Source organism: Adiantum capillus-veneris, chromosome 11 (genome assembly GCF_014529385.1).
Source record: "Adiantum capillus-veneris isolate H3 chromosome 11, ASM1452938v2, whole genome shotgun sequence".
NCBI lineage: Eukaryota > Viridiplantae > Streptophyta > Polypodiopsida > Polypodiales > Pteridaceae > Adiantum > Adiantum capillus-veneris.
The window spans coordinates 121,479,646-121,623,824 of NC_140941.1; the positions used below are offsets into that span (position 1 = coordinate 121,479,646).

Here is a 144,179-nt window from a genome sequence, read left to right on the forward strand (position 1 = left end):
TCTCGTAAGATCTCTCCGAAGAAGTATCAGAGACACTTCCTTCAAAGATCAGCTCTAATGGTTGCACCCAACTTTGGTTTACACTTCCCTCGGTTGATATGACACTTGCTGGTTCCCCTTGTTTTGGTTGATTATTCCGGAGATTCCTGTCCGATCTCAAATTCATCAATTCCCCTAAAGGACTGTAACTTTTCCGTCTCGGCAATTTGTTTTTCCAGGTTTTTGTGGTCAGAATTGATCCAAACTGATTGATACTTGGTCAATTGTTTAATCTTGTCAGTCGGACAACTTCTGTTTCATCAAGTGAGAATTTTGTTGCAGTTATGCTGAAAAAGACATTATACGCGTATGATGTCTTTTTTCACAGATTTTGACTATTTTGGTTATGCTCACTCTCAGTGGCCTCTTTATGCTCTGTTCACTCACAAAATTCAGTTTGAACTCTGTTTGAGCAAGTTATGGCTAATTTAGGCTTTTCTTGGCAATTTTCCGCTTTTGACTTGTTTTTTGGGTCAATTGTGATCCAAATGGGATGAAACTTGAAATATAACCTCTAGACAGCTATTACAATGGATCTGTGTTAGCAAAGTATCAAAATATGTCCAAAATTAGGTCAAAGACATCATACGCGTATGATGTCTTTTTCATCAATTTGGGTCCAAACTTGATATTTATGCTTTCTACAGTGTTTGTAACAATCTTGTCAGGTCAGATTTCAAAAATAAGCAGTGGATGTGCCAAAAGACATTATACGCGTATGATGTCTTTTGTCCCAGATTTTGACTATTTTTGGTTTTAAGCCTTCTCCAATGTTTATAATTGAGTTTCAAGTGTTTTTGTCAGGTTTGAATGTAAAAACAAGATTTGAATCCAAAATTTCCTATTCTTTGCGTTTCTTGGACTCCGACTTGTCTTTTTTGGGTTTCTTTGAGTGTTAATGTTCTTGTTTTAAGTTGATCTTAGGGTAAAACCCCCCTTCTAAACACTCTGGAAATGTCAAATTTTCAATTTTAGTCTCTGTTTAGGTCCTAAGACATCATACGCGTATGATGTCTAAAGTTACAGATTTCCAGTTTTTCAGCACAGAACTCTTCCAATAGCTCTTTTAAGTGCTCAGCAACAATCAGTTACACAGAAAATTTTTCTGAACTTTGTTTATTGCATATTTCACTACCAAAGAGACTTTTTCAGTGATCTAACATGCAATCAAACACATCAAGCGAATAGAACACCAAATGATAGCTCTAGATCAGGATCAAATCAGGCCCTACCTAAGCTACTTCTAATCATAAAATGGATTTTTTGCAATTGAAAATATACGAGATTTACTACCACACAAGGAGTAGCAAATGCTTTTTATGTCCACAACCACTTAAACACCATCAAAAACAATCTAATCTAAGCTAGACTAAAAATATTGTCAACGCGGAAGACCCAGGAATACCCCACTTCCTAGTATCTCTCGAGACCTTCGGAGTCCACCACTCCTAGATCTTTTCTAACTAAAGTATATAAAGTAGTTTATACGACTCACCTCGTAGGATTAGTCTAAGGTCACCTACTTAGGGCTCTCGTCCCCGGCAGCGGCGCCAAATGTTAAGGCGGTTACGCCGCTAGCGGAAGCTAAATAGCGAGAACTCAACCAACAACAGAATTTGTCAAACGAGGACGGAGCTTGACCCGCAGGCGCATGGAAACAACTAGGTGGGTGTCAAATCACCTACTCGACCTTCTAATGACAATCACTACTAAGGAAATCAAATCTAAGTTCTAAAATACGCAAGTGACTGAAATCCGTACTACGAACGAATGCTATACGAAACAGGATCTAGAATCATTGAATCGATCTCAAACTCAAGGGGAAGTCTATACACTAGGTAAGAACAACACCCTAAAGACTTGAACTGCAAAATCAACCTATAATCACTCCGTGCGGTAAACGCGTATGAAGACAGGCCGAAAAATAAGGTGACCGAAACTTGACCCCGATGGTACTAATGTGTAGCTCTACTCGTTGTGGTTCTATAGATATGCTGCACGCTCTATTCCGACACACGAGTTGGAAGAAAACTCACACCGAAGCTCGTAGGAACTTACCACACGTAGAAGCCGATAGCGCGCACTCTTGGTATCTGTGCGTAGCTCTCACCGTTGCTAACACAATGGCGGTGTCGCTTCTCCAATGGCAGCCCCGTAGCTCGCGTAGCAAGGAGATAAGACTCTCTCTCTCTCTCTCTCTCTCAGACACAGTCACTGCGCTCAAAAACTCTCTTTGATTAATAATTGAATCTCCTTTTCTAGGTTACAAAACTTTGGCTTATATACCTCAGCCTTGGAGGTGAGAACATCTCTAATTATTTACATTAACAGGTGAAATTACTTCGGGATTACAAGCTGGAAACTCAATTGAGTCCCGTTACTTAATGAATGGCTCAAATCAAAATTAATGTCGGAAAGACATTTATTACAATCAATGGTTACAAAATGATGGGTGTGAGCAAAAATGTGGGTGTGATCCTCTGCTGGCTCAACACCAAGCTCTAGATGCTTGCTTCAAACCATACAATGCTTTCTTCAACTTACACACATAATATGGAAACTCTGGATGTTGATAACCCTCTGGCTGTATCATATAAACTTCTTCTTCCAAGTCACCATTCAAGAATGCAGTATCCACATCCATTTGCCGTGACTTCTAACCAAACATACTTGCCATTGCTATCACCAATCTGACTGTTGTCATCTTTACAACTCGACTAAATGTCTCATCATAATCAAGACCTTTTGTTTATGTATAACCTTTAGCAACAAGCCTCGCTTTATATCTTTCCACACTACCATCTGACTTGCACTTGACTTTGTATACCCATTTTGAACCAATTGCTTTCTTTCCACTTGGCAAGCGAACCAAATCCCATGTGTCATTCTTCACAAGAGCATCCATCTCATCATCCATAGCTGACTCCCATTCTGACTTTCCAATTGCCTCTTGAAAACGTGTAGGCTCTTTATGTTGTACACGTGAAACCATGTATGCATAATGTGTACGCATGTAACCGTTGTATGTCAATCTATCAACTGGATAACGCACCCTCTCTGATCTTCTCAACTATGGTGCACTCTTCTCTTCAACTCTTGCATATGGGGGTACATATTTCTCAATATGCTTACTGCCAGGTTTCCTCAAATGTGGTAAACCATGCTCTTCATCGAGGCTTTCATCTCCAGAACTCTCTTCAACCACTTTCTTCTTGCCTTTCTCGTCTTGCTTCTTATCTCGCAAACGACCACTCCATGGGTTGACACTTCCTGTACTCTCCTCTGCCATATGTGGTCCTGAAATAGTTCTTGTTGATGGTCCTGGCTTATCAACAACATGACGCACATTCTCTTGCTCTTCATACTCATCTTCTATCATCACTGACTTTGGTTTATACCATGGTTCATGCTCACAAAATCTGACATCTCTACTGACATAAACTTGTCTTGTCGTAGGATCATAGCACTTGTAACCTTTCTTTTCAACTGGGTAGCCCAAGAATATACACTTCACTGCCTTTGGCTCCATCTTCTTTCTTGCTTCATTTGGCACATGAACATAGCAAACACATCCAAAAACTTTCATGTAGAAAACTGTTGGCTTGATCCCATAAAGTCTCTCATAAGGTGAAATTTCATGAATGGCAGCTGTTGGTGTTTGATTCATAATGTGTACTGCTGTATGAACTGCTTCAGCCCAATATGTTAATGGCATATTCATCTCATTCATCATGGCTCTTGCAATCTCTACTATGACTCTATTCTTTCTCTCAGCAACTCCATTTTGTTGTGGTGTGTATCTGCAAGTAATCTGTCTTCTTATGCCTTGTTCACGTAAGTAATCATCAAAAACGTGTGACATGTACTCTCCCCCTCCATCTGTACGTAGGAATTTAATTTGACAACCATTCTCTTTCTCAACCATAACTTTGAACTCCAAGAATACCTCAAATGCCTCTGACTTTGCCTTTAGAAAGTAAACCCATGTCATTCTATTGTAATCATCCGTGAATGTGATAAAATATCGACAACCATTCGGTGTAGCATGATCACAAGGTCCCCAAATATCTGAATGAACAATTTCCGAAGGACTTTGGCTAATTCTCCCCCTCTTTGGAAATGGTAAACGAGATTGCTTTCCAAATTGACAAGCTTCACAAACATGATCAAAATTCAATATGCCAAACTTTGGTAATCCACGTACAATTTGATTTGATTGCATATGCTTTAGTCTTCTAAAATTGACATGACCAATCCTCTTATGCCATAACTCTGCCCAATTATCTTGAGTGGCTGATTTGTTTGCATACATACCACTGTGTAAACATGGATCTCCAGCTTCCAATGAGAACAAGCGACCTTTCTTTCTTCCACGTGCCAATATCTTGCCTGGTCTGCCTTTGTGAAACTCCTCTATGAAGCATCCATAACGATTAAAACGGACTTGCAACCCTTGATCTGTCATTTGTCCAACTGATGCTAAATTCTTTGTGATTGAAGGCACATATAGAACATCTCCCAATGTGTTGTATGTCCCGTCTTTTTCTAGCAATGGAACTGAACCAACATGCGTAATCCGATGCATAGTATCATCACCTGTAGCGACAAACTCATCCTCTTCTAACTTCTCTTTTCTGTCAAACCATTCACCATGATATGTCATATGATTTGTGGCACCACTATCTAAATACCAATCATCTGTATGATGTGGCTCCACCATGCTTCCAACAACATGCTCCATAGGAAATAAATGTCCACTCGATCTATTGTCATATATATTTTGATCATGAGGATTGTATCTAGCAAAGTTTCCTCCATGTCTGTCATAACCTCGGCCTCTTCCACCACGATCACGATTTTGATTTAGCCTTGTGTAACATTCTCTTTCAAAGTGACCATAAATGCCACATCTGTTACGATATCCATCTCTTTGAGGATGTACAAATCGTCCACCTCCACGTCCACGGGTTCGGGCTCTCCCCCTGCCTCTTTGGCTATAATCATTGTAACTTTGACTTTGTTGGTTTTTCCATTGACCTCTTTCAGCATTGTTTCCACGACCATAGTTTCCTCTTCCACCTCTATTGTTTCCACGACCTCTAGAGTAAAAAACATGATCTCTGGAATTGTTATTTGATGTAGAAGGACCTGACTTGCCTAATTTCACCTCTTCTTGCAAACAAAGGTTTACTAACTCTTCAAAATCAGGCATGTGTCCTCGAACAGATATAGATGTATCCAATGACTTGTATTCCGGTCCCAAACCATTTAATGTCACTGAAACTAAGTCATCATCTGGAACTTCAACATTAATGCTCGCAAGATCTTCCTGTATTTGCTTTATCTCTATCACATAATCTGATATGGATCTATTCAAAATCAGGCATGTGTCCTCGAACAGATATAGATGTATCCAATGACTTGTATTCCGGTCCCAAACCATTCAATGTCACTGAAACTAAGTCATCATCTGGAACTTCAACATTAATGCTCGCAAGATCTTCCTGTATTTGCTTTATCTCTGTCACATAATCTGATATGGATCTATTTCGTCGCCATACACGATGTAACCTTTGCTTCAAGTGAACTTTTCGAGGTTCTGTATTGGAGTTGTTCATTCTTGCTAGTATCTCCCATGCTTCCTTTGGAGATTGAGCCTTCTTCACATATGGTATAAAGAAGTCACTAATGCATAGTGAAATCCAATGCATCACTTTCCTTGAATTCTCAATCCAATTATTGTAAGCTTCTACTCCTGCTTGCCATGCTTTATGTGCTTCAACATTCTCTCTATTTGGTTCCAAACCAACCTCGGGACACTCTTGTTCACCTGTAATATAATCCCATAACCCTTTGCCCATGATAAAGTTCTCCATCCTGTAAGACCATATGCTGTAGTTCTCTCTGGTCAGCTTCTCTCCAACAATCTGTATGACTTGAGTTGAACTTTCTGCCATCTTCACTCTCTCAATTTCTTCCAAAGGATTTTGACAAAATTTCAGCAGAGTTTCGTTTGTATTTGGACAATATCTCAAGTGACAATCTCAACCAAAGTGCTCATAAACACTGACAGAAAGTCTCTCACTGCCAAGGGAAAATCCACTGACTCACTTTGCCACAGACTGACTCACTACTATGCATAAATACTCTAAAACAATTTCCACATGGACCTGTATGCAAATGCAATCCATACGTTGTCCTGTACCACATATCCATACATCCACCTTCTTCCCATAGTCGTAAACGACATATGAGGTCTTTCGCGGGGTCAGCCGGGGGTTCGCTCCAGTACCTAATCCCCCTTACCAAGGTACCAAAGCTCCCAAGGCAAGGCTTCAAAAAACCTCACTCGGCCCTCACAAAGGCTGCAGTTTTCCAAAATACATTAACCGCATATCGATACATAACCACAAAGTACTCAATCTGACAATATAACCGCCTCAACTTCTTCCCACAACCTTTCTTACATAGGCGGCTGTCCATAACGAACCCACAACAACCAAACATAATCTTCGATAACACAATATCATGATGCAAAAGCTCTATGTCGCTCTCCAAAACCTGTGTAAATGCTGAATTCTTCACCTATAACCTGTAAATCTATTGTCGAGTGCAAAACTGGACATCTCCTATGCTTGTGTGAGCTGGCTGTTTGCTGCAGAAAATTGCAAATTTTGGCAAATCTAAGTATTCCAATGCGTCCAAAATGCCCAAAAACATAAAGATAGACTCCTTGATCACTGTATTCCGAGTTCGGGTGAGGGAGTTATGACCAAAAAACCTCTCTTTTTGGCTGTTTTTCAGAGCTGCGGAAACATGTGTATTGATTGTAGCTCCTTAAACTGAGCTCTGATACCACTTTGTAGAGTGCGCAGGTGATGGAGAAGGTAGAAAAGAAGACTACACACACACCAACACACATCGAGACACACACATACACAATCGTTACCCTGCACAGCAGCCATTCAACGAGCTGCTCTTCTCTTCTTCTCTTTTGAACTTAACTATTATCCAAAGTATATTTACAACATAGTATAGTCAGTGTCCAGCCGCCCATAGCACAATGGACATATTTTTTAACATCATATTCTTTAACAAGGAACTCAATTTGATCGTCATCATTCCCTCGTTTTGGATGTAAGTCCATAGGGATATCATCGATGAACACATCTTGGAATCCTTTTAGAAAGTTATACAAGTCTAACTCTTCTTGATCATACCATTTTCATTTGGTAAACCATTAGCGTCATTAGTGGATTCTTTGACAAAAATCATGTACAAGTGGTAAAGTACGACCAGACTCATTACCATCTATATACATGTTCTTTCCCCTGTAGGTGGGAACTTCATGTTGGCAGCCATGCGATCAAACCATGGCACCCCTAGGATAGCATCCTCATGTTGGAGAGGAGAGATGAAAAAGTCTTCTTTGTCGACATAGCTTTGGACATGAAGCCTCAACTTCCCAATCAAGGGAGTAACAGAGGCTTGATGTCCCTTGAAAGCTGTGTCAGCCGTTACCATATCTCCGATCTTAAAAGCTTGAACGCCCAACTTGGTGGCCAACTCCATTGATATGAAGTTGTGAGTAGAGCCAGGGTCAAACAAGATGAAGGCATCATGCTCTCTTACCTTTCCCCAAGCATAGGAAAGTGATGATCCTTTGCAATGACCATCCTCTTTTGGAGCTTCGTTGGTGGAAGCCCTAGGAGTCTCATTGTGGGCATTCTTCTTGGGGCAAGAACGATAGCTATGTCCTTGCTCCCCACACTTGACACACTTATGGTCCTTGCGAAAATCTTCAATCTCTTCAGGAGAGAGTTTGTTTTTACCTTTGTAAACTCCCTTCTCTTTGGACCGATTGTTGTTGTTGGAAGTACCATGGGAATAATTTTGAGCATTGATTTTCCCCTTGGCATCATTTTTGTCTTTGTTTTCCATGGGCTTGACATTCCGTCTAGCCCCTTGATGGAAATTGATGCATGAAGCAACCATGGTGTGATGGATTACTTCGCTAATAGAACCAGGCCGTTGAGAGTTGATGTATTCAGCCATCTCTTCCAGTAATCCTTCACAAAATTGTTGCTTTTTCTCGGCAAATTCTATCTTTTGGAAGACAGTAGCCTTGAGATGTAAATCCCAAAACTTGTCCACATATTTGTGAATAGACTCATGTGAGAGAAGCTTCAAACTGCGCATTCGGTAAGTACTTTGTCCTTTGCATCACTTGCAAGGAATTGCTTCATGATGGAAACTCATAGAGTTTTCCATGTCTTTGGAGCTTCACCGTTGCCATGAAGGCTAGCCCACCATTGACGAGCCAATTTTTGGAAGTGCATAGCTACATGGTGTAGCTTGGAGGACTTCGTGAAGCCCTCGTCTCCAAAGGCCGCATCAAATTGTTGGATGAAGGCCAATACTTTGTCGCCGGTACCAAAGGTGCCATCATGGGTGAGAAAAGAGATACTCTTTCCTCCCTCTTTGAACTTCTTGAGCTTTTGTGATCTTCGCCATGCAGGGTATGATTTGCGATGTCCTCCCCTCTTGTATTCTATAGGAGAATAGCCATAGCTTTCGTCGAGAGAGAAGGAAGGTGAAGAAGAAGGAGAGGAGGGTGACCTCTTTCTTGACCTTTTCTTCCTTTGTTTCCTCTCTTTCCTTTTCGAGTGATGAGGAGAAGGACTGTGTGTTGACCATTTCCTCATGGGAGGAGTTGACGATCATCTAGGCCGTCGTCTTCTTGGAGCCACATCTTCAGAGGAACTTAGGGATTCATTATTTTCTTGTTCTTTGGATTCCTCCTCTCGTATGGGAGAGAGTCTTATTTTAGGGGTGTCATCAAGATGCCTCCTAAGCTCTCTCTCCTCTTGGTGAGGAAGGGAAATCCCATAAGAAGGAAGTTGTTAACTCGGGCTTGCAAAGTAGGGTTGCCCATAGCTTGATGCAACCTAATAACAAGATAATTGATAAACATGGGGGCATCATCATTAGCACCTTCATGTGAAAAATAAAAGTTATCAATGTCCATTCTACTCTCTTGGTTATTGTCAACCATGCTAATTTTACTTATGTGTTTACTTAGGTTTCTACTCCTCTTAGCCTTTGAACATAAGAACTTAAGTATCTACACCCATGGCTAGAATTGATTAATTATAGAGAGTAGTGGGGTGGGTCTAACATAGTAGAATTGCCGAGGGATAGCTCCTTCCGGACTTCTCATGGCTCAATAATGGTAAAGAGGTAGGCAAGTCTAAAAAGACCCCATTATTAAGACCAAAGCTCCTGAGATGTGCACCATATCCCACATAGTGGCCTCAACAAAACCGATAATAGATCCCATTCCCACTTACCCTATATAATTAACAAAATCAACCATTAATAGGCTACTTAGGGACCTCTCTTCTTAAGCAAGAAAAGAGAAACCAAATGCTCTGATACCAATGTAATGGAAATGGCCTACGAACTTTGAGAATAGCGGAATTAAGAGAATTAGAGTGAGCATTTTTGTGAGATTACTTTGAGAACATGGAGGGTGAACTTAATTGATGGTAGCAACATAAACATAGTACTTAATTAACTTGGCATGAACAATACTTTTGCAAGAGAGAGAGTATTAGAGAACATGACAATAGTTGAGGAACGGATTTACTTGGAGCTTACTTGGAGCCGGTCTCCCCTCCAAAAGGCTTTTGTATTATAGATTCGCCCATCAAGAGAGACTTGTTACAATACAATCTTTGTGTTCCTTATGACCTTGGTGATACTATGAAGATGGAAAGCTTCATGCATCATGAGCTTAACATAAACTTTGCAAAAAGCATTAACTATCCCAAGCCTCAGTCCCAAGGCCTCAAACACCTTTGAAGGTGGAGAGAGCTAGGGGGGAATGAGGGCAAGGAAGAGGAAGAAGAATCATCCATAGGAGAAATAAATAGTTCCTCACTTATCATCACTCTTCTTGCTTAGCATAGCATAATAGCATAGTAATGAATATGAAGAAGATGGCAAGCTTAACCATTGAAGCATGGCTCTTGGTTGGATTTGCATTCCATAGGCAAGACTTTTGGTGTAGGCTCTCAACTTCTCAACAATTTTGGAGAAGGAGATGGAGCTCTTGCATTTTGCACTCCACACAATGAGAGAATGTGTGTGTGTGTGTGTGTGTGTGTGTGTGTGTGTGTGTGTGTGTGTGTGTGTGTGTGTGTGAGAGAGAGAGAGAGAGAGTATACCCCCCCTCTCATGATTGGTCCACACCTCTCTCTCTCTCTCTCTCTCTCTCTCTCTCTCTCTCTCTCTCTCTCTCTCTCTCTCTCTCTCTCGTATTATTTTATTGTTTCATTTGGACATGTGTCCTCTTTTTCCTCTTTGAGAGAAATATCTTAATTATTTATTTTTATGTATTCAAGTTCTAATTGGACCCCTTTAGAACTTATCCAATAGCATTCAAACACATCATGAGGGCCACATGTGGAGAATCATTTGAACATGTGTCTATTATGCTTATTAATTCATTTGGTTGAATTGAATGCTTCAAGGACTTAGTCAATCAAGCATGGAAACGTTGATGCCTCTTGATAAGATCTACAACTCTTGCATTGAATTTTTTCCATCAGAGGAGCGAAAGAGGCTCAAAAATAGGGATTTTTTCTTCGAATAAGGTGTGTGTGCAAGCTGCAAAGCAAGGCCAATGTTAGAGAATTAGCTTTAAAGAAACCGCATAACTTAATTAATTATGAGTATTCTTATGATTTACTTAAATCCATTTCCAACACATGCATCACCTAAATCTACACATGCATTGATAAAACAACAAGAGAGACAATGCACACTTTAGAGAGCCCGATTTTTGCAATGGACCCCCCACCCCTCCAAAAGGATGGTACTATTTATCTCTCTAAAGAGAGTCATTTGAACAATACAACTTTCCCATACACACCATATACTTTCAAAATCAAAGACAGAGTGTCCTCTATGATCCTTAGCATAACGTATGTTTTATAACACATCACCATACATCGGAGACCTCAATTCCAAGTCCTTCAAAATCTCAGTGATCCAAGAGAACTGCAAGAAGAGAGGGAGATGGAGAGGAAAAAGAACATCAACAATAATAAGATATATTCTCATTTTGATGATGTAACATATCATGACGAAGCATAATAGCTATGGAGATGTGCATGAGATGATAAAGTTGTATTTACGTCCGCGGGGGGCCAAAATGACCCATGGGACCACAAAAAAATCTACAAGATGCTCCCCTCGTGTGTAGATGGGGTAGTGGGTTAGTAGATTTCTTGTGTGTTAGTGTTGTGTGATGATCCAATACTTTGGCAAAGTAGATGCCTAAAGCTATTGGGGAGGGGTGTGTCTGAGAGAGAAGCTCCTCAAAGGTGACATCCCCTTGCAATAGCAATGGGAAATCATCACGGATGTGTGTGTATGCTGGGCACTCAATGGTGACATGGGCCTCGCTTTCCACTTTGTTTAAATTGCATTGTGTGCATGTCCTTCTATTTTCCTTGATATTCAGCCACCCTCCCATTTCAATCTTCAGCATGTGTGATCGCGTCCACATTAAAGTAATGGCCCGTCTTGCCCGGTGGGACATAGGTGTCCTGATATGCATCTGGGTGTCCCCAGTCTAGTAGGTCTCCCAATATCGTGTATTGATGTGTTTGCCATAGTATTCAAATTTTGACCTTTGTACTATTGTACTCCATCTAGTGTGTAGGGCTTCAAGTATGCTTCTGTCAAAATTCAACCCATGCTCATGTTCAGTGCCTTCCTCTATATGCATGTCCACATGGTCTCCCACATTACATCTAGAGAACCATTTCCGTATGTCTTCTACGAGACTGGATGTGAGAAATTTACTCTTGTAATTCTTTTGCGGTTTACATCCGGCTTGCCATGCCATGTGGGGTAGACGGCTCTCCGGCATCATCTTAACTTTCATGAGGTATCTATGTACCCTCTGTAAGGCTTGAATTTCCAAGGGTCTCTTGCCTGTCTCCAAAAGCATCACTGAGTATGGGGTGGTATTTTTGATCCCCATGTGTCTACAGAGGAAACTTTTCTGTATCTTTTCAATGTCATTCCAAGTGCCAGCGGGGATACTCCCCCCCCCATACCTCTACACCGTAAAGTATTTTTTGGACCACGCATACATCAAATGCCATAGACTTGATTTCCCATCTCTTTGTGACACTTTGCTTGCATATGTTCTCAAATTCATAGTATTTCGCTTGTCCTGCATCAATTCTGTTTTGCGCGCAACTTCCCCATGCATGGTTTGAAGGTACATAGATGCCCAAGTACTTGAACCTCTCAACCGCTTGCAGTGTTTGCCCGTCATACGTGATGATGGGCTGATTCTCATTTCCATATGTGTGGACTTACATAACCTTTGTTTTGGCTACATTGACTGACAAACCCGTTGCATTGCAAAATGCATGCATCCAAAAGTTTCTATAGAAGGAGGGCCTTGTAGGCAAAGAGAACCACATCATCGGCATATATGAGGAGAAGAAGCGTGAAAGTACCAATGCTAGGGTGATCTCACCCCTCTCCCATAGCCTTGTTAATGAAATCATCAAGCTCATCTATGCATAGTCCGAAAAGTGTAGGTGACAAAGGGCATCCTTGTTTAACTCCCATAGTGCTCCTGAACTCTTGTGAGAAACCTACGTTTGTCTTGAGTTTATTGTCTTGAGTTTACATTTGACCTCTTGGTAGAGGTGTCCCACTGTTGCCCTAATATGCATAGGAACTCCCAAAGTTTCCATACGCGACCATAGCTCTTGATGGGGTACTCTGTCAAACGCTTTCTTGAAGTCCACAAAACAACAATATAGGGTTTTGCCTTTTAGCCTGGCTTCATCCATCAAGACCCGGAGTGTGATAAGGTTGTCTATCGTGCTGTGACGGGCTCTAAATCCTACTTGCCCATGTGCTAAGATCTTTCTCAATAATGCTTCCAAAAAGTTTTGCCATACATGAGCTCACCATGATGGTGCGATAATTGGTGAGCAAATTGCGGTCACCTCCTTTAAAGAGCGCTCTCACCCAGTTTTCTTGCCAATCTTGGGGTAAGTATTAGTTGATTGCTTGATTCATCATATGGTGTATCCATTTCTTATCCTCAATACCTGACCATTTTAGCATTTCAGAGGTAAGATGTAATGTGCCAGCTGCTTTCCCATTCGCCAGGCTTTTGAGGCCTTTAATGACTGCTTGGAAGGTGATGGGCTTTGGATGTTCGGCCTGAGCCCCTCTGTATATCGCCTCTTGAGTCCCCGACGGGGCATACAAAGTTTGTACATAAGCATACATTTTGTTTAGGCTGAAATCTCCCATCATATCCCCTTTCTTCCCCTTCATGTTACGCCAAGCCGTCTTTGGCTCTTTCTTGAACCTGCTCAAGTCTAGTTGTTCTTTTGAGAGTTCATACATGCGTCTCTTTTTCCTCTTGAGTGTATTATATACTCTAGCATCCCATTCCCATTCATTTGAGTGTTGTGAGCCTCTCATCTTATGTTTGGCCTCCTTGCATTCTGCATCAAACCACGAATTATGAGGTAAACCCTTCCTAATCTGTTTACCACTTTGATACTTGCCCATAATAATTTTTTCCGCTTCCTCCATTGCATGTAGGAAGATCTTCCACGTCTCTTCAATGTCACAAGGCATGTTCCGGTCAAACAGTAAGCTATCTAAGAGACTAGCATGGTCCTCTTTCTTCGTTAGTTGCATTTTGTATGACCAATTCGGTGTATTCATTGTGTTGACAATAGGCATACTGGGCATGTGTAGGCATATACGGATTGGTGTATGGTCTGAGGTTGGTAGCCTGCTACCCACTTCAAAACTATGGACCAAGTCCAATGCATCGTATCTCACCAAGGCATAATCATGTGTACTCCTCCCATGATTTTCCGTGTAGCAAGTGTATGATCCAGAGTGTACGAACTTATCCGCACCATTCATGACTACAAGCTGCATTGAGTTCATGAGAGAGAGAGAGAGAGAGAGAGAGAGAGAGAAAGAGAGAGAGAAAGGAGAACAATCCTTCTGAGAGCAAGTAGTCTTGCTCTGCAACTTGCACACATGCTTTATCTACAACATAAATGTAGATTTTCAAGCCCTTCCACTCCTTTGAGTCTCGTGTGTTATTTGTAGAGGTCGCATCAGTTTTTATATTAAAAAGAAGGTTTGACTAGGTGTCTTTTGAGCATTTCAACCCATTATAAACCTTTCCTTTTATTCTTTACTCCTTCTTCGTGCATGTTGAAGCTCCACCTCCCCTTTCTAAGAGGTGGGTGGGTGGGTGTGTGTGTGTGTGTGTGTGTGTGTGTGAATAAGCAAGGGTTCTCAAGCCACATTGAATATAATCCTCATCCTCTTTGGCTTGCATTCTTGCACATTTTGAGAGACATTTGGGACACATTTCTCTGTCATTTTTGTCCTTGGGAAAAAAGCATTTGATTCACGTAGGAATTTCCTTGGCACTTCTAAAGGTTGCATCTTGTTTTGGCACTCTTAGGTATGAGGCATACCTTAAGTCCACTTTGTAACATTGGCCCTTCCACTTTTCTTCTTTTGTCTCTTTAAAATGGTCAATTCTGAAGAGTGAATGTCATTTAGCATTTTCATGACAAAGTTACATACAATCATGACTACCATCACAAAGGAGAGCAATGCAAATGACCTCTTAGAGGAGGGTATGGATGTCTCACTAGCTAGAGATATTTTAATAGATATTGAGGTTTATGCTAGAGTGGAAGCTATTACCTAGTCATTATTGGATAATAATTTGCAAATTGATGGCTTCTATCAAGATTTGCATCCCGTGTAAGCCTATGAAAAATTGTATATATTAGACATGATTTTGGATCCCTCCCCTTTCATTCCTATGTTCCATGCCTTCTTTGTTTCCTTATTGGATTCATTAAACAATGTGAATGCTAATTCAAGAGCATCTTGCCATCTAGAGACTCTATGTTTGACTTAGTGCATACCCATCAATCATCTAACATAGCTGCTACTCTTTAGGTTGGCATTACAAAGCATAACGATTAGGATGCCTTACATTACACACCCAAGCAAGAAAAAAGCCAATGACTTGATGGACTTCAGTAAATTCTCTCATCATATTGATCCTTTGAAGCGTAAATTCTCTCATCATGTTGATCCTTTGAAGCAACCACTTACAACCTTTTGTCAACATGTTTGGGCTTCTAACACTATGCTCAACTCTTGCAAGATTAGTCTCAAGGGATTTCCTCCATGTGTCTTTAATCAATGGTGGCCTATTTCCTTTGCAATGTGTGATATCTTCATAAATTTCTTTTCTAGTCACTTGCTTCAGCCTTTGTTACAAGTCATTCATCAACTGCAATAAAGATGCAGTAGTTTGCATAACCTTCTTAATGCTCGATTGGGCATTTATTGTGTTGAACCACCGATTGAGACGTTGCTATGGTTTAATTAGATATGGAGAGGTTGGTCATCTTAGCTAGTATTTCTTTGTAGAAGTCGGTGCATGCTATGAGTTTTGGCACTCATATTTCTAAAACTATATACATCATCAATGCAGGTTCCACCTCTCGTGTCATGGTAAATGGTGGCGTCTTACCGCATACTATTCACTCAATGAGTGAGCTAAGTGTAAATACACCCTCGTTAAGGTGCAAAGGAGAATTTTCATGTCTTGGGTGGCACGGGCATCTTGGCTATCCAATGGACATGGATGCGAATGTAAAATTGTTCCCTTGGATCTTTGGAAAAATCGTGGACAGTCTTGTGTTATTGAAAATCGTAGACATTTCCTTTACATGTGCAACTAAAAATACCTTGAACAATCATGCTTTCTATGCTTTCGCATTTCATACCTTTGCTACCTTGGAATTCTAAAGCAAATTTTGGGATCACTTAACCCATCCCACTTCATGCATTGAAAGAAAAAAGTCATGGATAGTTTTGCTCTCATAGCAAAAAACACACCTCTAAAAGATCGCAGAGGACAACAATTTTGGTTTGACACTTGATAGCAAGGCATCGGAACCTCATTGAGGATATGTGTATTGATTTAGCATAGCCATGGCTTATATTGCTCAATAGTTTATGTCAAACAGCTCACATTGCAAGCCTCTTTTATGTAGGCACCATGGTGAAATACTAGAAATGATGTGAATCAATCACTCAAATGTAATAGTCCTCTTCACCATAGCAAGAGGTATTGAATTCTGTTAATTGGAAGCCACCCTCTTGTAGGTAAGAAACAAATTCTCCACATTTTGAGGTGCTAATAACTTCTTGGATTACTACCTAGCCTGGTAAAGAACACCTTCACCAACTATTCAAGGTTATGGCAAGGCCAGGTATTGTTTACCTTTCAAATGCCTATCACAACGCAACTAGCACCTCGTTTTTCACAAAGTGTGGTATTGGTCTTATGGGTGTAAGGAATTTGGTGACAACCTTGTGATTATCTTCTTCTTTTCATTTGCTCTTTGCCTTGGTCATTGATGCCCTCGTGGCAAAAAGCACATTACTAACAATTTCACTAATTAAGACTCTCTAACTGGTCTAAAGCATAAGTTGGCTAGCAAAGGCCACACAAGGCTTGGCAACTGAAAAAGATATGCTAATTGGTGGAGAGATGTATTATTTCAAGGCAAACGTAACTTCCTCATCATGCAAAGGTGTTTCTTTAGCAAGCATATGCTGGAGGCACTTTAAAGATCGCACTGTCATCAACATGTCTCAAGCATGTGTTTCTTTAGCACCAATCCCACAAAGCCAATTGACATTGCTTTGTCACATGTCGTCTTGCCAAGAAGATATGGCGCTTTGCTTTCTCCCTCTGGCATCATCCTGTTGTGGAACCTTTTTCCAGTCACGGGTGGGTTATTGGGAATTATTCTCATGCATGTCATCTTAAGCATCTTCAACAGCTTTTGGCATGCTTCGTTACAGGGGTTTTTGGCATCAAGGGACCCAACAAATGTGATCCAGTTGAGAAATATTTTGCTTTGTAATGTCTCTTTGTCCACCAGTGCTCAGGTCATCTCTATGGCAAATGTCCAGGTTTGGAGGGATGGCTTCTTGGCAAGGCATCTTGGGTATGGGCTTTTCATGTTCACGTCCAATGTTTATCTTCTAGCCATAATACATATATGTTCGATGGGCCATTTGACCATGTGCAGTTCTTTTTGGCAATCAACATGATCATATTGAGAGAGAGAGAGAGAGAGAGAGAGAGAGCATACATTACATGTTCTTACATATATAAATGCAAAGGGAAATCAGCACCTATATATAGTCACTAAGGGCACACATTTTCTCAATTTTGTGTCAAGGGAGTTCCAGCACCTCACAACCCCCAGACCCAATAATATGTACAAAAAATTAAAGCATCACCATCACCATGCTATGAGACCACTTAGCATTCCATACCTTGCGGCCAACAATAGCATAAATGACTAGTTAAATGATCATCTCCGTGAGCTGAATCGGTGGGTAAGGCTTCCTGACTGAATTTCGTGCTGCGCAGCTCCAACTAATGACATCAGAAAGGCTCTATAGTGTCCCGAGGTGTCAGAGGAGATCATTTGCTGCAAAGGTTTTTGATGTTTTCTAGTGAAATGTGCCTTAATATCCTTCATGTCAATTTCAGCTCGAGTTACTAAAATCCGTATCAAAGTTGAATCGTCAGTCCCAATGCCCTTCATAGACTTGTACAAAACCTGTCATTTGAAGTGCCAGCAATGCATTGAGATGTCCACAACTTAAACAAAACTTCCTTATATTTTACTAGACCAAAACTGTTGGAAAGACTAAGAAAAAGAATAATCATCCATTTGATCCTACACCAACACTTAAAATGCATGACTTTCACACAAAAATCCAGGCTCCATTGCAGAAGGACCCAATCTACAATTGTTCCCGAGTCCTAGTAAGTCTTACAGAAGCCCAGGGTATTAATTGGTCTAAAAAGGGAATATGAATATCCCTTCCTAACATGAATAAAAACTTTCTATCTTTAAACCTTCACAGGTCTACGACTAATACAGCATCTTTCCAAATGTTTTTAGCATAAGAGGAAGCATGAAAACCTATCTATGATCTCAATATCAAGCTCCAAGTAGTCTCGTCTAGGCAGAAAAATAAAACCCCCAGCAAGTCAACTAGCGAAAAAAATTCATTGACTTCCTTTTATCTTTAGCTAAGCGGTGAAGCATCTAGATTTTTTTGGGAAAGACATGCAAAGCATCTTACCTCTCCTATTACAGTTTCATTTTGTATCATCATCCACCACCAAATCTCAATATTCAAAACCAATTTAGAAGACAGCCATAATGAAGCCTAGCACAAAACAAATGCAAGAAAATTTACTTGATATACAACCTAGCACCATTAAACCTTTGCTTATGTCCTAAAGGGATTTGAAAAATGTTTAGGATTAGTTAAGATATCCAGATGATCAAGAGAGAAGGAGAGTAAGAGTTATGCCGCTCAAGCAAAGACCTGTATGATCCTCCGCATCTCGCAGATATACTCCCCAATGAAGTCCAAAGACCTGAAGCTCCACTCCTATCTCTAGATCGAGCCCATGTAGATGGCCAAGAAGAGATCTAGGATCCTCTCCATACGGCCAAAAGAATGCTCCTCTGTAGGAAATGTACCTATCATACCAAGGGTAAGTCTCCATCCACCTGTAGATGGTGGTGTCTTCTCCATGAAGTCCATGTTCCCATATACCCCCTCGTAAATCCACTCGTAATGGTATGTACCACTCAAACCACAAGTCGTAGTCGGGACTCGAGAAAGGTCCTCTGTAGATCTCAAGCCCGTAAAAAGATGATCAAGCCGATGTCAAGGTGTCATAAAATGATGACGTGGCATGTCCACCAAGAAACTGACAGACTTACAAGATTATAAGTTGTTTCAACTTATAGGGTACCCATCCGATGGGGCCCTCGGGGACACAAAGAAAATGAAAAAAAGAAAGATCGCGAAGATGCTGACATGGCAAGTGTTGTGCGGACAGCCCATGCAACACACCCATAGGGCGGTGGACTGGCGGTGGACTTTAGCTTTCACCCGATCTTTACATTGTTTGACTTTACTTGAACTTACGACACAAAGGACTTCACAAAGAAACCTGTGACAGGAATAATGGAATTCAACACTTCAAGCCATTTCACAACTTGGTAGCTAGAGCGCTCCCAAGCAAAAACGACACCCTGTACGCCCCAAAGACTGGCCCCCCCTTCCGTATTTCTTTATTCTTATTACACTTGAGAAAAACCTGTAAACTTCTCAAGTAAGGGTCCGAGTGCTAATAAGTCCGGGGTCGGAGGCCGAAGAGACCTCAAATAAAATTCCAATAGCTCTATCTGCTCTTTTGTAGAACCAGTGTGCTTTCAGAAAAGCACACGCCTGATGCTCTGATACCACTGTCACAAGACGGGCACCACGTGCCAATAGAAAAGAAGAGACTGAACAGACTTTTAGCGCTTCAATAACAACTGAACTGAGAGAGAGAGAGAGAGAGAGAGAGAGAGAGAGAGAGAGAGAGAGACGACATACGACACGGAGTGGCGGAATTCCACCCCAGAGAGTATTGGCCCCAAAACCTTGGCGCCCCTTTCGGTATTTCTTTATATTGCACCTTCTCCACGAAGCATGCCACAGAATGAGCCCTCACCTCATATTTAAAGGCCCTTGGCCTAAAAAGCAGTTACAGTGAAAAGCCTTCAAAACTCAAAAGCTTTTGGTCCAAAAGCAATGGCAAAAAGCTGCCAACGCGTTTTGCGGAATTCCGTACAGCTGCCACGTCATCAGTCAGCACAAAACGTAGAGCGTCCGTACAACTGCCACGTCATCAGTGTGTGTGTGTGTGTGTGTGTGTGTGTGTATGTGTGTGTGTGTCTGTGAGTCTTGCTTTATTTTAATCCCTTTATGTCACTGGGACCCCATCGAACAAGGTCCCCATAAGTTGGTAGGACTTCTTCTGCTACTTGTTCTTCTTAGGGTTTAGGCCCCTCGGCCGTGATCTAAAGGTTGGCTATGTTCTTCACTGACTTGACACGTCAGTAGTTTGTAACAGGCTTTCTTCGAGACAGTGGGACCCCGACATATGCATGCCAAGGTCAGCCAGTTGAGGAGGCCTGATGGATCACTTGCTACTGACTTTTACCGTGACATGCTATCAGCAAAGCCTCAATCAGAGCGTCACGATGCATGCAGAGAGCAAGTTTGGGCACAGATGCCTTGTCTTGTGACTGAGGAGATGCACCACAGGCTTGAGCTGCCTCTTCAGCTAGAGGAGGTCCACGTGGCCCTCAGAGCACTTCCCCGTGGTAGTTGTCCAGGTGAGGATGGTTTGACTCCCAGCTTTTTCTTAGAGTACTGGGACTTGCTTGGATCAGATCTCTGCAACGCTTTTCAGTACAACCTGCACACAAGAGAGATGCCTGACAGCATGAGTGAGGGTCTGATTTACCTCATTCCCAAGGAGGGTGGCTCCTTGGATGAGATTAGACAGTGGCAGCCCATCACCATCCTCAACTCAACCTACATAATTCTTGCCAAGGCTCTGAGCTTCAGGATTCAGCCACTTCTAGAGAGCATTATACATTGGACAAAGATGGGTTTTGTCAAGAAGCGTAGTATTTTTGACAACATCTTTACGTTTTGGGAGGCTTCTGCCCTCGCTCGCCTCCGTGGTGAGGATTTGGTGATACTTCTTCTCGATTTTGAGAAGGCCTACGATAGAGTTGATTGGGACTTTTTGGAGGGCACTCTATGCAGGATGGCCTTCTCACATGCCTACATCAGAGGTGTGTCACCTCTTTACAGACGCGCACACAGTCAGGTACTTTTGGCAGGTGGTAGAGGAGATCGCTTCATGCTCACACGTTCGGTCAGACAAGGCTGCCCTCTTGCCCCCTTCCTCTTTCTGTGCTATGCTGAGGCGATGAGCAGATTTTTGGTTTCACAACAGGTTGGTCTACGTGGCTTAGCGCTCCCTATTCAGGGCGATGAGTTACTGGATGCTTAGTTTGCAGACGACTCAGCTTTGTACTTGGAGGGCCAAGGGCCAACCTTCACAGGTGTGAGTAGGCTCTTGAGACCTTTTGTTGTGCATCAGGCGCAGGGATCAACTGGAGAAAGACAATGGCTTTCTCGGTTGGTAGTGCTCCTACGCCTGATTGGCTGCCACGTGAGGGTTTCAAATGGATTCCCCTAGGGACTACAGTTTGATACTTGGGCTGTCAGGTTGGTTTGGACTTGTCTCCTGAGCAACAGATTGCTCCCCTCCTCCTGTCCATCAGGAGGAAGCTATTACATTGGAGCTCCGCACGACTTTCTCTGGTAGGCAGAGTTGTAGTGGCCAACCAAGTGTTGTTGGCTACTATGTGGTACATCACATCTTGTTGGATCTTTTCAAGTTCCTGCATCAGCCACGTAGAGAGGCTGATCCCGAATTTCCCTTGGTCATGGCGCGACACTCAGATAGCCCGGGCCAAAGTGGCCTGGCAGGTCATCACTCTTCCTTGTTCTTAGGGGGTTGGGGATCCTAGACCCAACACAACAGAGCAGAGCGCTTCTTGAGAAGTTTGTTGTCAGAGGATTGCTTCCAAGGGAGGAGCCCTGGAAGGAGTTTTCGCTTCAGTGGCTTAGTGCTAGAGTGCCTCAGGCTGGAGGCCCTTGGAGACCTTCGACCAGATGGATCTTCACAGAGATGCGCAGAGTTGACTTGAGCAAGAGACTGGAGGACCATTTTGTTGTGAGTCTACTCCACTCCTGGGAGCATTTGAGGAGAGGTCTGGAGCAGTACCAACCTACTTGTACGGAAGAGCGTATGCGGCAGCCCCTTGTTTGGAACCCCAAGGTTAGCACTCAAAGAGGCCACTTGGTTGGTAGTAGGCCTCATGTTTCTTGGGGTCCCATGACAGAGGGTCCAGCACGCACCTTAGGTGACTGGTTACAGTTCTCAACAGCGCCCAGATGGATGGGGGCCTTCACGCGACTGGAGGTCCTCATCACAATTCGGGCTTGTTCAAAGACTGTACCTTCCCTGTTTTTCGAGCTACAGGGTGAGGGTCGTTTACACCAAGTTTCAGTTGAGGCCCCACAAGTTGCGGAGTGCTGCTTTCAGAGGATCCGAGTTGTGGGCATCTGTGGGAGGACTTGTGTCATAGATCCTGACCCAGCAGCTCTTGAGACTGGCCACTGGAGGCTGTGGGCTTGGGAGAGCTGTCCACTGCCACGAGCGCAGTGGGATCCTTGAGAGTGGTTTTGGCCGGACCCTTTCGCCTCAGCCAACCATCCAGGTGTCCCTTTCTTTCAATACATTGTTTGATTGGGACGTCACATACTGGCAGCACGGAGAGAGGCTCGTCCTGCTACAGCACCTCATTGGCAGGAGGAGGGTCTGACAACTAAGTTCTTGTCAGCTTTTTGGGCGAGATTGTGGGACGCTAAACAGCCGCGGCGAGTCACTTTGTTCCAATGGCTGGTTGCACATAGAGCAGTGGTAAGCTGGCTTGTACATAGTGGTCTCTCGGCAGCATGCGCAACTTGTGGCCATCCTGTAGAGAGTCAGTGTCATTGTCTTTGGGACTGTCCTATGGCACAGCAGGTTTGGCTTCGTGTCCTTCGGCCAATGCCTGCTTTTTCCACATCAAGACAGTACACTTGGGGGGCAGCTGCTTGGTCCACTCTCACGGGCCCGGCACTAGAGTTATCCTCAACCAGTAGGATGATAGTGATCAGGGGGGTCGGCCTACACTCCAGCCTGCTACAAAGCTTACTCCTCAAGATTGGTGCATTGAGAGAGAGGAGTGTTGGGAGCTCATCTGCAGCCTGACACTCTGGTTCATCTGGCGGGCCCGCTGCTTTCGCATCTTCGAGAATCGCCCTGTACCACCAGCAGAGATAGTTCGAGATCTTTGGCTAGAGCTGATCCATACTATCAGGGGACAGTTTGAGAGACTCCAAGGCAACTCTGACCGCATGCAGGAGCATAGAGAGGCTTTCCTTCGACTCTAGCGCCTTGGGCCTTTCTTCACCATGGTCCAAGGTGGGCTCAGATGGCACTACCGTCCACCTGTGTGGCTTTTCCCTCTTTCCATCTCCTGATTTAGCCTCATTGTATATATGTTGTTTTTTCATTGGGAGAGTCTCCACTTATGATTGTTGTAGACCTCTGTAGTAGAGGTGGTTGTAGCCCTATGGGTAGTTTCATTAACTAATAGAAGGATCTTTTTCTCGGGAAAATAAAGAGATTGTACTTGATGGAAAACAGTATGGCGAGTCCACCCCACTTGATGAAATCTAGTTTTCTTTTTTTTGTTTACCCGATTTTCTTGAAAGAATTGAATGATGATTAAAGGTCGAATATGTAAGACCTCGAAAAAGAATGACAAGATTTTCTGCAAGCTCGGGTTGATTATTTCTCTGAGGGCTTACCAGGTGAGTTGCCTCCTTCACGTCCTGAAGATCACACGATTGATTTGATTTCCGATAGTACACCACCGAATCAGCCATCTTACCGACCTAGCCGAGCACAAAATGAAGAAATAATGAACCAGAACAGATTCCCCATTCCGAGGATCAATGATATACTCGACAGACTTCAGGGATTTACTTGCCGAATTGATCTAAACAGTGGTTACTCATCGGATCTGAATTGCTCCTGGAGACGTCTACAAGACGGCTTTCAGGATGACTTTTGGTTTGTACGAATATTTGGTGATGCCATTTGGCCTTACGAATGCTCCAGCCACATTCAATCGCATGATGGATAGGATTTTTAGACAGTACAGATCGTTTGTGGGCACTTTCTTTGACAACGTCATCTTCTCTAAGAAGGAGGCAACGAAAGGTGTAAAGATGGACCCGGCCAAAGTTGAGACCATTTGTCATTCACCCGATTTGAAGAATGTTCATGAAGTTCAAAGCTTTTTGAGTCTTTGCTCCTATATCAGCATTCATTTGAAAATTTGCAGAGATAGCTTCTCCTTTGCATGTGTTGACTCAAAAAGAGGTTCCTTTTTACTTTGGGATTGTCAGAGATTGCAACCTTTCAGGACCAGTTTTGGCCTTGCCAAACTTGCAAAAGCCATTTGAAGTTTATTATATTGCTTGTGGTCGCAATCTGGAAGCATTCTTGATGCAAGAAGGCCATGTCATTGCTTACAGAGCAAGATGTTTTCACCTCCTGAAATGGTTGCACAAATTTACGAGAAACAGTTGTTGGCAGTTACCCATGCTCGTACACAATGGCAACACTTTCTACTCGGAGCTGATTTTACCGTCTTTACATACCATCAGAGTTTATGCTACTTCTTGTCGCAAAAGCAACTGTTGGAAAAACAGATGAGGTGGACTAACATCCTGTCACAGTTTCATTTCCCGATAGTCCATGTTCAGGGACAGAAAAATTTAGAGGCAGATGCATTGTCTAAAAAGCCCTTAATTCTGGCTATTTTCGAAATACATCATTGAAGCTTCAAGGATATGGTAGATCACTATATCAATAATCCTGATTTTGCAGATATCTTTCATCGGATACAGATTGGAGAGAAAGTTGCAGGCTATTCTATACAGGACCGCTATTTGATGCGGAAAACGATGTTGTGTGTTACACAGCCTTTGAGGGAAAAGGTTTTGACGGAGTGCCATTGTCCACCTTTTTCCGGCCACCCCGGCATAGACACCAACTTGAAGAGTGTTGAGCGTTACTTTTGCTAGACGAGGCTCAAAAAGGATGTGGACGAGTTTGTCTACAGTTGTTTAGTATGTCAAAAGGTCAAGTTTGACAAGCATCAGGCACCAAGACTTCTACAGCCTTTGCCCATACCCTCCCGTCCCTAGGAAAGCATTGCCATGGATTTTCTTTTTGATCTTCCCAAGACTCAAAGTGGGCATGATGGCATTTGGACAGTCATCGACAGATTCAATAAACACGCCCACTTCGTTCTAGTAAAGAGGACAATTAAACCCGATCACTTGGCAAAAAATTTTGTCTCACAGATTTTCCGAATGTATGGCATGCCTAAGTCCACTGTTTCGGACAGAGATCCTCGGTCTACTAGTTGTATTGGAGGGCAATCTAGGAGTACATTGGCACGCGGTTGTAGTTCTCGTCCTCGTTCCACCCGCAGACAGATGAGCAATTTGAGATAGCCAATTCAGTGGTTTTGGATTTGTTCAAGTCTTATATTTTGGATCAGAAGACTCAATGGGAAAAGTATTTGCCCTTGGTGGAGTTTGCCTACAACACGATTCATTCTCGAGCGGGGAAGGCACCATTTGAGGTAATTGAGAATGACTAAGAAAGACACATTGGAACTTCTTTTCACACCGCCACCATCGTTGAAACTACTCCCAGAGGTTTTGGGATACTTGATTACCAGAGAGGCCAATGTGAGCAGTTTTGTTGCATATTCGAGACTATTGTCTGAACCAGAAGTCTGACTCCATTCAAGGACATGCTAAGCAACGATTTGGAATGCATGTCGACTCATTGACTTATTTTACGGGCAGAATAGTATCCACCTCAACAAGGCAAGAGTCCGCCAAATTGAAAAGAATGAATCAGGGGAACTGAATGAGAGCTCATCACACAAGTCTGGAAAAATCACATGGTGGCACATCCGAAGGTTCCGACGAACTAAGAGAACTAAATGCAAGTTCATCAGAGGATTCCAGAGAAAGGGGATCAGATGATAGTGCGTCTCAAGGTTCCGATGATTGAGACTCACATGCCAATGGATAGGGGAAGCTAGCGAAGCTACCCATACGTCCCAGGGCACAAGGAAAGAAAGGAAATAAAGGAAAAGGGAATCAGCTGGTGGATCAGAGAATTTGAAACCGGCCTGTTCAATCCAAAAAGGGCGGTAGACTTTACCTCAAACCTTGATTTAGCTTTCACCCATTATTAGTCGTCTATTTTACCTGTACTTTCAAGACACAACAAAGGGGAAAGGGATACAGGCTGCTACATTGCACCTATATGAGAAGACCGACACCAGATTGGCCCCTATCTTAGGCGCCCCTTTCGGTATTTCTTTATTGTTTAAAAGAGGGAATAAACGTTGTGGTTCCCTACAAGCTGCCCCGCACAAACTTGGCTAAATTTCAACTATTCCGGCCCGATTTCGGCAACATAACTGTACTAGGACCCTTCACAGTCAGTATTCCCACGCATTGAATGACTTTCCCGACGCATACGGGCACTTTGCAAGACCTGGCGAGAATCTGCAGCACACTGAATTCTCTGTTTTCAGCCCCGAAAATGCGTCAGATCACCTGTACAGCGGTCCCCTCGCGTCCCCGAACCTCCTGGGGGTATTAGGGACCGTTTAGGGCCAAAACCCTAAACCTGCAAAAATACACAGCAGGCTGTAATTTACTGTTTCGGGCTCTGTTTCGCGTGCCGGTCGCATCCGTAGCAAGTCCTCGAGCTCCCGCACCTGTAGGGCTACTTGCCCTTTGAATCGGACGAGATTTCTGGCGTGAAACCTCTCCGAATTCACCTATACCTGCGGGGGATTAGCCGCTAGCTAATCCAGTACCTGTGCAAGAGGCTCTTGCCTCGGCAATCGCGCATGAACCCACACAATTGTACATTGGTCAAATGAAAAGCCCACTAGAGGGGCATAACATACTGCCATAGGGGAGAGAGAGGGCAGTGCGTAGCGTGCAGGACATCACTCCTGGCACCGCACTGTATATAGGAGGGAAAGCAAGCACTCCATAGCTCTCAACCTGTGACAAAACTGAAAATGAGCCTCTCCCAGCTTGAAAATCAGTGCCACTTCTTGTTGCATGAGGAAAGTGCACCAGAAGGTGCCACTTGGCACATTTACAAGCATTTTCCCGTTTCGGGGTTGCCGCCTAAAAATCTCCCAACCGGTTGCCCAGTTGACTTCACGGCAGAGTAAGAAAATGTTCCCCTTGTCATTCCAGAGGTAATGACGCAAACATATTTTCAGGTCCCAAAATAGCAGTTCCCTAAATTTTAGTTGTATCTTTCTAAGTCATCTGACCCCCTTTGTACACTGCAGCCACACCCAAAACTGAAATGTAGGCTCTGTAGCAAAGGATTCCACTTTGGCTAGTCAATGACCCCACTTTGGTTAACCATAGTCTTTGTCCAACCTTAGTGCTCTCTCTTGCCCTCAAGCTTGGACTCCCTCTGGACAGTTCCACACTAGCTAAGCAATGCAGGGCAGTTAGATTTCTCGAGGGGTGTTTCCAAAAAGTGAAAGTAAATAGATAATAAGAAAGAAATCAACAAAAAGGATAGATAGTAGTCACACGCTGGTGACAGAATTCCACAGACCCAGGATAAGATTTTTGAAGCGGATTAGTATACGAGAGATTCGGACACTGTTTTTGCACCGCATGAGAAGGCAGTTGGACTTCGACGCGACTTGCGGTTGAAGGAAGTGCTCTTACGATTTGAGAACGCTTGCCTAAGGAAACGAAAGGGAAAGGAGCGGCTTTTTCCAAAGCTAAGTATGCGATATTATGCCCCTTTCCAGATTCAAGAGAAGATAAATGATGTATCCTTCAAACTGAAGTTGCCAGATACTTAGAAGATTCACAATGCTTTTCATGTGAGTCTGTTGAAACCTTTCAAGGGTGAGGTGCCAATCGACAGGGAGCTTGAGGAACAACCTGAAGTGGAAGAGAGCGAGGAGATTCTCGTTCTGGAACTCATCAGGAAAGGAAAGAGTAAGGTCAAGTGAACGGCGGTTCTTAGTCAAGAACTATCCGGCATTGGATGCGAAGTGGATGGAGGAGGAGGAAGACCTCGCAAATACTCCTTATATTCTGAGAGATCGCGTGGATCAACAAGGTTGAATCTAGCGCAAACAGGACTACACAAAGAGGGACTCCGCTCCTTTGTCACAAGTTACCCAGATGGAATAGATTCACTGATTTTCCTTTGGATTTCAGCGATATTGATGGGTTTACAGTATTCTGCTATATGACTTTATGAAAGTACTTCGACATGGGAATTCCCGAAAATAAATCTGATTTTTGTGTGCTCACTAATGTGATTGTGTTTGAGTGCAGGATTGAAAGACGAAATGATTGCAGCATTTCGGTCTTGACTCTTGAGATTCTATGGACATGATCGCAATAAGGATTAGTCAATCCGACATCAGTGAGGTCCATGTGGATCTAGATGCGATTGCTTAACACGTTGCCAGGAATCATGGTCCTAGATCTCGATGGATTTTTATGTGATATGATTGGCATGTGATGTGAATGTTCAATAATTGTCGTCTTTGTGCAAGTGCTAGATTTGTGTCATTTAGTGTGCCGGTACTTAGAGTCAATGTCTATTGCACTAGTTTCTAGCTTCTATCTTGTTGCAGGCGTAATCGAGGGCGATTACAATTCTTTCAAGAGGGGGGTATGTCACAAAATGATTACGTGGCATGTCCACCTTGTAACTGACAAACTTACAAGATTAAAAGTTGTTCCAACTTATAGGGTACCCATCCAATGGGGCCCTTGATGACAGATAATTTTTTTTTATAAAAAAAAATCGCGAAGATGCTGACGTGGCAAGTACTGTACGGACAGTCCGCGAATTGTGTTGACTACTGACCTGGTAGCGTACGGATTTCCGTGAATTACATTGGCTACCCAGAGCGCTAGCTTTTGGGCTTAACATGCTTTTGGACGTGAAGTTTTTCATTGTACTGCTTTTGGGGCTCTGCTTTTGGGCATCCCTTGTACTGTTTATAGGAGCCCTTGGAGCCTCACTTTGCAGAGCATCTGGACACAGAGTCTAAGAGCAGAGGTCCCTCGGGAGTTGTACTTTGCAATGATTAATGATAAAGAAATACCGAAAGGGGCACCAGACTTTGGGCCAATACCTCTGGGCACAGAACTACACTGGGCCATGTCAACTCTCTATCTATTAAAGTTCAGTTATTTTGAAGTTTCTATTCGTGGGAGTGTCCAAGTATGTTACACAAGGATACTGCAAGCTGTAGCAATCACCGATAGACCGCACAGACCACCACCGCATGGTGTCCTATCAATGGGTAACCGAAGCAGAGGGTACTTGTAGCTGAGGTTAAGTAGCAAACTTTGAGCTTGTTGTCCACCCAAAAATACGCCTACAAGGCTGAAACTGCTGATGTCCAGCAAAAATCAGTATGCTTGTCTACACCCGGATCGTACTGAAGCGTTGTTTAGGTCCAAATAGGGTGGATCTCTATGTTTTGGTATTTTTCTCAAAAGGTGAAAACAAAGAAAAAAAAAGTGTATAGCTCAAAATCAATCACCGTACCACCGTCGTCGTCATCCAGCCAGTGCAAAAACTGATGTAGACAGATGTCTAAAGGCTAGATCCAATACCGATCTCCAGCATAGAGCCTCCTCCATTGCCAAGAACCCTTCTAGCCAATCTAGAATCTTGACACAATCCAAGTCGCAATGACTTGTCATAAAAGTGATGATGTCTATCAGTTGAAGACACACACACACACACACACACACACACACACACACACACACACACACACACACACAAACACACACAGTCAGTGATCACACATGCTGACGTGGCACGCGTAAGGAACTGCTAACGTGGCATCCATGAAGCGCAACGTGAAATCCATGTAATGACGTGGCATAATTTTACACAAGGTCGATAGGCTTTGGTGCTAAGGTTTTAGCAAACTTGCTTTTGGAGCACCTAGTTTTAACAGAGTTGCTTTCGAGTGCCAAACTTTTGCAACAGTTGCTTTTGGGCCTCTGTCTTGAAATATGAGCCTCGACGGTCAGTTTTGGGAGATATTGCACGTGCAGAGTGACTCCATAGGTAGCAGTTGTACTCTGTGGATTACTTATATAAAAGAAGTACCGACAAGGATGCCAAACTCTAGGGCAATGCATCTAGGAGTGGAACTCTGCCACTTCGTGTCAGATTGCGGATGTCCGCCAAGGGGTCAGATAGTCCTTACGCTTTGCATTATTAGGGTTTACGCCACTCGGCCATAATCTTCATGTTGGCACGGGTTAGAGTTTTTAACTCTTTAACCCTATGGTCCTCTCAACTACACTTCATGGGTTCACTTCATCTTGTCCTCTCGACTTCTTATCCTTTCGGCCAGTTCTTTCCAATTGGGCACGCCAATCATCACTTTGTGACGGTCCCTTTATCAATAGCTCCCTGTGTACGTGTCACAAAATGATGACGTGCCATGTCCACCCGGAAAACAAACAGATTTCAAAGATTATAAGTTGTTCCAACTCATAGGGTACTCGTCCGATGGGGCCCTAGAGACACTAGAATAAATAAAAAAATCCAAATCGCGTGGACGTGCTGACGTGGCAGGGTTGTGAGAATGCTTTCGCATTTTTCGCTGGCTGCTGACATGGCACTGTACGGAATTCCGCGATTGTGCTGCCAGCTTTTGGCGCCAGTTATTGGACCAAATGCTTTTGGAACTTGAAGCTTTTGAACTGATTGCTTTTGGGCCTCTACTTTTGGCTACACGTTTTCCAGACACTACGACAACAAAATCTGGTTGTAAATACGAAAAAGAACGAGTTTTCTTGAGCGAGATACACTTTCTGGGACACATCGTCTCAACAGAAGTTGAGACCATTTGTGATTGGCCCGATTTGAAGAATGTTCATGAAGTTCAAACTTTTTGAGTTTCTCCTCCTATTATCGACAGTTCATTCGAAAATTTGCAGAGAGCTTCTCCTTTGCATGTGTGATTCAGAAAGGGGTTCCTTTTACTTGGGGACCGTCAGAGATTGCAATCTTTCAGACTCTCATGGAAAAGTTGACAACCGGACCAGTATTGGCTTTTCCAAACTTGCAAAAGTCCTTTGACATTTACTGTGATGCATGTGGTCACAGTTGGGAGTAGTATTGATGCAAGACGGTCATGTCATTGCTTAGGAGAGTAAGATGTTTTCACGTCTTGAATTGGTTGCACGGGTTTATAAGAAAGAGCTGCTGGCAATTATCCATGTTCTTACGCAGTGGCAACACTATCTACTCGGAGCTGACTTTACCGTCTTCACAGACCATCAGAGTTTATGCTACTTCTTGTCATCTTACTTAAAAGGAACTGCACACACATGGGGGTCTACTTTGTTGTTATGCACAGAAGTACCAGCGACGTTGTCACCAGCGTGTGACTACTATCTATCCTTTTTGTTGATTTCTTTCTTATTATCTATTTACTTTCACTTTTTGGAAACACCCCTCGGGAAATCTAACTGCCCTGCATTGCATAGCTAGTGTGGAACTGTCCAGAGGGAGTCCGGGCCTGAGGGCAAGAGAGCACTAAGGTTGGACAAGGACTATGGTTAGCCAAGTGGGGTCATTGACTAGCCAAAGTGGAATCCTTTGCTACAGAGGCTACATTTCAGTTCTGGATGTGGCCGCAGTGTACAAAGAGGGTCGGATGACCTAGAAAGATACAATGGCAGCATCTCCTAAAATTTAGGGAACTGCTATTTTGGGACCTGAAAATGTCTTCGCGTCATTACGTGCAGTTTGACATGGGGATCATTTTGTTACTCTGTGGCCAAGTCAACAGAGGCTGCAGGTGAGATATTTTTAGACCCGAGGGTCTAAAGCGGGAAAATGCACAAATGAGTGACACTTGGCACTCTGAGGCCAGTTTACTACTTATAGAGAAGGCAAAAACGTGATTTATAGCTGGGAGGCTCATTTTTGCAAGTCTCTGTCACAGGTTAAGAGCTATGGAGTGCTTGCTTTCCCTCTTATGCACAGTGCGGTGCCAGGAGTGATGCCCTGCACGCTACGCACTGCCCTCTCTCTCCCCTTTGGCAGTATGTTATGCCCCTCTAGTGGGCTCTTCATTTGACCAATGTACAGTTGTGTGGGTTCATGCGCGATTGCCGAGGCAAGAGCCTCTTGCACAGGTACTGGATTAGCTAGCGGCTAATCCCCCCGCAGGTACAGGTGAATTCGGAGAGGTTTCACGCCAGAAATCTCGTCCGATTCAAAGGGCAAGTAGCCCTACAGGTGCGGGAGCTCGAGGACTTGCTAGGGATGCGACCGGCACGCGGAACGGAGCCCGAAACAGTGAATTACAGCCTGCTGTGTATTTTTGCAGGTTTAGGGTTTTGGCCCTAAACGGACCCTAATACCCCCAGGAGGTTCGGGGACGCAAGGGGACCGCTGTACAGGCGATCTGGAGCATTTTCAGGGCTGAAAACAGAGAATTCAGCGTGCTGCAGATTCTCGCCAGGTTTTGGAAAGTGCCCGTATGCGTCGGGAAAGTTAGTCAATGCGTGGGAATACTGACCGTGAAGGGTTCTAGTACAGTTATGCTGCCGAAATCGGGCTGGAACAGTGGAAATTCAGCCGAGTTTGTGCGGGGCAGCTTGTAGGAACCACAGCGTTTATTCCCTCTTTTGAATAATAAAGAAATACCGAAAGGGGCGCCTAAGTTAGGGGCCAATCTGGTGTCTGTCTACTCATACAGGTGCAATCTAGCAGCCTGTATCCCTCTCCCCTTTGTTGTGTCTTGAAAGTACAGGTAAAATAGACGACTAATAATGGGTGAAAGCTAAATCAAGGTTTAAAGTAAAGTCTACCGCCCTTTTTGGATTGAACAGGCCGGTTTCATGGTTCCATCGACGGGATTAAATCACTTTTTCCCATAGAAGTGAGCCTTGGGCAGTTTTCGGCTTGAAGACACAGGGGATCATAGACGAGACACAGGGAATTGTAATTATGGCTGACAGACCAGATGATGTGACTGAAGAGGTTTCCTCTTCACAGGGTCAACAGACACATGAAGTGGGTGAGTCCTCAAGACCACCACAGACTGATGATGATATATTCAGGACCCAGTTGGTTACTGCTGTGGCTATGTTCACACAAGTAATGCAGAATCCGAGGTTTTTAGCCTTTCTGCAACCTCCTGTTCCGTCTCAGCAAGTTGGGTCACTGGATCATATTCAAAAGCCTGTTAAGGCTCGAGCACAGGTGATTCATACCGCACAGTCAATGGAAACACCTGTACACTTGACGGAGAATATGCAGTCTCCACAACTTATGCCTAAGGTGCAAGAACAGGTGGCTGAGATGCCAGTCTTTCAAACTGTACCAGTTCAGCCCGCCATCTTTCAGCAGCCTATACCTGGTTCTAATGGGCAGGGAAGCAACTTACAGGCTATGCAACAGGTCTTCCCACCACCTTCAGTACACCCTGGCTATTTTGGAGGTGGATCCGTATTCCAAAGCATGGCTGGTCATGCACCTGGAAATCAGTTTTATACGCCAGGAACAGTGTTTGCGGGTGCTCAAACGATGATGCCTAACCCCATGTACAGTGTCATGGGTATGCAACCAGGGTTTCAAAGCACTCAGGGACAATTTGGGATGCCACAAGCAAATTTTGGCATGGCTGGAATTACAAATCAGCAGCCAAATATGGCATTTCCAGGTCAAGTTAATAGCGGCCAAGGAACACAGATGAACCCTAATAGTGTTCCCATGTTTCAGTCACTTCCATATGACAATTTAACGCCGCTGGAGAGGCCAACTCCGTACAAAGAAGGTGGCAAAGGTGTGTCATTCACGACCTTTACAGGGTTTGATGACAGGAAGAAGGCTCTTTCATTCCTCCAGCAGTTTGATAAGGCCTATGCAGGGGGAAACTTTACAGAGGCTTCAAAGGTCCGCAAGGCAGCCACTTTCTTGACAGGGAATGCGGGACAATGGTGGACAACTTTATTGCTTCAAGGGCAAGCTCCGTCCACATGGATTTACTTCAAGCAGATTTTTGCAGCAGCATGGTTATCTGATGATTTCGAAGCAGATGTCATGACAGAATGGCACCAGCTTAATGCTGCCACTTGCAGAAATCTGGATGATTACAATCGGAAGTTTTGGAAAGCTCTACTTCCAGTAACTTCCTATAGGTTTGTGCCATTGACAGAACAGATAGAAAAATACTGTTGTGGCCTACCCAAAGGATTGAGAAAATACTGCACAAAGACCAAAGTCACTACTTTGACGCAGCTCATCGAGGTAGCAAACACTGGCAATGGTTTGCTCAAGGGAGAAGATTGTGAATTTAACACTGGCGTCAAGGCAGGATCAGGCAAGAAAAATTCAGCCAAGAAGCACGTTCCCAATGAGGCTCCTAAAGAGACTCAGGAGTCAGCCAACGCAGGGAAAGACAAAGCTACGACTGAATCAGAAAAAGGACCAGCAAAGAAATGGAAAAGACGTTTTCCTCGCAAGTCAAAAGAGCAAAAGAAGGTCCTGAGGACAGAGAACAAATGCTTTATATGTGAGCAGCCTGGCCACATTGCTTACAACTGTCCTACAAAGAAAAGGCCAGCTGATTCTGAAGACAAGGAGGACAGGAAGGGAAGGAAGCCCATGGCTGGTCTAGTGCCAGATATGGTGGGCGACAAGCCAAATTCAGATGCAAGTGAGCTTTGCAGAGCATGGGGAAAGGTTAGGGATCAAACAGTGCTTATCTTCTTTGATCCAGGTGCCAAAGCCAACTTCATTTCCCCAGAATTGGCTTCAAAGTTGGGAATCAGACCTGAAGAGATGGGGTATACAGCAGAGGCAGGTTTGGCATGTCCTGGCCATACAGAGGCTGTGACACCCATCATTGGAAAGTTGCGTCTACATATCCAGTCCTATGTAGATGCTGAAGAATTTTACATCATGCCACTGGACGGATGTGATGTGTTGTTAGGTATTCCTTGGTTATTTCGTGTACAGGGAATCATGGATGCCTACAACAAAAAGATCACTGTACAGAGCAGGGGAAAGACTCACATTCTGGATGTAAAGCTTAAAGGGGAGTCTATTCCTACTGTATCAGCTTCTGCTATTACTTCTGTAATGAAAAAGCATCTTTCTGCGTACTTGGTTTTTGCACGTGAAGTGTCAGATTGTGATGAATCAAATTTATCTGTGCTAGATAAAGAAAGGTCAATGTTTTTACAACAGTATAGTGACTGTTTTTCCGATTCATTACCGTCTCAACTACCGCCAGAGAGACCCGAGGACCATGCGATAGATTTGGTGCCAGGCTGTAGCCCACCAAATAAGCCTCCGTACAGGGTTAGTGCGGCTCAGCAGAAAGAGATAATGGGCCAAGTACAGGAGCTGTTAGAAAAAGGGCTGATTCAGCCCAGTTCATCTCCATTCTGTTCTCCAGTATTGTTGGTGCAGAAAAAAGATGGCTCATGGCGTATGTGCATCGACTACCGTGCACTGAACAAGAATACCATCAAGAATAGGTTCCCTATACCTAGAATTGATGATATTATGGACAAATTAGAAGGAGCAGCTATGTTTAGCAGGATAGATCTAAAGAGTGGGTATCATCAGATCCGCATTAGATCAGAGGATGTGCACAAGACTGCTTTTAGAACAACGTTTGGCCTTTACGAATTTTTAGTGATGCCCTTTGGTCTCACAAATGCTCCTGCTACGTTTAATAGGATGATGGACAGAATTTTCCGTCCACACCAGCAGTTTGTTGGTACGTTCTTTGATGACATGATAGTCTATTCAAAGAATGAAGAGGAGCATAGGCATCACTTGGCCATTGTGTTCAAAGAGCTACGCAGTCATAGGTTGCTCATCAATGCAAAGAAAAGTGAGTTTTTTCTGGAAGAGATTCACTTTCTGGGACACATTGTCTCAAAGGATGGTGTCAGAATGGATCCTGCAAAAGTTGAAGCGATCAAGTCATGGCCAAATTTGAAGACGGTGCATGATGTCCGAAGCTTTTTGGGACTATGCTCCTATTACAGACGGTTTATCCGAAATTTCGCTGAGATTGCTTCACCTTTACATGCTCTTCAAAAGAAGGCAGCCACCTTTAGATGGACACAAAAAGAGATTTTAGCTTTTAATCTCTTAAAGGAAAAGATGACTTCGGATCCAGTCATTGTGTTGCCAGATCTTAGGAAGTCATTTGTGGTCCAATGTGATGCCTGCGGTAGTAGCATTGGTGCTGTGCTAATGCAAGATGGCAGGGTAGTAGCCTATGAGAGCAGAATTTTGCAAGGGCCAGAGATGACCATGCAGGTCTATGAGAAAGAGTTACTGGCTGTGATTCATGCGCTCTTAAGTTGGAAACACTACCTGCTAGGTGCAGATTTCGTTGTCCAAACGGACCATCAGACCTTGCGATACTTCTTGACACAGACAAAGTTATCTGAGAAGCATATGCGATGGGCAAATATCTTGTCCATGTTCCATTTTCAGATTGTGCATGTGGAAGGCAAGAAGAACGTTGTGGCTGATGCCTTGTCAAGAAAGCCACAAATTTCAGCTGTGTCGATTCCTTATCATCATGAACTTGATGATATGAGAGAACAGTATGCAAATGATGAAGATTTTGCAAGGGTCTTCGAGCAACTAATGGATGGACAACGTCATGAACACTATCTTCTTAAAGACGGGTTCATGATGATGCATGGAAGATTGTGTGTCACAAAGCCATTGCGACGCAAAGTTATGGAAGAGAGTCATGTCCCACCGTATGCAGGGCATCGTGGTATCGATGCTACAGTTAAAGCGGTAGAGACATTCTTCTATTGGCCTACATTGAGAAGGGATGTGGATGCCTTTGTGCGAGAATGCCTAATATGCCAAAAGGTCAAGTTTGACAGGCAAAAGGCACCAGGGTTATTGCAACCACTACCTATTCCAGATAAACCATGGGAAAGTATTGCTATGGATTTTATCTTTGATCTTCCAAGAACGCAGACAGGAAATGATGGTATTTGGACCATTATTTGCAGATTCAGCAAACAGGCTCATTTTATTCCTGTCAGGAAGAAGATAAAGCCAGATCAGATGGCACGCTTGTTTATGAGCAATATTTTCAAGTATCATGGCATGCCACAGTCGATTATTAGCGACCGTGATCCACGCATGACAAGTTTGTTTTGGAGAGGCTTGTTTGAGAATATGGGCACCACGCTCAAATTCTCTTCGTCATTTCATCCTCAAACAGATGGGCAGTCAGAAGAGGCAAATTCTACTGTCCTAGATCTGCTGAAGTGCTATGTGTCAGAGCATAAAGGAAAGTGGGAGCAGTATTTGCCATTGGTGGAGTATGCATACAATAATACAGTGCATTCATCAACTGGCAAGGCACCTTTTGAGATAGTTGAAGGTGGCAAGAAAGTTCCTCCCATACTGCATACAAAGGACAAGATATTTGAAGCAGATAAGTATGTTCAAGACATGGATGAAATGTACAAGAAGGTCAAAGTGGCCTTAGAAAGGACTCAGGCAAAGCAAAAGAAAGCAGCTGATCGTCACCGTCGTGAAGTGGTATATTCACTTGGTGATTGGGTGCTTCTACGGTTTGAAAAGGCAAGGTTAAAGAAGATGAAGGGCAAGGAAAGACTCTTTCCAAAGCTCAGCATGCGTTACTATGGGCCTTTTCAAGTATGCGACATAATCAGTGATGTTGCATATAGGCTGAAATTGCCTGACAGTTGAAAGATTCACAATGCGTTTCATGTGAGTCTTCTCAGACCCTATGTGGGTGATGTGCCAGAAGATATGCCAGCTGAAGATCAGCCGGAAGTCGAGGAACTTGACGAGATCTTGGTCCCTGAACAGATTTTGGCACACAAAGAAAGGAAAGTGAAAGGCAAGGTTGCTAGGCGTTACTTGGTAAAGTTCAGAAACTATCCACCAATGGATGCTAAGTGGATGGAAGAAGGTGAACTTGCAGAGTCACCAACTGTGTTATCACTTTACCTGGAAGCCTTCGATTTGCAACCTACCTTGACCCCTTGAGTTTCAAAGCTACATGCATTGTCAGTGTGACAATGGCTTCTGAAACAAATGATGTACATGGTATTTAAAGTGAGCTCAAATGAAATACCTGTTACATGAATGTTAGAGCTGTACAGATTGTCAGTTTGGCAATTGCTCTTATGGAATGTCCAAAAGTTTGGTTAGTGCTATAGAAGTGAGTATTTCTTGTCAGTTTGTCAAGGATACAATGGTTGCTTCTATTCAGGAGTACATGTGTAACTGCATTCTTAAACTGTCGGTTTGGGTATGCTCGAAAGTGTTACGGGATCCAACGTGTACTATAAGACAGTGGCAAAATGTGCAGCTACCATTTTGTCATTGGAAAGTTAGTGACTCAAAGCAATGGCAGAGTGCGAAGCTACCACTATGTCATTGGGACAGGGTTCACACGCAGGCAATACATGAGTCGACGAGGTGTTGAATACACCAGGGTTGACAATGAGCATGTATGTGTCGTATATGTGTCGACAGGTGTTGAATACATCAGTGTTGACAGTAAGCATGTACGACATAGATGCAAACGAGGACGTTTGAGATTTCAAGAGGGGGGTATGTCACCAGCGTGTGACTACTATCTATCCTTTTTGTTGATTTCTTTCTTATTATCTATTTACTTTCACTTTTTGGAAACACCCCTCGGGAAATCTAACTGCCCTGCATTGCATAGCTAGTGTGGAACTGTCCAGAGGGAGTCCGGGCCTGAGGGCAAGAGAGCACTAAGGTTGGACAAGGACTATGGTTAGCCAAGTGGGGTCATTGACTAGCCAAAGTGGAATCCTTTGCTACAGAGGCTACATTTCAGTTCTGGATGTGGCCGCAGTGTACAAAGAGGGTCGGATGACCTAGAAAGATACAATGGCAGCATCTCCTAAAATTTAGGGAACTGCTATTTTGGGACCTGAAAATGTCTTCGCGTCATTACGTGCAGTTTGACATGGGGATCATTTTGTTACTCTGTGGCCAAGTCAACAGAGGCTGCAGGTGAGATATTTTTAGACCCGAGGGTCTAAAGCGGGAAAATGCACAAATGAGTGACACTTGGCACTCTGAGGCCAGTTTACTACTTATAGAGAAGGCAAAAACGTGATTTATAGCTGGGAGGCTCATTTTTGCAAGTCTCTGTCACAGGTTAAGAGCTATGGAGTGCTTGCTTTCCCTCTTATGCACAGTGCGGTGCCAGGAGTGATGCCCTGCACGCTACGCACTGCCCTCTCTCTCCCCTTTGGCAGTATGTTATGCCCCTCTAGTGGGCTCTTCATTTGACCAATGTACAGTTGTGTGGGTTCATGCGCGATTGCCGAGGCAAGAGCCTCTTGCACAGATACTGGATTAGCTAGCGGCTAATCCCCCCGCAGGTACAGGTGAATTCGGAGAGGTTTCACGCCAGAAATCTCGTCCGATTCAAAGGGCAAGTAGCCCTACAGGTGCGGGAGCTCGAGGACTTGCTAGGGATGCGACCGGCACGCGGAACGGAGCCCGAAACAGTGAATTACAGCCTGCTGTGTATTTTTGCAGGTTTAGGGTTTTGGCCCTAAACGGACCCTAATACCCCCAGGAGGTTCGGGGACGCAAGGGGACCGCTGTACAGGCGATCTGGAGCATTTTCAGGGCTGAAAACAGAGAATTCAGCGTGCTGCAGATTCTCGCCAGGTTTTGGAAAGTGCCCGTATGCGTCGGGAAAGTTAGTCAATGCGTGGGAATACTGACCGTGAAGGGTTCTAGTACAGTTATGCTGCCGAAATCGGGCTGGAACAGTGGAAATTCAGCCGAGTTTGTGCGGGGCAGCTTGTAGGAACCACAGCGTTTATTCCCTCTTTTGAATAATAAAGAAATACCGAAAGGGGCGCCTAAGTTAGGGGCCAATCTGGTGTCTGTCTACTCATACAGGTGCAATCTAGCAGCCTGTATCCCTCTCCCCTTTGTTGTGTCTTGAAAGTACAGGTAAAATAGACGACTAATAATGGGTGAAAGCTAAATCAAGGTTTAAAGTAAAGTCTACCGCCCTTTTTGGATTGAACAGGCCGGTTTCAGACGTGGTTAAATATCAAGAACATTTTCACGTCAACTTGGATATCAGATGAACAGAAAAGAAATGTCATCATGGCTTGGCATCACTTGAGATGACTAAGAAAGATACATTGGATGATTACTGCCAGAGGTTTTGGGATACTTATTTGCCAATGTCTTCGTTTCGTAAGATTACTTTGAAAGACCAGATTGAGCGGTTTTGATGTGGTTTGCTAACAGAGATTCGAGAGTCAAGACTATTGTCTAAACCAGAAGTCTGACTCTATTCAGAGACTTTTGGAATGCATGTCGGCTCATTGACTTATCCTACGGACAAGATAGTATCCACCTCAATAGGGCAAGAGTCTGCCAGTGAAAAGAATGAATCAGGGGAACCGGATGACAATTCATCACAGGATTCTGGAGAATCACATGGTAGCACATCCGAAGGTTTCGACGAACTAAGGGAAGCAGATGCAAGTTCATCAGAAGATTCCAAAGAAAGGGGATTAGATGGTAGTGCGTCTCAGGATTCTGATGATTGAGACTGACGTGCCAATGGACAGTTGAAGCAAGAACTAACCGGCATTGGATGGAGGAGGAGACCGAGCAGATACCTCCTCAGATATTGGGACTTTACCTTGAGATTTTTGGTCTAGCTTTGACTATCCCGAGAGATCCCGCAGACCAACAGGGTTGAATCTGGTGCAGACGGGACTGCACGAGGGAAGTCACTCCGCTCCTATGTCACAAGTTACCAAGATGGAATAAAGTCACTGATTTTCCTATGGATTTCAGGGATATTGATGTGCTGACAGTATTCTGCTATAAGACTTTATGAAAGAAGTACTTCGACATGTGAATTCCTGAAAATGAATCTGATTTATGTGTGCTCTATCATGTGACTGTGTTTTGAGTGCAGGTTTGAAAGACGAAATGACTGCAGCATTTCAGTCTTGAGTTTCTATGGACCTGTCCTGGAGTGCATTGCAAAGCCAAAAGAAGGGACATCCATCATAGAACTAATAAGGGATTTTGAGCATTGTTATGCCCAATTATCAACGACAAAAAGACGTACCTTGAATAGGGAAAAGACAGAGCTGTTCTTGCAAGCCAATTGACAAATCATGGATGGATGATAAGAGCCTCAAACAACTCCTCACGGGATCTATATGGAGCTTTCCCTAATGTCAAAGTGACTATAGGAGATGAAAGATGAGCAAAATTTCTTTGTGCAGGAGATGTCGACCTACCCACTCTATCTTATAGGGCAACCATTCATCACAGGAGTGCGGATGGAGACAAAGGTGATGGATGATGGATCGGCCTATGCAAGGATAAAGAGTAACGATGGTAAGAAAGCTGTCCAATTTCTCACTGTGTGTGTAAACCATGAGAGAAACCGTGATAGCCTGCATGAGAACCCGCTTCCAAAGGCAACTAGGGAATTTAAAGATTACAAGAAAATGAGGGGTTTTGACCAAGTACCATTGTAAAGCGAAAGTGCAGTGGTACAAAGGATAATAGGCTCTCGCCTGATCGAACTATGCATGAAAATTTTTGCACACGTTTTCTTGGGTTCACAGGAAATGGATTAGTATGCTTTGCAAAACTTTAAGGAATGAAGAGAAGTGCTCGGCAGTATGTACATAAAGTACAAACAGGCCAAGAATATTGGGTTGCTAGAGGATAGCAAATACATTCCAGATTTTTTGGAACAGATCTCATTTGTAGATACAATGGATGATCTTGAATCTAAAATGGTCTATAGCGACCCGGAGAAACTGCAGGTTGTTGAAGTTTATACTTTGGATACAAGGTGGTACCATACATAATGTACGGTACGTATCTGTACGTACTGTACGTCGTTCCGTATGGATAATTTTTTTATGTAGGTAAAAATACGTACCTTTGTAAAAAACAAGTAAATGAGAGAACATTTAACAAAATTTCCATTCCTCATTAGAGATTTAGAAAATGTATATCATGCAAACTACTTAGGGACACATCAATGATTACTATACACATCATCAATTGGAGATTCCCTAACCAAGTACCAAGTAACGATCGTGTATAACATACAATAAACATGTGTATCTGCTGACAAAAGAACAATTAAAAACCTTCAAGCATTGAACAATGAAAGCGTACATACTACATAATATAGAGTCAGAAGTGTAAAAATAACATTGGTTCAAGTAGCCCACAATGCTAATAAGGAGCGACCCACAATAGTGACAAATGTCAAGCCAAAATGGCTCATAATAGAGCATACATAAAGAAAAACACCCTGCTCAAACATGTGAAAATGTCTCGACTAGTAACTAGTGTCTAGTGCCTAGTTGAACTCATCATCAGAAGAGGAAGATGACGACGTTGAAAAGAGCATGTCTCGATCTGCCACAAAATTGCCCTCGTCATCAAACTCTGGCTCTATCCCCATAGCACATGTAGCCTCGACTGCACCATCTGGAGCACTATTGTCCTCCCTCTCCTCGGTGTGAATGAGACGAACTGCCTCATTCGCACGTTACCGAGGAGTACGAATGGGTGGCTTCCCTTTGCGAATGCTCTTCCGTCGCGCACTCTCCCCGCCTGCACCTTGTAGACAGAATGGAATGCTATAAGCTCTTGCACCAGACCTCGTCACACGCCGATCCACATCCTCCAGCTCTCTGTGAAGCATACGTACTATCTCCTTTTGCTCATTTGTAACAAACTACTGACGTGTCAAAGCCTAAAGAATGGACCCAACCTACAGATGATGTGGCTGCCCGAAACCCTAACCCTAATTTCAGCCAAAAACCCTAACTGTTGAAACCCTAATTCTAGAAACCCTAACCCTAAAACCTACAAACTCTAATTCTAGAAACCCTAAGAAGAACAAGCAACAGAAGAAGAAGTCCTACCAACTTATGGGGACCCCGTTCGATGGGGCCCCAAGTGACATAAAGGCATTAAAAATAAAGCAGAACACACTCAAAAGACTTTGCACATCAAAATATGATGATGTGGCACATGTACTGACGTCCCGAAATTCGCAGCGGATTTTTTAGGGAAATCCCGAAATTTTAGGAAAGTGATTTTTTGGGGTCAACTTTTCATATTTGATGCTTTTAGGCTTTGGGCCTTTAAATATGAGCCTTGGGGGCCCTCTCTGGCACTTTTTAGCGCGCAGATTGCAGAGCGAGTGCTCCCCGGCTGTTGTACTTTGCGAATCAACAGTAATATAGAGAAAAACCGAAAGGGGTGCCAAGGTTTGGGGCCAATACTCTCTGGGGTGGAATTCCGCCACTCCGTGTCGCGTGTCGTCTCTCTCTCTCTCTCTCTCTCTCTCTCTCTCTCTCTCTCTCTCTCTCTCTCTCTCTCTCTCTCTCTCTCTCTCTCTCTCTCTCTCTCTCTCTCTCTCTCTCTCTCTCTCTCTCTCTCTCTTCAGTTGTTATTGAAGTGCTAAAAGTCTATTCAATCTGTTCTTTTCTATTGGCACGTGGCGCCCGTCTTGTGATAGTGGTATCAGAGCATCAAGTGTGTGCTTTTCTAAAAGCATACCGGTCCTACAAAAGAGCAGACAGAGCTATTGGAATTATTATGTGAGGTATCTTCGCTTTCCAACCCGGCCTTATTAGCCACTCCCACCCATACTTCATCGCGCATTGGGCGCGCTCCCGTCTTCACCGCAGTGTCTTACAGGGCAGAAGCCAATTAAGATCACTTGCAAGAGAAGGATCCAGATTTGTTTCAAGTCACTTTTTTTTTTCTCAGAAGCAGTGCCATGCAAATGTTGATGTCTACAGCTACCAAGCAGCATACTCTAAGTACTTGGCAAGCTTTCAAGAAAATTTTTGCTCGAAGTTATATGGTTTCTAACATCTTCCTTCAGAGTGCAACTGCTGGCAAAGTGGGGTATCCTGAAATGCTTGCCATGGAGACCCTAGCAGATCATAACTAAAATTTCTCGACATCTCTCAGTAGATATCTCTTCACAAGCAGATGACCTTGGAGATTCGGTGCGATTGCTATCTTGGGACTACCATTGCCGCCAAAGAAACAGATCTGTTGCCATATTTATCAGATGGCTACCCACTTATTAAGTGGGCGGTCGGTCACCTTTAAAAATGGTCTGAATCTATCCAAAAACTCAATAAAACCTTATAAGTTCAAAACAATGCTTTCACAGCACTTCCCAGGCGTCCCTGGATGCAATCACATGCACAGTTGCAATGCACACATAGACTTCCTCGCGAGAAAGCGTTTGCTTTCCCGAAAGGCAATCCCGCTTTCTCAAAAAGCATCTGTTTTTCCTCAAAGTTTCCCCTGAACCCATCTTCATTCAGGTGCTTGCTTTTTCCTTGTGCACAATTCTAACACAGTTCGGAATTTCCTCCCGACTATGGATATTCCCTTTCCAATGCACCCGTCACCCACCTTGTGACGCATCAGGAATACCCATCACCTAGTCCTTTCCTACCGAACTTACGGTACAATCTCCTTCACGATGCTCTATGTCACCCATCCTATGACGCATCAGAGATGTCCGTTCCCGGATGGTCGGATACTTCTTTCCGATGCTCCCTGTCACCCATCCGATGTGACGCATCAGAAGTACCGTTCCTGGTGGCCTTACCCCCGTCATTACTTTAAATGACGCACTAGGAATACTCTGTACTCGGATGTCTCCAGTGAGAAAAGCCCTCTCACTTAAAATTCCAATAATTCATTTAGAATTATTTTTCTAAATGAATTATTTTTCCTTGGTGTTCCAAGCGAGAAAACCCTCTCACTTATAAATCCAATAATTCATTTAGAATTATTTTTCTGTAAGATAAAGCCAATTTAGCAACATCCCTCTCACTTATAAACAGTTGTCCTCAACTGTAGAGGTCCAACTGAACTGCCGGGGAGAAATCGGAAAGATTCCAAATCTTGCTCAATGGTGAGTTGAGCTAGTCCTTTCTCAAAAGAGAACTTGAAAATTAAATTAAACAGAAATTCAATAATTCAATACTTACCTTACCGGTTCATGTCTTTCCTCTAGGACCTCGAGGATATCCTTCACCTTTCATTAAAGTCACGAGCCATGTAAGAACTCGTCATTCGCATCTTTCCAACAGATGGGAAGTTTCCTCATCCGAGAATCTGTTAACTCAATTCCACCTTCTCAATTCCGAGAAGAATAAACCTCCTAGAAATCAGTCTAGGTCTATGTCCTTGCGCATAACCTTGCGCTATTAGTCCTGAGGATATTAAACCTCTTGTGTCCTCCCGCATTAGGGATGTCGAGAGCATTAAGCTCATGTGAATCTTATGGCAGAACAAGTGTGTCATCTTACCAAAGTAACTCTTATTCCGGGCCTTCTTTGGGAGAAGTTCTGATCAGTCTATCTAGACTCGTTAACTTGCGCTTTATTCGAGAGAATAATCTTCCTAGAAATCAATCTAAGTATTGTCTTGCATAACTAGTGTTAGTCCAGAGTATTAAACCCTTTGTTTGGGAATGCCAAGTGTTTTGATCCAAAGTTTCCTTATCTAAGACTCTGTTAACTTGATTCTGTCTTCTCAAATTCGAGAAGAATAATCTTCCTAGAAATCAATCTAAGTATTTGTCCTTGCACATAATCCTACGTTGTTAGTCCAGAGGGTATTAAACCTCTTGTGTCCTCCCACATAGGGAATGCCCAAGTCATAGAGCATTAAGTTCGATGTCTTTCTTCCACAATTTGTGGTCACCTTAAAGAAGGTTCTTGTCCCAGGCCGTCGCTCAACGTAGGCAGACGTTCCAATCCGAAGATTCCTTGTGCACGACAGCACTTCCTTCCAATCGTTCCCTCCTGCGAGTTATTACCACCAACAGTGATTTCCCGACGCCCATTAGCGTCTCTTCCTTACAAAATCATTAAAAAATGATTCACCTTGCGAGCATCAATGACGATTTGCAAAATCTCAGGTAGATAGGATTCTAGCCATAGCATTTTTTGAACGTACGTTCAAACCCGGTTCACAATAGAGAGAACCCTCTTTGATTCTCAGGGATATTCTCCCATTTGTAATTCTTACCATTTTGAAACAGTTGGCGAATTATATTCTTACGGACAAAATAGTTCAAATTTATTTCAGCAGCATGTAAATGCTACTTGACCTGCTCATGGAGAAACATATACCGCAACCAAAAGTTGCTACTGGAATGGTAAAAGCACATAGTGTACTCAAATTCCTTCTACCGAACACATCTCAAATAGAGATTGTCGAGTCAGAATATCCTTGCGTGCAAAAAGGCGCTCAAGAGAGTATAACAAACTCTCGTCCAGTTCCTTGGCATAGGTCTGCATCTTCGTGTGTTATCCATGTACTCAAAAGTGTACATAATTCTTAAGCTGTGTTAAAGTTTCGGTGAACCTGGGAAATTACCTTCCCTTCGTAAGATCCTTGGAGCGAAGACGCTCAACTTGATGATCACTTCGCTCGATCTTAGAGCAAAACCCGCTCATCATATAATCTAGGATTTTAATCCTTGGGTTCCTCAAGCACAGGCCGTAGTCGTCGCTTGTTCCTTCCCTCCTAAAGAGAGTGTTCATTCACTTGTGCAAAAAGCACTACCATATCTTCCCTTACCGTGTAGGGGGTGTGGGCTTAAAGAGTACTCAAGCTTCATGAAAGCTTTTCTTTGCTTGAAAGCTCAGAATGGTTCCTTCATAATTTCCTACCGCAGTAGCAGGTAATCTGTTCGAGAATTACCGGATACCAGATCAATAGTTGACCTTCCAGCTAGTTAAGCAAACCAATTCATCTCAAAAAACAATGTTTCAGTTTGATCCTGCTCTCATAAACACTCGAGAGTGGCTATTTTGGAGGTGGATCGGTATTCCAGAGCATGGCTGGTCATGCACCTGGAAATCAGTTTTATACGCCAGGAACAGTGTTCGGGGGTGCTCAAACGATGATGCCTAACCCCATGTACAGTGTCATGGGTATGCAACCAGGGTTTCAGAGCACTCAGGGCCAATTCGGGATGCCACAAGCAAATTTTGGTATGGCTGGAATTACAAATCAGCAGCCAAATATGGCATTTCCAGGTCAAGTTAATAGCGGCCAAGGAACACAGATGAACCCTAATAGTGTTCCCATGTTTCAGTCACTTCCATATGACAATTTAACGCCGCTGGAGAGGCCAACTCCGTACAAAGAAGGTGGCAAAGGTGTGTCATTCACGACCTTTACAGGGTTTGATGACAGGAAGAAGGCTCTCTCATTCCTCCAGCAGTTTGACAAGGCCTATGCAGGGGGAAACTTTACAGAGGCTTCAAAGGTCCGCAAGGCAGCCACTTTCTTGACAGGGAATGCCGGACAATGGTGGACAACTTTATTGCTTCAAGGGCAAGCTCCGTCCACATGGGATTTACTTCAAGCAGATTTTTGCAGCAGCATGGTTATCTGATGACTTTGAAGCAGATGTCATGACAGAATGGCACCAGCTAAATGCTGCCACTTGCAGAAATCTGGATGATTACAATCGGAAGTTTTGGAAAGCTCTACTTCCAGTAACTTCCTATAGGTTTGTGCCATTGACAGAACAGATTGAAAAATACTGTTGTGGCCTACCTAAAGGATTGAGAAAATATTGCACGAAGACAAAAGTCACTACTTTGACGCACCTCATCGAGGTAGCAAACACTGGGAATGGTTTGCTCAAGGGAGAAGATTGTGAATTTAACACTGGCGTCAAGGCAGGATCGGGCAAGAAAAATTCAGCCAAGAAGCACGTTCCCAATGAGACTCCTAAAGGGACTCAGGAGTCAGCCAACGCAGGGAAAGACAAAGCTACGACTGAATCAGAAAAAGGACCAGCAAAGAAATGGAAAAGACGTTTTCCTCGCAAGTCAAAAGAGCAAAAGAAGGTCCTGAGGACAGAGAACAAATGCTTTATATGTGAGCAGCCTGGCCACATTGCTTACAATTGTCCTACAAAGAAAAGGCCAGCTGATTCTGAAGACAAGGAGGACAGGAAAGGAAAGAAGCCCATGGCTGGTCTAGTGCCAGATATGGTGGGCGACAAGCCAAATTCAGATGCAAGTGAGCTTTGCAGAGCATGGGGAAAGGTTAGGGATCAAACAGTGCTTATCTTCTTTGATCCAGGTGCCAAAACCAACTTTATTTCCCCAGAATTGGCTTCAAAGTTGGGAATCGACTGAAGAGATGGGGTATACAGCAGAGGCAGGTTTGGCATGTCTGGCCATACAGAGCTGTGACACCCATCATTGGAAAGTTGCGTCTACATATCCAGTCCTATGTAGATGCTGAAGAATTTTACATCATGCCACTGGACGGATGTGATGTGTTGTTAGGTATTCCTTGGTTGTTTCGTGTACAGGGAATCATGGATGCCTACAACAAAAAGATCACTGTACAGAGCAGGGGAAAGACTCACATTCTGGATGTAAAGCTTAAAGGGGAGTCTATTCCTACTGTATCAGCTTCTGCTATTACTTCTGTAATGAAAAAGCATCTTTCTGCGTACTTGGTTTTTGCACGTGAAGTGTCAGATTGTGATGAATCAAATTTATCTGTGCTAGATAAAGAAAGGTCAATGTTTTACAACAGTATAGTGACTTGCTTTTCCGATTCATTACCGTCTCAATTACCGCAGAGAGACCGAGGACCATGCGATAGATTTGGTGCCAGGCAGTAGCCACCAAATAAGCCTCCGTACAGGGTTAGTGCGGCTCAGCAGAAAGAGATAATTGGCCAAGTACAGGAGCTGTTAGAAAAAGGGCTGATTCAGCCCACTTCATCTCCATTATGTTCTCCAGTGTTGTTGGTGCAGAAAAAGGATGGCTCATGGCGTATGTGCATCGACTACCGTGCACTGAACAAGAATACCATCAAGAATAGGTTCCCTATACTAGAATTGATTATATTATGGACAAATTAGAAGGAGCAGCTATGTTTAGCAGGATAGATCTAAGAGTGGGTACCATCAGATCCGCATTAGATCAAAGATGTGCACAAGACTGCTTTTAGAACGACGTTTGGCCTTTACGAATTTTAAGTGATGCCTTTGGTCTCACAAATGCTCCTGCTACGTTCAATAGGAGATGATGGACAGAATTTTCCGTCCACACCAGCAGTTTGTTGGTACATTCTTTGATGACATGATAGTCTACTCAAAGAATGAAGAGGAGATAGGCATCACTGGCCATTGTGTTCAAAGAGCTACGCAGTCATAGGTTGCTCATCAAAGCAAAGAAAAGTGAGTTTTTTCTGGAAGAGATTCACTTTCTGGGACACATTGTCTCAAAGGATGGTGTCAGAATGGATCCTGCAAAAGTAAAAGCGATCAAGTCATGGCCAAATTTGAAGACGGTGCATGATGTCCGAAGCTTTTTGGGACTATGCTCCTATTACAGAAGGTTTATCCGAAATTTCGCTGAGATTGCTTCACCTTTACATGCTCTTCAAAAGAAGGCAGTCACCTTTAGAGGACACAGGCAGAATTTTGCAAGGGCCAGAGATGATCATGCAAGTCTATGAGAAAGAGTTACTGGCTGTGATTCATGCGCTCTTAAGTTGGAAACACTACTTGCTAGGTGCAGATTTCGTTGTCCAAACGGACCATCAGACCTTGCGATACTTCTTGACACAGACAAAGTTATCTGAGAAGCATATGCGATGGGCAAATATCTTGTCCATGTTTCATTTTCAGATTGTGCATGTGGAAGGCAAGAAGAATGTTGTGGCTAATGCCTTGTCAAGGAAGCCACAAATTTCAGCTGTGTCGATTCCTTATCATCATGAACTTGATGATATGAGAGAACAGTATGCAAATGATGAAGATTTTGCAAGGGTTTTCGAGCAACTAATGGATGGACAACGTCATGAACACTATCTTCTTAAAGACGGGTTCATGATGATGCATGGCAGATTGTGTGTCACAAAGCCATTGCGACGCAAAGTTATGGAAGAGAGTCATGTCCCACCGTATGCAGGGCATTGTGGTATCGATGCTACAGTTAAAGCGGTTGAGACATTCTTCTACTGGCCTACATTGAGAAGGGATGTGGATGCCTTTGTGCGACAATGCCTAATATGCCAAAAGGTCAAGTTTGACAGGCAAAAGGCACCAGGGTTATTGCAACCACTACCTATTCCAGATAAACCATGGGAAAGTATTTGCTATGGATTTTATCTTTGATCTTCCGAGAACGCAGACAGGAAACGATGGTATTTGGACCATTATTTGCAGATTCAGGAAACGGGCTCATTTTATTCCTGTCAGGAAGAAGATAAAGCCAGATCACATGGCACGCTTGTTTATGAGCAATATTTTCAAGTATCATGGCATGCCACAGTCGATTGTTAGCGACCGTGATCCACGCATGACAAGTTTGTTCTGGAGAGGCTTGTTTGAGAATATGGGCACCACGCTCAAATTCTCTTCGTCATTTCATCCTCAAACAGATGGGCAGTCAGAAGAGGCAAATTCTACTGTCCTAGATCTGCTAAAGTGCTATGTGTCAGAGCATAAAGGAAAGTGGGAGCAGTATTTGCCATTGGTGAAGTATGCATACAATAATACAGTGCATTCATCAACTGGCAAGGCACCCTTTGAGATAGTTGAAGGTGGCAAGAAAGTTCCTCCCATACTGCATACAAAGGACAAGATATTTGAAGCAGATAAATATGTTCAAGACATGGATGAAATGTACAAGAAGGTCAAAGTGGCCTTAGAAAGGACTCGGGCAAAACAAAAGAAAGCAGCTGATCGTCACCGTCGTGAAGTGGTATATTCACTTGGTGATTGGGTGCTTTTACGCTTTGGTGATTGGGTGCTTTTACGCTTTGATGTATTCAACACCTGTCGACACATGTACGACACATACATGCTCATTGTCAACCCTGGTGTATTCAACACCTTGTTGACTAGGAGCTTGTACGACATAGATGCAAACGAGGACGTTTGAGATTTCAAGAGGGGGGTATGTCACCAGCGTGTGACTACTATCTATCCTTTTTGTTGATTTCTTTCTTATTATCTATTTACTTTCACTTTTTGGAAACACCCCTCGGGAAATCTAACTGCCCTGCATTGCATAGCTAGTGTGGAATTGTCCAGAGGGAGTCCAGGCCTGAGGGCAAGAGAGCACTAAGGTTGGACAAGGACTATGGTTAGCCAAGTGGGGTCATTGACTAGCCAAAGTGGAATCCTTTGCTAGAGAGGCTACATTTCAGTTCTGGATGTGGCCGCAGTGTACAAAGAGGGTCGGATGACCTAGAAAGATACAATGGCAGCATCTCCTAAAATTTAGGGAACTGCTATTTTGGGACCTGAAAATGTGTTGACGTCATTACCTCCGGAATGACAAGGGGAACATTTTCTTACTCTGCCGTGAAGTCAACTAGGCAACCGGTTGGGAGATTTTTAGGTGGCAACCCTGAAACGGGAAAATGCTCATAAATGTGCCAAGTGGCACCTTCTGGTGCACTTGCCTCATGCAACAAGAAGTGGCGCTGAATTTTAAGCTGGGAGAGGCTTATTTGCAGCTTTTGTCACAGGTTAAGAGCTATGGAGTGCTTGCTTTCCCTCTTATGCACAATGCGGTGCCAGGAGTGATGCCCTGCACGCTACGCATTGCCCTCTCTCTCCCCTTTGGCAGTATGTTATGCCCCTCTAGTGGGCTTTTCATTTGACCAATGTACAGTTGTGTGGGTTCATGCGCGATTGCCGAGGCAAGAGCCTCTTGCACAGGTACTGGATTAGCTAGCGGCTAATCCCCCCGCAGGTACAGGTGAATTTGGAGAGGTTTCACGCCAGAAATCTCGTCCGATTCAAAGGGCAAGTAGCCCTACAGGTGCGGGAGCTCGAGGACTTGCTACGGATGCGACCGGCACGCGAAACGGAGCCCGAAACAGTGAATTACAGCCTGCTGTGTATTTTTGCAGGTTTAGGGTTTTGGCCCTAAACGGACCCTAATACCGCCAGGAGGTTCAGGGACGCAAGGGGACCGCTGTACAGGTGATCTGGCGCATTTTCAGGGCTGAAAACAGAGAATTCAGCGTGCTGCAGATTCTCGCCAGGTTTTGCAAAGTGCCCGTATGCGTCAGGAAAGTCATTTAATGCGTGGGAATACTGACCGTGAAGGGTTCTAGTACAGTTATGCTGCCGAAATCGGGCTGGAACAGTGGAAATTCAGCCGAGTTTGTGCGGGGCAGCTTGTAGGGGACCTCAGCGTTTATTCCCTCTTTTTAACAATAAAGAAATATTGAAAGGGGCGCCTAAGTTAGGGGCCAATCTGGTGTCCGTCTACTCATACAGGTGCAATCTAGCAGCCTGTATCCCTCTCCCCTTTGTTGTGTCTTGAAAGTACAGGTAAAATAGACGACTAATAATGGGTGAAAGCTAAATCAAGGTTTAAAGTAAAGTCTACCGCCCTTTTTGGATTCAACAGGCCGGTTTCAGAAAGCGGTAGCTTTCGAGGCATCTTTTCTTCCGTCAAAAGTATCAAACTTGACTGGAAGTGTTCCTAGGTCTAGAGACCTTCTTCGTATCCTTCCGAAATGACGAGATTTCATGGCTATAGTTCTGGATTGACGTTCATGCATATTTTCTGGATTCTGAAGGATCTCGAGCATTCCGCTCCTTGCATTCTCTAGGTTCTTGAGCATCATGCTCTTGTCGCCTTCTCAGAGAATCCCGAGTCTTGTGTCGACTTCTTGCAGAGAGAAAAATAATTTCCAACTCTGCGAGCTTTTCCTTGCAGGACTTAGGGTTTCGCCTGCCTACTTCTCTCTTGGCTTGTCATGGCTTCTTCCCGTATCTTCCCAGAGTCGTCCTCCTTTACAGAAAAAGAGAGGAGACCATGCTCTGATACCACTGTCACAAACGAGAAAGCATAGCAATATAAAATATACTGGATAAATAAAGTTTATCACTTAATATGGAAGCCAAAGGATATAGAGAGAAATAGATAGAGAGAGAGAGAGAGATAAAGTGAGAAGATCGACACAGTACTGGGGACCAGAAGATGGGCTGGTCCCCCTCGTAATAGTATCTTTATTACTGAGGAGAAGTCTATACAAGTACTTGAACTGAACGTATTACCTCGTTCGTTCTAGAATAAGACTTGATGGTTCCCGGAAGCCTCGGCTTCCGAATCCTAGGGTAAAGCCCTATTCCAAGGAACTTCCATTCCTTATTCCAAATCCTTGAGAACCAAGGTTCTCGCCTCTGGATCTCACCTTCCAGACTCAGGGCATGACATCCCTGCAACTCTCTTTTAGAACTCTATTTCCAGAGTCCTCTTCCCGCAGAACAACTCTGCTTTCCCGGACACGAAGTCCTTACTTGGAATCCCAACTTTCGGATGCAACTGAGAGACTACCTCTCTTCCGATCCCGTGGTATATACTTCCCCAACTTGAGGGTACGAAACCCCTGGGCTGATCTGGCTCTAGTTCTTCAGAGCCCTTTTCTCATGCAAAGGCTCATACCTTCCTCTGCTCCTACTCCCTCACTAAGAGGAAGTACACCTGCAAACAAATACTCAGAGTTCATAACATGAAAATCGTTACCTTCAAAGTCTCGACGCTCGAAACGCAACTCCGTTCTCGAAAAGCAATTCCCCGGAAGAGATCTCTCCATAGAAAATCCTCTCTTCCAATCCTACACACAAAAGAGGTATGTTCTTCGGTTCCTTCTCATAAATCAGCCCCGTCTACGACGTTTAGGGGCTGAAAACAGAGAAAAACAGCAGCTTGTCGCGATGGAAACACGCTCCGTAGGCACTTCTTCGCGAGGGAACTCGCGCACTGGGTCTTGGCGACATCTGGTACACTTGGGGCAGCCATGGGCATCACCTGCAACGTCTTCTTTACGGCTGAAATTTGCAACAGCATCTCCTCCTTGCAAAGATTGGTCCTCCTCTCGGAGTAAGGGCATGTGATGCTTTTATAGCTCCTAGCCACGGGCACGAATAGCTACTCGCGTAGAGATCGCTGCCGTTTTTTTTTCTTTTCTTTTCTTTTTTTTCTTTTTTCTTTCAATGCTTTGCCAGAAAAAGAGAGAGAGAAAACGCTGGCTGATCTATTGCCTTATTTATCAGATGGCTGCCCACTTATTAAGTGGGCAGTCGGTCACCTTTAAAAATGGTCTGAATCTATCAAAAAACTCAATAAAACCTTATAAGTTAAAAACAATGCTTTCACAGCACTTCCCAGGCGTCCCTGGATGCAATCACATGCAAAGTTGCAATGCAGACATAGACTTCCTCGCGAGAAAGCATCTGCTTTCCCGAAAGGCAATCCCGCTTTCTCAAAAAGAATCTATTTTTTCTCAAAGTTTCCTCTGAACCCGTCTTCATTCAAGTGCTTGCTTTTTCCTTGTGCACAATTCTAACACAGTTCGGAATTTCCTCCCGACTATGGATATTCCCTTTCCGATGCACCCGTCACCCACCTTGTGACGCATCAAGAATACCCATCACCTAGTCCTTTCCTACCGAACTTACGGTACAATCTCCTTCACGATGCTCTGTCAACCATCCTATGACGCATCAAAGATGTCCGTTCCCGGATGGTCGGATACTTCTTTCCGATGCTCCCTGTCACCCATCCGATGTGACGCATCAGAAGTACCTGTTCATGGTGGCCTTACAGATAATCCTGTTCTTAGTGTTCCCGTCATTACTTTAAATGACGCACTAGGAATACTCTGTACTCGGATGTCTCCAGTGAGAAAAGCCCTCTCACTTAAAATTCCAATAATTCATTTAGAATTATTTTTCTAAATAAATTATTTTTCCTTGGTGTTCCAAGCGAGAAAACCCTCTCACTTATAAATCCAATAATTCATTTAGAATTATTTTCCTGTAAGATAAAGCCAATTTAGCAACACTAACTCCTTGATCAAAAGAGCAGAAAGGAGAAGCTAACTCCTTAATAAAAAGAGCAAATTGATTGTCACACTCCCCCCGCAAATAATCAGGCGTGTGCTTTTCTGAAAGCATACCGGTCCCACGAAAGAGCAGACATAGCCACTCCCACCCTTACTTCATCGCGCATCGGATGCGCTCCCGTCTTCACCGCAGTGTCTTACAGGGCATAAGCCAATTAAGATCACTTGCAAGAGAAGGATCAAGATTTGTTTCAAGTCACTGTTTTTCTCAGAAGCAGTGTCATGCAAATGTTGATGTCTCCAGCTACCAAGCAGCATACTCCAAGTACTTGGCAAGCTTTCAAGAAAATTTATTGCCCGAAGTTATATGGTTTTTTGACATCTTCCTTCGGAGTGCAACTTCTGGCAGAGTGGGGTATCCTGAAATGCTTGCCATGGAAACTCTAGCAAATTATAACTTGAAATTTCTCGACATCTTTCAGTACATGTCTCTTCACGAGCAGATAACCTTGGAGATCCAGTGCGATTGGTATCTTGAGACTACCATCGCCACCAACAAAAACACTGTCTGTCCAAGAGCTGATGGACCATGCTGTGCTCGGCTACGAACTTACGGAATGAACCTAACCCTAATTTTTGGAGCAGGTTCCAGGATGGAAAGTCGGTCGACTTTTCGAGCTCGACTGATGTCGAGATTGTTTTTTTAAGTTTGAGTTCTGTTTGATCTTGTTTGGTGATCCTGTTTGGAATTTGTTTGAAATGGATGGTATCTGTTTTGAACCTGTTTTGGTGCGGATTTGAATTGTTTGACTCTGATGTTATACTGGTTTCAATGATTGGTGATTTTACTCCCGGGTGGAGAAGTGAGAAATATTGGAAGATCAGTACGGTCTGGGTGTGATGGCTAATTTTACTACGCCGGAATATCAAGAGTTCCGATCTAGACGAAAGGAGAAGCTAACTCCTTGATCAAAACAGCGATAGGAGCAGCTAACTCCTTGATAAAAAGAGCAGAAAGGAGAACCTAACTCCTTAATAAAAAGAGCAAACTGATTGTCCCTCGGAATGACCTTCGGAAATTTTAGAGCTAACTTGAGTTGTTTTGCAGATATGCTGTAATCGCGAACGATTACTCTCTTTCAAGAAGGGGAGATGTAACAAACTGCTGACGTGTCAAAGCCTAAAGAATGGAGCCAACTTACAGATGATGTCGTTTCCCGAGAGCGGAAACGCTAACCCTAATTTCTGCCAGAAACCCTAACTGCTGAAACCCTAACCCTAAAACCTGCAAACCCTAATTTTGGAAACCCTAACCCTAGAACCTGCAAACCCTAATTCTAGAAACCCTAAGAAGAACAAGCAACAGAAGAAGAAGTCCTACCAACTTATGGGGACCCCGTTCGATGGGGCCCCAAGTGACATAAAGGCATTAAAAATAAAGCAAAACACACTCAAAAGACTTTGCACATCAAAATATGATGATGTGGCACCTGTACAGACGTCCAAGAATTCGCGGCGGATTTTTAGGGAAATCCCGAAATTTTAGGAAAGTGATTTTTTGGGGTTTGCTTTTCATATTTGATGCTTTTAGGCTTTGGGCCTTTAAATATGAGCGAGCCTAGGAGGCCCTCTCTGGCACTTTTTAGCGTGCAGATTGCAAAGCAGGTGCTCCCCGGTTATTGTACTTATGTAACAAACTGCTGCCGTGTCAAAGCCTAAAGAATGGAGCCAACCTATAGATGATGTGGCTGCCCGAGAGCAGAAACCCTAACCCTAATTTCAGCCAGAAACCCTAACTGTTGAAACCCTAATTTTGAAAACCCTAATCCTAAAACTTGCAAACCCTAATTCTGGAAACCCTAACCCTAAAACCTGCAAACCCTAATTCTGAAAACCCTAACCCTAAAACCTACAAACCCTAATTCTAGAAACCCTAAGAAGAACAAGCAACAGAAGAAGAAGTCCTACCAACTTATGGGGACCCCGTCCGATGGGGCCCCAAGTGACATAAAGGCATTAAAAATAAAGCAGAACACACTCAAAAGACTTTGCACATCAAAATATGATGATGTGGCACCTGTACCGACGTCCCGGAATTCGCGGCGGATTTTTTAGGGAAATCCCGAAATTTTAGGAAAGTGATTTTTTGGGGTCAGCTTTTCATATTTGATGCTTTTAGGCTTTGGGCCTTTAAATATGAGCCTTGGGGGCCCTCTCTGGCACTTTTTAGCACGCAGATTGCAGAGCAGGTGCTCCCTGGCTGTTGTACTTTGCGAATCAACAGTAATATAAAGAAATACCGAAAGGGGAGCCAAGGTTTGGAGCCAATACTCTCTGGGGTGGAATTCCGCCACTCCGTGTCGCGTGTCTCTCTCTCTCTCTCTCTCTCTCTCTCTCTCTCTCTCTCTCTCTCTCTCTCTCAGTTCGGTTGTTATTGAAGTGCTAAAAGTCTATTCAGTCTGTTCCTTTCTATCGGCACGTGGTGCCCGTCTTGTGACATCATCCTTGATATGTTGGTCCACCTCCACATCAGAATCATCTACCAACTTTATACGTGAGGGATCAGCCTGTTGTACATCATGTTAACAATGGTATAAATTAAAATTTAAGAATCAGGTATAATATTTTTCAATATAGACTATGAGGTGTGAAAGATGTAAACAGTTTATACTCTATACCTGCTTAGGTGTCCCCAAAACGTGGTAAGCGCTCACGTGCACATCTAACCCTATGTGTATGTGGACAAGCTACTTCATGACATGGGTTCAGTCCAGTTCAGTTAGCCTAGCTTAGGAAGTGTTCTGGCACTTTTGTGAGTCTGTTCGCAGACCGTGCATGTCCAGACACTTAGAGTAGATGCATATCCTCTGGTTGCACACAGCATGATCATCAGATTACAGTCAGAATCCATCACGAGCATTTTTACAGTGCATAGAACCTATTTTCCCTATTTCAACCAATTTTCACTTATTATTTTTAAGTGACTTTTGTTGGAAATTGGGTAGGGCAATTTTGACAGCCAAGTACATAAGAAACCCTAGCGCTAGCACTTTCTGGCAAAAGAGGCAGCAGGGACCTGACATCCACAGTGCACCTTCTCAAGCAAGACCCCCCCGGCAAGAAGACTCAGCGTTTTCAGCCAAGAACAGCCAGCGTTTTTCTTCAAGTGCAGAACCAGCCCAGCGTTTTGCAATTGCAGGCCAACCAGGCGACAGCAGGACAGCAGAAGCCTAACGTTTTTGCAGCAGCCCCAAATTCAGCCCTAGTGTTTTTTATTTGCAGATCAGCCCCTAGCGTTTTGCAGATTCATCGCGACAAGGTCATCAAAAGCAGTAGCGTTTTCAGTTTTCAGCATCAAGACACCGCAATAGAGCCCAAACCTCGCAAATCTCACCTTCCCGCAGCAGATCTTCGCTGCACTGTCAGATCCACCGAAGTTGCAGATTCAGCCCTAAAACGCAGATTTCAGCATCTGCGTTTTTACCGTGCCGTCGTCGCATTGCCGTCATCACCGACATAGAGTCAGAATTCAGCAGATAAAGATTTGCCGATTTCAGCCCATCGTGAAACCGGCCCGTAGGGCGGTAGGCGTTGGCTTTCACCCGAAATTCTTTACTTTATACACACACACACAGAGCACTTTGCAAAGAGAACCTGCGACGGGAGTTAACACTTGAATACACACACGGCTCGGAAGCTAGAATGCTCCGAGCAGACGCCGACAACCTGTGGGCCCCAAAATTGGCGCCCCTTTCGGTATTTCTTTATTCTTTAGGAGGGTAAATTACAAGGTAAGGTCCTGGGAATCCTTCACGTGTATCCACCTAGATACCATTTGATTTGGCCAAATTTCGGCAACATAACAGCCCCAAAACTTGCGCGAAACCAATTCCCCTGCTGGAACTCGCTTGCACTGTCGTATACCCTCTGAATCCTGTCCAAAAACAGTAAATTCAGCACGCTGTATTTACTGGTTTTTGCCCTGTTTTCAGCCCCAAACAGTCCCCTAACTGTCCTTTGACAGTGGGGCACGATTCCCAATGATCCTGGCGTCCGTACGGCTGAAAAACAGTGAATTTACAGCGCATACACAGCGCTGATTTTGCACCTGTACGGTGAGGTTATGACCCTCACCAGTGCCTGCTTTGGAGTAGCAGTTAGCTACCCCTGTTCCTGCTCAAGGAGGCTCTTGCCTCGGCACAAAAGCATGAACCCACACAACTGTACATCAGTCAAATGAGTAGCCCTCTTGTGGGGCATCACATAACTGCACGTAGGGGAGAGAGAGAGCAGTGTGTAGTGTGCAGGGCATCACTCCTAGCACCACACTGTACATGAGAGGGAAAGAAAGCACTCCATAGCTCTTAACCTGTGACAAAAGCTGAAATGAGGCCTCTCCCAGCATAAAAATCAGCGCCCATTTTTCTGCAAGAGGAAAGTTCACCAAAATGTGACACTCGGCGCATTTTCAAGCATTTTTCCGTTTCGGGTTCGCCGCTTAAAAATATCCCAACCGACGCGTCAGTTGACTTCGCGGCAGAGTTATAAAGTGTTCCCCTAGTCATACCGGAGGTAATGACGCGAACACATTTCACGGCCCAAAATAGCAGTTCCCTAAATTTTAGGAGATGCTCCCGTTGGGCTCCCACTGGTCTTCTGACCATCTATCCTCATTGGGACCGCATCCAAAAGTGCAATGTGGCCCAACTGTCGAATACTTTTTGTTGGTAGTCCCACCTTGACTTTACGCCTTAATTGAGTTCACTTCCTAGTATCCACCAACTTGCTAAGTGCGACGGGGGGACCTATATGATCTTGCTCTGAGCCTAGACATCCTCTTACCATACGAATTCCAATGCCGACCACTTCCCGTCTGCGGGTGAATCTACCGTTCACATGTCCGACCGTTTGCTACTTCAAAAAGAGAGTCTTAAACAAATAAAATAAACCCCATTGGAAAGAAACCAACAACCAAGGTTAGCAGTTGCCACATCTCTGTGACATGGTTAATAACTGCCACGTCCTCGTGACACATCGCATCGTCGTCGTCATCGTCATCGACATCGTCGGCAAGTCCAAAGCATTGTAGAGATTTGTGCAATCAATAGTGGGGCCTTCGAAGGAGGGTTTGACAACATTTTGGCGTCGTATTCTTCTCTCTCTATCTCTCAGTCTCATGCACCTTCATTCACAGTGTTTATCCACTTTGTTTGTGTCCATTGCACTCTCTCACTAAAGGAACGGAAGGCTCTCCCTTCCGTAAGTAAAAGGAACCCTTGAGCACACTTCGGAGCACTCATCTTGAGCAAAGTTCAACATTCACTTCCACTGCACCTTACGTTGGTATCAGAGCTTTGGCAGTGTTCTGTAACACTCAAGAAAAGAACCAAAAGAACCACATAAATTTTTCTGCTTGTTGCGGTCGCACGTAACCCAAGTCCCTTGGGCGTGTCGATTCCTAATCGTGTTTTTGAAGAGTGACAGGAATCCCAAGAAAGAAGGGCTTGTCCAGCCTCCCCTTGTTTCTCTTTTCACTCATTGAGAGCGGACCGTGCACTTAGCGGCCGGCAAATCGACGTAAGGTGAGAAAAAGCAACCTTGGTGTGAGCGCAAGGCCGCCAAGGGGTGCGCCCACGGGAAAAAGTAGAGCTTGGGTAAGAGAAGAACCAGATTGCAAGCGAAAGAAGAAACCTCAAGAACCTCAAGACTCCAGAATCTCAAGAACCTTAAGACTCAAGAACCCAAGACCAACAAGAACCCAAGTTCCTCGTGAACTTAAGAACCCACGACTTCAGTGTATGGTCATTACCTGAAGCGGAATGGATACTTCGCATGGAGGTGATGAGCATGACAATGGCGAAGAAAAATTTTCCCCACCAAGAGGTTTTTTTGACCCTCCCCCTTCCCCATCTACTCCACAGTTTGCACCAAATCCTATGGAGGCTTTGGTCAAGACGATGATGGACATGATGGCACAACAAGAAGCGACTCGCGTTGCCTTGGAACGCGAGCGCGATGAACGAAAAGAAAGAAAAGCAGAAAGAAAGACAGCTATTGAGTGTGAGCGTGAGCAACGCGCTTGGCGGCCGAAGCAAGACAGACAGCTATTGAGCGTGAGCGTGAGCAAGCGCGCTTGGCGGCCGAAGACAAACGAGCAGCCTTGGAGGCAGAGTGTGAGGTGCAGAGAGACCTACGCATGCAAGAGTTGGTCCGACAGGCTCTCACCTCAAAACCCGAGCCGGACAAAGAAGTTGGTGGTTCATCAAGTGGAGCACGCCGAGATTCACACTCCAACAACCCCGTCACAGAGAAGATCATGTTCAGTAAGTATGATGATTAGATGGATGATACGATTATTCATTCTTGGTTGCATCAATTTAATGCTTATTTTGCGACAACTAAGAAGACAGGAAATAGCAAGGTTTTGACGGCAGCTATGTACCTTGCCGGTGATGCCATTAATTGGTACCACGCATGGCAAGAGGCACAGTTGACCGCGCACCTAGAGGAAGCCAAGGAAGGCACGTCTCTTTCCTTCAATTGGGCCGACTTCCAAGACAAGCTCAAGGCGCGGTTTATGCCCCACTAGTACCTAGCACGGTTGAAAGACGATTGGCGCAATCTCAAGCAAAATGGTATGCCAGTTATGTTTTCTCTAATTGTGTTTTGCAGCTCGGCACCCAACTACGCAAATCAGATGATGAGCGCAAGCAGGCTTTCATTTTCGGATTGGACACTATATCAGGTTTGATGTCGAAGTCCTCCACCCAATTGATCTGAACAAGGCGGTAGCGATTGCTCTCGCACAAGAGATGAAGCACAACAAGGGAAAGCCTAAGGAAAACAAGACTTCCACAAGTACTACTCAGACTTCTCAGAATGGTAAGAACGGTAAGAATGGTAACTCTTCTATCCAATCTTCCTCTAGTGTCTCAGAAAAGAACACTCACAATGAACCTAAGGGTAAGCTAACACAATTGCTAAACTTAAGCTCACTCCATATGAAAAGGAATAACAAAGGAAATTTAGGAGGATATATCACGGAAGAGCAAAGCATTTATTCTAAGGAAGGTCGTTGTTATCATTGTCACATCAAGGGTCACATAAAAAGAACATGTCCTAAGCTTGAATCGAATGAATCTAAAGAACCAACAAAACCCACTTCCTCTGTCAATGCAATAAATGAGAACACGAGTGTGACCCAAGTTTCTCATGATCCTCCCATTGATAGTCTTTCATTAAATGTTATGGTCATGTGAATGGTCACCGTTTTGTCATATTGTTTGATCCTTGATCCACATAGTATGCATGATGTGATTAGTGACTCTCTCTTGTCGAAAGAGCCCGCTTGGAGGTTAGCACCACATCTCCTTTCGAGGTGTTGGGCTTCGCTCCTGGTATGGACTCTCTCATCACGAAAGAGTGCCTTGATGTTTTGTTCACTGTTCAACAAGCATCCTTCCGCAGAAAATTTGTAGTCTCTCCTCTCTCAGAATGTGATATGTTTTTTGTGTCTTGAAGAAGTTAGACGCATGACTCTAGACGAAGTTGAAGCATTGAAGGAGCCTCAGAAAACTTTGTGTCGCTTTCGGCGCGGCCCAAAGAAGCAAGCGTTGCAGACCTTTATGAAGTTCAAGTATCACATGACCCACGCATCAGAGTGGGCCGGTGAAGAGTCCTTTCCAGGATTCATTCCAGACGCTGTTGGCGATCTCCCTCGGCGCCATACAGTTCGGTACCAGTACCTCACTTTGAAAAGGAGGGGATGTCACATGCACATCTAACCCTATGTGTACGTGGACGAAGCTACTTCATGACATGGGTTCAGTTCACTTCAGTTAGCCTAGCTTAGGAAGTGTTCTGGCACTTTTGTGAGTCTATTCGCAAACCGTGCATGTCCAGACACTTAAAGTAGATACATATCCTCTGGTTACACACAGCATGATCATCAGATTACAGTCAAAATCCATCAGGAACATTTTTACAGTGCATAGACCTATTTTCCCTATTTTAGCTAATTTTCACTTATAATTTTTAAGTGAATTTTGTTGGGAACTGGGTAGGGCAATTTTGACAGCCAAGTACATAAGAAATCCTAGCGCTAGCACTTTCTAGCAGAAGAGGCAACAGGGACCTGACATCAACAGGGACCTAACATCCACAATGCACCTTCTCAAGCAAGACACCCCCCCCCCCCCCCCCGGCAAAGAAGACTTAGTGTTTTCAGCCAAGAACAGCCAGCATTTTTCTTCAAGTGCAGAACCAGCCCAACGTTTTGCAATTGCAGGCCAACCCGACGACAACAAGACAACAGAAGCCTAGCGTTTTTGTAGCAGCCCCAAATTCAGCCCTAGCGTTTTTTATTTGCAGATCAGTCCCTAGCGTTTTGTAGATTCATCGCGACAAGATAATTAAAAGCAGTAGCATTTTCAGTTTACAGTATCAAGACACCGCAGTAGAGCCCTCAACCTCGCAGATCTCACCTTCCCGCAACAGATCTTCGCCGCACGGTCAGATCCACCGAAGTTTGCAAATTCAGCCCGGAAAACGCAGATATCAGCAGATAAAGATTTGCAGATTTCAGCCAGTAGCGTTTTCGGATTTCAGCCCGTCTCGTCGTTGTCCTCATCGTCGTCAACATCGTCGGCAAGTCCAAAGCATTGTAGAGATTTGTGCAATCAATAGTAGACCCCTCTCGCCATAGAGAGTGAGGCCTTCAAAGGAGGGTTTGACAACATTCTGGTGTCGTATTCTTCTCTCTCTCTCTCTCAGTCTCATGCACCTTCTTTCATAGTGTTTATGCACTTTGTTTGTGTCCATTGCACTCTCTCACTAAAGGAACGGAAGGCTCTCCCTTCGGTAAGTAAAAGGAACCCTTGAGCACAGTTCGGAGCACTCATCTTGAGCAAAGTTCAACATTCATTTCCGCGCACCTTACAAGCGTGCACGAGCCTCATGTTGGCCCTGCAATACACTAACTTCTCCAATTGAGAAGTGCTAAGGCGATTCCGGATCTTGGTATAGATCAAAGAGTAAGCGCTCCAATTGCCCTCACAAGCACCTGCTGAGCAATCCAGCATTTGCGAGTGTCCGATGTTGTTGGTTTAACAATTACCACAGAGAGATAGAAAGAGAGAGAGAGAGAGAGAGAGAGAGAGAGAAGCTTCATTAGCTGTTAGTAGATACCTACAAGAGCACACGTAGAGCCAAAGCAATCAAGCGTTGAAGACCTTGGTGACCATAACTCTGCCACCAAGTGAGAGCAAAAGTGGTTGCCTCTGAAGGCAATGCCACCGCGCGCGAAAACAATGGCCCCAAGTTATTCATGTACCTGCACATCTCTACATCTATTTCAAATTGCTCCTGCTCATCAAACAAACGATTGATGTACTCGTCCTTAAGTGTCAAGAGATCACTCTCTTGAAACAACCTTGGGGTCTTATAGAAAGAATGGAGTGAAGCAGCCATCCCATGAATAGGACGGTTCATAAAATTCCACCTACTCTCTACTGCAAAAATTTAGCAAGCCAAAGGTTGGACTCCATGGCACATGCCACATGCTAGGCCATAGCATGTACCATGTATCACACATCAATAATACCAGTAGATAAATATTTAATAGCATAAAGTTCAAAGCTGTAAGAAGTTTAACATATGATACTCGCCGTTGTTGGGTCAAGCCTTCACATACCGTGATATGGCTCTTCATCTGCATGAAGAGATGGTAAACAAGGCCCAATGTGGAGCCCTCCATGTCAGCAACTCGTAGCAACACATACATTGGCTGCAAAGCCACTATCAGAGTCTGCACCTCTGTCCAAAAAGAGTCATCCAGGACACGCCTCTGAATGGATTTGGTGTCCTCACTCTGTGCACGAGCCATATCTCTCCACTTTGGGTCCACAACTGTCTGCAGCAGTGCATCCCTCACCTTGCAGAGTCTCTACAACACCAAATACATATATGCAAACCTGGTCTTAGAACTTGGAAGGCCGCACCATATCAAGGGCACTGTGGCTACGAACGATGGCTAAAGCATGATGCAAGAATGTAGTCATCCTATTAGCCTCTGAAATTGTGGGTTGCACCCAAGGCAGTTTGCCTATGTCCTCCATCAGCAAATCTAAGCAATGGGCTGCACATGGAGTCCAAAAAATGTGACGATACGCTGCCTTTACCATTTCTCCCATAGCTTTGCAATTGGTTGTATTATCTGTGACAACTTGAACCACATTCTCTTTACCAACTTCATTGATGGCCCTACGAATGAGCTCAAAGATGAACTCGCCTGTGATCTTCTCTCCTGCCTTCCCTACATCCACAGCATGCAAGAAATATGTACCAAGGCAAGAGGAGACAAGTATGTTAATGATGTGCCGCATGTGTATGTCACTCCATCCATCAGAGATGATGGTGCATACAAATTGCTACCATCCAGCCTTCACAGGGGCCAACGCCTTATCTATCAAGGCCTTCTGCTCGTCCAATGCTATGGTGCGCATCTTTTTGTAATCGAGCGCACTCCATGAATCAGTAGCACCTGCAGCTACTTGGGCAATGGCCCTAACCATCCTCTTCCACTGGTCAATCCTCAAGACATTGGAATTGATGTTGCACTCAATGAGAGTGCGAGCAATTTCCATCTCAGCCACTTTCTGATGCTCTCTCACCCAAGATAGAGAATGCACACGTGAAGGCAAGGTGGTCTGCCTAGGCACATACACATCACCAACCTCCTGCTGCTCCTCCTCCTCCTCCTCTTGCATGCCACGAACCCTCTTCCTGCTAGCAGAAATATGAGACCCCGAGCCCTCCTCTACCTGTGTAAAAGAATCACCAAGCTGTCCAAGAAGAGCATCTTGCAAAGCGTCTTCTGTTTGCTGTTTTTTTCCCCTTTCTCTACCGCCGCAAATGCTGGGAATTTCTCAGCAATCAATGCTTCCTGCACAACCACAGGTACCTTATTGCATTTGCCACAATTATTTGTGCAATTGATGCCCATCAGATACATCACAACTCGAGTGATTTTACTCAACAATGTGAAACCACAATTATTTGCATGACCACTTGCAACAACCTGTTCCAGCTTGCCCAGGAGTGTTGACAATCTCGATAACATTGGTGTGCTCCTTCCACCACAGGGGATTAGTTGGTTTCAGCATGATGGCTCTTGCTTGAAGGAAACAGAGAGCTAATATAAGACTTAGGTTTTGCTCAGTGCTCACAGTATGTGTGTGGCACAAGACGAGAGAGAGAGAGAGAGAGAGAGAGAGAGAGAGAGAGAAGATGCTCAGTTACCTTACTGTGAACCTGCACACACACTGCCAATAAGTGCTCCTGCGTTGTAGAGATTTCTCAAAACGGCCACGCGCAGAAAAGCCACCCCCAAATTTACGTACGTACGGCAAATTTTTGATGCCCTAAGTGCAAAATTTCAATCGCTATGCTTACTGCTCGCATCTGGACGCCCAACTCACCCAAAAAAAAATTACCGTACAATACAATCAGTACGGGCATACTGTACAATAAGGTTCCGTACATACGGACTGGTACAACCTTGTTTGGATATGTATAAGGTGATAGAGACTTTTGCAAATAAGAAAGGCAGCCATCAAACACCTGAAGTGCGTGTGGAGACAAACTACAAGACCGTGGCAAAGAAGGTTAAACCAGTGGCCTTACCTCTACCTTCGGATTGCAAGGAAAAGGTAGAGCAGGTCTCTTTGCAACCAAACCTTAGGGATCCAAGACAGATTGGGCACAAGTTTACACAAGAATCTTTGCAAGAGCTTCAAATTGGATGTGGTGAGTTTTTAACACCTATCGAGAAGGAGTGCTTTGAAGAGATGCTTTCCAGACATGGTAAGGCTTTTTCATTTAAGCCAAGTGAGATAGGATGTCTTGATCCAAGCATTGTTGCACCTATGGTAACTTTCACTATACCTCATGCACCTTGGAACTTGCGGCCGATTCAAGTTCTTAAGGCTCACCTGCCGAAGTTGATTGATATGCTTAATGAAAAGATTAAAATGGGCATCTTGGAGCCTTCTTATAACGTGCAGCAGAATGAATATTTGAACTTTGCTCAAGATGAGTGCTCCATAATGTGCTCAAGGTTCCTTTTTGTTCCTATGGAAGGGAGAGCCTTCCGTTCTTAATGAGAGAGTGCAATGGACACTATGCGTGCAAGTGTATGAGACTGAGAGATAGAGAGAGAAGAGAGATACAACACCAGAGATGTAAAAAACTCCTCCGAAGGCCCCACTCTCTATGGCGAGAGCGGTCTACTTATGATTGCACAAATCTCTACAATGCTTGGACTTGCCGACGAATCGAGGACAATGAGGACGACGACGAGACACGGGCTGAAATCTGAAAATGCTAAGGGCTGAAATCTGCAAAACTTTATCTGCTGAATTCTAACTCTATGTCGGTGACGATGTCGATGGCGACGGTGCGACGACAACGCGCTGAAAACGCAGATGCTGAAATCTGTGTTTTCCGGCTGAATCTGTAAACCTTGCGGAAACTGACCGTGCGGCGAGGAACTGCTACGGGAAGGTGAGATCTGCGAGGTTCGAGACTTCATCTGCGGTGTCTAAGGACTGAAAACTGAAAACGTTGGTGGTTCTTGATGATCCGTCGCGGTAAATCTGCAAAACGTTGGGGCTGATCTTCAAATAGAAAACGCTAGGGCTGAAAATGGCTCTGCTGTCACCGGATGGCTTGCAACTGCAAAACGCTAGGTCTCTTGTTGAGTCTTCTGTCGCCAAGGATCTGCAAAAGCAAAAACGCTGGCTGATCTGGTCCAAAAACTCTGGGTGGTTGCTGTGGAGCAAAAACGCTAGGGCTTGGGGTTCTGCTGAGAAGTTACCTGTTGAGCAATGGTGCTCCTGCTACCTCTTCTGCCAATTAGTGCTAGTCTAGGTTTGCTTATATACAAACTTACTCAATTTGCCATACCTACTTTCCAACAAAAGTCACTTAAAATAACAAGTGAAAATTGTCAAAAATAGGTAAAATACACTGGAAAATTCCCCTGAAGGATTTTGATGGATTCTGATGGGAATGCTTATGATCATGCTGTGTGCAACCAGAGGATATGCATCTACACTAAGTGTCTGGACATGCACGGTCTACGAACAGACTCACAAAGGTGCCAGATCACTTCCTATTCTAGACTGACTTGACTGAACTGAACCCTGGTCATGCTGCAACTTGTCCACGGACACATAGGGTTGGATGTGTCACGTGACATCCCCTCCTTTTCAAAGTGAGGTACTCGTACCGAACTGTATGGCGTCGAGGGAGATCGCCAATAACATTCGGAATCCTGGAAGAGACTCTTCGCCGGCCCACTCTGATGTGTGGGTCGTGCGGTACTTGAACTTCATAAAGGTCTGCAACGCTTGCTTCTTTGGGCCGCACCGAAAGCGACACAATCTTCTGTGGCTCCTTCAATGCTTCAACTTCGTCTAGAGGCCTGCTTCTTTCTTCTTCAAGAATCTCCATAGCTGAAAATTCCTGAAACCATTTCCAACACCAAACCATGACTATACCTATTTCATGTGAAGTGAGTGGAAAAAATCTTGTCTTCCTCAAAGACTGTGCATGCAATATAGATGAACAAAGAGACGGAGTGCCAAACCGTTCACCACACACACGCAAACAATGAGATCGAATCTCTCTCTTTTGATCTAAAGCAATCAACTGTGGCAATTCACAACGGAAATGCCCATGCTTGGTGCTCATAGTGTTTTGTGCTCGTTCTACGAATGTGTCATACCAAGGAAAAGACATGGAATGTGACTTCCTTACATACATACCTTTTAGCTTTTCATGAACAATCCGCATACATTCGTGCTCATTCATGAGTGAAACGTGTTCAACGTACAATATATCATGCCTAGGAAAAGGGATCACATAAAGACACTGACTAAAATACAGGAAACGATCACGAATGAAACACTCGAACAATGCGTGCGTATCAATCATGCGAACACAATACTTCCTGGGGCGGTTCTTTGGACCTAGGCTCGAGACCCAAGACCGGTTCTTCCTGAAGGGGTTCTTTGGACCTAGGCTCAAGAGCCAAGATCGATCCTTCGTGATTGATCGAATCTGAAACGAGGTTAGCTTCGCTAGAAAAAGCATCAACTAACTCATCATCCTTGTGCACAATCACGTCATCTTCATGCAAATCATCATGCTTGTGAGAAATCACATCTTGATCGTGCAAATCATCATGCTTGTCATTGTCATCCAAATCATCATGCTTATCATTGTCATTCAAATCATCATGCAAATCATGTGTGTCTTGCTTTGGAGAATAAGAGACTGAAAGAGTCTCCTTTTCCCGAATCTCTTGCATTTGTGCCTGCGCTTAAGAAAAGAGTCGCAACAACTCTTGCATGTGTCGCGCTTGCTCATGGCTGCCTTTCTTTCTGCTTCTCTTTCTGCTCTTCTTTCTGCATGTCTGCGAATCATTTCTGCCATTCTTTCTGCATTTCTTGCTTCGCGTTCTAACTTCCTTTCCATAAACATCTGCTCCAACTCCTCCATAGGAGTTAGTGCAATCCTTGACGTAGATGGGGAAGGGGGAGGGTCGGAAAAACCTCCTGGTGGGAAAAATTCTTCTTCGCCTCTCTCATGCTCATCACCTCTAAGCGAAGTATCAATTCCGCTTCGAGTGATGACCATCCACTCAAGTCGTGGGTTCTTGTGGTCTTGGGTTCTTAAGTTCACAAGGAACTTGGGTTCTTGGGGGTCTTGGTTCTTGGGGTTCTTGAGGTTCTTGCCAGTCTTGAGGTTCTTGAGATTCTTCTTTCGCTTGCAATCTGTGTTTGAGAAGGATCTTCTCTTCACCCGAGTTATGCTCTTTTCTGTGGACGCTATAACAAACTGCTGACGTGTCAAAGCCTAAAGAATGGAGCCAACTTACAGATGATGTGGCTGCCTGAGAGCAAAAACCCTAACCCTAATTTCTGCCAAAAACCCTAACTGTTGAAACCCTAATTCTGGAAACCCTAACCCTAAAACCTACAAACCCTAATTCTGGAAACCCCAACCCTAAAACCTGCAAACCCTAATTCTAGAAACCCTAAGAAGAACAAGCAACAGAAGAAGAAGTCCTACCAACTTATGGGGACCCCGTCCGATGGGGCCCCAAGTAACATAAAGGCATTAAAAATAAAGCAGAACACACTCAAAAGACTTTACACATCAAAATATGATGATGTGGCACCTGTACGGACGTCCCGGAATTCGCGGCGAATTTTTAGGAAAATCCCGAAATTTTAGGAAAGTTATTTTTGGGGTCAGCTTTTCATTCTTGATGCTTTTAGGCTTTGGGCCTTTAAATATGAGCCTTGGGGGCCCTCTCTAGCACTTTTTAGCGCGCAGATTACAGAGCAGGTGCTCCTCGGCTATTGTACTTTGTGAATCGGCAATAATATAAAGAAATACCGAAAGGGGTACCAAGGTTTGGGGCCAATACTCTCTGGGGTGGAATTCCGCCACTCCGTGTCGCGTGTCGTCTATCTCTCTCTCTTTCAGTTCAATTGTTATTGAAGTGCTAAAAGTTTGTTCGGTTTGTTCTTTTCTATTGGCACGTGGTGCCCGCCTTGTGACAGTGGTATCAGAGCATCATGCGTGTGCTTTTCTGAAAGCATACCGGTCCTACAAAAGAGCAGACAGAGCTATTGGAATTTTACCGGACTTAATAGCCACTCCCACCCATACTTCATCGCGCACCGGACGCGCTCCCGTCTTCACCGCTCATGTCTTACAGGGCATAAGCCAATTAAGATCAGTTGCAAGAGAAGGATCCATATTTGTTTCAAGTCACTGTTTTTCTCAGAAGCAATGCCATGCAGATGTTGATGTCTACAGTTACCAAGCAGCATACTCCAAGTACTTGGCAAGCTTTCAAGAAAAAAAAAAAAAATTTACCCGAAGTTATATGGTTTCTGACATCTTCCTTCGGAGTGCAACTTCTGGCAAAGTGGGGTATCCTGAAATGCTTGCCATGGAAACCCTAGCAGATTATAACTTTAAGTTTCTCGACATCTCCCAGTAGATGTCTCTTCACGAGCAGATGACCTTGGAGGTTTAGTGTGATTGCTATCTCTTGGGACTACCATCGCCGCCAAAGAAACACTGTTTGTCCACGAGCTGATGGACCATGCCGTGCTCGGCTACGACCTCATGAAAGGAACCTAACCCTAATTTTTTGTGCAGGTTTCAAGATGGAAAGTCAATCGACTTTTCGAGCTCGACTAATGTCGAGATTGCTTTTTAATTTGAGTTTTGTTTGATCTTGTTTGGTGATCCTGTTTGGAATTTGTTTGAAATGGTTGGTATCTGTTTTGAACCTGTTTTGGTGCCGATTTGAATTGTTTGACTCTGGTTTGATACTAGTTTCAATGATTGGTGATTTTACTCACGGACGGAGAAGTGAGAAATACTGTTTTGGTATTGTTTGAACCTCGGAACGACGAAGGCCGATGCCTGGGGACCGTTTCGTAGTATGTTTGAAAACCTCCGAACGATGCAGGCCGATGCCTGGGGAGCGTTTGGTTGTATGCTTGTAAAATAATTGTTGTTGTGACTCCCGGCCCGGACGTGGATGGTTATGCGGGAGGAGTATTAAGAAGTCTGAGCAGTGGTTACTCTCAGCACCTCCAAACGACGCAGGCTGCGGTCTGGGGGGCGTTTGGTTGTAAAAGGCCTCTATATCTCCCGGCCCGGACCTTTTTAGGTTATGCGGGAGGAGTGATGAAGGAATCGTTGAATATCTCCCGGCCCGGGCCTTGTTAGGTTATGCGGGAGGAGTGTTCATCAGCGGCTTTATGTTTCTATGTCTTGTAACATGCATATGTAAGCATTTGTGTTGCATTGTGATGTGCCAACCACTGAATATTCCTAATTGGATGAGATTGCCTGGGTATGTAATTTTAGTGCATCAAGACACCAGAGGAAGATCACTACGGTCTGGGTGTGATGGCTAATTTTACTACGCCGGAATATCAAGAGTTCCGATATGGACGAAAGGAGAAGCTAGCTCCTTGATCAAAACAGCTGATAAGAGCAGCTAACTCCTTGATCAAAAGAGCAGAAACGAGAAGCTAACTCCTTAATAAAAAGAGCAAACTGATTGTACCTCGGAATGACCCTCGGAAATTTTTGAGCTAACTTGAGTTGTTTTGCAGATATGCTGTAATCACAGACGATTACTCTCTTTCAAGAAGGGGAGATGTAACAAACTGCTGTCGTGTCAAAGCCTAAAGAATGGAGCTAACTTACAGATGATGTGGTTGCCCGAGAGCAAAAACCCTAACCCTAATTTTTGCCAAAAACCCTAACTGTTGAAACCCTAATTCTGGAAACCCTAACCCTAAAACCTACAAACCCTAATTCTAGAAACCCTAAGAAGAACAAGCAACAGAAGAAGAAGTCCTACCAACTTATGGGGACCCCGTCCGATGGGGCCCCAAGTGACATAAAGGCTGTCACAAAAATACGGAAGCGTAAACTGACGTTTAATTGCACTTCAAATACTCAAGAGAATTAGAGGGAGAGAGAAAACTTGACACTTCATTGGGGACCAGAAGATGGGCTGGTCCCCCCCCATAAAGAGAATATCTTTATTACTAAGGGAGAATCTTTACAAGCACAGAAACGAGGCATACGCCCGTCCTCTATTCTTTCTTTTGTTCTGTTCTGACTACTGACTAAGAAAGTGTTTCCACTTTCTTTCTGCTTAGGGGATTTCCCCTCTTTTGCGAGACTGGTTGGAAGCTCTCGAAAAGAGAGTCTATCTTCCAAAGCAGCTCATCGGAAGCTCTCACAGAGGAGAGTCCATCTTCCGTTATGTGTTTGCCTTCATGCTCATTCATTCATGCATCGAACACAAAAGAGAAACAAGCAAAATGCACACGCACATGCTTGCTGTAATTTTCTGCACATAACCTGAAATTCTTACCTGTGCACACCCCTACGTTGAAACAGAGGTCTTCTTCGCGATGGAATCGCACCAAACTTAATGTAGGCTTAGGATAAGGAGAGAGAAGAGAATTTCTATGGTTGATCTGCTGAAAACAGCCCTAATCGAGGTGATTAGGGGCTGAAAACAGAGAATTACAACCGCCGTACTTTGCTAAGAGAGCGTCTACGGCAGCTTCTCGCGATGAAACTTCACAAGAAGGTGTCTATGACTGTGAGATCCCTTGTTCTTGACAATGGGAGCACAAGGCTACCACATATGTCGCAAGGGGCTGCTCTCAAGCTTCAATGGAGGGCTCCACCGCGAAGAGCACGCTCACATTAGGGGGGGGTAGGTGCACTGCCAGCCCTGAAAATGGGGGAGGGGGGGCTCCTAAATAGCCATCAGGGAGAGGGGGCGCTAGGAAGAGAGAGAGGGTGAGAGTGAGAGTGAGAGTGAAAGCTTGCATTGGTAAGTGTGCCACTTGGCACACTTACTTTAAAAACTAAAAAAGCATTCAACTTTTGACTTTAAAAACTTCTAGCTCATTAATTAAAAATGTGCAACTAACTAACAAATGCTACCAATGATTCTTTTATGAGAACACCAAAGGTTTGCCGGAGCAATGCCACACTGGCACTACACCACCTTTACCTATTCACACTTGTCCGACCGCCCGTCCGAGCACGGACCGTTAAATTTAATTTAACGAAACTTACCCTAAGGCTAATAAAGCCTTAGGGTCACTGTTCTAAGGACCCCATCTAATTCATGTGCTTGTATTGACGTGCGTATTTTTCTGAGCCTAAAATCTGAGGCTATTGCTTACCCCTTTCTGAAGACCCGATTTCCCAATCACTAGGGCTTCAGGGTAATTTCTGCTAAGGTCCCTCTGAGGTGTTGTGGATCGCATTTAGGCTCACCTGAGGCCTTAGAACTGCTAGGTCTATTCTGGTGTGCACACAACTAATTAGATAATTCTTTTCTCGTAAATAAATTAATTATTTACAAAGTCTGACTTAGTTACATCCCTCTTGGTTCTAAACAGTTGACCTCAACTGTAGAGCGTCAATATAATTGTGCAAGTAGTCCTTAAGATCGGACTCAGTCATCCACTTTGCATCTAAAGGAGTGTAATTCTTGAACTTGACTAAATACTTTCGATGTAGACTCCCCGACTTGAGTTGTCTCTCCGAGTGGTGTATTATCTGTTCAGGTTGAAGGATTTCCTCGGTCTCTTCGACTTCTGGGGGATCTTCTTGTACGGGCGCCACTGGAGGAGGTCCAACATATGGTCAAAGGAGACTGACATGAAAAGCATTATGGATTCGCCAGTTAGAAGGCAAATCCAATCTGAAAGTCACATCATTGACTTTATCTGTAATTTTGAAAGGGCCGTAAAATCTATGGGAAAGTTTGACAACTTTCCCTTTGCCGACCCGCTTTTTCAATCTAGATTTTTCAAACCGAAGCAGGACATATTGTCCTTTTTCAAGATTGAGATTCCTTTTGTGCTTGTCTGCTTTTCTCTTCTGTTGCTCTTGAGATACGAAGAATCGCTTGCTTTACTTGTTGATGGGCAATATCAATATTGCGCACAAATTTATCTGCGGCGAAGATGTTTTCTTTGGTCACCATAATAGGAAGTAAGAGTGGCTTCCCGTAAATAATTTCGAAGGGGGCTTTACCAGTTGAGGAATATATGGTATTATTATACGCAAACTCAACTATTGGTAAGTACTGTTCCCATTCGGATTGTCGTTCCGAAACATAGCACTTGAGGAGATCTAAAATAGTGGCATTAGCGATTTCGCTTTGACCATCTGTTTGAGGATGATAAGCTGATGAAAAATCAAGCTTAGTTCCCAAGTTTTCGAACAATGCCTACCAAAATAGACTAGTCATGCGGGGGGCTCTGTCGCTTACAATAGTCTTTGGCAATCCATGGTGTTTAAAAATCTGAGCTAGAAATATTCTAGCCATGTGATCAGCTTTGATCATCTTCTTTACTTGAAGCAAATGGGCTTGCTTACTGAATCTGTCTACTATAGTCCAAATTGCATCATTTCCATTCTTGGATCTAGGAAGATCCGTAATAAAATCCATGGCGTGTTAGGCACAGGGAGCGGCTGAAGCTTGCCATAAACTTTATGTCTGTCATATTTTACCTTTTGGCAGACTAAACACTCACGTACATGTTTTTCAATGTCCGCATGGAGTGTTGGCCAAAAGAAATACCTTTCAAGGGCACTAGTAGTGGAAACAATTCTCCGATGCCCGACATAAGGAGAATTATGTGCTTCATCCATCACCTTCTGTCGTAAGGGCTGAGCTATGCATATTGCTTGTTGACGATAGAGTGTATTATCCCTAATGGAATAAGGTGGCCTTGAGTGACCAGCTTGAAGATGTGCCCAAATTGTGGCGAAGTCGGGATCTTGAGGATACATCTCGCTGAGAGATTCTAGTTCCTCATGATAAATTGTTGTTAGTGCATTGATCTTTGGACGCCTGGAGAGAGCATCTGCAACTGCATTCTTTGTTCCAGAAGTGTGTAAAATCTGAAAATGGAACATGGAAAGAAAGCTGGCCCATCTCATCTGCTTTTCTGATAACTTTCTTTGTGTGAGGAAGTAGCGAAGACTTTGATGATCTGTCTTGATAATAAAATCATCTCCTAATAGATAGTGTTTCCAAATGGAAAGAGCATGAATTACTGCCATTAGCTCTTTCTCGTATATGGAGACATGCAACTCTGCATCTTTAAGGCGCCGACTTTCATAGGCTATCGCGTGACCCTCTTGGTTCAAAACTGCTCCTACACAATCTCCAGATGCATCGCAGTATACCTCGAAAGGTTTGCGAAGATCAGGGACGGTGAGAACAGGTCCGTGACTGAGTAGATACTTGAGCTTTGCGAAAGCTTGTTTTTGTCCAGACCCCCAATGGAATGGAATCCGCTTCTTTGTCAGGTCATGGAGGGGACCTGCTATCGCGGCAAAAGCTCAAATGAAACGCCGATAATAAGAACAGAGGCCAAGGAAACTTCGTACATCATGTCCTGTAGTTGGCGTAGGCCATTCTACAACTGCTTGAATCTTATCAAGGTCCATTCTCACCTGGTTGTGATCTTGTTTAGGGATCTATAGTCTATGCACATGCGGAATGTGCCATCCTTTTTCTGTACTAGCAAGACAGGTGAACAATATAGAGAAGTACTAGGCCTTATTAAGCCTTTCTCCAAAAGTTCGTTAACCTGCTTGAGAATTTCCTCTTGCTGCATTAGACTAACTCGATAAGGGGGCTGATTTGGAGGAGAACTTCCTGGGATCAAATCAATTGTATGGTCCTCAAGTCGAGGAGGTGGGAGTTCATTTGGAAGTTCATCTACAAAGCAGTCTTTATAACTTTCTAATAACTTAAGTATTTTTTTCTCTAAAGAGGAAGAAACTTGTGAAACAGACACATCTCTCTCTCTTGCAAAAATCAAGTACGCTGAAACACACTTTTTCATTTCTTTCTTGATGGCAATGTGATTGGCGATAAGAATACGCCAATCACCTGCATCTGCAAGTACAAGATACTCCTTTCCTTTATGAGCAAAGGATAAGGTTTTCTAATTCATAGTCCGGAATGGGATGCATCTTGTATTGCCAAGGCATTCCCAAGATAACATCGCATCCTTCAAGTGAAGCTAGTAAGAAAGACTCTTGATCTTTGTAATCGTCGACCTTTAGATTCAACTTCCCTATGATTGGAGTAGAGTTTGAGTTCTGCCCTTTGAAAGCAGATTGCGCTTGAATAGAGACTCCAAAACGATTGGGCTGCAAGTTCAGGTCGTCAGCTAGCTTGGTAGAGATGAAGTTGTCTGTACTACCAGGGTCAAACAAAATAAGAGCCCGCTGGTTGTTGATACTACCCATGCTTTGAGAAGAGCTCTTTCTTTTCCATCCTTGGTTGTATTTCCTTGTACATCTGGGACTGCATTGGAAGAGGGTGGTTGTGGAGGTTTGGTAAATGACTCTGCTGTCGCCGGATGGCCTGCAACTGCAAAATGCTAGGTCTCTTGTTGAGTCTTCTGTCGCCAGGGATCTGCAAAAGCAAAAACGCTGGCTGATCTAGTCCAAAAACTCTAGGTGGTTGCTGTGGAGCAAAAACGCTAGGGCTTGGGGTTCTGCTGAGAAGTTGCCTGTTGAGCAATGGTGCTCCTGCTGCCTCTTCTGCCAATTAGTGATAGTTTAGGTATACAAACTTACTCAATTTGCCCTACTTACTTTCCAACAAAAGTCACTTAAAATAATAAGTTAAAATTGTCAAAAATAGGTAAAATACACCGGAAAATTTCCGTGAAGGATTCTGATGGGAATGCTTATGATCATGCTGTGTGCAACCAGAGGATATGCATCTACACTAAGTGTCTGGACATGCACGGTCTGCGAACAGACTCACAAAGGTGCCAGATCACTTCCTATTCTTGACTGACTTGACTAAACTGAACCCTCGTTATGCTGCAGCTTGTCCACGGACACATAGGGTTGGATGTGTCACGTGACACTTCTTGCGCTCCATATTCGAACAGATGGTTCACTGTGCCAAAGAAGAATGAAGCCTTGCGCTTCATCCAAGATATGCAACCAGCAAACAAAGTTACAATCAAGAATGTAGATACGGGGCCAATTGTGGATGAATTCGCAAAAGCATTTGTAAGAAGGGCAATATACTTTATGGGAGATTTGTACTCAAGGTATGATCAGTTCCAACTAGCAATGGAAAGCACGGACCTGACCACCATGAAGACACCTTTGGGTTTGGTAAGGATCTGTACCTTACCGCAAGGAGCAACCAACTCGGTTGCACATATGATGAATGGCATGAACAAAGTCCTACGTAACTTCATACCCCAAATTACTATGCCCTTTCTAGATGATGTGACAATTAAAGGATGCAACAAAAAAGACAAAGACAATGTAACAAACTTGGACACTCCAAGTCAAGAATCAACCGCGACAGCACCAAATAACCACTTCAAAACAATTCACAGATCACAATAGATTTGCACTGGCCCGGCGGAGTTCCGTGCCTAGAGATATTGGCCCCAAAGACTGGCGCCCCTTTCGGTATTTCTTTTTGTATTAATCAATCATCAAAGTACAAGAGAGGGGTTAGGGTTTCACTCTCAGACTCTGCGTCCAGATGCTCTGAGAAGTGAGGCCCTCACCACTAATTTAAAGGTTACAAGGGATGCCCAAAAGCAGAGCCCCAAGAGCTTTAAAAATCAAAAGCATCAGTTCTCTCTCTTAGAGAGAGTCTCTTTTTTTTTTTTTTTATTAAAAAAAAGCAAGTTCTCTCTCTTTTATGCAAAAAGCAACGCCCAAAAGCTGCCAGCGCAAATTGCGGCGCAATTTTCGGAAAATCCGTACACCCCTGCCACGTGGCACTGGCGCCAGAAATTAGGGTTTCAGCCAGCAGTTAGGGTTTCCAAAAATTAGGGTTTGCTGCGAATTAGGGTTTCTGGCAGTTTTTAGGGTTTGCAGGAATTTTAGGGTTTCTGGCAGAAATTAGGGTTTCTGCTGTCCGCCACGTCATCACTTTGTGACAGACAAGGCTTTGGATTCAAAGGGGTGCCACAAATTTGTGGCAAATTATATAGATGATTGTGACAGGTTATTATCCAGGCTACAGGAGATCAACCTTACCTTGTCAGAACAAAATCTGTGTTTGGAGTAAAAGAAGTACTTATTTGTAGGGCATTTGTGTGGTCCCTATGGTAGAAGACCTTGTCTCGCAAAGGTTGATGCGATTCAAAGAATGAAGGAGACGCATCAACTCCTGAAATTCTATGTTGTGTTGCATTGCATACATTAAGTCCTTCAATCCAAAATTCAAGCATATTGCAGGGAAAGTCAATCCAGTTGTAGATATGGCAAGGTATGAAGACGAGCATTTGTGTGGTCCCTATGGTAGAAGACCTTGTCTCGCAAAGGTTGATGCGATTCAAAGAATGAAGGAGACGCATCAACTCCTAAAATTCTATGCTGTGTAGCATTGCATACATTAAGTCCTTCAATCTAAAATTCAAGCATATTGCAAGGAAAGACAATCCAATTGTAGATATGGCAAGGTATGAAGACGAGGAAGAGAGTGTGGATGAGATGATGATGTAGGGACAAAGTTCTACACCATATCTCGTGCTAAGGGTCACCATGTATGTTGTGCAAACTCACTGCAAAGGTTTGGAAAGGATATGTATGAAGGAGAATGGTTGCTCATAGGTCGGTATTTGAGTACCTTGACAAAACAGGATGATTGGATTGAACAGGAATTCAAGAGGATACGCAAAAAAGCATATGGATATTTTTTACAGGATGGTTACTTGTGGAAACACCCCAAACAAAGGAATGGGACGCCATTGAGGGTTATTTATGATAGGAACGCTCAACAAAAGCTCATCAAGGAGTTTCATGAGAGTCTATGGGTGGGACATCGTGGTGTATGGGCTACTTTTGCCAAGGTCAAAGACAGGTATTGGTGGAAAGGTATATATAAGGATGTATCCTTGTTTGTAGAGTCTTGTGTCACATGCCAATTGTACTCAAATGTATGTCATCGAGATGGATTACATCCTACTCATCCCTTGGCCATGCATTACAAGTGGGTGGTTGATTTGGTCACAATGCCTTTGGGAATTTGGCAAAAGAGATACTTGGTGCTTGCACGAGAGGACTTGGCTAATCAAGTTGAAGGACAGGCATTAAGAACTAAAACTACAGAAGCAGTATGCAAGTTCCTCTTGGAAGATGTGTTTTGCAAATATGGATGTGTTGGAAAGATAATTGCAGATAGGGGCGAGCTAAATGTCCATGAAGCAAGGAATTTCTTCAAAAGGTTGGGCATTACACTCTCTCACGTCTGATTATAATCCCGAAGGAAATGGGAAAAGTGAACGACGGCATCCCCCAATCATCAAGGCCTTAGCCAAGGCTTGTAGAGGCAAAGTTCGTGAATGGCAGAGGCTATTACCATATGCTTTGTGGACCGACCGTACAACACATACTTCAGTCACAGGTTACATGCTTGCTGAATTGATGTATGGTCAAAAAACCGTGATGCCTATAGAGGATATGGTTCCCACATGGAATGTGTTACCCTGGAAAGAAAACATGACTAGAGAAGGTCTTCTTGCATTACGGATTTGGCAACTTGAAAGAAGACCAGAGGATATTGAAATTTCATTATCAAGATTGAAGGAAGCAAGATTAAAGAACCAAAACGGGTTTGACAAAAAACACAAGCTCCGGCCAAAACACATTGAAGAAGGTGATAGGGTGCTAATGTATGACAGTAGTCTAGACAATCAACATACTATTACGAGGAAGTTTGTTAAATGGTTTGGCCCATGTTGTCAAGCATGTGCATGGCAACGCCACTTACACCTTAAGTGAACTTGATGAGACAAAAATTAAAAAAAAAAGTTCATGTTGCTGGAAAAAGGGTAACTGTTCAAAAGAAGGGATGACAGTGCAACACTTGATGCTAATGAAGATGAAGAAGATGAGGAGCAAGCGGACAACATATCTGCATGAGGATTGAACCTCCAAACTTCAAGTATGGCACATACCGGAGGATGTGCAGGTTTAGAGGAGGTGGATGTCATGCTAGAGCATACATAATAAGAACCGGTGATGAGCACCGCGATGCGTGTATTTAGATGCATGGGAACATTCTCTATAATGTACATATGCACGCATAATTTACAAGGTAAAATTATATACCTTACCTAATAAATTATTCCCAGAATCATTTTCTTAATTTATCTTATTTTCTGTATGCCATATAATCCTTAGTATGAGCCCATCACGACATAAGCCAATGCACTAGTTTGTCTGAGAGAGAGAGAGAGAGAGAGAGAGAGAGAGAGAGAAAGAGAGAGAGAGAGAGAGAGAGAGAGCTGATGCTGACGTGGCAACCAGATCACATGGAGGATGCTGACGTGGCAACGTGGTAACCCAGCAGCCTAGCCATGCTCTCTTTACCCAGATAATCACATGTAAATCATTGACCCAGGTTGCTTTTGGCATCTGATGTAAATAACAATAGCTTTTGCATTGTTTTTGAGCTCTTACAAGCTATAGAGTGCCAGTTGTATCTCTAATTGTGTGAGTTGTCATAGCGTGATTGCACATAACTTGTTCATCTACAATAAAGAGTACCATCTAGGGGACCCCCGCCTTGGTGACCAATGCTTCTTAGAGAGGAACGCCACCCCTTTGTGTCTTGAGTGAAGTGTAATTTTATAAAAAAGAAAATTGTTTCCAATTCAATTTGGTGTGTTGCATGATTTTACCACCTGTTTAAGCGGCCAGCTCATTTCATTGACATTCTTCAACCATGTTCCAAGTCACTGCCTGGCACGTGGTGGCGACCTGCTACTACCCCTCTCAAAACAAGAGTTAATGTCCCCAATTACACCCATCAAAACAAACTCAAGAGGATAGATCAATAGGCACTGAATCATGCAAAGATGCTCACAGCTATCTTGACTATTTAGTACACACATGAAATGCACTCCCCCCTAATAGCTCCAAGGAATAGCTTGCTAAGCTCATTGTCAGCACCAACAACACTTAAAAGAAGGGCGGGAAAGAACACGTCAACTCTTGTCTTAGTGGTCTAAAAGTGAGCAAAGGGAAGAAGTACCTTGGAAAAGTAATTGATACGATTTTTAGCACATTTCATAGCGACTCTTGAAGAACTCCGAAAACCCCCTTGTGTTTCTTGCTTTAGAACCTAAGCGAAAGAAATCGACTAGTCATTACCACTGCCATCAATTCCAAGCAAGAACCCCATTGAAGTTCCATAAAACCAAGTTTCAAGCCACAACTAACAGATAAGGGCAGAGACATAACGTCCATGTCTACCTTTCCCAAGCTGTGTCCGAAATGTAGCTTGTAATAATCAAGGATAGCCTTCAAGTGCGATGGATTCCTTGTGCTCAAAATTCTTATAATCGTTGCCTTGTCAATTGCTTTTCTGTTTGATACTGCAGCAAGAAGCTCTTTCGCATCAGTATCTGCCAACGATGCATCAACCTGTTCATCCTCAGTCCTCTCTTGACGAAGGAAAGCCAAGAGAAGCTGCAAAACAACAGCATGCATTCAAAAATCAACCATAAGCTCTCTTTTAAGACAACCTACAGGAAAAAAACATTCCGCAATGTTTGTATCCACACACACATGCACGCATCCCTCAAAACATGCATGTGTGTATGTATAAGAAACATAATATGTGTGTGTGTGGTGGTGGTTGGGGGGGGGGACGGGATTGGTTAGGTTTACACGTATGTGTGCATATGTGTGGGTGTGTGAATGTATGCGTGTATGTAAATACATGCATACGAAGACACATACACACACGTATACATGTGTGTGTGTGTGTGTGTGTGTGTGTGTGTGTGTGTGTGTGTGTGTGTGTGTGTGTGTGTGTGTGTGAGAGAGAGAGAGAGAGAGAGAGAGAGAGAGAGAGAGATTAAACAAGAATACATTCAGGACAGCCAATAACTTCACAAAAAAAATAGAATTATCCAAAATCAAATGTTAGTACCAAAACCTTTTTTTCATCTCCACTCATCTTGGTTGCAATGTCCTCTTCCAAAGACCGGTTTACAATAGAAGCATATGCTCGTCGAATGTCTAATAATTGCGCTGACGTTCTCAAGTATAAGACTTCAGCCAGTGCTGCTTGATCCTTATTCAAGCTTTTCAATGCATCACTGACAATAAGAGCATCTCTTTCTGCAGGATCACACATCCAAAGCACAGCTGCTTTCTTTGCCACCAAGAGAACGCGTACATATTAATTGCAATGGCACAGCCAGAAACCATTAATTAAACAAACAATGTGCTTGCATAAAATATTTGGACTTATCAGTATACTACAAACTCCAAATGATACTAGATTCAAAATGAAAGGCAAGACAATAGCAAGAAAATAACAATTTTCCTAAAGTTTCATGAAATCTACTATCAACAAACCTGACAAATGCAACTCAACTATAACATTCTGCCTATGTTGAAGAAGAAAATCTCCAGTAATTAAAACCCTTATAAAGTAATAGCATGCACATTTACAGGAACATAAACCAAAATTAAATGGCGTAACATATAACACTTTAAAAGAGCTCGTCCCAAATAGCCCAACTGAACAAACTCACAGCATTGCCTAGAGGTCTTTCCACCAAAGAAAAAGAGCTCCAAAGGTCCACTCTCGAGTTTCATGGGATGCCATGGTACAATAACACACTAATCATACGGCACAAGACTAAGTGTACTAATGGTCTCGTACAACGGACATGGACAACTACAACCATGATGAAGACTAACACAAAGCACAGCATTGGTGGGAAAAATAAACAAAACAAAGAGATAGTTGATGAGGTAGGACAACTACGACCAAGATGAAGACTAACACTAAGCACAGCGTTGGTGGGAAAAATAAACAAAACAAAGAGATAGTTGATGAGGCATATGCGGTGTATTGATTCGTGACAGTTAATAACATTAAGATAACAGTTGATTCGTGACAGTTAATAACAAGAACCTAACACATGAAGGAGTTTAAATATCATTATATAAAAAATATGAAGCCTCGGTCTTTAAGCTCAATATAATGTGATAGTATTGTCACCGTTTCGAGAAAACTGCAACAACCTATCCACTTTCTACAGAGTTAAAATAACACTTCAACTCAAGAGAACAAAAAGGCGAGTTTAGAGGACCACAGCTTCACACCCCAACAATAAGCCCCAAACCTTCTCCTTGCAAACACATACATCTGACACAATTATCTTTTAAAAATTCAAATCGCCGTTTAAATGCACGTCCTCAACCTGTGTTGAGCTATATATAGTTCTGTTGAGCTATATATAGTTGCTGTTGATATATATATATATATACATAACTTATAAGATTAACATCATTCGTATGCAATCACTTAAATGAAAGCAATCAGCATGTTTCAAGCATCATAAAATACAGAGTATGTCAGTTGAATGATATACTATGCATGTGGTTGATGCCCCACGCATAGACACGCACACAATAACCCTTACTAAGCATGCGAAAATACGCAATTGAAGACTGAAAAAAACAAAAGTCTGCTGCACACCTCAAGATTGGAATGAAGCTCTGATCTGAGTCTCTGAAGAAGGTCCTCCTCATACTTTCCATTGTACATAATGCGTATTTTATGTCTCTGCTGCTGATTTCGGTGACAAATCACATCCAACACCGCCTTCTTGTCGCATCCAATGTCTTGTCATGTTGCCACAGATGAAAAGCAGGGAGCCCATATAAAGGCGTGATTGACAGAACAATCAGCTACAAACTGGAGCTTCAAAGCAGAGTTGAGCTTACCAGCAAACGCGTCACGAAGAGCAATGCAATCTTCGTTAGGATCTGGCACTGGATTAGGTACAATGATGGTCGACATTGACACGAAGCACCCAATCACACAGATATTGCCCACACGCACGCGCGCAACACACACACACGGGGGGAGAGGGCAGGAAAAAGAGGGGGGGGAGAGAGAGAGAGCCCTGATCCTAACGGGCTGCAGCAGGGAGAGACTAGTTCAAAAGTTGACATGTGGGACAAACCTGGGTGCCTAAATCTCCCAAAAGGAGCTACAAGGCCTCTAAACCCTCGGTCAAAGCTCTGTCGACGCAAGCTCAAACCAATAGCCTTTCTACAATTTTTTTTTTGTCCAAATGATATAGCATAAAGAATCGTCAGAGTTGCTAGCTGAGTTGATAGAGCAAGAGCCTCTTACGTCTAAGGTCTTGGGTTCAAACCTCCTTGACAACTCACATGACATGAAGCCCTTAGGGGTTGTTCCCATGGTCCTTATGATGGGTTGGCTACCCTTAAATGGTTGGGATGCACGCCGCAAAAAGTTTGGATGCAGCTTCCTATCCTAGCTGTTGCTAGTTGTGGTGGCGACTTCGAGGTGTCCTTCTGCATGCAGCTTGCTTTCATGCTTTTCTAGGCAGTGCAACCCCCAACGAAAGGGTATCCATTTATCTGAATGAAACACTGTAATTACAGTGTGAATTGGAATTGTGTTGCGTGCTGATTTGGGTTTCTTTTGTTGTTGAGAGCAGTGTTTACCGTGTGATTCTCAACAAAGGACAGCTTTGTAGGTACCACCATAACTTGAGCTCATTGTTTCAAAGTATGTTCGACTCTTGCTAGGCCCCTGTTTACAATTCCCATTGCCAAGCTGTCTCGCAGGCTTGTGAGGCACACAACAATGTCCCTGCATTGGGAGACAGGCCCTTACTTTGTGTCAATTCGAAATACGCGATTGCTTGCTTCTTATGCTCAGAATGCACATACCCGATAATAAGGGCATTCCAAGAGACGACATTCTGAATTGGAAGCTCGTTGCGCTTTAGAAAGAGCACCACACTTTGTGTATATGTTCATTAAAGCATTTCAAAGGACAACATCATTCTCTAGAAGTTGCTTTCTCCTAATCTCTTGATGTATTTCTTTTCCCATCTCAGTGGTCCCTATGCTCCCACAGGCTCTTGAGATGCAAGCGAAAGTGATTGCATCCGTGAAAAGTCTTCCATTCTCATCTTTTGTGAGCACAAGCAAATGGTGGGCTTTGAGCACCCTTGCTGCTTACACGAACACGAGGACTCATTGGCATAAAATCGTGCATTCTGCCTTATGTCTCGTGAAATTTCTTGTGCCTTTTGAAGGTTGTCTGAAGCAACAACGCGGGCACAACTTGCAGGTAAGCATAATAATACTAATTGTCAACAATCAAGAGCATGGCCTCTTCGAAGAAAAGTTCCCCACTGTTCGTTGTCTCGTAGAATGTCTTTGGTCTACTCGAGGATTGCTATTATAATGAGTTAATATGGAGATTTCTCTCCCATGAAAGGTCACGTTTTGAGATAAGCTTAAGCCTTACTTGTCTTTCTTGATTAACACTTCCAAAACAGGCCTTTGGCTGTGTACTGAGATGCTTACAGCATCTTCTAGATGGTTGTTGGGACAAAACAATTTGAGCTACAAAGTCTATAGACATATTAGTCCTTTGTAGACAATGGGATACATCGATAGTCTTACATGGTCACAGAGTTATGACAAGCATGTAACCCTTGTCGCTAGTAGCTGAACTTTTCTTGTTAGCTATTTCTGCCCATAGAGGACTTTGTATGCATGCAAAAAACTTCCAAGGAGTGGCTTATGTGCCGGTTTCATCGTGCTCATGGGAATTTGCGACAATGTTGGGAAAGGCTCTTGCATCGAATAAGGGGAGCTCACAATCGCGAGATTTCCACCGCTGGTACAAGAACCAAGGTCTGGTCTTTCAAGCTTCATGAGCTCTTGTTTTCTTTTTAACAAAGTGGCATGTTGTGTTTGTGTAAGATGGGCCATCAGGGTGTCAAATCCAATTACCTCTCCATGTGTTGCAATCTCCTGGGATACATGTTCTAACTACAACATTCTACCACAAGGATTTCTCTTTTGCAAGAGCCAGTTATATATACACCTCAAAAACACAAGATGCATAATTAATTGCATACCGCCAGAGAAATCGACAAGCTTTGCCTTGTTTGACTCTGGAGGTGCAGGGTTGCTGGTGGAAACTTTTGCGGATGCTGCTCTGCAAGGGAATTTGTCATGAGGGTTGTATTCAAAACTCAAGAGGAATGTGTTGCCCTCTGGCTACATGAGTCGAAGAAAACCTTAGCATGCAAGAAGGGGGTTGGTAGAAAACTGAAGAGCGATGTGGACAAGCATAGAAGGGCGTCTTTCGCCCAAGAGCCCATCAATCAATTTCAAAAATTATGTTCATTGCAGCTGCACAGAGAGGAGTTGAAAATGTGTCTGTCTTAACGTATGTTTGTTATCTAAACAAGTGCACTCTATTGGGAAACCCATTGAAAGAACTTGTATTCAAAAATGTTGCCCAATTCCGTGTTACATTGCAAAAAGGCAGAGCTTTTTGAATTGATTGTTGCTATCTGACTCACAGAAAACGAAGTATTCAAAAAGACCCATGCCAGTTGTGAGGCCAAGCATCCCCAGCACACTACTTGCTGCATGTTGGAATCTTTCTCTTGTTTGGTTTATGATTCAAAGCCAGGTCCCTCTTTTGTTTTATCTGGTGTGTAATGTCGGCAACACTGATATGTACCTCGTTGGACCCCAAGGTGAAACGATAGCTCTTCTCAGTAATCAAAAGCATGACCTTTGCAAAGAAGATAAATAACAGGTCCCCCTTTTGGTTTACCTGGTCTTTAATGTCCATAGCACTGCTATCTACCTCGCTACACTCCAAGGTGAAATGATAGTTGTTCCCAGTAATTGGATAGCCGAGCTTTGTCTTTGCTCAATTGCCTTGTACCTTCTTCGTTGTTGTAACCCATGGTTTTTTTTTTGCCAATTGATGTGTGCACTTATTTCTACGTGGTTTGTTGTTGTTATAATCGCAAGGAGTGTTACGTGAGTTAGATTACATTAGTATGAGCAAGGCACACAAATGCCTGAAGACAATAACAACCCATCTGCAAACTCCTGTGCCAGCTAGTTACTTGACTTAGGCCAGTGCAAAGTGTGACATGTGTATGTGTTTCTTTGATGATGTCTTGCTGCACAATGGGAAAAGCAGTAATGAAACCAATATTCTGCAAACTGAAGGTACCACATGCACTCTACCGATTTCTTTTCATGATGTTTTCTTGACAGATTGCAGGTATAACGGTTGAATTGCAAGAAGACCTGGATAACGCACGCAATGTGGAGGTGGATGGTAAGCAGGTTCAATTATTGTTACTGTACAGTGTCTTGGTTTTTCGTGCCTTGTTGGTAGAGCGGGTGGAATAGGTGAGTCGCCTTCTCATTTCTACTTCCTCGTCGGGGCTACAATTGCAGTTGCAAGCTAAGAAAGCATCTCTTTCAGCTAGTCGCAACCATGGCGTGGTGGAGATATCCAAGTCCTCAACTACTAGTACTCCTTCCAAAACCCAAAAATGTGTGAGGGATTATCGACGGCGGGTTGATCGACAATTTGGGGGGAGGGGGGGGGCAAAAAGTCAGCTTCAAAGTAGGGTCTTGACTTGCTAAATCACTCTGACATTTTCTACTAATCATTTGCATTTTTTGGTAGCCAGTTTGTATTTTGAATGCGTTTCTCAGCATGTATACGTTTGTAGGTCCTACGTTGGCGATGAATAGTGTAATGTCGAAGCTGCTTCGACAACGCGAACATTCCTTTTCAGACAAGGTTGCTCCACAATATTGGGAGCGGCTGCTTCTAATCTCGAAAGTGGAGGACGGAGAGCCTAGGTCAGTTGAAGTGTGTGAAACAAGCAACGTTCCACTTTTGAGCATCACTGACCTATCGAAAATCACTCCCAAGTTTGCAATCGAAGGTAAAGTCCTAAACAACTATGAAACCTACAAGATGAGTGACCCAAAATTTCCAATGTACTTTAAAGTAGACATTGTGGATAAACATAGCTCTGATACTGTTACGGTTGTCGTCAGCTCGTCCGCTGATCAATTAGTTCACTGAGAAACTGCCGATAGGTTCCTTTGTCCGAGTAGAGGGAGAAGCAATCAGAAGAAAAAACAAAGGTGATGTTCGGAAGCTCTGGTTTATCCCTGCATGTTGACTCCACGGCAGTTGTCCACTCTGCACCACCGTTCCCTATTTGCTTGAGCTTTTGCCACGAAAGCACGATTCGGCAATTCCTAAATGAAGTTGTGAACGGAGTCTCTAGAGGTAGTAAATTCTGCTTTGGCATTGTTGCTTTTGTCATAGTGCAGAGTGAAAACTTAGAAATGAAGTCTGGGAGTATTTGTGGAGAGTTGATAGTGACAGATGGGATGACTCCTACTGATCGAGCAATGGTATATAATTTTTTCCCACTATTCATATGCTTCTTCTTAAGTTCTCTTCTTCTATTTTTTCATGTGCACACTTGCGTGCAACTCATGTTCATCACAAATCGCAAGAACGAGCACAACAATTTCTTGAAGGAAATTGATTATGGAAAACTGGTAATGCGTGTGGCACGTAATGTAGGGGCTTTTATGGGCCGTGAAGACACTTTGTTTGTGATGGACTTGAGTGTCCTCATTCCCGTTTATAGCAAGAGAATGCATGCAGAATTCACGAGAGCTTTTGAGGGACAAGTAAGAAGCTTTGGATATGGAAAAGAGGTGAGTCTTTTGTTCCTACAGTCATGCTTGCCTACTTTGTGTACTTGTCTGTTTGTAAGATTGAAACTGGTACTTGGCTTCGCAGGTAACCGAAGTGCTAAGTTTTGTGAACGTGAATAGTGTTCTTATAGAGAGAGTGTGTCGTACATGTACATCCAACAAGGTGCACCAAGCCGCATCTGGAAACCAATGTGTTGCATGCAACAAGAAAACTACCATCTTGGAGGTTCCGAAGCTACAAGGCCGAATCCAGCTGCTCGATGACATTGTGTTGCATGCGCAACTCGTTGGGGACATTGTCGACCGCGTGCTGCATTTGGACAAGTCTTTCCACCAGCTATATGTAGAGAGTGTTCTGAACACGAGGGAGGTTCTTGCTTGCACTTCCCGTGAAGGCACCTTTACTGTGAACATAGCAGGCCATGTAATTGCCTACAGCAGCAGAAAAGGCCTAAACTGTTTTTGGTCGTACAGTGTGTGTGCGTGGTTGCATCAGTGTGTGTCTTAAGCCAAGGTACTTTTTATTCTCTGTAGGAGAGGTTTTTTCCCCTGGCATTCAAGCTTGTGCAAAGCAATGTTTTTTCTCTCATACATTAGCTCTATATATTTTGCCAACCGCTACTTGCTTGCATTGTGATTGAGAGTTAAAGTCAGTGTTTGTAATTCTCTCCTCGTTGTGTTTGCATCCCAAAACCTGCGCTTCGTCTTGATTATTCTTCCAAAATTGTTTAAGGTATCTATTTACACGACACCCTAGTCCAGATAGTGGTTTTGCAAACTTTTTCCAAACAACCTTTGAGAGCTTGGCCCAGATATAGCTAGCTGCTTTTAAAGCTTGTGCAAGCAATGAAAGTTTCTTTGAGGTAAGCTTCAAGTCTGGCTACCTTTTCTTGATTGGCACTTTCAAAACAACCTTTGTCTGTGTGCTGAAATGCTTGCAACACCTTCTCAAAATAACAGTCACATTTTGAGGTGAGCTTCAAGGCTCATAGAATATATGGAACTGGAATTATGGGACTACTATCTTCAACAAGCCCTTCTAATGCATGTATGCCCCTTGTAGTTGTTGCTGCAAAACTATCTAATTATCCTGTGTTTGTTCTCATAAAAAGTGGCGATTGTAATTTTGTCTCTAAAGAACAATATGCCCAGGGTGCTGGCTATGCAGCTACAATTGTTTATGACAATGAAGATACCCATGATTTGGCGATTAATAAGTTCTCTGAGCATCCTTAAGTCTTTTTCCCTTTGCAGTCATGCGTCCTTTTCCTGCTCGTTCTTGCTTTCTTTGCACTTTTCTTTTGAGGATCTATATCAAGGAACCTGATTTTTTGGTGTGAGTTTAAATGTTCAAGATCTCGCTAGGGTCACTTAATGGTTATTCCATAGATGTAGGATCATTGCTACTTAATTTTGTGTTGTTTGTTAGCACTCTGTTATCTGTGAGAGTATTACCTAGCCTTTTTGCTGGTTATAGATAAATTGTCAACTTATTTACACCTATCACATCCTGCTTTAAATAACTCAATTAGTTATATGAAAGCTATGGTGTCTCATGAAGTCAATAGTGTAATCTGTATGTGGACTTCATGTTATTATCATGTTGTGATAACCTGCTTAGTTACGAGATTTTTAGAAGGAGATTTTTGCTTTTGGAATGATAAGGTATTGCAATTGGGCTGGGAATGATCATTCAAGGACTTTTGGAAATATGGAGTTATTAGTGAGCTTGGCAAAGATTGGATAATCTCAGTAATCGAAATAGAAATCTAGATTTTAATACCAGAAGATGTCCAAACACCAAAGATGGTCTTTAGTGAATTTGATTTTAACAAGGGAATGCTTGTTGCCTTCAGGCTGTTCCAGCTGAATAAATGTGGTGATTTCTCATTCTTATGTTGGCAATGGATTTGCTTCATGTTGCTGCCTTCATTCCAGTGGTTAATCATGTTTTTTCTCGACTTTTAATGTTACCATATACATGCGGTAGTGATGTGTGTGAACACACTAGAACCGACAGGGCATTTTTTCCCTCTTTAGGAGGTTTTTTCCACCTAGCATTGTATATACGTTCATCACTCTAGGGCTATCTATCTTTCCGTTGCACACTAAGTAACACTCTCTCTATTATGTGCCTTGTTAATCATGTTTTTTCTCGACTTTTAATGTTACCATATACATGCGGTAGTGATGTGTGTGAACACACTAGAACCGACAAGGCATTTTTTCCCTCTTTAGGAGGTTTTTTCCACCTAGCATTGTATATACGTTCATCACTCTAGGGCTATCTATCTTTCCATTGCACACTAAGTAACACTCTCTCTATTGTGTGCCTTGAGCTTCCTTCGTCTTCTCCAAGCTGTGTGCGTTTCTCTGCAACCCTAATTCCAACAATTGGTATCAGAGCAGCTTGCGTCCTCCCGGGCTTAGTCGCCAGCTACTCCAACACACGCCTGCTCACTTTCTCCGATTCAGTGAGGTTTGGCGAGCGTTCGTAGGTTGAAAAATATTTTGGGATTGCTTGTAGAGATCAGTCTGCTCAGATTTTTGATTCAGGCTCATTTCGGCCTCCATTTCCACTACAAGCAGGTTTGCACAAGCAATTTTGTCATTATGTGCAAAATTTCTGTCAGTGCCGTTTTCTGTATAACAGGTGCCTTACAGTCTTCTACGGTTTGTGCTTTATAGCATGTGTTGTTCCCGCTTCATTTCTCCTATTTTTGAGCAGTTTTCACATCAGGTGCAACATTTACCGTGGCTGACAACAACACATATGTGTTCAAGATGTTTGCTACTGAGGACAGATTGGATGGGAACAATTTCCCTATGTGGGCTTACATGATGCAACATGTTCTTGTGTGAAAGGGCGTCTGGAATATTGTGTAGGGCATTGATGTACGCCCTGGTTCTGAAGATGCAGGCGATGTTGAGGATGTTGCAGGTCTTGTTGCAAGGATTATTGCTATTAGAGTTGTTTTGCCTACGACAGAACAATCTCGTTGGGATGTAAAGGATGCGTAGGCTCATGCATTGATTGCGTTGTCTGTGAAGCGCACCATTGTTCCTCACATTCGTTCAGCGAAATTTGCAAAACAGGCTTGGGATATTCTAGTAGGTCTCTATGCAAGCCGCAATGAGGCTAAAATTGCTTTGCTGCATAAAAAGCTAGAATCGAAGATTATGCATGAGGAAGATGATATGGACACTTTCCTTGCTGGTGTCAAGGATATCAATGAGCAACTTATTTCTGCAGGTGAAGTCATTTCAGACAATTCCCTTGTGCAGATTGTTCTTGATGCCTTACAAGATTCATACCAGACTTTTGCTAGTACTTGGAGACTAATGACCCAAGGAAATCCTGAAGTTGTCAAGTTTGATGCCTTATGCACATTGTTGTTGCAAGAGTCACTTTTCACAAAAAACAGGACTAGGCAGCGTGCAGTTGAACAGGCTTTTATTGCTTATCAAAGAAAGGGTGGTAACAGCAATGCAGCCACTTCTTATGGTTCTGCTGCGAGTGGCAAAACTTCTATTCCTAATGCTTCTGCTGGAAGCAATTCTTCTGGAAATTCTTGTGATAAGGGAAAACAGAAGACGCGTTGTCATTATTGTAAAGGTAATGATCACTTGATCAAGCAGTGTCCTAACTTGAAGGCCAAAGAGGCTAAGAAGAAATAGGGTGGTTCCACTGCAAATGTTGGTTCCACTACAAATGCAGCCATTGTTGAGTCTTCTGTGAAAGGAGACTGTGATGTTGATGTTGATGCAGAATGGGCTTTTAACGCAGAGTGCACTTACAATCCTATTGTCCATGATGCATGATTGTCAGTTGTTGTAGATTCAAATGTGTGGTATTTTGATAGTGGTGCTACAAAGGACATTACCTCACATTGTGAATTCTTCACCTTTCTCGAGTCTATCCCTCATGGAAATTCAGTCACTTGTGCCAACAATGCCTCTTATCCAGTTCAGGGGGTTGAAAGATTGCGCTTACTACTGCAAATGGCAGTTCTTTTACACTTGTTGATGCACTTTATGTACCTGGGATCAAGAAGAATCTTTTGTCTGTATCTGCAGTTGCTAGACTTGGACTTGTAGTCAAATTTGTGGATGATAGATGTACAGTTCAGGATTTCAGTTTTGGTGATGAAATTGTTGCATCTGTCCTTTTGTGCCGTGGGCTGTATAAGCTCACTTTGTATGACAAGTGTGGACAAAATTTTACAGATTCAAGGGCCGTTTCAGATGCAAAACTTTGGCATGTCGTTTTGGGCATCTGAATTTTGCCAGTTTGCTATGTTTGCAGAAATCTGATATGGTTTCTTCTTTGCCGCCTCTTGAAGCACCTATCAAACATGTTTGTGAAGGCTGTATTTTGGGTAAAATACAGCGTTTTAAGTTTCCAAAGGATGGTTCAGTTAGGGCCACATGCAGATGCAGCTTGTGCATAGTAATGTTTGTAGGCCCATGCAAACTCCGTCCTTGGGCAATTACCTATACTTCGTGACTTTCATTGATGATTACTCCAGGCACGCATGGGTATTTCCGCTTAAAGGGAAGTCCGAAGTTTTTATGTGCTTCAAACAATTTTTGGCTATGGCTGAAAATGTCTCGAAATGTACTATGGGCACCCTCCGTTCTGATCGAGGGGAGGAGTATATGTCTCATGAATTTAATGCAGTTCTGGCTAGTCGTGGGATAAAACACCAATGTACAGTGCCTTATACACCTCAGCAAAATGGTGTAGCTGAGAGGAAAAACAGGTCACTTATGGAAATGGCACGATTTATGGTCAAGAGTCAAGCTTTACCACATTCGTTTTGGCTCGAGGCTGTCATGTGTGCCACCTATGTACTTAACATGTGTCCTACGAGAGCGTTGCAGTCTATGACTCCATATGAAACATGGCATGATAGAAAGCCATTGATTGAGCACATGCGTGTTCTTGGCTGTTTGGCTTATGGTTTAGTGCCACAAGTGCAGCGTAGAAAATTGGATGATAAGGCTGTCAAATGTATTTTTGTTGGTTATAGTGCTGAAAGCAAAGGTTACAGGTTGTATCATCCGCAAACTAAGCGTATTTTGGTTTCACGGGATGTAGTGTTTGTGGAAGATTCTGTTCAGCCCTTGTTGTCATGTACTAGAGACAATAATGTAAGCTCACATGACATTTATGACACTTTGTTGCCTCTTTTCAGTGGTGGAAGTTCAAAAGTAAATTCCAATGAGGCAAATGTATAGTCTATGGGGGTTTCTGATAATGTTATAGATCAGCCTATTATTGATGCAGATGTACATGATGTACTTGATGAGGAAAGGGCTGAAAATGAGCAGGCTAGAGGTATGCCAAAATGGCTGGTGCATACATTGCGTGGTAGTAAATTGGATGCACCTTTGTCTAGTCGTACTCGTTCAGGCTCTCGCCATGCATCTTATGCATCAGATTGTTATGCTTTGGCTATGTCTAGCCTACATGATGTTGAGGAACCTCTGTCTTTTGATGAAGCAAAAAATTCAAAAACTTGGATGGCTGCCATGCAATCAGAATATGATGCACTTATAGAAAATGATTGTGCGCGTATGTCGCACGTGTCAATGCAAGGAACTTGCCAATACACCGCGTGCGAGCCACAAATGGCTCCAAGCACACAACAAGCCTAAACTAGTAAGCTCAAAGATGACGATGGTGTGTCACTCACCGCTCTACGCTCGCTACATGGAGGATTCCTCGCCGCGAAGAAGAGGGAGACGCCGCTATGCCGCGCTCAACCGCCTCGCCACCGACGTGTCGCCGCAATGCTCGATCGCACACACACACTCTCCCTCTCTCTCTCTCATGCATACACACACGCACACAAGGAGATGAAGAAGAAGAAGATGGAGATGGAGCAAGAGCACTCTTCAATTGCACAAATGAGAGAATGAGTGAATTTCAGGTTTAGTTGACTTTTATATGAGCTCACCCCATTCACACTTGGGCGCCCATGCCTAGCCAACTAATCCCTTGAATGTTCCAGTTAGAGTGCGCCTCTCATCGGCGATCACTCTTACCCTTTTCCTATTGGACCGACAAGCCCGGTACCTGACTCTACCAAGTAAATAATACAATCATCCGTCGTAGGTGATAGGGTGTCCATGAGCCGTGAGGGTTAACATGCCCCCCTTCCTGATGTAGATTCCGTCCTCGGAAGCTATTGAGTTGCAGCACGTTCATTGAGGTGGAAGAGCATTTGAGATGAATTGGCACAGTAATTGCATTCTCATCTACAATTAAAAAGCATATGCAGTTTTAGGCAAACAATTTGATTGGTAACAGAATTTTAAACCATTTGTCAGCAATAAACATTAAATTGCAATATAATCAAATGCATAAACAGATGTAAAGGTAAAAAATTAAACAAGTATGGGGTCGCTAATTTAACGGTCGAAAGGCACTAGAGATCGACTATTAATACCATGCATAAGCTTCTTAATTTTCTCTCGTCAATTAAGTTGTTTAATCGCGAGAGCCAAGTATTTCATGTTCGAGGGCTGACTAGAGGCTATACCTAGAAGACCTTGTAGTTAAGCTACGATAAAAGGAATTTCAATGAAATCATCGCCTGACTTATTACCTTTTCTTTGACCCCCCAAAGTCTTTTCACAGTGATTCAATTATGATGTGTGTGCTTATTTGTATGCCTTGGGTTTTTTGCTTTTCAAGGAAAAGCGCCCACACTGGGAACCTCTAGGGCTCTAGTACCATAGGCTTACCGAGGGAATCTCCATTTGCGATAAGGTCGGTTGTTTAGCCTTTCCTGTATCTAAGAATCTCATGAGACCTGTTGAAGGCATGTTGATCCCCTTGTTCTGTCTCTCTAACTCAATGACCCTATGGATGACCTCACAAACTCTTTGTTGTTGATCCTCCACACTAGTAGCGTCCATTGTGGATTGTAGGACATCTAACCAACCCACGTGATAGGTGTGACTGTGTATAGGTCGGTCAGAGTTTCTGTTTGTAGTTCGTACTCCGAGTTCTCATTTAGGAACACTCCATCCATCTAGGATTAAGGTGCTAGGGGTGTCCTTTGAGCTAGATGCAATGTTGCTTTCTAGGGGTTGGCCCTTAGCGGTTGCTAAGTCAGGAGCACTCGATTGCTCTCTTAGCAAGGATATTGACATAGGCTCTTTTGATTTTAACTCTCTTCGTTGCTCCGCCTTACGTAAGCTCTCAATTTTCTTTTCCCTCGCTGCAAGGATATATCGCTCAACCTCTTGCACTTCGGCAAGGCTTCTACCATTGGGTAATATGACCTCGGAGGGAAATAACTCTGAAGAGTCACGAGGTGCAGTGAATGAAGTATTCACGTGCACATTCTCTAAGGGCATAGGATCTACGTTGGTCACGAATGGAGAATTTACTTCCCCACCCCCCTCATTTACATCATTAGCTCCATGTTTGGAGCGAGTGGCTCTACTAAAGGTTTCCTTCAGGCAGCTAAGCATGCTCGGCCGGGACTGCGGGCCCATGGCATGCATGTCTTGGCTTGAGCTAGCGGGATTAGCCATTGGAAAACCCTCCATGATGTCGTAGTCAGAGGAAGAATCACTAGCCGCTATGTTCGAGTCTTGGTTTGTACTACCTTGGGTCCCCGCCGAGGGTTCGGAACCTAAAGTAGGTGGATATTGAGGACTCGCGTAAATCGAAATTCTCCCTAGTTGCTCCGTCTCTAGCACACGACCAGAGCGCAGATGCATGTGCCTTTGGCACCCTACAAGCGTCGGCGAATAACCTCGAAGGTTAACTGCTTACCTTTTTTAAGCGTCCGTTTTCACTCGTGTTTTTTACGTTTTTAATATTTTTTAATGTTTGATTTTTTTGATTAAAGTGTGTGATAGCTCAAAACAAGCGTATCACTTAGAGGGCCGCTGTGTGCTTTACAACACAATTTTCGGGCATCTGAAGTTCCGTTGGTCCTCAAAAAATTGATTTTTAGCTACGTGTAAAGCTAAAATTTGTAATTTTAAAAGGTGACTGAGGCCTAGGCCTGAGCGTGAGCTTGGGCTTGGATTTGGGCTTGGGTCTGGGAGATATTCTCGATCCTGGTCCTACCTTTTATTTATTTATTTATTTTTAATGTTTTTTTTTTTTTAATAAGGATAAGGTCGCCGCGGCCTGCGTGAGAGCACACACACTCTATCTACCTACTTCTAACTAATACACCTAGTGTTACACACTAACACACTTTATTAGCTCTTACAGATCTACTTCCTACTTACTGTACACAGAAAACTAACAACCTTAATACACAGAGAATAACACAGTACCTTTGAAAACTCCATTAACAAAGAAAACTAACAACCTTAATACACAGACAATAAACACAGAACCTTTGAAAACTCCATTAACAAAAAAAACACATAGTATAACACAAAATCCCTCTTCTCAACATACACACCCTCCTTCCTTACCTTTCCTACCATTGAAATTGCACCACAAAAGAAGCACAGAGTGCCATTCAAGCTTAGTGTATGGCATTCCTCGGCAGCGGCGCCAAAAATGTGCGTGTATGTCGCATGTGTCAATGCAAGGAACTTGTCGATACACCGCGTGCGAGCCACAAATGGCTCCAAGCACACAACAAGCCTAAACTAGTAAGCTCAAAGATGACGATGGTGTGTCACTCACCGCTCTACGCTTGCTTCGTGGAGGATTCCTCGTCATGAAGAAGAGGGAGACCCCGCCACGCCGCGCTCAATCGCCTCGTCGCCGTCGTGCCGCCGCAATGCTCGATCGCACTCTCTCTCTCTCTCTCTCTCTCTCTCTCTCTCTCTCTCTCTCTCTCTTTATCTCACGCATACACACACACACAAGGAGATGAAGAAGAAGAAGATGGAGATGGAGCAAGAGCACTCTTCAATTGCACAAATGAGAGAATGAGTGAATTTTAAGTTTAGTTGACTTTTATATGAGCTCACCCCATTCACACTTGGGTGCCCATGCTTAGCCAACTAATCCCTTGAATGTTCCAGTCAGAGTGCGCCTCTCATCGGCGATCACTCTTACCCTTTTCCTATTGGACCGACAAGCCCGGTACCCGACTCTACCAAGTAAATAATACAATCATCCGTCGTAGGTGATATGGTGTTCGTGAGCCGTGAGGGTTAACAATGACACATGGACTTTATGTGATTTGCCTCCTGGCAAAAAGGCCATTGGTACAAAGTGGGTTTACAAGTTGAAACATAAGCCGAATGGCGAGGTTGATCGCCATAAGGCTTGACTTGTTGCAAAGGGTTATGCACAACAAAAAGGCATAGATTATGAAGAGACTTTTGCTCCCACTTTTTGTATGACTACTGTGCATTTTCTATGTGCATTGGTAGCTCATTTTGGTTGGGATGTACATCAATCAGACATTGTTACTGCTTTCTTGAATGGTAATATATTTGAGGAAGTTTATGTAACACAGCCTCGCGGTTTTGTCAAGAGAGGACAAGAGGACAAAGTGTGTAGTGTAAGCAAGGCTTTGTATGGGTTGAAGCAATCTCCTCGTGCTTGGTATGAGAAAGCTGACACTCATTTGGTCAAACAAGGCTTTCGTAATAGTCCAACAGAAAGCACATTGTATGTAAAGCATGAGGGTGATGTACTTCTCATTGTGGTTCTATTTGTAGATGATTTGCTGATCGCTGGACCAAATGAGAGACATATTGCTGAATTTAAGGCTGATTTGAATGCTACTTTCAAGATGAAAAATTTGGGGCTATTGCATCACTACTTGGGCATACAGTTTAAGCAGTGTGATGGTGGTATTGCCTTGTGTCAGAAAAGTTACATAGAGACATTGCTATGTAAGTTTGGACTTGAAGATTGCAAACCTATTGCCACTCCCATGGAAACAGGTTTGAAATTGAGTCTACATGATGCTGGTGATCCTGCAGATGTCACTCTTTACCAAACTTCTGTTGGATGCCTCATTTATGTATGCAACACGAGGCCAGATATTCAGTTTGCAGTCTCACATGTCAGCAGATTTATGCATAGCCCAGGGTCTAAGCATTGGCAGGCTGTTAAGAGGATTTTTCGCTACCTTAGTGGCACTTTACATCTTGGCTTGTTTTATCCCAAGGGGGGATCATTGCCACCAGACTTACATGATTTTTCGGACTCAGATTGGGCTGGTTGTTTTGACACCGGAGTGTCCACAAGTGGTTTTTGTTTCGTGCTTGGCAGTTCATGTATATCATGGTTGAGCAAGAAGCAACCTACCATGGCCACTTCGAGTTGTGAGGCTAAGTACACGGCAGTCTTCACAACTACGGTTGAGTGTGTATGGCTCAGATGCCTTATGGCCGATTTGGGTGTTGGACAGGACACTGCCAACACTATCTACACTGACAATCAGAGTGCATTGGCAGTTGTGAGGAGTTTTTCATGCTCGCACAAAGCACATTGAGGTGCATTACCAATATGTTAGGGAGAGGCTCTCAGAAGGAGAGATTAGCTTGGCTTATGTGCCAACACAAGACAACCTTGCAGATCTTTGCACAAAGGCATTGTCTCGTGAGAAGCTCGAAGCTTTCCGCAAAGCTCTGGGCTTATTCCCCTTCGTAGACTGATCATGTCCTCAGGGCATGGCACTTCTCTTAATCATGTGCCAGCTCTCGTTCACCGCATCACTCCAGGGCGGATTTGTTACCATATACATGTGGTAGTGATGTGTGTGAACACACTAGGACCGCTAGGGCATTTTTTCCCTCTTTAGGAGGTTTTTCCCCCCGAGCATTATATATACGCTCATCACTCTAGGGCTATCTATCTTTCCATTGCACACTAAGTAACACTCTCTCTATTGTGTGCCTTGAGCTTCCTTCATCTTCTCCAAGCTGTGTGTGTTTCTTTGCAACCCTAATTCCAAAATTTACTAGAGTGTGTCAGGGAATGGATTTGGCATTGAGATACTTGTAGTTTTTGTTTCAAAGGAGGCTGGCTATGTCTTGTCACAATTGGTGAATGACAAAGATGTCAAGCACGCTTCCTGTACTTGAGACTAGTGCTTGGTCAGTGTTGGTTGTCTCATTGATCTCATTGCTTACGTTTTTTGCCGTTCTATCTACCTTCTTGTTTGTACGACTTTATTTAGTGTTTCTCGATTACCTTTAATCCACACATAAGTAATGTTGGGGATCACTTCTCGAGCATAGGTTGGTATCCTCAGTACCAACATCTAGTACTCATAGTACCATCAGCTTCCACGATGTTTTTTCATCAACATTTCCAGCCATGACCAGCAGATTAATTGTTTTCAGCCACCAGTGGGCAAATCCGTACTTCCATTGGTTTTCAACCCTAGCATTCTTTGAAACTTGCAGATTTCATGCATAGTCCCAACATTTTGAGATTCAGTCTTCAAATCAGCCAACATTTTCCAATTTTCAGTTCGTTGCCAGCATGGGAGACAACAGAGCAAGCCATAGGCTTGTTGTGGTTGTAGATCCCATTCATGGTCCCTAGCGTTTTATATTTTGAGTCCTTAGCCTTACAGATCCAAGCACCTATAGTAAGATCCCGTTAGTACTTCAACGTTTAGAACCATTGTGTTAGGATCTGTGCAATGTGAAGCAAATACCTCTCTGGCGGCGATAGAGATGGAGGACCTTATAGGGGAGGTTTGAGACCCTGTTTGGTGTTAGTTTTTTTTTTCTCTCTCTCTCTCTCTCTTTGTGTGTGTGTGTGTAATGAAATTGGCCTATTTAACTTGAGAGCAACTGAAATTAATGAGAGTACTTTTAAGAAATTACTTGGTGAGCATAGTGGGTGAACATAATTGAAGATATCAACATAATCATAGCAATTGGTTAACTTGGCACGAACAATACTTTTGCAAGAGAGAGAATTTAGAGAACATGACAACAGTTGAGGACCGGATTTATGTGGAGCCGGTCCCCCCTCCAATAGACATTTGTATTATGATTTCTCCCATGAAGAGAGACTTGTTACAATACAATCTTTGTGTTCCTTATGACCTAGACGATGCAATGAAGATGGAAAGCTTCATGCATCACAAGCATAACATAAAATTTGAAGAAAGCTTTAACTATCCCAAGCCTCAGTCCCAAGACCTCAAACACCTTCGAAGGTGGAGAGAGCTAGCAAGGAATGAGGGTAGGGAAGAGGAAGAAGAAACATTTCATAGGAGAAAGAATTAGTTTCTCACTTATCATAACTCTTCTTGCTAGCATACATAATAGCATAGTAAAGAAGATGGAGAAGATGGCAAGCTTAAGCATTGATGCATGGCTCTTGGTTGGATTTGCACTCCATAGCCAAGAGTGTTGGTGTAGGCTCTCAACTTCTCAAGGAGCTTGGAGAAGGAGATAGAGCTCTTGCACTTTGCATAGCACATAATGTGAGTGTGTGTGGGTGAGTATACCCCCTAACCAACCCCCTAGCTTGCTTTGGTCGACCCCCCCTTGTAGCTCATGCTTGAAGCTCATTGGATCCCTCTAGGCCTAGCCAATCACAAGCAGGAGGCAATACAAGCAACAAGGGTAGCCTTGGGACAAGTGTCCCCCTTTCCCCTTTGAGAGAGAGGACTTGATAAATGCAAAATCAATTAATGAAATATCCTAATTTATCATTGGACCCCTTGGGTGGGCAACCAATAGGCTTTAGGCACACCATGAGGGTAACATGGGTAGGAGCATGACATGAGTCCTTGCTGCCTCTTAAGGCTTGGGGTTACCTTGAGTGTGTGTGTGTGTATTCTCTCACTATCCCCTACAATATGGGCTCGCCCCCTCTTATGTAGGGCTCGTTTTGACTTTAGGTGCTCAAGCACCTTACTCTTCAAGCATGACAAAGCACTTTTGGCTTGGGGGTGTTCCTACAAGCATATCAAGCAAGCACAACAAAGCACCTCAAGCACCTTAATCATCCAACAGGACAAGCACCTTAATCAAGCACGACAAGTACCTTCAATGAAGCTAACCCTAAGGTCTTATGATCCATTGGTTAGCCTTGTTCTTTGATAGACCATCTCTCATTTGGACCCTTTACCATTGGCCCCATGTTGAGATATATCTATAAGCACATGTCTATATTTTAACCCTTGTTCCCGTTTATTCTCCCACATTAAGTGAGCAGTTTAATATGAGAAAATCATTTGGGTTGGTTAGCCATTAGATTTTATGACATTACCTCTCTGTTGAAATCATAGTCGTCCTTGCATCCATCTAGCATCTTGAAAAGGATAATTTTTGAACTTAATAAGATACCATCGGATAATCTTACCTTGTTGTAGTACCTTGTCTTCATGCCGAAGGATAGCTTTGGGTTGTAGCAACTCTTTGCATCCATCTAGTATCTTCAAAAGGATAGTTTTTGAACTTAATAAGATACCATCGGATAATCTTACCACGTCGTAGTACCTTGTCTTCATGCCGAAGAATAGCTTCGGGTTGTAGCAACTCTTCTTGGTCTTCAATTTTGGGAGAGTCTTCGATAATTGGTTCACTTGGTGGCTCTCCTTTGTAGGGCTGAAGTAGGCTCACATGAAAGGCATTGTGTATGAGCCAATGGTTGGGCAACTTGAGTTGGTAAGCCGTCTCATTGATGGGCTTCAAGATTTGGAAAGGACCATAGTATCTTTTTGCTAGTTTAGCATAATACTTTTGATGGCCCATAGGATTTTTGCCCATTGTTTGCCTTAATGAGCCTTAGGAAACTTGAGTAAGATCCAATCATTTTATTTAAATGTTAAGGCCCTTATGTGTTTGTTAGCAGCAACTTTTTTCCTTTGTTGAGAGATGGATGTAGCCTCCTTAATCTTTTGAAAAGAGTCTTATAGGTCACGGCTATACTCAACAGCAGCGAAGATCTTCCCATGTACTTTGAGTAGCAAGGGACTTTTAGGTCTTCCCTCAATGATCTCAAAAGGTGCTTTTCCTGTAGAAGTATGTACAGTATTATTGTCAGCATACTCTACAAGTGGTAAGTACTTTTCCCATTGTGAGCGTTGATCTACTTCCGTAACATAAATCTTGAGTAGATCGAGTATCATAAGATTGGCTATCGCACTTTGGCCATCCGTTTGTTGGTGATAGGCCGAAGAGAAATTCAATCTTGTTCCTAGATTTTCAAAGAGACCTTTCCAAAAATTACTGGTCATCCTAGGATCTCTATCTGACACGATGGATGTGGTGTTTGAAAATCTGAGATATGAAGAGAGTTGCCATTTGGTGTGCCTTAATAGTCTTTGTGATAGGAATAAAGTGTGCTTGCTTGCTAAACCTGTCGACTATTGTCCATATTCTCGTATTTCCATGGATAGACTTGGGAAATCCAAAGATGAAACCATGGATGTATATACTCTCCCATGGTGAATTTGGGATAGGCAATGGCTTCCCTCTATCATATTTGGTCTTTTGGCATACTACACATTTTGAAACATACTCTTGTATGTCCACTTTTATGGTAGGCCAATAGAAAAACGTCTCTACTCCTCGGAGAGTAGGTTGAATACCTCTATGCCCTGTATAGGGAGGACCATGGGATTCATACATAACTTTCTCACGAAGGGAATGGGTAACACATAGCCTACTGCTGTGGAGAAGATAACCATCCTGCAAGGTGAATGGTTCCTCTTTCTTCCTCAAAGCAAGGGCTGACATTATGTCTCTAAATTCAAGGTCAGTAGCATACTTATCTATCATAGAAGATAGATGATTGTGAGTAACTATAGACATGGCATTAACTTTTGGTCGTCGTGAAAGTGCATCGGCCACTTGATTGTGCTTACCAGCAATGTGAGCATTATGAAAATTAAATTGCCAAAGAAAATTTGCCCACCTCATTTGTTTGTCGGAGATCTTGGTTTGCGTTATGAAATACTTGAGACTTTGGTGATCGGTTCGGAGAATGAATGGAGTCCCCAATAAGTAGTGCTTCCATGTGGAGGTAAGTCCATAGGGATATCATCGATGAACAAATCTTGGAATCCTTTGAGATAATTAGACAAGTCTAACTCTTCTTGATTCCTACCATTTATATTTGATGAAACGTTAGGATCTTTTAGAGACTCTTTGACAAAAATCATGTACGCGGAACTGAGCTCTTCATTGACTTATCAAAAACAGGATGGAATAGTGCGACCACGCTCACTAGCATCTATACACATGTCGTTTCCCTTGTATGTGAAGTAGATTCTCCTTTCAGGGAACATCATATTGGTAGCCATGCGATCAAACCATGGCGCCCCTAGGATAGCATCCTCATGTTGGAGAGGAGAGATGAAAAAGTCTTCTTTGTCGACATAGCTTTGGACATGAAGCCTCAACTTCCCAATCAAGGGAGTAACAGAGGCTTGTTGTCCCTTGAAAGCTGTGTCAGCCGTTACCATATCTCCCATCTCAAAAGCTTGAATGCCCAACTTGGTGGCCAACTCCATTGATATGAAGTTGTGAGTAGAGCTGGGGTCAAACAAGATGAAGGCATCATGCTCTCTTACCTTTCCCCAAGCATAGGAAAGTGATGATCCTTTGCAATGAACATCCTCTTTTGGAGCTTCGATAGTGGAAGCCCTAGGAGTCTCATTGCGAGCATTCTTCTTGGGGCAAGAAGAATAGCCGTATCCTTGCTCCCCACACTTGAAACACTTATGGTCCTTGAAAAAAGCTTTAAGCTCTTCAAAAGAGAGTTTGTTTTTACCTTTGTAAAATCCCTTCTCCTTGGACCGAATGTTGTTGTTGTTGTTGTTGGAAGTGCCTTGGGAATAATTTTGAGCATTGGTTTTTCCCTTTGCATCATTTTTATCTTTGTTTTCCATGGGCTTGACATTCCATCTAGTCCCTTGATGAAAATTGATGCGTAAAGCAACAATGTGTGATGGATTACTTTGCTAACAGAACCAGGCCAGTGAGAGTTGATGTATTCGGCCATCTCTTCAAGTAATCCCACACAGAATTGCTGCCTTTGCTCAGCAAAGTCTATCTTTTGAAAGACAGTAGCTTTGAGATGTAAATCCCAAAACTTGTCTACATACTTGTGGATAGATTCATGAGAGAAAAGCTTCAAGCTGCACCATTTGGTAAGCACTTTTTCCTTTGCATCGCTTGCAAGGACTTGCTTCATGATGCAAACTCGTAGAGTTTTCCATGTCTTTAGAGCTTTGTCGTTGCCACGAAGGCTTGCCCACCATTGACGAGCTGATTTTTGAAAGTGCATAGCTACGTGGCATAGCTTGGAGGACTCTATGAAGCCCTCGTCTCCAAAAGCTGCTTCAAATTGCTGGATGAATGCCAACACTTTGTTTGTAGCACCAAAGGTGCCATCATAGGTGAGAAAAGAGATACTCTTTCCTCCCTCCTTGAACTTCTTTAGCTTCTGTGACCTTCACCATGCAATGTATGATTTGCGATGTCCTCCCCTTCTGTATTCTCTAGGAGAATATCCATAGCTTTCATCGGAAGAGGAGGAAGGTGAAGAAGAAGGAGAAGAGGGTGACCTTTTCCTAGCCTTTTTCTTCCTTTGTTTCCTCTCCTCCTTTTTGGAATGATGAGGAGAAGGATCGTGTGTTGATCTTTTCCTCTTGGGAGGAATGGGTGATCGTCTAGATCGCCGTCTTCGTGGAGTCACATCTTTAGAGGAACTTAAACTTTCATTGCTTTCTTGATCTTTGGATTCCTCCTCTCGAATGGGAGAGAGTCTTCTTTTGGGGGTTTCTTCAAGAGGCCGCCTAGCTCTCTCTCCTCTTGGAGAGGAAGGGCAATCCCATAAGCGCTGAGGCGGTTCGGGGCGGGCAACAAGAAGAGCAACCTCTAGACACCCTTCAAGGCTCCCGTGCTGCTCAATGGGGCTGGGGCACAACACAACACAAACCAAAACAACAAACCCACAGCCAAATCCCAACTACACAAGGGGCACCACGTAGTTTAAGAGCGAACTAGGACGCAAAAGAGGAGAATCGTTAGAGCAACCCACAAACAAGCAAGAAATTTACACTAACCCTAACACCAATGGAACACTCTCACACACTAAAACACGAGAGAGAGAGAGAGAGAGAGAGAGAGAGAGAGAGAGAGAGAGAGAGAGAGAGAGAGAGAGAGATAGTGTACAACTTAGCTTCAACTTTACATTTTGCACAAAAAGGAACTTAGAGCTTGCGGAATCAAGTGACAAGATTTGGTTATAGCATCACTAGCACATTGTCTTAGGGTTATGGGAGCCCTCTCACCATCCACCCTCTTACAATGGTAGCCAAACAATAGCCAATGAATCACAAGCAACAAAACAACAACCTTCAATGAAACAAGTCACCTTATGAAGCTGAATGAGTTTGCCAAGCCAAATTGGAGGAGAAGCGTGAGCCTTTGGACATGAATTGCACCCAAAACTACCAATTCATTGATGTTGGGGTAGATACAACAATGGTAGGAAGAATATCTTCTACTCGCACTCACTCAAACTAGCTCAAGCTTTTCTATGCACCAAGGTGATGGTGTATAGAAAGCTTACTCTCTCTTTACAACCAAGATAGAACTGGCATGTGGTACGCTCAATCTAGTGTGCAATGGTATAGTCATGTCTTTTACAAGGAGGAATGGGTTCTATTTATAGGTTTTGGAAGCCTTGATTAGGATTAAGCCTAATCAATTTTATTAGGAAAGATCAAGGATTATGAATTTTTATGAATTTCAAATGAGAATGGGGTCCCTCTTTTCTCTTGAGTCACATGGATGTGGGCTCAAGTAAGAGAATTATTGATGTGGTGAAAGGAGAGAAACTTCCATGGGAGTGAGTGAATTTGGTTTACTTGTGCGGTTGCCTACTCCATATGTTGATAGTGTGGGTGCATTTTTACAAGAGAAGTTAGTTGTTAGTGGTAATAATCACTAGAATTGTTAGTGATACATTTATAATGGGTAGGATGAGTTGATTTGATGAAGGAAGAGGGGTGAGTTAAAAGAGAATCATTGAGATGGTGAAGCTTTGAAGAAGTTTGAACTCACCCTTGTGTAGATTGTGGAAAAAATGACCGCTGGTCTTCTTCTTCTTCTTCGCTTCTTTACGCCGCCGCCACGGTTGACCACCACGATGAAAAGAGGATTTGTTGATGAAAAATACTCAATTTGCAGAAGTTATCATGGTTAAGATGCTGAATTTTAGATATTTTTAGGAGAGGTAAATGAAATTGTAACATAGAAGCAATAGAGAGAGACATGGAGAGGGTGTATGTATGTAGAGGTTCATAAAAGAACTATAGGGATGAGAGAGAAGGGTAATGGTGAAGAGGGTGGGAGAAGCCATGGAAATTGCAGGTTTGAGTGAGGGAAGGAGAGGGAGGGATGTGTAAGAGTGAGTAGGTGTGTGGAAGGGTGAGAGAAGACTAAGGGCTACTTGTGAGAAAAGTGGGCAGACTGGGGTCCACTCAAAAAATCATATCTCACCGCTGGTAGCTCCAAAAATCATGAAAAAATTTGAGGTGATTATTCAGAGCGTGGGCTACATTTTCTCTTTTGACCACCGCTCCAAATTCGGAGTGGAGATAGGTGCCAAAATTCTCACCAAAAAGCATGTTTTTATGCCTGCAAAAGTCTTTTAGTGGCCCCCTCCTTTGTTGAATTTGTACAATGCATCCAAGAGTGAGCCCCTCCTTTGTCATATTATAATACAAAGCATCCAAGTTGCCCTTGACCCATGCATGGAGGAGGATTATTGGTGAATAAAGAAATATATACATGGTGGGACTAGTGTATGGACTATTCATGGACTTTAGCTCAATGGGCACATGGTGTTAGAATAATGAATAAAAATAATAATAAAAATATGGAGGAGTTATGGATATGGAAAGATATTGGAATCATATGATATGGTCCCTCCTTGAATTATTTTGGGTGAAAGAGGAAAAGGTATGCAAGTAAATAATATAATAAACGTAACCAATGAGTAGAAATCAATTTTTTGTTTTCACGAGGGTGAGGGTGAAAATGTGGGAGTGATTTGTAGAAAGGAAAAATATGAAGTTAGAGTATGTACATATTGGCAAAAAATATAATTATGGTGTAAGAGGATGAAAGAAGGTGTACATAAGTTTAATAAAATACACACCTAAGTAGAAATATTTAAATAAAATACCAAAATAATTATAAAAAATCCCTATATTTAGGCCATATATACAATGAAATATTTAGACACAAAGAGGCCATAATATACTTTTATTTTTTTATTTTTTTTATTTTTTTGGCTCAACTAGCCCAGTGACTACCTAGCTGAGGGTTTTTAAGAAGATATGGGAAAAGCCCCCTAACTCACACACGCCTATGTACAGTGAAATGGTAGGGATAGCCATAGCGTTTGGGTGAATTTGGTAGGGTGGAGTAACTTACTATGGCAATTATGGAGAGCCGAAAAACGGCTATCAGCGCGAAGTTGTTGAGTAACTTCGGCTTGCAAGGAAGGGTTGCCCATAGCTTGCTCCAACCTAGTGACGAGATAATTCACAAACATGGGAGCATTATCATTAGCACCTTCATGTGCAAAATCAAAGCTATCAATATTCATTCTACTCTCTTGGTTATTGTCAGCCATGTTAACAAAATTATTTGTACTTAGTGTATGCTTTGGCAATTCAAAACCTTAGTTGCCACTCCTCTTAGGCTTTGAAAATTGGCTCTTAAGTATCTACACCCACGGCTCAAAGTGGCTAATTATAGAGAGTAGTAGAGTTAGTCTAACTTAGCAGAGTTGCCGAGGGCTAGCTCCTTTCAAACTTCTTATGGGTCAATAATGGTAAAGCCATAGGAAGGTCTAAAAAGACTCCATTATTAAGTCCAAAGATCCTAAGGTGTGCACCATATCCCACATAGTGGGCTCAACAAAAGTGATAATAGATCCCAGTTCCACTTACCCTAATATAATTAAGAACATCAACCATTTATTGGCTACTTAAGGACCTCTCTTCTTAAGCAAGACAAGAGAAATTAAATGCTCTGATACCAATGTAATGGAATTGGCCTATTTAACTTGAGATTAGCGAAAATTAATGAGAGTACTTTTGAGAAATTACTTGGTGAGCATAGCGGGTGAACATAATTGAAGATAGCAACATAATCACAACAATTAGTTAACTTGGCATGAACAATACTTTTGCAAGAGAGAGAATTTAGAGAACATGACAACAATTGAGGACCGGATTTATGTGGAGCCGGCCCCCCCTCCAATAGGCATTCGTATTATGATTTCTCCCATGAAGAGAGACTTGTTACAATACAATCTTTGTGTCCCTTATGACCTAGGTGATGCAATGAAGATGGAAAGCTTCATGCATCACAAGCATAACATAAACTTTGAAGAAAGGTTTAACTATCCCAAGCCTCAGTCCCAAGACCTCAAACACCTTCGAAGGTGGAGAGAGCTAGCAGGGAATGAGGGTAGGGAAGAGGAAGAAGAAACATTTCATAGGAAAAAGGATCACTTATCATAACTCTTGTTGCTAGCATACATAATAGCATAGAAAAGAAGATGAAGAAGAGGGCAAGCTTAAGCATTGATGCTAACATGGGTAGGAGCTTGACATGTGTCCTTGTTGCCTCTTAAGGCTTGGGGTTACCTTGAGTGTGTGTGTGTGTGTGTATTCTCTCACTAACCCCTACAATATGGGCTCGCCCCCTCTTATGTAGGGCTCCTTTTGACTTTAGGTGCTCAAGCACCTTACTTACCAAGCATGACAAAGCACTTCTAGCTTGGGGGTGTTCCCAAAAGCATATCAAGCAACCACAACAAAGCACCTCAAGCACCTTAATTAAGCACGACAAGTACCTCAAGCATGACAAGCATCTCAAGCAGGACAAGCACCTCAAGCTGGGTCGGGTTCCCACCTCAAGCTCAGCCCTAGCTTACCTAAGGTCAAAGGAATTTTACACACATTATGGAGGTATTCAATGAAGCTAACCCTAAGGTCTAATGCTCCATTGGTTAGCCTTGCTCTTTGATAGACCATCTCTCATTTGGGCCCCTTTACCATTGGCCTGTGTTGAGATATATCTATAAGCACATGTCTATATCTTAACCCTTGTTCCTGTTTATTCTCCCACATTATGTGAGCAATTTAATATGAGAAAATCATTTGGGTTGGTTAGACATTAGATTTTATGACATTACCTCTCTCTTGAAATCATAGTCGTCTTTGACTCTGAGGTAGAAGAGATAAAGCCTTAGTCGTTAGTCAATCTTACTTGGCGAGTAGAGGATCCCTTTTTACCCTACGTGATCTTTCCAAGATGGATGACTAATCCATTTGGTGCTTGGGAGAAATAGTTGCCGCAAGCATGTCTGGTCTTTACTCCATTTCATTCTCCCAAAGTAGAGTGACAATTTCTACTTGGTGTTTGAGAGACGTCGTCATCACAAGCATGATTCTAAGTATGCATACTACTTAAATTTGTGCACAATCAAAAAGAGAACCAGTCTTATAAGGCAAAAACATAGGTCATTTAAAAGAAATTTGTACATTTGCTTACTCTAATGTAGCATTGTAAGCATTGACAAGGTTCATCCTATCCTTAAGCCGTATTCCTTGCATCCATCTAGCATCTTCAAAAGGATAATTTTTGAACTTAATAAGATACCGTCGGATAATCTTACCATGTCGTAGTACCTTGTCTTAATGCCGAAGGATAGCTTCGGGTTATAGCACCTCTTCTTGGTCTTTAACTTCGGGAGGGTCTTCATCGATAATTGGTTCACTTGGTGGCTCTCCTTTGTAGGGCTTAAGTAGGCTCACATGAAAGGCGTTGTGTATGAGCCAATGGTTGGGCAACTTGAGTTGGTAAGCCGTCTCATTGATGGGCTTCAAGATTTGGAAAGGACCATAGTATCTTTTTGCTAGTTAGCATAATACTTTTGATGGCCCGTAGGATTTTAGCTCGTCGTTTGCCTTAATCGAGCCTTAGGAAACTTGAGTAAGACCTAATCATTTTCTTTGAGCGTTAAGGATCTTCTGTGTTTGTCAACAACAGCCTTTTGCCTTTTTTGAGAGATGGATATAGCCTCCTTAATCTTTTGAAAAGATTCTTGTAGGTCACAACTATACTCATCAGCAACGAAGATCTTCCCATGTACTTTGATTAGCAAGGGACTTTTAGGTCTTCCCTCAATGATCTCAAAAGGTGCTTTTCTCATAGAAGTATGTACAATATTATTGTGGGCATACTCTACAAGTGGTAAGTACTTTTCCCATTGTGAGCGTTGATCTACTTCCGTAACATAAGTCTGAGTAGATCGAGTATCGTAAGATTGGCTATCTCACTTTGGCCATCCATTTGTGGGTGATAGGCGAAAGAGAAATTCAATCTTATTCCTAGATTTTCAAAGAGATCTTTCCAGAAATTATTGGTCATTCTAGGATCTCTATTTGACACGATGGATGTGGTGTTTGAAAATCTGATATATGAAGAGAGTTTCCATTTAGTGTGCCTTAATAGTCTTTTTGACAGGAATAAAGTGTGCTTGCCTGCTAAACCTATCGACTACTGTCCATATTTCCGTATTCCCATGGATAGACTTGGGCAATCCAAAGATGAAACCATGGATGTATATACTCTTCCATGGTGAATTTGGGATAGGCAATGCTTCCCTCTATAATATTTGGTCTTTTGGCATACTACACATTTTGAAACATGCTCTTGTATGTCCACTTTTATGGTAGGCCAATAGAAAAACGTCTCTACTCCTCGGAGAGTAGGTTGAATACCTCTATGCCCCGCATAGGGAAGACCATGGGATTCATACATAATTTTCTCACGAAGGGAATGGGTAACACATAGCCTATTGCCGAGGAGAAGATAACCATACTGCAAGGTGAATGGTCCCTCTTTCTTCCCCAAAGCAAGGGCTGGCATTCTATCTTTAAAGTCAGGGTAATTAGCATACTTATCTATAATAGAAGATAGAATCATTGTGAGTAGCTATAGACACGGCAACAACTTTTGGTCATCGTGAAAGTGCATCGCCCACTTGATTGTGCCTACCAGCAATGTGAGCAATATGAAAATTAAATTGCGAAAGAAAATTTGCCCACATCATTTGTTTGTCGGAGAGCTTGGTTTGCGTCATGAAATACTTGAGACTTTGGTGATCACTTCGTAGAATGAATGGAGTCCCCAATAAGTAGTGCTTCCATGTGTCTAGGGCATGTAGAACAGCTAAAAGCTCTCTCATAAATGCTCAAGACTCGTTCATCAGTATTGAGCTTTCGGCTCTCATATGCTATGGCTTGCCCTTCTTGAAGCAAAACTACTCCAAGGCAATCACCACAAGCATCACATTGGACCTCAAATGGTTTTGAGAGATTAGGAAGCATGAGGACTGGTTGAGAGGTAAGCTTCTCCTTGAGCTTGTCAAAAGCATTTTGCTCCTTAGCAGTCCATACAGACTTAACGTTCTTCTTAGTTAAGTCATGTAGTGGTCCTGCTACTTGAGAGAATTTTGCTACGAAGCTTCTATAGCATGCACACATACCAATAAAGCTTCTTAGCTCATGTAGATTCCTTGGATTAGGCCATGTTTTTATTACCTCTACCTTCGATGGATCCATACGGATACCATCTTGAGAGATAATATGACCTAGGTACTGAATCTCTTGAAGGAAAAATTCGCTTTTCTTTTGGTTGAGAAAAATCTTATTCTCCCTCAATGCTTGAAAAATCACTTGGTGATGTTGCTTATGTTCCTCCAAAGACTTGGAGTAGATGATGATATCATCAAAGAGACGATTGAACGTAGCTGGTGCATTAGTCAAGCCAAAAGGCATGACTATTTAAATATTCATAAAGACCAAACGTTGTGCAAAACGCGGTCTTTAGGATATCTTCATTCTCTATCATTATTTGATGATAGCCACTTTTAAGGTCAATCTTACTGAAGTAGGTAGAGCCTTGTAGCTTATCAAATAGATCTTCTACTTGAGGTACATGAAATTCGTTTTTGATAGTGATATGGTTTAGTGCTCGATAGTCCACACACATACGGTATGTACCATCTTTCTTTTGCACTAAAAGGACTGGAGAACAAAAGGGAGAGGAACTAGGCCTCACCATCCTTTTGTCTACCAATTCCTGTACTTGGCTCATGATCTCTTCTTGTTGAGCTTGTGAGACTCAATAAGGAGGCTTGTTAGGCGGTGAGCTTCTTTAAGGAGCTCAATGTGATGGTCATCATCCCCTCCTTTTGGAGGTAAGTCCATAGGGATATCATCGATGAAAACATCTTGGAATCCTTTGAGAACACTAGACAAGTCTAACTCTTCTTGATTCCTACCATTTATATTTGATGAAACATTAGGATCTTTTAGAGACTCTTTGACAAAATCGTGTACGCAAAAACTGAGCTCTTCATTGACTTATCAAAAGCAGGAGGATTTACAAGTGGAATAGTGTGCCCACGCTCACTAGGATCTATATACATGTTCTTTCCCCTGTAGGTGAAGTAGATTTTCCTTTCAGGGAACTTCACATTGGTAGCCATGCGATCAAACCTTGGCACCCCTAGGATAGCATCCTCATGTTGGAGAGGAGAGATGAAAAAGTCTTCTTTGTAGACATAGCTTTGGACATGAAGCCTCAACTTCCCAATCAAGGGAGTAACAGAGGCTTGTTGTCCCTTGAAAGCTGTGTCAGCCGTTACCATATCTCCCATCTCAAAAGCTTGAATGCCCAACTTGGTGGCCAACTCCACCATTGATATGAAGTTGTGAGTAGAGCTGGGGTCAAACAAGATGAAGGCATCATGCTCTCTTACCTTCCCCCAAGCATAGGAAAGTGATGATCCTTTGCAATGAACATCCTCTTTTGGAGCTTCGATGGTGGAAGCCCTAGGAGTCTCATTGCGGGCATTCTTCTTGGGGCAAGAACGATAGCCGTGTCCTTGCTCCCCACACTTGACACACTTATGGTCCTTGCGAAAAGCTTCAAGCTCTTTAGGAGAGAGTTTGTTTTTATCTTTGTAAACTCCCTTCTCCTTGGATTGATTGTTGTTGTTGGAAGTGCCTTGGGAATAATTTTGAGCATTGATTTTCCCCTTGGCATCATTTTTGTCTTTGTTTTCCATGGGCTTGACATTCCGTCTAGCCCCTTGATGGAAATTGATGCGTGAAGCAACCATGGTGCGATACTTCGCTAATAGAACCAGGCTGTTGAGAGTTGATATATTCAGCCATCTCTTCCGATAATCCCGCGCAAAATTGCTGTCTTTGCTCAACAAAGTCTATCTTTTGAAAGACAGTAGCCTTGAGATGTAAATCCCAAAACTTGTCTACATACTTGTGGATAGACTCATGAGAGAGAAGCTTCAAGCTGCACCATTTGGTAAGCACTTTGTCCTTTGCATCGCTTGCAAGAAATTGCTTCATGATGGAAACTCGTAGAGTTTTCCATGTCTTTGGAGCTTTGCCGTTGCCACGAAGGCTAGCCCACCATTGACGAGATGATTTTGGAAAGTGCATAGCTACATGGCATAGCTTGGAGGAATCTGTGAAGCCCTCATCTCCAAAAGCTGCATCAAATTGCTGGATGAAGGCCAACACTTTGTCTGTAGCACCAAAGGTGCCATCATAGGTGAGAAAAGAGATACTCTTTCCTCCCTCCTTGAACTTATTTAGCTTCTGTGACCTTCACCATGTGGGGTATGATTTGCGACGTCCTCCCCTTCTGTATTCTCTAGGAGAATATCCATAGCTTTCATTGAAAGAGGAGGAAGGTGAAGAAGAAGGAGAAGAGGGTGACCTCTTCCTAGACCTTTTCTTCCTTTGTTTCCTCTCCTCCTTTTTAGAATGATGAGGAGAAGGATCGTGTGTTGATCTTTTCCTCTTGGGAGGAGTGGGCGATTGTCTAGATCGCCGTCTTCCTAGAGAGACACATCTTTAGAGGAACTTAAACTTTCATTGCTTTCTTGCTCTTTGGTTTCCTCCTCTCAAATGGGAGAGAGTCTTCTTTTAGGGGTCTCTTCAAGAGGCCTCCTAAGCTCTCTCTCCTCTTGGAGAGGAAGGGAAATCCCATAAGCACGAAGTTGTTGAGTAACTTCGGCTTGCAAGGCAGGGTTGCCCATAGCTTGCTGCAACCTAGTTACAAAATAATTCACAAACATGGGAGCATCATCATTACCACCTTCATGTGCAAAATCAAAGCTATTAATGTTCATTCTACTCTCTTGGTTGTTGTCATCCATGTTAACAAAATTTTATATATGTACTTAGTGTATGCTTTGGCAATTCAAAACCTTAGTTGCCACTCCTCTTAGCCTTTGAAAATTGGCTCTTAAGTATCTACACCCACGGCTCAAAGTGGCTAATTATAGAGAGTAGTAGAGTTAGTCTAACATAGCAGAGTTGTCGAGGGCTAGCTCCTTTCAAACTTCTTATGGGTCATAATGGTAAAGCCGTAGGCAAGTCTAAAAAGACTCCATTATTAAGTCCAAATCTCCTAAGGTGTGCACCATATCCCACATAGTGGGCTCAACAAATCCGATAATAGATCACAGTTCCACTTACCCTAATATAATTAAGAACGTCAACCATTTATAGGCTACTTAAGGACCTTTCTTCTTAAGCAAGAAAAGAGAAACCAAATGCTCTGATACCAATGTAATGGAATTGGCCTATTTAACTTGAGAGTAGCGGAAATTAATGAGAGTACTTTTAAGAAATTACTTGGTGAGCATAGCGGGTGAACATAATTGAAGATAGCAACATAATCATAGCACTTAGTTAACTTGGCATGAACAATACTTTTGCAAGAGAGAGAATTTAGAGAACATGACAACACTTGAGGACCGGATATATGTGGAGCTGGTCCCCCCTCCAATAGGCATTTGTATTATGATTTCACCCATGAAGAGAGACTTGTTACAATACAATCTTTGTGTTCCTTATGAACTAGATGATGCAATGAAGATGAAAAGATTCATGCATCACAAGCATACATAAACTTTGAAGAAAGCTTTAACTATCCCAAGCCTCAGTCCCAAGACCTCAAACACCTTCGAAGGTGGAGAGAGCTAGCGAGGAATGAGGGTAGGGAACAGGAAGAAGAAACATTTCATAGGAGAAAGAATTAGTTTCTCACTTATCATAACTCTTCTTGCTAGCATACATAATAACATAGTAAAGAAGATGGAGAAGATGGCAAGCTTAAGCATTGATGCATGGCTCTTGGTTGGATTTGCACTCCATAGCCAAGAGTGTTGGTGTAGGCTCTCAACTTCTCAAGGAGCTTGGAGAAGGAGATAGAGCTCTTGCACTTTGCATAGCACATAATGTGAGTGTGTGTGGGTGAGTATACCCCCTAACCAACCCCCTAGCTTGCTTTGGTCGACCCCCCCTTGTAGCTCATGCTTGAAGCTCATTGGATCCCTCTAGGCCTAGCCAATCACAAGCAGGAGGCAATACAAGCAACAAGGGTAGCCTTGGGACAAGTGTCCCCCTTTCCCCTTTGAGAGAGAGGACTTGATAAATGCAAAATCAATTAATGAAATATCCTAATTTATCATTGGACCCCTTGGGTGGGCAACCAATAGGCTTTAGGCACACCATGAGGGTAACATAGGTAGGAGCATGACATGAGTCCTTGCTGCCTCTTAAGGCTTGGGGTTACCTTGAGTGTGTGTGTGTGTGTGTGTGTATTCTCTCACTATCCCCTACAAGCATCTCAAATAGGACAAGCACCTCGAGCTGAGTCAGGTTCCCACCTCAAGATCAGCCCTAGCTTACCTAAGGTCAAAGGACTTTTACAGACATTATTGGAGGTCTTCAATGAAGCTAACCTTAAGGTCGTATGCTCCATTGGTTAGATTTTCTCTTCGATAGACCATCTCTCATTTGGGCCCCTTTACCATTGGCCCCGTGTTGAGATAGATCTATAAGTACGTGTCTATATCTTAACCCTTGTTCCCGTTTATTCTCCCACATTAAGTGATCAATTTAATATGAGAAAATCATTTGGGTTGGTTAGATATTAGATTTTATGACTCTCTCTCTCTCTCTCTCTCTCTCTCTCTCTCTCTCTCTCTCTCTCTTCAATCACAATATCATTGTCTCTTTTGTCTACTCTTTATAGATCTCTCATGAAGTAAAGCGAACCTTGTGCGCGTACTAAGCATTGAATCCGAGCATTCACTATCAACCGCTGTCAGGAGTTTTTTGGAGCAAGGGATTGCGCATATGTACATACACATGCATGGTGCATCAAATAAAGAATTGCCCATTTTCCAGAGCCAGGTGGTTACGTGGGGGCCACATGTGTACAGGTAGGGCAACATGTACATAGTGCATCGATTTTCACTATTACCAGTACGAGTGTGTTTTTTCTATAATAATGAGGAGTTGTTAGCGTGTAAAACTTCTCGAGGAAGCTATCCACGGGTCGACGACATAAGGTAAGCAGGTGCGTCAGATGGCATCTAGTGGCGTCAGGAGGTCGAATGGGGTTAATACTTGCATGTGGATAAGTACGGACACAACGTGGGTGTTTTCTTGTGATACTTATGCAGAAAGGTCATCATGAGGACCACTTTTTGGGGCCACTTCATGTGGTTGCGGGATGCATTATTGGGAAAAGCTGAGTGCCAGGTGTGCGGATGATGCAAAAAGGTGACAACTATGCACTGCAAAGTTAGTTTTTGGCCTGTTCGGGGTCCGTTTGAGGTCAACTAAAAGGCCAAAGGTGCCCAAGTAATAAAGCTAAGTGTGGGAACTGAAAAACCAAAGAGAAGACCAGAAAAAATGTGGAGAGAAGAGGAGGAACAACCGCAACTGTGTTTTTGCTCATTTTGGAGCATGTTTTGGCTGTAAACTGCTCATCCGAGGCCGGATTTGAGCACTTTGACATTGTAGACTGGGGTTTTGGGCTATTCCGGACGCGATGGCGCTGTACATTTTTCCAAATTCCTCACTGTTTTTCTGCTGTTTTGGCTGTGTAAGTTTCTCCTATGAGGGAAGCTTCTGCTCCAGTTTGTGATTGTATCTGGCACATTTTACCCATATTGTGTGAGCTATTTGCTCCATTGGTGTTGGCCCAAGCTCTATTGTATCTAAATATCAGAAGTTCTCCTCTTTTGAGATGAGTTTCTTTGGGTGTGTGTGTGTGTGTGAGTGTCTCTTTGTGTGGAGTGGGTAAATGGGTAATCTCTCTCCTCTCACTCCATCGGTGTGTTCCCTGTCTCGGCCAGGTGGATTGTGTAAGCCGAGTGGTGCCCCATAGTGTGTGTGTATCTTCCCAAGAGTGTGTCGGGTCATTATAGAGGCGTTCTGTGTGTTTCCATCCCGCTCACATTCTTTTGGCGCCCCCACGGAGGATCTTCTTCGAGTACCTTCTGCTTTGAGCATCAAGCTTCGAGATTCGGGATTACAGGTTTCACGTTGCAGATTATAGGTTACAGGTTAGAGGGACAGGTACAGGTACAGGTGATTCACACAGATACATGTAGCTGGAGTACAGTGATATACTAGCAGTGATGTCACTTGCAGTTGTTGTGGGTATGCATCACTTAGCGCCTGTTTGAGCGCATTGTTTGCTGGATTGTACGTTACTTGTGGAAACTACCATTGTACGCATTTGTGGATCCATACTTGGTTTTATTTGGTAGTCCGAGCCATTTCTAAGACTTGGTCTGGAAGATAGTCATTTCTGAGACTTGACTATACGCGATTTGCATTAGCCTTCGTGTGAGGGTCGATAGTGTGAGGTTTTATTGAGCTGGGGGGTTCTCAAATGTGGAGACCTTTCGGTGATACAGGTACCTGGAGCACCCTTTTCGTGACCTCGCCATAGGCTATGTACTAGTGATTCCTAATTGATGCTCGGGTTCTATTGTTGGCAGTTTATGCATACATATACTGTCTATATTATGGGTTCTCACTGCGCTACTTCTGGGGAAACTCTGCCAAAATTTTTCCAAGTTATGATGGCTGGTTTTTTGGTCTTTTAAGGCATTTATGCTGTTATGCTGCTGAAATTTTGGCAAAATCAGAGGATAAGTCAGGTGTGCCTTCTTGGGAGTTGCATGGTTGGCTTTAATGGATGATCAAAATGGCCCTCAATTCACTCCTTTTCATTTAACTCAAAGAATCCAGATAAATGTTAATGTGTCCAGGAATATTTTTTTCCAGCAGCGCATAGTCTTTATGTTTGGACCAAGAAGATTAAGAGAGATCTTGGAATGTCCTTTGCCTGTTGTAATTCCGATGATTAACTATGAAAACTCATTTGATGTGCACATGTTTGTCCTTATCTAAAGCTTGAGCGCCATTGAGGTTTCAGGGGATTGTGTCAGTCAAAAGTTTTGGGTTCTTATACGTGTGTTCGAAGGGGTTCTCAAAGCATCGTAACTTGGGTAGCCATGGCTTTCTCTTATCCGGAGTTTCATGGAAGAAGTGATGAAGATGTGGAAGACTTTTTGGAAAAGATGGAGGTTGCATGCATTAGCAACCAGATTCATGACCTGGCACAGATGTTACGTCTTCTCCAAATCTGTTTGAAGAGTGATGCATGAGTTTGGTCCAAATCATTTGAAGAGGAGTTGCGTGTGGCTGATCCACCTGTAAGATTGAGTTGGGACAATCTACGGCATGGATTGGAAGTGGAGTTTGTGAAGATAGAAGATCCTGACAAAGTGTGGCAAGAAGTACAAGGTTTGGTGCAGAAGGAAGGTGAGCCAGTAGATGCATACATACGTAACTTTTCATTGGCATGGGAGCGGATGTGCAAGGCCTTAGAACCACAAGTACCCCCGCCTGACATGATGAAGAAGGATAGGTTCTTGGCTGGTCTTTGGGAGAATATACGTTGGAGAGTGGAGCTAAAGAAGCCTAGGACATATGAAGATGCATTGGAGGTAGCAAGAAACAAAGAGTGGAAGCTGAGGAAAATGAGCCAGCTAGGGGTGGAGTCTTTGCCCATGAGATCTGAATTTCAGCCTATGGATTCTTCGCAAGGTCGCATGCCAGGGGTTCATCATGAACCAGTGGTTGCTGTTACTCCTCAGTTTATGCCAACAGTGGTCACTACAGCAGTGCAAGATGATGGGCTAAGGCAAGACATGAGGCAAGTGGTAGATTTAATGAAGAATCTGAGCCTCAACATGCTAGGTCAAGTGGGAAATACGAGGTCGAGGGAGGTTTGCAAATAGCCAGGAGGTGAAGAAAAACCTAAGAATGGTGTTGGACAAAGTAATGGTAGGTTCTGGAGGTAGACGCCCACATGTTATAATTGTGGAGAGTTGGGCCACATCAGCCCGCAATGTGATAAGCCACCAAGGATGGGGGGAGACATGTATCCATTGCCAAGATAGGTGTTAACTAGGTCAAATGATTATGGAATTGAAATTAAGGGAGACGAAGAAACCAGTGGATTAACCCAGGAGGAAAAGGGAAAGACAAAAGTGTTAAGTGTGGTTACCTTGGAGAAGGCATCAAAGCTAGAGGATACATTAGTGATGCCTATTGGGAAGAGGACCACAGAGGAAAAGGAAGGAAAAAGTGCCCCAGGTCCTAGTAAGAAGGGAAAGAGCCATGAAGGTGAGGATGTCAAGGCCAAGAGGAAAAGGAGGGCTCGTCGCAAGTTTCATGTTTCAGATTTTCCACTAGGGGATGGGCAATTAAGCTATGACTTGAAGGAGGATCTGACAAGCAGGAAGGCAAATGTTACTTTTGGGTAGCTTATAGAGATGGTTCCTAAGCTAAAGCGACAGTGGAAGAGGATGGTTAACCCAATGGAGAAAGAACTAGAGAGAGGTTCAGTAAAGGTGTTGGCAATGGATGAGCTACCTGACATTTGCCCAATAGTAGATGTGTGGCACAAAAGATGAAATTTGGGACAAGGTTATGTGGATGGTGGAGCCCAAATATGCATCATAACACACTCATGCGTTGAGAAGATGGGTCTCACAGTGACTGGGGTGTCAGGTTTCCGGATCAGATTGGCAAACCATCAGAAAGTAAAATGTTTGGGTGTCGTAAAGAGCTTAGAAGTGGAAGCATATGATGCAAAGGCAGTGGTTGATTTTCATGTGATGCCAGCAGGGTTGGGAGCATATCCTATTATACTAGGCAGACCATGGTTACGTGCAGTGGGAGATGTTCAAGATTGGAGACGTGGTACGATTAGCCTCTATGGAAAGACAGGTGCCAGAAGCTATATAATATGGACACAAGGAAACGATTGGAGGAGCTTTATGAAGATGAGGATGAGTCTAGTGATGAAGACTATTCCACAGTGACAGATGAGGACAGTGATAGCACTACCAGCAGTGATGAGGATGCTGATGTTGCATTTCTTTTGATGTGGATAAAGAAATCCAGGAGTCTGGTTTAGTTGCATTTGCGAATGAAGTTGAAGATGAAAGTGAAGGGCCTTATGAAGTGATTGAAGGGCTGATGCAAACCAAGGTTGAGTTGTCAAAGAAGAAGGAATTGATGACACAAATGATCAGTGGAGACCTCTCAGGTATGGAGAAGGAGATATATTTGCACATGCTAGCTAGTTTTCCTGATTTGTTCATTACTTCATATGAAGAGATCAGAGGGTTCAAGGGCGAAGAGATGCATATAGAGCTGAAAGAAAGTGCTAAGCCAGTGCGCAAAGGCTAAGAAGGATGGGTCAAGAGCAAATGGAAGCCTTGCGGGAAGAGGTGGACAAGTTATTGAAGGCAAGGTTCATAGTCCCTGTGGAGACAACAGAATGGGTGAGTCCTGTAGTAGTCAGTCCAAAGAAGGATGGGAAGTGGAGGATTTGTGTAGATTTCAAACCCTTAAATGTAGCCACTAAGAACCCATATCCTCTTCCATTCATCGATCAGATCTTGGATTCAGTGGTGGCAAGTTATGAGAGGTACAACATGTGTGATGGTTTTTCAGGCTATTTTCCATTGAAGATTGCTCTTAAAGACCGCATAAAAACAACTTTCATTACGCCATGGGGTTGCTATTGCTATATGGTATTGCCATTTGGGTTGTCAAGTAGACCATCTTTCTATCAACAGAGAGCAAATTGGGTATTGGCACCATTCATTGGCAGTTGTGTTAAAGCTTTTATGGACGACTTCTGTGTTTACAGTAGTAGGGCTGGGCATCATGATAAGTTTCAGATGGTATTGGCTCGATATGATGAATGTGGAGGACAACTAAATCCCAAGAAATGTCATCTAGCACAGCCTAGGGTGAAGTTATTGGGCCATATGGTGTCAGAAAATGGCATTGAGGCTGATCCAGATAAGGTTAAGTCTATTATTCTTCTTCCATCACCTACGAGTACGAAGCAATTGGCAACCTTTATACACAAAGTGAAGTACATGGCACGGTTTATTCCATTGTCTTCACAGATTCTTTATCCATTACAGCAAGTGGCAAAGCATGATACATTGCAATGGGATGACAAGTGTGAAGAAGTGTTCCAAGAGGTGAAAGAGGTGTTAGGGGGGTTGTCAGCCATGCAGACTCCTGATTGAGAGAAAGTGTTTTATGTAAATCCACCAGTAGGGGATGATGCCATTGGAGCCATGCTATTGCAAAAGGGGAAGGGCAACCATTATATGAGGCCATTGTATTGTGCAAGCCGAGTGAAGTTGGTAGTGGAGAGAAAGTTCTCGGAAGTAGAGCTAGTGATGGCCAGTGTAATATTTTCTTGTCGACGATTTCGTCATTACTTGCTACCACGACCTTTTGTTTTCTTGATGAGTTATGCCTTTTTGCCACAATTAATTAATGGTACTAAATGTCAAATGTGGTGAAGAAATGGGTAATTGAGCTGCAAGAGTTTGAGTTCTCTTTTCTAGTGGAAGACAGTACAAGGGCTACCCTAGCTGATTTGTTGACCTACAAGGAGAATCCTCTTATTGTTAAGGAAGAGGTGGTGAGAAAGGTAGTTGAAGAAGTGCCACAGATCAGCAATGCACATGTGTTGTTCTTTCATGGTTCATACAGAAAGAGCCATGATGCAGCTTCAGGGGGTATAGCACTTTATGATCCAAAGGGGAAGCTAGTATGCAAGAGAGGGTTCAAATTGGATGCTCATAGAGTAACAATGAGGCTGAATATGCTACTCTGGAAGCCGGATTACACATTTGTTTGAAGCATGGGGTTCGAAGGCTGAGCATAAAAGGTGATGCCTTGTTAGTGGTGAAGCAAGTGCCGGGAGTGTGGAAAAGCAAGAACAGCTCATTGAAGGAAATGTGTTTCAGAATTAAAGGCCCGTTAAAAAAGTTTGAAGCATGAAGCATCAGACACATTGAACGTTCTCTAAATGGAGAAGCACATGAAGCAGCTCAAAGCATGATTGGGGAGTTATTTGTGTTGAGGACCACTTTACTTCTTTATCATGGCCAAGAAAGTTTGGCTCAAGAGGAGGAGTTTTTGCTAACAGGAATCATTCCAAAGGAGATTCAGAAGTCTAAGAAGTATGGTTTTGTGCGTAGAGCATACATGTACAAATTGATTGGTAATGTCTTGTACATGATGTTAGGAAATAAGACGTATCTAAATAAATAATTGAGTAGATTACTTAATGGAGAGAGATAGATTTCACACACAAGAGATTATAGAGTAGAGAGAGAGAGTACACACGATATACGTGGTTCACCCAATGTGGGCTACGTCCATGGGAAAACAGCCACTCAATGGCTTTAGCACTTCAAAAGAAGAAGTAGTTTACAAAGGGATTAAACCCTTGATAGAGCTCCCGCCTTGATTCACTCTCACCACCTCACACTCACCTTGTTGCATCAACTTCACACTATGAAATGTGTGTAGAAATGGCCTCCTTTTATAGGCCAAAAGGGCTGCCCTCTCTTATGAGAGACAACCATGTGTAGCCGCCCTTGTGCGAATAAGTCCAAATCGGACCCTCCAATCCGCCCATGTGTGGCCGCCCTTGAGAAGACAAGTCCGTTTTTGAATTCGGCCACCGGCCACCGGCCATTTATATTCCGACCACCGGCCACCGGCCATTGACTTCCGACCATCGGCCATCGGCCATTGACTACCAGCCACCGGCCAACCGATCGGTTGTTTTCCGACCACTTTCCGGCCACCGTCCGGCCATAATATTCCGGCGGAAAAAAAAGTCTCGGGGGCCTCCGCCCCCGAGGCCTTTAAAGTTGCCCCTGATTCTTGTCCGTGAAAATTTTGGTTTCCGGTGAGTGATTTTCCTTCACGCACGATGGCTTCTCCTCATAATGGGGGCCTTACAAATGTGCGCTTTTACCACAGAAAATTACAAGGGTAAATCAGGCTCCATACTTAACACATGAAAGGGGCTGATCTCGTGTTGAGACGCGTACCTTGGCTGGAGGAGCTTTATAGAGTGTTGGAAGAGAATCATGAAGGTGCATGTGGCGGCCATTTTGCTCTAAAGATGACCTTACATAAGATCTTGCAAGAGGGGTATGTATGGCCTAGTTTGCACAAGGATGCATTGGTGTAGGTCTTGCAATAGGTGTCAAGCATTTGGGAAGGGAGTGTTGAAGCCAGAGCTACGAAAAACCATTATGGCATTTGATGTGTTTGAAAAGTGGGGGATTGATGCAATCGGCCCATTACCTATCACAAGCAGGGGCAAAATCTATATTTTGACTGCAGTGGACTATCTCTCTAGATGGGAAGAGGCTATAGCAGTAAAACAGATCACTGTAAAGGATGTGGCCAAATTTGTGTACGATGAGATATGTTGAAAGTTTGGGGTACCACTGGAGCTACTTCCGGATAAGGGGCCAGGATTTAGAGCTAAACTGCTAGACTTTTTATGCGCAAATATGAAGATTAGGCACCAGCATACCACTCCTTATTACCCACAGTGTAATGGCTTAAATGAAAGATTCAATGGTGAGTTGGTGCAAATTATTTTGAAAGTGACAGAGCACCAAGGAAAGAATTGGGATTTGGAATTGCCTAGTGCATTATGGGCTTACCGTACTTCGGTGAAGACAGGTACAGGGTTTACTCCATTTCATTTGGTATATGGAAAGGAAGCACTATTGCCTGTGGAGGTAGAGTTGCCTGCAGTAAAGATGCTAGTGAAGTTGCTTGGGCCTCCTAGTGATGCATTCAAGGAGAGGCTCTTACAGTTACAAGAGGTTCAGCTGGATAGGATGAGTGCATTGGAGCATTATGGCCAAATGCAAGATAGAGCTTTGGCAAAGATAAATGAAAAGGCTAAAAGTAAGGGTATCAAGAAGCATGACTTGGTTTTGCGCTAGAACAGTAAGCTGGACAACACCTTCCAAAAGAAGTTTCAAATTAAGTGGGAAGGCCCTTTCAAGGTAGTGGAGCGTTTCCCAAATGGTACATATCAGTTGGCTAACCTGGATGGAATTCTGCATAAGTCAAGGGTCAATGGATTGCGTCTTAAATTATATCATGCCAGGTTAATGATGGTGGAGCAAGATGAGTTGTCTGTGGAGCAAGTAATGTTGGTGAGGGATGAGGAAACTTGTGACGCGGCGAGTCTCATATCGCTTTTTGCTCCTGCTGATCATGAATGATCTAGCAGGCTAGGGGATGGGCAAATTATGTCAGGAGTTTTTTGGAGCAAGGGATTGCGCATATGTACATACACATGCATGGTGTATAAAATAAAGAATTGCCCATTTTCCAGAGCCAGGTGGTTACGTGGGGCCCACATCTGTACAGGTAGGACAACATGTACATAGTGCATCGATTTTCACTATTACTAGTACCAGTGTGTTTTTTCTATAATAATGAGGAGTTGTTAGCGCTTAAAAATTCTCGAGGAAGCTATCCACTGGTCAACGACATAAGGTAAGCAAGTGCGTCAGATGGCATCTAGTGGCGCCAGAAGGTCGAATGGGGTCAATACTTGCACGTGGATGAGTACGGACACAACGTGGGTGTTTTCTTGTGATACTTATGTAGAAAGGTCATCATGAGGACCACTTCTTGGGGCCACTTCACGTGGTTGTAGGATGCATTATTGGGAAAAGCTGAGTGCTAGGTGTGCGGATGATGCAAAAAGGTGACAACTATGCACTGCGAGGTCAGGAGGAACAGCCGCAAATGTGTTTTTGCTCATTTTGTGTTTTTACAGCCGCAAATGGCTGTAAACTGCTCATCCGAGGTCGGATTTGAGCACTTTGACATTGTAGACTTGGGTTTTGGGCCGTTCCAGACGCGATGGCGCAGTCCATTTTGCCAAATTCCTCACTATTTTTTTGATGTTTTGGCTGTGTAAGGTTCTCCTATGAGGGAAGCTTCTGCCCCAGTTTGTGATTGTATCTGGCACATTTTACCCATATTGTGTGAGCTATTTGCTCCATTGGTGTTGTACCAAGCTCTATTGTATCTAAATATCAAAAGTTCTCCTCTTTTAAGCTGAGTTTTTTTGGGTGTGTGTGTGTGAGTGTCTCTTTGTGTGGAGTGGGTAAATGGGTAATCTCTCTCCTCTCACTCCATCAGTGTGTTCCCTGTCTCGGCCAGGTGGATTGTGTAAGCCGAGTGGTGCCCCATAGTGTGTGTGTGTATCTTCCCAAGAGTGTGTGTCGGGTCATTATAGAGGCATTCTGTGTGTTTCCATCCCTCTCACATCGCTTTCGCTGCACATTGCATTGCAAAAGTGTAAGAAGTCAATTGTAAGTGAAAAAAGGGGGATGATGCAGGAGTTGGTTTGCAACACACACACACACACACACACACACACACACACACACACACACAAATCTTTCACTGAACAAAAGCTTAGCTGATGATTATTTCAGGAGCCCTTCATCTACATCTCTATTATACCACCCATTACATGATCACACAAACAACTGTCACAATAGAAGCATGTGTTTGGACGATCGGTTAAAGGTAGGATACGAGTCGCCAAGAGTACCCCATACTCCCGAGTGCGGGGAGTAATGTAAAAAAATCCTCTTAATTGATGACCATAACTACGGTACAAGAAAATCTTATGAGAAGCTAGAAACTGGGCTAGCAGGTATAACCGATCTGAAAAACGTGGCTTTATTGAATATTCTATGTAATAATATTGTGGCGCTAGGCCCACTACCTCAGCAACCATCGCCAATCCGATATTATTTTTGAAATGCTCTCGACCTCAAAGAGTCACTCGAGTCACTCGGTCCTGATAGGTCCACCACTTGGTTTGAGAAACTGAGGTTCCTAACTGCGGAAATAAATGAAGTTCATAACGGAGTAGGGTTGCCCTCCGAGTAGATGTACTGGACAGATAAAGATGTGCACTTGCTATGGAAAAAACCTTTTCTTGATTGTATGCCATAAATTATTAAATACGCCTGGTAAGCAGATTAGCTGAAGATGCTAAACTCCGGAAAGGTTACTCTGGACTTTGTTTTTTGTAAATATATCTCCCATCTTATATAGTCCCACTGGTTGTTTTATACTCCTAGACCAGAGAGAATATTTTTACCCAAAACTGGTTATACTCTCACCTTTATGATAGGTGGATTTTTTACCCTAGTGATAGCTGAATGACATAAAGCTTACTATAGGGCTGGGAAGTAGGTGTAAAACTGCTATGTATGATCATCCGAGGCTTAATACAATAAAATTCTTAACTAATTTCTGGACTAGGTATCGATTATGGAATAGTTTGTTATCCATTACAAATTAGGTATGTGGTGTACAATATGAGCTGTCCGTGCATTTAACTTTATACTATCTGTTCATTAAATTCTATGTAGCATGGTTTGTTTAACCAAGTATGCAATGTAGCTGGAGTTGCTCCAGAAAATTGACTTTGGACTCGGTTTTTTGAAAAAATATCACTTTCTCTTTTGTAAACACACTGTACGACTCCGAGACCAAAATGGAAAATTAGAAAAAACTACCCAAATGGTGGTAAATCTCTCACCTTTTAGTATGCCAAGAGCTTATCATAAGGTTCGGGGAATTATATGATAATAGATTCGAGGCTGGTTGCAATAACTCCGACTGGGTGTAGACTATGGGAATGCTTAGTTATTTGGGGGGCCATAAGGTGGCAGGCAATTCAGGTCCTTGCATGTAACTTAATGTTATCTTTACCTTTTTTAGGGTAAATTTTGAAATACTGTGTGGGTGGCTTTTACTCCTTGCATTGAGAGAGCGTGCCTCCTGCTGCACGCTTTTTCCTGTACTGTGAGGGGGGTATCTGCAGCCGATTAGGGCAAGCAGATTAAGCGCATAAGGTGTCTCATTCTATCGGATCTCTTGCGTGGTGTAATCCCTAAGGATTTGCCCGCATAATGTGACCTCGATTGGAGGGGCTGGTACTACTGTGGGTCGCGTCTTTTGTAGATGGCATCAACTTGTATAAATAAAGGTGAGTACTCATACTCATTTAGCAGCATTTTTTCCGTTTCACCTCTTTGTGTGTGTGAGTTCATTACTGTGTGAGAGAATATCTGTTGAAGCTGTGGTCGCATCATGCCGAAAAAATATGAAAAAATGATTATGGAGGTTCCCTCGGCTCCTAATCTACAGGTTAACTTAAATTTGTTCTGCTCTTTGAACTGTTGTATAGCCGGATGATCTGGCTGTAGCGTGTTTTTTGGTAAATGGAATTCTTGAAACTTGCTAAAAAACTATTTTTTTTTGAAAAAAAAACCAGGCACTGTATAACTGTTTCGTTCTTGTTTATGATATGTTTTCTCATATTGCTATGAAGCATTGGGAATTTCACTATGGTTTACTTTAAGAACAAAAGGAAAGTTGAGATTCGCTTATAAAATTCCGTAAAATAAGGTGAGTGGCAAATAATGGGAGTTTGAAAAACCGTTGTTTAGCTGGGACTACTGCCAGGTTTTGATGGTATGCTCATGATGACTGTACTAATTACTAGGGCATGATGTCTAAATGGAAATTGGGATTTCTATGTGTTTTGTTTACTTCCCAAAAGGAGGTTAACACTGTCGTAGGGTGTACTTCATGGCTCGCATTGAATGCCAGAATTTTTAAAATTAAGTTAAACTTAAAAATCAATAAAAAAAGTGAGCTTACTTTATTTGAGCAATGGGTTAAAGTACTAGCTCTCCTTGTAAAAAATAAATCTAATGGTATCAACCTTTTGATGGAATTTACTTCTAATCTGGCTGGACTTTCCAAAGCACATATTCAGGACTTAGTATCTTTCTCTTCCAAAGGCTCTGAACTTTCCAATCTTCGTAGGAAATTTTGTGGGCTTAGTGCTATCTTTGTTACAGCTCCCTCTATGCCTATAGTCCCTCCACCGAATAGCGTCTTTTGTAGAGATGCAGCAGCATTAGAAGCGGTAAAAGAATTTTCGAAAGACCTTTGTTCACTAAGTGAAGCTTCACTTTTGGACATGGTACCGAAAGTTTCTAGGGCCTTTCCTTTTTTACCTTCACGGCAAATTGAGGTAGAATCCTTGGGGGTAGACCATAGGCTGTGGATGATCCCAAATAAAGGATTTCTAGCACCTATATCCATGGAAACCTGGGTCTTCCTTGCCAACTTGGCCCCTGCAACTATTGAGGAATGCAAACTTAAAGGTTTGAAAGGGATTCGGCTCTTGGACAAAGGGGATTTGATTAAAGCTCTGTTCAATATGAGTTTCCTTGATGAAAAAAAATGTAGTTCGAATACAGGTTTATATGCAAGAACTAAAGGGGTGATGACCTTTAGTAAAAGTAATGCTGATTACTACAGCGAGACAATGTGGAATGTGTTCAGGGCTTACCTTAAGTGTGCTTGCAGATTCTTAGACCCCAAAGCTGCATGCGAGTCAAGCATAATTTGTTTTGACCATGCTATTTGGTACGCCCTCAACAATCTACCTAGTATCTTTCCTGATAAAGCAAAAGAATTTCACCTTTCCCTCTTTAGCTCTTGGCTTGGTGGACAAGCTAAGGATTTGGTCTTAGCTCAAATTGCCTTTATTCAATACAGATCAATTATGTGTGACACACTTGAAGAGCTTGGATCGGATGGGTGTGGTACTCTGCTAACCACTTATGGCGGCTTTAAAGGTATCAAAAGTATGGTTGGGCAAATCAAACCGAATATTGAAGAGGATGAATCTCAAGTTTCCAAACGTCCTAATACTCTTGTCTCTCCGGCAGCATCTTACATCTCTTTCTTAACTCCCTCCTCGAGTGAATCTGTGTTTGGAAGAGGGAGAGGTAGAAGTTATGTGAGAGGTCAGGGAAGAAACCTACCAATCAGAAACCTTTTGGATATGTAATATGCAAGATCGAAGGAGTGCTTGTGGAAGGCGTTACCTACCTCGAAAGGAAGAACCGTGTAAAAAGATGATCTCACATTTCTTGTTTGCAAGCAAGATTTTGGATTTCTTTACTCCCCAAGCTATTTTCTCAGAATGTTTTGGACATATTTTTGGATCCAATGTATTACTAAAGGATGTGATGATTGGATGGAAATACTCACCGGCTATTAAGAATCTTTTTTATTCAAATGAATTTCTTTATCATAATGAGATACCTATCTGCTCTTGTTATCTATTTCAAAAATTATGTAAAAACTACACTGACTTTGGTTTACATGTTTGTACATCTAACTTAGAAATGATTTCTGATCCACAAGTAAGGAGCCTCTTGAGTAAAGGCTTGAATCATATTCCTCCTTTTCCACTAAATCCTCAAAGTGCCTTATTGGCACTACTTGAATGCCTGACCGACTTGGCCTTAAAACTCCAACTGGAGGAGGAAGTTCACTTCCAACTTACTTCAACACTCAAAGGAATTTTTTGGAAAAAGATCAGTCTTATGCCACAAGTATGGCTAAGCACTGATACTACCTGGCTTACGCCTAAATTGAAGACCTCTATTTCTGACACTAAAAAGAAATGGCTCATTATTGGCCTAGATAAAGCCTCAAATACGACGTCCTTTATATGTAAGAAATTAGCTTTCGAGGCTGCCAATTCAAGACTTAATAGTAAAGACTTTCTTAAAGCTACAACATTTGAACAAAGAATTATCTGGACTCGGTTATAGTCCCTACTTTCTGAAAATTCCTGTACTCTTCCCAACATATAAGAATCATAAGCATAAATTTAGATGGATTTTTGACGCTTCAAAAAGCTTGTTCTCTTGTGTTACGAATGATATCACCCACTGCTTAAATTTTGTTCTACTAGAAATCGAAGATATCTGTGCCATCAAACACAGAGATATAAAGAGATTCAGAAATATAAATTATTGCCCTTTTTGGGTCATAAAAAACGCAGTCGAGGTATATATCAACCTCCTAGAAAACATTTACTCTATCTTCACGGCAGACATAACTCAATGTTATGAAAATATCCCTTTAGATGGACCGTATGGGCTTGTTTATACCTTATCGTGTCTTATAAAGATTGCCTTTGCCCACAGAAAGGAGCTTGGGTATACATGCATCTCACAAAAAGGGAATAAAAGATGGGTAAAAAAATCGAATAAATCCGCAGTGTTCATCTTTAAAGAGGATGATTTATATAAGTATATCTTTTGTCTACTTAATAACAGTTGTATCCAATTAGGTGATACCTGCTACAAACAAACTCTAGGGATCCCAATGGGTTTTGCTTGCTCTCCGATTATGTGTAATCTATATCTCTGTTACTTCAAATACCAATGGCTCCTAAAAATATTAAATAACCCAGCAAGTAATTTGTTACTTACACACTTTGCACATTCATTTAGATTTATGGATGACCTGTGTAGCCTCAACAATCCCATGCTTGAGATTACTCTTAATAATATTTATCCGCCTTGCCTTAGTATTGAACCTACATTCTCTGAGAGAGTTCTTTGGCAGGATAAGACACACTTCCTGAATATTGAGTTTACTTTAACTCCCCGAAATTTGGGAAATTTTTTCACTCGCTTTTTTTTGGAAAAGAGAAAAGCTTAAACTCGTGTCATCTGAATTTACAAAGAAAAAAAACAATAGACCTTTCAAGAATTCTCTACACACCTGTCTAGGAATGCTTTTTCTTATAATATATGCCTCTTCCAACTGTTTTAGAGCGTATGAAGAAATCAATACTTTGATTACCAAGTTCATTTATAATGGGTTTATGAAAAAAGACCTTGTTGCATGCATCTGCAACTCCCTAGAAAAACACAACTGGACCTACCTTAAGTTTGACTTACAAAATTTGATAAGTCTACTTAAATCAGAACAAAATCTAACCACAGCATAGCATTTTACAAATTAATACAAACATTTGAGGTGGTAGGCCCCTATTCTATGGGGTCTACTACCTCATAGGATATGGTGCCTGGGAATGGTTGGGCGCGCGCGCGCACACACACACACACACACACACACACACACACACACACACACACACACACACACACACACACAAAATCTTTCACTGAACAAAAAAGCTTAGCTGATGATTATTTCAGGAGCCCTTTATCTACATCTCTATTATACCGCCCATTGCATGATCATACAAACAACCGTCACAATAGAAGCATGTGTTTGGACGATCGGCCAAAGGTAGGATACGAGTCGCCAAGACTACCCCATACTCCCGAGTGCGGGGAGTAATGTTAAAATATCCTCTTAATTGATGACCATAACTACGGTACAAGAAAACTGGGCTAGCAGGTATAACCGATCTGAAAAACGTGGCTTTATTGAATATTCTATGTAATAATACTGTGGCGCTAGGCCCACTATCTCAGAAACCATTGCCAATCCGATATTATTTTTGAAATGCTCTTGACCTCAAAGAGTCACTCGAGTCACTCGGTCCTGATAGGTCCACCACTTGGTTTGAGAAACTGAGGTTCCTAACTGCGGAAATAAATGAAGTTCATAACGGAGTAGGGTTGCCCTCCGAGTAGATGTACTGGACAGATAAAGATGTGCACTTGCTATGGAAAAAACCTTTTCTTGATTGTATGCCATAAATTATTAAATACGCCTGGTAAGCAGATTAGCTAAAGATGCTAAACTCCGGAAAGGTTACTCTGGACTTTGTTTTTTGTAAATATATCTCCCATCTTATATAGTCCCACTGGTTGTTTTATACTCCTAGACCAGAGAGAATATTTTTACCCAAAACTGGTTATACTCTCACCTTTATGATAGGTGGATTTTTTACCCTAGTGATAGCTGAATGACATAAAGCTTACTATAGGGCTGGGAAGTAGGTGTAAAATTGCTATGTATGATCATCCGAGGCTTAATACAATAAAATTCTTAACTAATTTCTGGACTAGGTATCTATTATGGAATAGTTTGTTATCCATTACAAATTAGGTATGTGGTGTACAATATGAGCTGTCCGTGCATTTAACTTTATACTATCTGTTCATTAAATTCTATGTAGCATGGTTTGTTTAACCAAGTATGCAATGTAGCTGGAGTTGCTCCAGAAAATTGACTTTGGACTCGGTTTTTTGAAAAAATATCACTTTCTCTTTTGTAAACACACTGTACGACTCCGAGACCAAAATGGAAAATTAGAAAAAACTACCCAAATGGTGGTAAATCTCTCACCTTTTAGTATGCCAAGAGCTTATCATAAGGTTCGGGGAATTATATGATAATAGATTCGAGGCCGGTTGCAATAACTTTGATTGGGTGTAGACTATGGGAATGCTTAGTTATTTGGGGGGCCATAAGGTGGCAGGCAATTCAGGTCCTTGCATGTAACTTAATGTTATCTTTACCTTTTTTAGGGTAAATTTTGAAATACTGTGTGGGTGGCTTTTACTCCTTGCATTGAGAGAGCGTGCCTCCTGCTGCACGCTTTTTCCTGTACTGTGAGGGGGGTATCTGCAGCCGATTAGGGTAAGCAGATTAAGCGCATAAGGTGTCTCATTCTATTGGATCTCTTGCTTGGTGTAATCCATAAGGATTTGCCCGCATAATGTGACCTCGATTGGAGGGGCTGGTACTACTGTGGGTCGCGTCTTATGCAGATGGCATCAACTTGTATAAATAAAGGTGAGTACTCATACTCACTTAGCAGAATTTTTTCCGTTTCACCTCTCTCTGTGTGTGAGTTCATTACTGTGTGAGAGAATATCTGCTGAAGCTGTGGTCGCATAATGCCGAAAAAATCTTAAAAAAACTATCGTGGAGGTTCCGTGGGCTCCTAATCTACAGGTTAACTTAAATCTGTTCTGCTCTTTGAACTGTTGTATAGCCAGATGATCTGGCTATAGCGTATTTTTTTGGTAAATGGAATTCTTGAAACTTTCTAAAAAACTGTTTTTTTGAAAAAAAACCAGACACTGTATAGTTGTTTTGTTCTTGTTTATGATATGTTTTCTCATATTTCTATGAAGCATTGGGAATTTCACTTTGGTTTACTTTCAGAACAAAAGGAAAGTAGGGATTCACTTATAAAATTCCGTAAAATAAGGTGAGTGGCAAATAATGGATGAGTTTGGAAAACCGTTGTTTAGCTGGAATTACTGCCAGGTTTTGATGGTATGCTCATGATGACTGTACTAATTACTAGGGCATGATGTCTAAATGGAAATTGGGATTTCTATGTGTTTTGTTTACTTCCCAAAAGGAGGTTAACACTGTCGTAGGGTGTACTTCATGGCTCGCATTGAATGCCAGAATTTTTAAAATTAAGTTAAACTTAAAAATAAATAAAAAAAGTGAGCCTAAAAGTTTGGGTACCTTGGTAAGTTAAAAAACAAAGTGTACTCTAGATAATGGTACTGATCTTGGACTGAATTTGTTAGAACAAACGATGAAACTACTGAATTTCAGAATTTACTGAATACTGCTGGTGTATTGCCATAGTTCCGGATATTTTGTAAGTAAATGAATGGCAACATATACAGGAAAGTGGATGATAGCCGGTTTCAAATGTATGTGGACTTTTTGTACTTCACTAATGGAGATTATTAATGAAAATTTCCTATTACTGTTCACCTAGTCAGCATACACACTGATTTTTCCTAGCCATTTGGAAACTTGAATATTCAATAATAAGTCCTGGCCGTTGACTGCTGGTTTTTTTTCTCAAATGGATATTAACTGGTCTTTTTTCTAAACAGCTTGTTGTGTATAAAACAATAAGCTGCTTGTAGGATGGTTTTTTATAAAAAATAAAAAAAGGGGGGTGCTTGATTTGATGAGGTTGTCACAAATTTTCCATTTATCTGAGCCTGGCTGGAGACTTTCGAGACATTTTTCGGACGATTTCTGAGCTTGCTCTTTTATGACTGAGTCATCCAGTGTAATATGGTATACAATTGATTAGCTAACATATGGCAGCAATATGTTTGACATAACATAATAGCAAGGGTATTTGTTGAATAAAGTTATGAATTTATCTAAGATAGGGATATCTCAGGAATGTAAAGAGGTAAATCCGGAGTTGTTTTTTTGGGGTGTGATCCCAGCCTGGTTAGAAATCTGGTTCCAAATATAGGATTAGGTCTAAAAAGTTGTATTTACCAAAGAAGTGGTAAGATTAGGTCTGGCTTAAGATTGCTTGTATATAAATCAATAGATTTTAAGGTCACTTCTATCTGATTAGGAACGAAGTTCTGGATTTTTTTTTTGATATTTTACTTAACTCCTTAAATCTTAAGGATTGGTTAAAGAAAGCTTTGTATAAAAAATAGTATAATTAGATTCATGGCTGCTCTATGAGGATGATCACTTTCCGTTTCAGATTGGCAGAGAAGCCATGAAAATTTGTTTTTTCTAAAAAGAAACTTTTTAATCCAAAAATACACAAATTACAAGTTAAGAACTATGTTTTTTTAAATGGTGACATAGATAACAACTGGGATGCCCAACATCACCTGCGTACAGTCACGTGCTAACGAATTGTTTTCTTGTGGCTATGGGTGCAGGTGAGGGCTACCTTCCTTGATTAAAACGTTCTGCTCTTAACGGATGGTGGATGTTTTATTGTGAAGCAAAATTTCCCAGACTTTGGGTTTGAGGATTCCTGAGCTATATTCTGTTATCTTCATTACCTTGTACACAATTTATTTCAACAGCAAAGAGATTATTGTACAAATCCATTGTACTTTTCTAGAATTGTTGGTCTGTGAACAATTAGTGTTCGTTTGCGTATATATATATAGATTTAGAATTGCTACACACACAATAAACGCAAAAGAGAGATTGACTTGGTTGTTGATCTCTCTCAGACAATGACTCTAAAAACTTTTGCCTATTATAGTATAATTTTTATACTCTAATAGGCCGGGGTGCTATCACACAGTCTCAATGGTTTTTTAACATGACTGGTGTAAGGTTGCTAGCACTACCATTCCACTTTATATTCATATTTCTCACTTTGCCTTAAATACTATCATTTACATAATCTATTACTTATGTTAACCAGGTTGTGGGAAAGCTCACTGCAAGAATTAAAGTCTGCTCTGACCCAGAAAAAAGAGCTCTGATTTCGGAGAAGTTACGACTCGCTAATGAAATTGAAAAGACCTTCCCTCATATCTCACTTAGGATTAGGCCTTATCTACATAGGGCTGTAAAATTCAAAAAGATGTAACTCTTTGTGTTAGATCTTCAGGTCTACACTTCTCTTCCAATACTATGGAATTCTAACTACTGATAATTTTGTAGATTGTTTCCCTTTCCCAAGGGCTCGCTCTTCCTGTGGAACCCCTTTCCCTTGTCTCTCTACTTGTACTAAAATGTATACAAGATAGAGAAGCCTCTGCCCTAATTTACGATGCTTCGAAGGAGTCTAGTCTATCTCTTGTCCAATTTATTTCATTTGACGAATGGGTTAAAGTACTAGATCTCCTTGTAAAAAATAAATATGATGGTATCAACCTTTTGATGGACTTTACTTCTAATCTGGCTGGACTTTCCAAAGCACATATTCAGGACTTAGCATCTTTCTCTTCCAAAGGCTCTGAACTTTCCAATCTTCTTAGAAAATTTTGTGGGCTTAGTCCTATCTTTGTTACATCCCCCTCTACGCCTATAGTCCCTCCACTGAATAGCCTCTTTTGTAGAGATGCAGCTGCATTAGAAGCGATAAAAGAATTTCAGAAAGAACTTTGTTCACTCAGTGAAGCTTCGCTTTTGGACATGGTACCGAAAGTTTCTAGGGCCTTTCCTTTTTTACCTTCATAGCAAATTGAGGTAGAATCCTTGGGGGTAGACCATAGGGTGTGGATGTTCCCAAATAAAGGATTTCTAGCACCCATATCCATGAAAACCCGGGTCTTCCTTGCCAACTTGGCCCCTGCAACTATTGAGGAATGCAAACTTAAAGTTCTGAATGGGATCCAGCTCTTGGACAAAGGGGATTTGATTAAAGCTCCGTTCAATATGAGTTTCCTTGATGATAAAAAATGTAGTTCGAATAGAGGTTTATATGCAAGAACTAAAGGGGTGATGACCTTTAGTAAAAGTAATGCTGATTACTACACCGAGATAGTGTGGAATGTGTTCAGGCCTTACCTTAAGTGTGCTTGCAGATTCTTAGACCCCAAAGCTGCATGCGAGTCAAGCATAATTTGTTTTGACCATGCTATTTGGTACGCCCTCAACAATCTACCTAGTATCTTTCCTGATAAAGCAAAAGAATTTCACCTTTCCCTCTTTAGCTCTTGGCTTGGTGGACAAGCTAAGGATTTGGTCTTAGCTCAAATTGCCTTTATTCAATACAGATCAATTATGTGTGACACACTTGAAGAGCTTGGATCGGATGGGTGTGGTACTCTGCTAACCACTTATGGCGGCTTTAAAGGTATCAAAAGAATGGTTGGGAAAATCAAACAGAATATTGAAGAGGATGAATCTCAAGTTTCCAAAAGTCCTAATACTTGTCTCTCCGGCAGCATCTTACACCTCTTTCTTAGCTCCCTCCTCGAGTGAATCTGTGTTTGGAAGAGGGAGAGGTAGAAGTTATGTGAGAGGTCGGGGAAGAAACCTACCAATCAGAAACCTTTTGGATATGTAATATGCAGGATTGAAGGAGTGCTTGTGGAAGACGTTACCTACCTCGAAAGGAAGAACCGTGTAAAAAGATGATGTCACATTTCTTGTTTGCAAGCAAGATTTTGGATTTCTTTACTCCCCAAGCTATTTTCTCAGAATGTTTGCGACATATTTTTGGATCAAATTTATTACTAAAGGATGTGATGATTGGATGGAAATACTCACCGGCTATTAAGAATCTTTTTTATTCAAATGAATTTATTTATCATAATGAGATACCTATCTGCTCTTGTTATCTATTTCAAAAATTATGTAAAAACTACACTGACTTTGGTTTACATGTTTGTACATCTAACTTAGAAATGATTTCTGATCCACAAGTAAGGAGCCTCTTGAGTACAGGCTTGAATCATATTCCTCCTTTTCCACTAAATCCTCAAAGTGCCTTATTGGCACTACTTGAATGCCTGACCGACTTGGCCTTAAAACTCTAACTGGAGGAGGAAGTTCACTTCCAACTTACTTCAACACTCAAAGGAATTTTTTGGAAAAAGATCAGTCTTATGCCACAAGTATGGCTAAGCACTGATACTACTTGGCTTACGCCTAAATTGAAGACCTCTATTTCTGACACTAAAAAGAAATGGCTCATTATTGGCCTAGATAAAGCCTCAAATACGATGTCCTTTATATGTAAGAAATTAGCTTTCGAGGCTGCCAATTCAAGACTTAATAGTAAAGACTTTCTTAAAGCTACAACATTTGAACAAAGTATTATCTGGACTCGGTTATAGTCCCTACTTTCTGAAAATTCCTGTACTCTTCCCAACATATAAGAATCATAAGCATAAATTTAGATGGATTTTTGACGCTTCAAAAAGCTTGTTCTCTTGTGTTACGAATGATATCACCCACTGCTTAAATTTTGTTCTACTAGAAATCGAAGATATCTGTGCCATCAAACACAAAGATATAAAGAGATTCAGAAATATAAATTATTGCCCTTTTTGGGTCATAGAAAACGCAGCCGAGGTATATATCAACCTCCTAGAAAACATTTACTCTATCTTCACGGCAGACATAACTCAATGTTATGAAAATATCCCTTTAGATGGACCGTATGGGCTTGTTTATACCTTATCGTGTCTTATAAAGATTCACTCAGATCATAGCATAAGCCTTTGTTTCGCTCCAAGAATGATAGCCATGGGGCTCCTGTTTGCTCAGGCTCATTAAAAACTTGTATACATGTGAGCAGCATTCTATAGATCTTACATAACATGGCACATGAGAGATATAGTAGACTCTTGAAGAAAGACATGGCACCCGTTAGGGTTTTCACCATGTATTCCTCTGTCGCTTGGCCTCTCTTTGGAGCTGGCAGCCTGGGGAAGTTAAGCCAAGTTGGCCTCTTCTTTTGCAATGCTTCATGCGCTTGCCATGTCCTTACTCTAGGTACATGACATAATGTTGGATCTCTTTGAAGGGCTACAAGTGCTCTTGTGAACAGGATCATGTATCTTAAATTCTTGTTCAACCAGCTTAACCTCCACTTTGAGTGGTCTTTATCTGCGCCATCTTCTTGCCGATCTTTGTACAACTTCTCTTTCACCTGTAATAATTCCACTTTGATGAGAGGGTACGGCAAGGATTGTTGATGCCATTGAGCATTGATCTGATTGGGAGTGAGTTGAGTGATGTTGACAGAGTGTAAAACTCTCAACTCCCAATACATTGCGGCTTTCCACTGCTCATCCACCTCTAGGGTGATCTTCTCCTTCAGTGCGTCTTCTTTAGATTTTGACAGCTGGACCATTGGCACTGTGTCTTCTTCCATGATGTTAATATGAAAATCGTCATCACCACTCAGCTCTGCTGTTGACTGTGTCTCAAACTCTGCAAACAAGACCGAGGGTATGTCTATCTGTGGCGGCTCTAAAGTGCTTGCCTCTTCCTGCATGTCTGGTTTTCCATCTCTGAGGAGTTGATTAATCCGCTTGAGTTCTGCTATCTCCTTTAGAAGCTCCTCCTCTCTTTGAACCCGCATCAATGCCAGGTCCCTGCACTGTGATTGTTCTAGTTTTAATTCCAATTCTAAGTCTTTGTTTTTCTTTTCAAGTGCCTTGTACACTTCATCAGTTCCTTTGATCGAGGCCACGGCTGGATTTTCTCTGATTTACCGTAAGAAAATGGCCTGATCATTGATCCGCTGCTCCGAGTACTGCAGAGAAGCATTGGCAACATCTAATTGTACCTGAATTTTCTGAGCTGATAGAGATGTTGTAAGAAGTTCATTCATAACTTCTGTCAGCTGCTCATCTTTTTCTTTGCAGGCATCGGATAGTTTGGTGAGTAGATCACCTAACTCCTCCATTTCTTTTTGTTGCCTATCTCTGGCTAACTGATGCTGTTCCGCTTCTGCCTTCAGCTCTTGCACCTGCCTTTGAAGATCAGTGATGACAATCATCCTATCTTCTAACTCTCCTTGGAGAGCGTCGATCACCATCTCAAGTTCTTTGGCCTTGGTGCTACGGTTTAATGCTGCTGAGCGGGGTCTCTCCATCATTTCTTGCATCTACCATGCATATTCATTAACCTGTACTATTACTTCGTTGTTTGACTACCACTCCTCCTATATTGCTAGCTGGGATGTGTTTGCAGCCTCATGTGTGGCTTCCTGCTACGTTGTAACTGTTGGTGGTTCTTGTGTAGAGGTAGATGGTCGGTCTTCTTCTTGGGTATCCTAAGGCTTTGATGCCTCGACAGTTTCTGGTTGAGTGGAAGTAAATGGTGTTGGATTAGACCTTGCTGTCTCTTCAGGTGCCGGTCTTTCTTCTTTCTTTGGATCATGTTCTATCTCATGTGCAGTGGTAGACTCTTTTTCCGCATCCGCTTCCTTATCAGTCTCTTGTTCAGATCTACTAGCCTTTTCCTCTTCTGGCTTTTGAGTGTCTTCTGCTGCCTTCTCCAGTTCCAGCTCTGCTTTTTTTTCTTTTTGTCTGTCGGGGTGGTCAACTTCTTTTGCAGATTCTTTTTGTTTGGTGGACTCATAATCTTTGTCTTTCTCAGGTGGTCTTGTATTTCTATAGACGGCGAGGTGGGACGGGGAGATCCATGACTTTGCTCTTGTCTAGCCGTTTCCTCGGCTTGCCTTTGGTCTTGCACCTCCTTGGCATTTTCAGCAGCCTCTTCTGCCTCCTTCAGCTTTAGAGCTTCAGCCTCTTGGTACATTCTTTCTAAATGCTTTTTTGGATCATCCGCCTCTTTTCTTGTATGATGCTTTGTTCGAGGGCCTTTAAGTCCTGCAGGTACCCATTTTTTTGGGTCCTTTCCTTGTGCTTGCCTACTGCGCTGGTACGCCTATTTCTCTCTTTCAAAGCGCGCTTGTTTTTGAGCTGGCTCTTCTTGGTGTGCGGCCATAACTTTTCTTTTTATCTCTTCTCTCCGAGCTCTCTTTTCTTCGTTGTCAGAGCTCTCGTTGCTGTGCCTTTCTGGCGAGCTGTCAACTGACTCTTCATCAGATTTATATGGTCTTTTACCTGACCTTGTAGCTCTTGGAGAAAGTTGTGTCGCCAATATCCATGTGTTCTGATCAGGGGCAGGTGGTAGGTTGTCGGCCATGTCAATGGCATGATATGCTATTTGAGTCAAGACCTCTGGCACACCCAAGTATGTGGTTTTGCCTTCCTTCTTGGTGCCCTTCAAGGTTGTCAAGACATACTGCACATGGTCCACTGGTTGTCTTGTTGTCGACTTGAGAACCTGAGTGAATGTGGTGGCCACGACGTGATTTGGTGTAGTGTACCTTGGTGGCCTTTTTGCCAAGAAATGAAACAAATGGGCTGTCTCTTCCACTTGTTTGTGAATGAGGTCTGCGAATGTAGCCGCGGCTGTCTCTTTGGTAAATGTGCCTACGGTTTTCTTGTCTCTTGCTCGCATGGTCATTCCTTCTATGGGCAGTCTGAGTGCCTCTGCCACTATCTTTTTTGTGATCACTACTTCAACCTTGCTCCCTTGGGTGTCGGATACTTGTGCGGTTCCGTGTTCTTTGATGGTGGATAGAAGCTCATAAGCCTTCTGAAAATCCACTCCACAAGGCTCTTGTTCGTAGAAATGCCTGAGTCCCAGCCTGCGGTTAGCCTCTTTTGTCTCTGGCTTTGCGGCTACATCATAGACTTCTTTGGGCAGGAGTTGCAACTCCACCTGATGCCCCTTTTCACTTTTGAACCTGCTAGTGAAAATTGTAGTGTGATGCTCTTCCAACTGTTCTTTGGAAAGGTAGGATGCCTTTGCTGCTTTGACTGACTCGGGGTCTAGTTGATACACGGGCAGTTCTTGTAGTTTCTCTTTTTGGCTTAGCTTCTTCTTAGCCCTCTCCGCTGCTTGCATGGATCCTGTTCAGTGAATAGGGTGCAAAGTTAGCAGATTTGTCAGAATTTTCTCTGAAATGTCCTTTTAGACTGAAATGCTGACAATTTGGTCCACTTTGCTTCAAATCAATTTTTGAACAAGCAGAGATGCATAAGAACATGCAAGGAACAAAAGTGTATAGTCAAAACAAAAAATTGTAACCAAAGTAAATAATCGCGATTATTTACAGCTGAGAAAAATTTTCAACTTTTTGCAAACTTGGCTTTATGGGCTTGAAGTATATACCAAATACATGCTCTGAGTGAATTATGGGTTCATTTGGATGCATAGGGTGAAAATGGTACCAGATTTTGGCTTTAGGTCTCTGAAATAGTAGATATAAATAAAATTTGATATTTTGAGCTTCAAATTGATTCAAAATCGACTAGTGGGCTCAACACATCATGTACTTTGGATGTATGATGGCAAAATATCATAATTCCCCAATTTGGATCAAAAAGTAAATAATGATGATTATTAACTTTTCTTCCAAAATTGATATTTTTTGGTACAAATTGATTCTACGCATTGTATAGACCTTGAATATGAGATATGAAGTGATTTGGATCAAGAAATGTTGGCCATAACCCAAATTTTGGCTTGCAAAGACTTTTTTGCGTTTTTTGGACAATTTTACAAGTAATGGGTGGTCATTTTGGCTCATACTTGATTTTTGGCATGTAATAGGTGTGTACACATGATAGGTTAGATGATTTGACAATTTCCAAGCAAAATTGATGCAAAAGTAAATAATCGCGATTATTACAACAGTGACAAAAACTTTACAAAACCTACAAATTTTGACTTAGACATGTTTCATACACCTAATACAAGTCCTAAATTGAATTTGGTCAAGTTTGATCATGCCGGCATCACTTTGTGCTCTATCGACTCTGAAATCACCCTTTTTTGTGACTACTCTGTCTGTTGGGTTGGTCGGTCAACTTTGAGGCTTTGGACTTGTTCGCAACGTAGTCGTAAAGCAATCTGTCCAATTCTCGCTCATTTGGAGTCAGTTTAACCCCGTATATCGAATTTGACGCTTTGTAACATTCGAGCCGTTTTTTGCTTTTTGAGGGCTTTGCTTTGATGGATTTCACGAAACTAATCATATACATTGTATATGGACCTTACATACAAGCCATCTGTGGAGTCAGGTCGAAATTCTGGCATTTGCCAAAAACCTAACTTTTCTATTGGGGACTCCCTTGACCCCAGTCGAATGGTCATCTGATGGTATAGAAAGGTTCTATTATGTTAGGGCATGCTATGGTTCATTTCCCATTTGATTTGGTCAAGCTGGCAGGCTGGTATGGTCAGTTTTAGGTCGTAGGTCTTCGTGCATTGCTCGATTTCTAGGGCTTTAGACTAGCTACTGGACGTACAAAACGGATCATTGTTGAGTAAAGAACTTACCCCTCATGTTTTGTGTGAGACGGTGCTGAAAATGATCAACTGTGGGCTCCAGAAAAGTCGTGCGAAAGAGGCCGAAATCTCTCTCAGCAAAGGCTCCAAGTGGAAATGAGGTGGTTTTAGCCTACCTTGGATATCTATACCCGGACTTTCGGAACCAAATTTTCCCAGATTTCCCCATTAGTCCTACTAGGCCGTGAAATCTATGTTAGACTCAAAAATTTCCCTGATCGGATTCCTGTAGCTCATTCTGCAAGAATTTTGCAAAAGTAGGCTTGGTCGCTTAATTTAGGCTTCTCGCTTCCATCTTTTGATTTTTTTGAAAATTTTTGTGCTTGTCTACCTTGTCTTTTTGATCACCATCGTGTCTTTTGTTTTCCATTTGAGCTTACCTGCTATTTATTATTAATTTTTGACATGTTTATTTAAAAAAATCAAAGAAAATAGCAAAGGGCTTTAAAAAAGTAAAGCAAAAATCCAAT

At 42.8% G+C, this 144,179-nt stretch overlaps 1 protein-coding gene and 2 pseudogenes across 2 annotated transcripts; 2 read left to right on the plus strand and 1 right to left on the minus strand.

Moving 5' to 3' along the window:
* Positions 1 to 17,299: 17,299 nt before the first annotated feature.
* LOC147447927 (annexin D5-like) lies at positions 17,300 to 84,358 on the minus strand. Of its 2 annotated transcripts, none has more exons than XM_086523829.1 (6): positions 84,179 to 84,358; positions 83,931 to 84,076; positions 82,374 to 82,592; positions 81,686 to 81,901; positions 81,465 to 81,554; positions 17,300 to 17,786 (listed from the first exon to the last, which is right to left on the minus strand). In XM_086523829.1, exons 1-6 carry the CDS (start codon positions 84,252 to 84,254, stop codon positions 17,535 to 17,537), a joined length of 999 nt encoding a protein of 332 aa, XP_086379955.1. In that variant the 5' UTR covers positions 84,255 to 84,358; the 3' UTR covers positions 17,300 to 17,534. The 2 variants fall into 2 exon arrangements, with proteins under 2 accessions (XP_086379955.1, XP_086379954.1); XM_086523828.1 differs by having other exon boundaries at positions 82,368 to 82,592.
* A 355-nt stretch (positions 84,359 to 84,713) lies between these two features.
* On the plus strand, positions 84,714 to 87,907 carry LOC147447928 (uncharacterized; annotated as a pseudogene).
* A 73-nt stretch (positions 87,908 to 87,980) lies between these two features.
* Positions 87,981 to 90,244, plus strand: LOC147447929 (uncharacterized; annotated as a pseudogene).
* The last annotated feature ends 53,935 nt before the right edge of the window (positions 90,245 to 144,179 follow it).

Coding starts and splice junctions, on each gene's coding strand:
- LOC147447927 (XM_086523828.1), bottom strand. CDS start 84,254: ATGTCGACCATCATTGTACCTAATCCAGTGCCAGATCCTAACGAAGAT. Junction 82,593..83,930: donor AGCTTCATTCCAATCTTGAG/GTGTGCAGCAGA, acceptor TTGGTGGCAAAG/AAAGCAGCTGTGCTTTGGAT. Junction 81,555..81,685: donor TCGGACACAGCTTGGGAAAG/GTAGACATGGAC, acceptor TCTTTCGCTTAG/GTTCTAAAGCAAGAAACACA.